The sequence below is a fragment of the Esox lucius genome, chromosome 20, assembly GCF_011004845.1.
Source record: "Esox lucius isolate fEsoLuc1 chromosome 20, fEsoLuc1.pri, whole genome shotgun sequence".
Lineage (NCBI taxonomy): Eukaryota > Metazoa > Chordata > Actinopteri > Esociformes > Esocidae > Esox > Esox lucius.
Window position 1 is genome coordinate 27136994 of NC_047588.1, and position 141323 is coordinate 27278316.

The 141323-nt window shown below is 42.1% G+C and overlaps 6 protein-coding genes and 1 long non-coding RNA gene across 9 annotated transcripts; 1 reads left to right on the forward strand and 6 right to left on the reverse strand.

Moving 5' to 3' along the window:
- Positions 1 to 12313: 12313 nt before the first annotated feature.
- Positions 12314 to 18805, reverse strand: trpv6 (transient receptor potential cation channel, subfamily V, member 6). 2 transcript variants are annotated; one of them, XM_029115368.2, is made up of 17 exons: positions 18699 to 18778; positions 18568 to 18609; positions 18075 to 18235; positions 17763 to 17983; positions 17537 to 17677; positions 17354 to 17452; positions 17093 to 17268; positions 16832 to 16978; positions 16517 to 16596; positions 16281 to 16416; positions 16084 to 16170; positions 15700 to 15776; positions 15379 to 15544; positions 15204 to 15270; positions 14820 to 15088; positions 14588 to 14694; positions 12314 to 14494 (listed from the first exon to the last, which is right to left on the reverse strand). In XM_029115368.2, exons 3-17 carry the CDS (start codon positions 18203 to 18205, stop codon positions 14257 to 14259), a joined length of 2142 nt encoding a protein of 713 aa, XP_028971201.2. In that variant the 5' UTR covers positions 18206 to 18235; positions 18568 to 18609; positions 18699 to 18778; the 3' UTR covers positions 12314 to 14256. The 2 variants fall into 2 exon arrangements, with proteins under 2 accessions (XP_028971201.2, XP_028971200.2); XM_029115367.2 differs by lacking the exon at positions 18568 to 18609 and having other exon boundaries at positions 18699 to 18805.
- An 8494-nt stretch (positions 18806 to 27299) lies between these two features.
- On the reverse strand, positions 27300 to 70275 carry ephb6 (eph receptor B6). Its single transcript, XM_010884935.3, has 19 exons — positions 70169 to 70275; positions 58095 to 58159; positions 51381 to 51653; positions 48762 to 48931; positions 47717 to 48012; positions 36865 to 37020; positions 36359 to 36630; positions 35949 to 36030; positions 33485 to 33609; positions 33177 to 33339; positions 32976 to 33090; positions 32807 to 32862; positions 31350 to 31466; positions 30998 to 31245; positions 30334 to 30552; positions 30007 to 30156; positions 29432 to 29616; positions 29126 to 29281; positions 27300 to 29011 (listed from the first exon to the last, which is right to left on the reverse strand). Exons 1-19 carry the CDS (start codon positions 70224 to 70226, stop codon positions 28906 to 28908), a joined length of 3012 nt encoding a protein of 1003 aa, XP_010883237.1. The 5' UTR covers positions 70227 to 70275; the 3' UTR covers positions 27300 to 28905.
- LOC105019042 (E3 ubiquitin-protein ligase TRIM47-like) lies at positions 51974 to 54151 on the reverse strand. Its single transcript, XM_010884934.4, has 3 exons — positions 53910 to 54151; positions 52250 to 53347; positions 51974 to 52158 (listed from the first exon to the last, which is right to left on the reverse strand). The coding sequence occupies exon 2, from the start codon at positions 53343 to 53345 to the stop codon at positions 52251 to 52253; it is 1095 nt and encodes a 364-aa protein (XP_010883236.2). The 5' UTR covers positions 53346 to 53347; positions 53910 to 54151; the 3' UTR covers positions 51974 to 52158; position 52250.
- A 1583-nt stretch (positions 70276 to 71858) lies between the features above and the next one.
- slc2a3b (solute carrier family 2 member 3b) lies at positions 71859 to 82630 on the reverse strand. 2 transcript variants are annotated; one of them, XM_010884933.4, is made up of 11 exons: positions 82464 to 82630; positions 81588 to 81719; positions 77979 to 78083; positions 77599 to 77759; positions 76753 to 76993; positions 76365 to 76527; positions 76014 to 76201; positions 74459 to 74563; positions 74214 to 74315; positions 73883 to 74086; positions 71859 to 73686 (listed from the first exon to the last, which is right to left on the reverse strand). In XM_010884933.4, exons 2-11 carry the CDS (start codon positions 81603 to 81605, stop codon positions 73423 to 73425), a joined length of 1551 nt encoding a protein of 516 aa, XP_010883235.2. In that variant the 5' UTR covers positions 81606 to 81719; positions 82464 to 82630; the 3' UTR covers positions 71859 to 73422. The 2 variants fall into 2 exon arrangements, with proteins under 2 accessions (XP_010883235.2, XP_010883234.2); XM_010884932.3 differs by having other exon boundaries at positions 77979 to 78086.
- A 10079-nt stretch (positions 82631 to 92709) lies between these two features.
- On the reverse strand, positions 92710 to 100925 carry LOC105019040 (cytochrome c oxidase subunit 6B1). Its single transcript, XM_010884930.3, has 4 exons — positions 100835 to 100925; positions 97954 to 98089; positions 96093 to 96193; positions 92710 to 93220 (listed from the first exon to the last, which is right to left on the reverse strand). Exons 2-4 carry the CDS (start codon positions 98054 to 98056, stop codon positions 93167 to 93169), a joined length of 258 nt encoding a protein of 85 aa, XP_010883232.1. The 5' UTR covers positions 98057 to 98089; positions 100835 to 100925; the 3' UTR covers positions 92710 to 93166.
- Positions 100926 to 102839: 1914 nt separating this feature from the next.
- rasip1 (Ras interacting protein 1) lies at positions 102840 to 123729 on the forward strand. The gene is made up of 16 exons (XM_010884929.4): positions 102840 to 103190; positions 105052 to 105189; positions 105553 to 105992; positions 107597 to 107857; positions 107946 to 108190; positions 108292 to 108465; positions 108963 to 109167; positions 110595 to 110893; positions 111109 to 111270; positions 114334 to 114374; positions 115299 to 115453; positions 115709 to 115821; positions 116328 to 116610; positions 116849 to 117012; positions 117443 to 117584; positions 122981 to 123729. The coding sequence occupies exons 2-16, from the start codon at positions 105059 to 105061 to the stop codon at positions 123157 to 123159; spliced, it is 2994 nt and encodes a 997-aa protein (XP_010883231.2). The 5' UTR covers positions 102840 to 103190; positions 105052 to 105058; the 3' UTR covers positions 123160 to 123729.
- Positions 116506 to 122649, reverse strand: LOC109614783. Its single transcript, XR_002195705.2, has 2 exons — positions 122416 to 122649; positions 116506 to 116597 (listed from the first exon to the last, which is right to left on the reverse strand). It is a non-coding gene; the product is annotated as an uncharacterized LOC109614783 (long non-coding RNA).
- Positions 123730 to 141323: the final 17594 nt, after the last annotated feature.

The following is a 141323-nucleotide window of genomic DNA, read 5'->3' on the forward strand; positions in this document are numbered from 1 at the left end:
GCTCCTCTGGCAGCAATTACCATGAGTCTATTTTGATGTCTTTACACATTTGGACATAGCATTTTTTGCAAAATTACTCAAGCTTCGTCAAGGTGAACAGCAATTTCATACTATTTTCATATATTCTCAATTGAATTGAGGTCCAGGCTTTGACAGGGCCACACTAGGACACATATCTTTTTGTTTTTATGCCACTCCAGTGTGGCTTTGGCTGTATGTATGGGGTCATTTTATTCCCTTTCTTCAAGCTTCTCCGCTCAGCTGTGGAAAACACAGTAGCTCTTTTAGAGTTGCCATAGGCCTCTTGGTGGCCTCCCTAATTAGTGCCACATTTTCTATTATGAACTTTACTGTGCTCTGAGGGATATTCAATGACTTGGTGCTTTTGGTTCTTTTGAACAACATCATTCCATATTTGCTATGAATGTTACTTCATCTTCATGATTTTTGTTAGGAATTGTTCTAACCAAATGTGGGACCTCCCGAGACCGGGGTAATAAACCAGGGTAATAAATAAAATACCTTACTTTCACAAGTAGACTCAATTCAACTAATCAATCAGTCAAATCAATCACATTTATTTTATAATGCCCTTTTTACATAAGCAGTTGTCACAAAGTGCTTTTACAAAACACCCAGCCTGAAATCCCAAAAAGCAAGCAACCAAAATGTTGATTCAGAGTGGCTAGGAAAAACTCCCTAAAAAGGGCCAAAACTTAGGAAGAAACCTAGAGAGGAACCAATGTTTGAGGGATGGCCAGTCCTCTCCTGGCTGTGCTAGGTGAACATTTTCAGAGTACAAATTGTAATAATTAATACATGCATGTGGGCTATGTCCAGAGTCCATAAAACATAATCCAAGTCAGAAGCATGACCAGATGGACAAAGACAGGGACAATCAGGGGGGAGGAATGGTCAGCAGAGTGGCTGCTTTAATCATCTGGTATTGTCATGATCTGCATGACAATCAGGAGGACATTGGACAGGGACAGCTATGAGTCTTTCAAGCCTGGTACTCCTGAGGCGTGGTCCAATACCTCATGTCCTCTAAAGTTAAAATGAAGCAGGGTAAAATTTAGAGAGCGCATTCCTTAGATTTACAAAGGATTTACAGTGGAGAAGAAGAACTGACCCTACTCCCCAACACCCACCACAAACACATAGCAGCGTAAAACCTTGGGGCTGATTACGTCTTCTAAAGACAATTGGTTGCTCCAATGCTCATTCAGGTGTGTCATACCAACAGGGGTGAATACTGTACTTACGCAATCAGTTATTTTCTGTTTTAAATTTGTAATTCATTCAGAACATTTATATATACATGTAATATGTTAATATACAATACTGTGAAAAGTCTTAGTTACCTGAAAGTCGAACTAGTTAAATGTATTTGGGTAGTAAGTGTTTAGCTTTAAAAAAATATATATAATGTACACTTTCTATCCAAATTCTGTGGACAGCTTTCATATTAATTTCAGATGCTTTTGCAAGACTTTTGCACAGTGCTGTAAATTTTTATACATTTTTTAAATATATATTTTTTGGTTAAATTGTTACGAAAGGACATGCAAGTAAATATTTAATTGTGTGATCTGTCTTTAATATGGATGTACTTTTTTTTTTTACTTGAAACTAACCAAATTAGCAATGGATGTGCCGCATGAGCAACCAAAGGGTTTCTCCGGGTAAGGACAGATAAACAACCAAAAGAAATAAAATAACAGCATAGCACTGTGAGCCCCAAACACAGATCAAAATTAAAACAGTGTGATATTACCCTCAAGAATTATTTGGTATTGAAATTTTTAAGAATAGCTTTCTAGAAACTTCTAGAAATTCTATTAGAATCACACACAAAAGCATTCATATGTAAAGTAACGTTTGCCTAATGGTATACAGGTATATACTGAACAAAAATATAAATGCAATGTAAATTGTTGGTCCCATTTCTCATGTGCTACAAAAAGACACTAGAAGTTTCCTAATAATACTTTTTTTTGCGCACACATTTGTTTAGATCACTGGGAGAGTTTCTCCTTAAATTATATTAAGGACTTGTTAGATGTTGCATAACATTTTTTGTTTCAGAAATTAAGTGTGATTTTGTCTGAAATATTCAAATTCATCAAATCGACAGATTAAAATCAAACATATTTATAAAAGGATCAACTATTCTTTTTTATGTATAAGGATCATCTAACATACTTTCAGAAGTCTTACCTGTATTCATTTTCATAACCTGTATTAATTTCCAGAATTCCACATAAAAAAGATGATAAGTGAATTGTGAAGTATTCTGTTGTATATTTGCCAATCATCATCATCATCATCATCCTCTTCCGCTTATCCGGGGCCGGGTCGCAGGGGCAGCAGTCTAAGCAGAGATGCCCAGACTTCCCTCTCCCTAGACACTTCCTCCAGCTCTTCCGGGGGGACACAGAGGCGTTCCCAGGCCAGCCGGGAGACATAGTCCCTCCAGCGTGTCCTAGGTCTTCCCTGGGGTCTCCTCCCGGTGGGACGGGACCGGAACACCTTCCCAGGAAGGCGTTCCGGAGGCATCCGAAACAGATGCCCAAGCCACCTCAGCTGACCCCTCTCGATGTGGAGGAGCAGCGGCTCTACTCTGAGCTCCTCCCGGGTGACCAAGCTTCTCACCCTATCTCTAAGGGATCGCCCGGCCACCCTGTGGAGAAAGCTCATTTCGGCCGCCTGTATCCCAGATCTTGTCCTTTCGGTCATGACCCAAAGCTCATGACCATAGGTGAGAGTAGGAATGTAGATTGACCAGTAAATCGAGAGCTTCGCCTTGCGTCTCAGCTCTTTCTTCACCACGACAGACCGATACATCGACCGCAGTACTGCATATTTGCCAATGTTTTATAAAAACAATCTCTCTAATCTATAAAACTGAAAGAGCCGGACATTTAAAAATCAAAATATAGAAATGTCAAAAAAATATATATATAGGTGCAAAAGCGGTGCATACTGTTGTCTCCCCCCAGTGGACAGCTGTGTAATTTAAGGCTCAAAATCAGGGCTGAACTTTTTCCAGAGCAAATATTCCTTTGTCTATAGGAGGCGAACAGGCTTTCTTACTTGCCAGTGTGTATGATAAGGATGCAGTAATAAAGGTATTCACAAAGGCAAAACATTTTGACCATCACAAATATTATGATATGCTCGGTAATTTAACCCTGAAGGTGAAATATTCTGGGTAGATGTTTCTAAATATGATGTCCCACAAGCCATTCTATCAACCAAAAGGTAAGTTAAGGAGTAGCTGGGAAAAATGGAAAATCCTTTCATTAGGTGCACGTACATATAAATTCCTTTTAAGTGACAACAGGAAAATACATGTAAAATAGAGTCTCTGGAACACGGAGGCTTTTATGCACAATAACACAGAAAGTCACTTTCATTGTTATGTCAAATAATCTTCCATTATTTTTGTAACTTAATGGACAAATTATAGTTACCCAGACCACACCTCAGTGAGGTGTGGTCTGGGTAGGCATGGTAGGCTGCCTACCCTGGGGTTTTGGAAGAAATAGAAACTTATAATATTGTGTTCCAAAATAAGTATTTTCTTCTTAAGAATCGTTAGTCAGTTTAACACAATTACTTAATGGTGTCTAGCTCAATATTCAAACTTGGCATTATGGAAATGTGCAACAAAATGATCTAATGTTGAGATGCTATTTTATGACTATATGTCCCAATTGGTCCCAATACTAACAATCTAGCTTATTCAAAGTTTCAAAACCCTTGAGGCCAGCATGCCAGGATTAGGTAATTACTTTTCCCTTATTCCCTTAGTGTTTGTCCTACCCGCACCAGAACCATATAGCAGAACCATATATGCCAATATAAGCCATGAAGGTAAATTTATTAATAACCAGAATGCAGTTTGTTGAGATAGAACACCTGGAGTCAAAGAGGCACCTGTAAATATTGAACTGTTTGTGCCACACATGTTTTATACATCAACCAAAAGGGGAGAGCCAGGGAACATGCAGGTAGTTGCCATTTTTGCTCTGACACAGCCTGAGATACAGTTGTGCTCATAAGATTGCATACCCTGGCAGAAATTGTGACATTTGAAAATATGACTGATCATTTAAAAATACTGTCTTTTATTCAAGGATAGTGATCATATGAAGCCATTTATTATCACATAGTTGTTTGGCTCCTGTTAAAATCATAATGATAACAGAAATCACCCAAATGGCCCTGATCAAAAGTTTACATACCCTTGAATGTTTGGCCTTGTACAGACACACAAGATGACACATACATGTGAAAATGGCAATTAAAGTTGAATTTCCCACACCTGTGGCATTTTAAATTGCAATAAGTGTCTGTGTATAAATAGTCAATAAGTTTGTTGGCTCTCACATGGATGCACAGAGCAGGCTAGATACTGAACCATGATGAGCAGAAAAGAACTGTCAAAAGACCTGTGTAACAAGGTAAGGAACTTTATAAAGATGGAAAAGTATATAAAAAGATAATCCAAAGCCTTGCAAATGCCAATCAGTACTGTTCAATCACTTCTTGGAAAATTCAGGGATCTCTTGATACCAAGCCAAGGTCAGGTAGACCAAGAAAGATTTCACCCAAAACCAGAATAATTATTTGGGATACAAAGAAAAACCCACAGGTAACCTCAGGAGAGATACAAGCTGCTCTAGAAAAAGACGGTGTGGTTGTTTAAAGGAGCACAATACGACAATACTTGAACAAATATGAGCTGCATGGTCGAGTTGCCAGAAAGAAGCCTTTACTGCGCCAATGCCGCGAAAAAGCCAATTTACAATATGCCTGACAACAACTTTTCACACCTCACAGCTTCTGGCACACTATAATTTGGAGTGACAAAACCAAAATAGAGCTTTATGGTCAAAACCATAAACACTATGTTTGGAGAGGTGTCAACATGGCCTATAGTGAACAGAATACCATCCCCACTGTGAAGCATAGTGGTGGCTCACTGATGTTTTGGGGGTGTGTGAGGTTTAAAGGAGCAGGGAATCTTGTGAAAATTGATGGCATGATGAATGCAGCATGTTATCAGAAAATACTGGCAGACAATTTGCATTCTTCTGCATGAAAGCTGCGCATGGGACTCTCTTGAACTTTCCAGCACAACAATGACCCTAAGTACAAGGCCAAGTTGACCCTCCAGTGGTTACAGCAGAAACAGGTTAAGGTTCTAGAGTGGCCATCACAGTCTCCTGACCTTAAAATCATAGAGCCACTCTGGGGAGATCTCAAACGTGCGATTATTGCAGGACAACCAAAGACTTTGTATGACCTGGAGGCATTTTGCCAAGACGAATGGGCAGCTATACCACCTGCAAGAATTTGGGGCCTCATAGCCAACTATTAAAAAAGACTGCACACTGTCATTGATGCAGAAGTGGGCAATACGCAGTATTAAGAACTAAGGGTATGCAGACTTTTGAACAGGGGTCACTTAATTTTTTTCTTTGTTGCCATGTTTTGTTTTATGATTGTGCCATTCTGTTATGACCTACAGTTGAATGTGAATCCAATAAGAAATAAAATATGTGTTGTGCCTGCTTACATGTTTTCTTTACAAATGTTAAATATATTACCAATTCTCCAAGGGTATGCAAACCTTTGAGCACCACTGTACATGGAAGACTTCAGAGCATTTGGAATGTTCATGTGTGATCAGTATGATCATAGATCAGTGTTGCTGTTTGAGGAGCCTTATGGCCTGAGGGAAAAAACTGTGATTCTGGACATGCGTGCTCCGATACTCCGGTAGCGTCTTCCAGACGGCAGCAGTATGAACAGACCATAGCCTGAGTGGCTGTAGTCTTTGAAAGTGCTCTGTGCTTTCCTAAAGCATTGTGTATGGTACATGAATTGCACGGAGGGGAGATGGCAGGCGATGACGCACATCCATCCTGGGTCTCAGGCGATGAGACCCAGGATGGATGTGTCGTCCGTGAATTTAAGGATAGTGTTAGAGCTTTGTGTGGCCACACAGTCCTTTGTGAACAGGGAATACAGGAAGGGACTGTGTACGCAGCCCTGTGGGGCTCCGGTGCTCAGGGTCAGTGCAGAGGAGGGGAGGTTGCCCATTCTCACCACCTGGGGTCTGGATCCAATTGCAAAGGGAGGTGTTAAGTCCCAGGGTCCTGAGTTTAGGAACAGGCTTGGTGGGCACAGTAGTGTTGAATGTAGAGCTGTATTCCACAAACAACATCCTCACGTATGTGCTGCCTTTTTCCAGATGGGAGAGGGCGTTGTGTGTCGTCAGGGCAATGGCATCGTCCGTAGATCTATTGAGGCAATATACAAATTGAAAGGGGTCCAAGGTGTCAGGAAGGGTGGAGCAGATGTGACCAGCCGCTCAAAGCAGTTCATGATGATGGAGGTCAGTGCTGTAGGGCAGTAGTCATTCAGACAGGTTTTAGTCCAGCTATACTGTACAGTACCTACAATGAAAACAATGGCTCGAATCACTCCATGGTTTATTTCAAAATTCCAGTTGAATAGCCAAATCCTAATGTCAAATATGTTTTGTCTGTGTTCATGTCCGTGGATCGAACACTGGTCCCCTACGTCGCATTGACAGTGCTTGTGCAACTGCCATACCCAAATATTTGTACTTTTGTAGAATCAAAAAAGTCCTCAGACACAGACAACAGTGAAGCACACCTGCCCCCTGTCCGGCCTCTGCAGTGGGAGCTAAAAGGGCCCTTAAGTAAGCAGCTTCAGGGCAGCAGAGAGTGGAAGACTGAAGAGTGCGATGCTGGTCCCTGCCCATGTTTTATTCATCAGTTCAATTTAGTATCTTCAGCTTTTTGCTAGTAAATGCCCTCCAGGGCCCAGAACACTGGCACTGTGTCCCTTCCTTTTGTCGTGCCCTGTTACCAACATCCTGAAACATAACCAAAAAAAAATTATATATATATTTTTTTAAGTATTGTGTATTTTCTTGAAAAAGTTTCATGATGTCATCTGCGCTCACTGAATTTGAAATGTTTTTGAGGAGCCCTAAGGAGTTTTGAGGTTATTAATGTTGACTGTGGAATTAGATACCACACAGGACACAAACTTTATTTGGGGTTCTTTTATTTTGAATAGATGCATGATGGGCATGATTTAAAGTTAGCAACTACTCACGTGGGTGCTTTAATCTTAGAAAAGATAAAATACAATACAGGATCTAAAATATGGTGACTAAAAATGAAATACAGTTCCATTATGGGGTACATAAACACTAGACATAAAAAAGAGTCACTAAAATACGATAACTAAAATACAGCAGTGGACTTTCCTAAAAAAAATAATACAAAGAACACAAGACTCCATTAGTCTTCTCAAATCCACTTACAGCATGTCAGCATAATCTTCACTAACATTTCAGTAAAACCTATGGCTAAACAGAACAACAATTGTTATTACAATATATACCTTATAATATTACATTATTAGAAATGATTTGAAATCAACACATACAACCCTGTTAGCAACCATGTGTACCTTTGGGATCTTGTAGTGAACACCACACAGCATGGAATCTTTACAATGAGATATTGCAATTATATATGTTTACAAATCCAACTCTACACTTTCATACAGTCAAATTTTTAGGATGTTTGGTTCGTTATATTTACCACAGATGTGATCAGAACTTTGTCAGCCATTGTTGAGCTCAAAATGTTGCATCTGCTTCAGTGTGTGTTCACCCCAAAATGGCCCTTACCCAACAAGGGTAGGAACTAAAGTTCAAAATCCCCTTGTGGTTAAACTAATTACACAAAGATAAATCAAGGTCTAAGACAGTTTACATAATAAAAAAGTATGGATTATTTTTCCTTTCGTGAACCTTGTAAATAAGTAGCATACACAACAATTGTATTACAACCACAATTAGCTTATTTAGCCTATTTTTCAAATAAAACTAGTTTTTGCCATCTGGTTACATTAACTTTTCTCTAAGTCACTGTAACATTCCACAACTAAAGACTTCCTCATCTCTAGCTACTTTAGTTGCAGTTAATGATAACGACATGCAAGCTTCTAAACACAACCCTTGCTCACGTGCACTGGAGTAGCTATCGTGGGTGGGTGCAGGCTGTGCGGTTGCACCAGGGTCGCACTGGGTGGAGGGCCTGTGCTTGGTGATGACTTGGCCCGTGCTCTGCCTTTGTCATAAATTATTGTTTGTATTTTGCTCATGTGTCCAGAGTTCCCGTGGTCTTCAGACAGTAACACCTTTGATGATGCAACTTCTGTTTTGGTTCTGTGCTGGTGAATTTAAGTTCTGACACCAAAGTACAGAACCATTAAAGACATGAATAGCAAAGACCATTTGCATTTCATTTTAATTATGTCAGTTATTGGTTTCCATATGAACCTCACAGGATCATGTCTCAAATGTTCAAAGCAGCATTACTTAATCAACTATCATAGCAGAATTACTTGTCACAATTGCATTGTCTTGTATACTTTTATTCTGCTTTGTTTTTGTAATTCATTTAGAAAATATCGCTGATTTTGTTTTTCATTCTGACATGATGTAATTTTTGTGTTGCTCAGTGGCAAATAAACACATTTGATTTCATATTGTAACACAATGTTAAGTGAATACTAATTTCTTTAAGCTAAAATTGCCAGTCATTTTCATTCAGTTTGTATTCGTATTCTATAATTGGACTCCTGGAAAAGGTGATATATTGCATTTAAATCTGAAATCCAAACCAATCTATTAGGAATAGCCAGATCAGCATATTTCGTCTGAATCAGAGTTGGAAATCTGATGACTTTAGCACAAGAGCAAGAGGAAAAGACAGACACTTTTCTTTAAGATGTCATGGTGGCAGAAGATAGGATCTGACCTGAGGGCATCTTACACAACCACCAACACATGTTTATTTTACCTGACCCATACTATGCAGAATGATGATAAAATGTAGAGAAACATTTTGTTTGTTGTTTTTCAGTTGTCCAATTTGGAGTGGACGTCACGGTTACGTCACTGACGTTTGGTGGTGGCAGAAAACTAGGGGAACAAGTGTAGGGAAACGGGCATGATTCTCTGACTAAAGGAAAAAATATCTTGTTGGGCTATTGAATAGGAATACATAAAAAGATGGCCTTAATTTTTATGGAATACCATTGTCAAAGCCTCTGTTTGAAGTTAAATGCAGATGTTTATGGTTGAAAGCCATTAAACAGACAGATTGGATTGATGAAATAATCCGGAATACTTGTCAGTGCAGGGGTCATTTCATATCAGGCAAGGTTTTGCACACTGTTTATTACACACAGGCAAAATCAATGTATTTATAATAATAACGATAAATTAGGAACAGCAGCAACCACAAAGTTGGCATTCTCAGTAGGCTATTTCATAATGGTAAACACCATTGACCAACGTTAGCAAAATGAGTTAGCGTGTAAGCAGAATTAGCATGCAAAAAAAACAAATGACTCATACTTAAGTAAGAAGGCATCCGGATGATCCATATTCCTCGTCACCTAGAGGGTGACATTTCTTTTGTGGAACCTGCCTGTTAGCAAATCCAGGATCCATTTGCAGAGGGAGGTGTTAAGTCCCAGGTTCCTGAGCTTAGGAACAAGCTTGGCGGGCACAGCAGTGTTGAATGTAGAGTTGTACTCCACAAACAGCATCCTCACTTATGTGTTGCCTTTTTCAAGGTGGGAGAGGGCAGAGTGTGTTGTCAGGGCGATGGCATCGTTCATAGATCTATTGGGGTGGTATGCGAATTGAAAGGGGTCCAGGGTGTCAGGAAGGTTGGAGCAGATGTGAGTTCGGACCAGCTGGTTAAAGCAGTTCATTATGATGAAAGTCAGGGCTACAGGCAGTAGTCGTTCAGGCAGGTGATGGAAGGTTTCTTTGGTACAGGGACGATGGTTGTCTGTTTGAAGCAGGAGGGGACTACAGAGACAGGGAGAGGATGAATATGGAAGTGAAAACCTCCTGGCTACAGTTGGTCAGCGCACCCTCTGGGGACACGGCCTGGAATGCCATCTGACCCTGGTGACTTCCGGGGATTCTTTTTTTTTCAACTCTCCTCACATCAGCCATGGTTAGGGACAGTGTGTAGTCATCCTGGTCCTCAGCAAGCCTCACTGAAGGAATTGTGTTGGTCGCCTCAAACCCTGCATAGAAGGTGTTGAGCTCAACATAGAGCGAGGTGGCGAAACAGGCATCACTGCTATTTCTCCCTTTGTATTCTGTGATGTGTTGTAGTCCTCCCCACATGTGTCTGTGGTCAGAGCTGTGGTAGTTAGACTCCAACTTATCCCTGTACTCTCTTTTTCCATCCCTGATAGCCGTCGGTAGGTCATATCTGGTTAATTGACTTGGTGTTATACTGGGATGTTTGTGTGTTCCCTTCATTTCTTTGAGCAGTGTATGTATAATGCGAGATCAGGTGGGACTCAGTCTACACAACATTTAAGCAGCCACCTCTCGCACATCTTTTAAACATGCTCATTTTGGTACAAGGTGCGATAAGGATCTTGAATCACAGCACATAAGGCTATAGCTTACAATAAATCTGGGACATTTGCTTTTTGATGCCTTTAAAACAGGGAAGAACATTGAAGTAAGTCTGCTTATGTACCAGAGTAGACCTGTCTTTATGATGTGGAATAAGTATAATGTGCCATCACTATGAAACAACTACATTTTAACTTCACAAGTGAAGTTACTGGGTCTTGCTTTAATGCTTTCAAACTATGTTTTTGGCGGTACATTGGTACAGCAAACTATGAACAATCATATGTTTAGAAAGTATGAAAAGTATTTGAAGGCTAATAACGATAATAGTATAAAATTAGCAAAAAATCATGTTGCCATGGTTACTCCAATAAGAGTAGCTTGACTTTGGTATTTTTTTTCCACAGGTATGAATGGTTGAGAAATATACAGCTCCGGAGAAAAAATTAAGAGACTACTGCACCTTTTCTTTCCTTTCCAAAAAAGTTGAAAAGGAAAGTTTTGAGGGAGGAACAGAAGCATTCAGTTTGCAGTGGTCTCTTAATTTTAACCCTCCTGTTCCTCACACAAAAACTTCCTTTTTTACTTTTTTGGAAAGGAAAGAAAAAGATGCAGTGGTCTCTTAATTGTATTACAGTTAAATCCCATGTTTTGTTTCTGGTACAGAAAGTACATTCCACCAGAGTTCTTCAAAAAAAAAAAATGGGGAAAATACCTGTTACTATGGTTCCTCCAGATTCAGTATCTCAAGTTTGCTATGAGATATCTTTATAGCTTTTTCAGATTTAAATAGGTGAGATGTGTAGCTACATCTGAGTAAATCCACGTTTATGTATCTGGTTCAGAAAGTACATTGCATGGGAGCTGTTTTTGAAAAGTAGAAAACAATCCTGTTGCAATGGCTACTCCGGATGCAGTAACTTAGAAATGCTCTAACTTTTCTTGCTGTGAAACTGGGTTAAAGGGCAGCTGTTTGGGAAAAAAGGCACAAGAAAAACGTATTGCAATGGTTTCTCCGGTTTCAATATCAAGTTATTTTTATTAAGAACAGACAATCTAATTTAATATAGAACAAACATACACTTAATTTGTATATTATCAAAAATAAGACATTCTGTGGTTGTTTAGGCATGTTTTATAGTTTTCACAAACAACATTTATTTAGTGCTTTCTGATAAATCATTAGATTTGTCTAACACATACAAAAAGTAATACATTTTAAATGTATCGAGGGGCCCTTATTCGTAAAAGGATGATTTTGCTAGCTAGCTAGATGAGACTATTGGGCTAACATCAGGCTAGCTATCTTGCAGAGTGAAGCTTGATTGCCTCCCCCAAAACTTGCTTGTATCCCTAGCAATCAAGAGCTGTAAACAATAACAATTCTCAGAAACAATAACATTTCTCAGTTTCAACATTTGATATGTTGTCTTTGTACCATTTTCTATTGAATATAGGGTTTAAATGATTTGCATATCACTGCATTTTGTTTTTCTTTACATTTCTACAGCCAATATAAAAAACAAATCCCGATTTGGCTGCATCCTTGCTCGCATCAAACCAGGAAGTAACGGTGCAAACTGGTCAGTTATTTAAGTCATTCAGTTGCATGGGAGGAGAATGGTCTAGTTTCATGTTGGTGGAAATTGATGGACTTTGATCATTCAGATGCTCTTGTATCATTGATGATGAGATTATGTGTTGGTTTGGTAATATGACTATTATATTGGCTACATAATAATCTATTGACTAGCATTATCCCAACAATACTAGAGTGAGCAGTGTTGTGCGAAATAACTATAACCCATTCAAGGTATACATGCATGTAATTTATTCAACAAGGATACAAGTATATACAAACTTCATCAAACCTCGTCAACACATGTCATTAAATATACATCTAAAAATACATTCAAATAATGAGATGTATTCACAAATCCAAAGAAATGGTTAGGCAGGAGCTTAACAGCCTGCTGTTATGCTCGGTTGTACACTAATCCAATTCTAGGGCAAAAACAAAAGCATCCTGTCAATGAACATATTGGAGAGCATTAGAATGATTGCAGATGGATTCACTTTATATCATAGCTACTCATGAATATTTGTGGATAAGGAAGTCAAAATGTTTCTGTTTTGTTCCTCTCAAACATTACCAGAATCCCCGAAAGAAAGTGTTGTGACGACTGATTATGCCTCTAACATATGGTGAGATGACGTAGTCACAGAATAAATAAACGTGAAAATAACTGAAATGATAAATTGAGCTATAAATTGTACATGTTTTAGTAAATTTACCATCATTTTTAATATAATGTTATATTATTTAGTTTAACTTTTTGAAAATAAAACATGACATACTGTATTTGTTCAATTACAGATATATTGTTGTCTTGGAATGGTTTATTAAAGTGAACTGATTTATTTAATTTAGAATTAAATATCAAATCATATGAAGTTAAAATAAACTTCTTTATTTCTTAAATGAGGCTTAGAATGGCCGAAACATTTTATGTAAAAACAAGTACATTTTAAGGTATAGGAACTTAAATGTCTTGTCATTATACATATTTAACAAAACTGTACCTAATTGTCGTCACAGTCTTTGAGTTAAAAAATACCTTAATCATTATACAATAGAGATCTAGTCATCAAATCAAAAATTAACAGTCAAGTTCTCTAAACTTGAAATTATAAAGTTGGACTAACTGAACAGGCTATAACTCGTTATTATAACCTAAAAAAGTAAATTAAAGTGACTTCTTCAAGTTCTGAGTCAATTCGACATAAACATTATGAATATTCAATACTTGTAATTTATTTAGATTTTGACTTACTAGAAGTATTTTTGTTAAAAATGTCTTTAAGTTTACAGTGTCACATAAAATAATTTAAACAGAAACGTTGCCTTCAAGTTGTTTCATTGATCATTCCTTTTATAGGGCTCAGACTACTAAAATACCTTTTAGTAATTTATTTAATCAAATGTTACCTAGTTTTCTCCCCGATGTTGTGGTATCCGATTGTGTAGTCACGACCCTGTCTCAGTGTCATCTTCCCAGCAGGTTCAAGAGGCCAAAATTGGGACAGATGTTCCCATACGCTCTACCAATCACCATTGAGTCACAGTGCCAGTTATCCAGCCACAAGGTGTTACTAGAACTCATTGAGAGAAGGAATCTCCTAACCCAGTCAGTGCACTGCCCATTGGAAACCTGTTTACGGACAGCTGTGACACTACCAGGTGTTAGTTACTTTTTATGCTTTCTAGGCCACTCTGGAGCCACAGTGCCATCTTTCCCTGTTCTGTACAGGCCTTATAGACACCCTCAAATAAATACTGTCCTGTGAGTGTAGGCAAACATTGTCATTAGCATGTCACAGTAATGGGTTGGATGAAAGCTTTGGCGCTAGTAACAAACCTTAACGGCCCATGGCACACCGATTCCAACATTGGTAATGTCGCCCCAGAGGATAACATACCATGGTTCACCACAGTTACAGGCAAGACATACATGGAAACAAGTCTTCCTCCTACCAAAAATAAAACCCCCGTCTGGAGTCTGTGCTTTTTCACATGACATTCTGTGTGCCATTTAAAGCGAGTCATCTACCAAGGTACTTTAAGTTTAAACCCATTCTCTTTGCTTGGTCGGCATAGTGACTGCACATGGAACAATCTGAGGTTTCAACAATAAAAACCTGTAATTTTCACAAAAATGTAAATTTGCATTGGTAGTGTAGCGACATCAGACATATCTTATTTCCTGGTCATCTTCCGGCTCCTCCGGTTCCAACTCTAAACTCAGAACGCTGTGGCGAATCATCTGCCAGTGCACGACAGACTTCCTGTTTTCATTGATATAGTCTTTCGATGTGTCAGCGCTCTCAGTCTGCACGCACTCCTTGCCCTGATCGTCATCCTTGGAGAAGGCTTGGATGTAGCGACTCATCTTTTGCAACGTTACGTCGTTGCGATCCTCAACACTGCAAAAGAAAAAAAAAGAAGACAGAGCGTGTGGGGAATGGGGAAATACATCTACGATGGAGTGGAGACGATGACCAGTGCTATTGTCTTACCGTAAGTACCATCGCTCCCCCAGGCCGTAGAGCAGGCCACACACCCCCAGCCGGGGCCACAGGCAACGGGGCAGTCTCCTCTCCAACATCAGGGTGGTGGCCACCACCTACACACAGACAGAATAGAAGGATTATGGGACCAGTATTACCACCTCATCAGGGTTCCAAGCAATTGCATGTTGTATGGGATAGAGGGTGTGCCCTTCCGTGTGTGTGTTATAACGATGCCGACCTGGGTCCGCCAGAGCTCGTCCCTCTCCTGAGCTACCCTCCATTGCGTGTCACTCATCATGGCTATGAGCACATTGATCAGCAGTAAGTAGGAGACCACAGAGAAGGTGCAGTGCAGCACATGAACAACAGGGGGCGTTAAGATGGTGTGGTCCACTGGCAGGTCAATGAGACCCACACTCAGCTCGAACAGGGAGAACAGAGTGATGGGGAAGGAGTAGTATGAAGGGAGAGAGCCTGGTTCCTGAGTCATGTACACCATCCACAGAGCTGGGGGGAGGGAGAGAGAGAGAGGGCATTTGGTTTAAATGCAGTTGTCAGCCATTTGCTGATTTAAAACAACAATATTTGCAGATGTGATCCATCTTAAACAGAGTATACTCACAGGTGGAAAACCCTATGAGCATGATGAAGCTCAGCCACATGAACTTGGTCAGGTCTCCAAATATAATCTAGGAGGAAATGAGACAAAACACCTCAGCCAGAGTGAGATATAAACAGCAAAAACATACAGATCCTACAGTCCCTTAATTATACTTGTGTGACGTGTGCATGTGTACCTTCTGGATCATAATGACATAAGGCCCCAGCATCTGAAATCCTCGGGCAAAGAACAGGACATTACTCCAGGCAAGCACCAGACAAACAGCCATTACATCTGTCTCTCTCTGCACTTCACAGAGCCTGAACACACACAGAAGTACCACCAGGCAGGCAAAGCTAATACTGGGGAGAAAACACAGGTCATACTCTGGTTATAAAGGCTCCTTAGACATGACATAACACATTACTAGGCAGGCGCAGCCAATACTGGGAAATACTATTTGTTATTACACAGTTTATAAAGGCTACATAGGAAGCAGGTACCAATACTGACTTACAGAATGACATGGAAAGGACCCCCCAGAGCTGTCTGTCCAAAGTATTTCTTGGCCCCCACTCTTAGCATATCTGGGATCTGCAGGATTGTGAATAGTATAGATTATCATAGAAAACAATAATCTAATCAAATGTAGTTTAAATATGTGACATAAAATGACTGTGTTTTACCTCAAGTAGCAGATTAACCAGGGCTCAAATGATTGCATTTTACCACAAGTAGCAGAATAACCAGGGCTCAAATGACTGTGTTTCACCTCAAGTAGCAGAATAACCAGGGCTCAAATGACTGTGTTTCACCTCAAGTAGCAGAATAACCAGGGCTCAAATGACTGTGTTTCACCTCAAGTAGCAGAATAACCAGGGCTCAAATTACTGTGTTTTACCTCAAGTAGCAGAATAACCAGGGCTCCCACGATGCTGATAATCTCTCCTGCCAGACGCAAATTGTCATCATAGGTTACATAACTCTCCTAAAGAGAAAGAGAACAGGGCATGTGGATTATAAAGGGTTAATATGAATCCCTCAGATGGAGGTCTGTATAAAGACTCTCATACATTTGAAGAGGCCTTGATGTCTCACAGATAGAGTTTTCTGCACGCGGATGGTTTTGTCCCTATCAGAATCAGTGTAATTCTCCGGAGCATCCTTTAGAGGGCGATTCATACAACACAGAGTGAAGATCCCGATGTACAGAAGGTACAGGAGCAGCAAAAATCTGTTCACAACACAAACACAACATGTACATATACAGCATATAGGAACATATTTAAATATATACTTCTGTCTTTATATGTGTGAGTGCAACATGTGATTACCTAAAGTAATGTTTTCCATAGAGGTTCCACTTTAGACTGACCAACTGCTTAACTGGGGTCACTTCCAGTATTCTCCTTGCCTAAGGGAGAAGAACATCATCATTATCAAAACAATAATGAATCAAATTTATTTTAGATCACATTTATTTTAGAACACTCTTTTTACATCAACAGCAGTCCCAAAGTGCTTAAACATATACCCAACCCCACAGTATAAGTAACAAGATCCTCATCATCAGTTTCCCTGTAGTGTAAATTGAATTACATTGTAACATGTCTGTGTATTATACAGTTCTTCAACATGTTGTACTGTACCTCTCTCCTCTGGCTGCCCACAATGAGCTCCAGTACAGAGAGCGCGTCGGCCCAGGAGTCAATCTCTTCAAGATCATAAAGGTTTGAGGTCAGGGGTCCCATGTTCCACTGAACAAGTCGTCTTCGGTTGACCAGGTGCTGGAATGCCTGGGAGAGATAAAAACACATCAAACTAAAAATCCAGCTCAGTTAATTTGTAGATAATTACACTCTACTCTAGTGTTATTTAAACATGGAAGGGATTCCTCTGTCCATCCTCACCACAAGGTTGCCCTTCTTGGCGGCCATTTTGATGGGTGTTAAGCCGTTGAAGTTAGGCACCATGTCCAGTGGCACAGCATGGTCCAACTTAAGGTCATATGAAAACAACATATCCATTGTTTGACATGCTATTGCCTTATTGTGCTGGAGGATCAAGATGTGCAGTACTGTATTACCTAGAGGGAGAGAAGAGTGATTTAACTGCAGAAGAGAAGGCAGAAGAAGGTGGGGATGAGAAGCTGAAACAGGAGTGTTCCATACCAATGGAGTCTTGGGCCCTGGTGCTAGCTCCGGCATTGATCACCAAGGAGATGATGTCTTTATTGCCCACACAGGCCGCAAATGACAGAATGTGCTCACCTGAAGGAAAGCAAATGGTATCAAACAACCTTATTTCCCAAATGCAGTTCTCTCCTCTGTAGAGAACACTCACACTCCTCTTACCATAGTAGAGCTGCCCTCCTGGCCTCTTCCTGAAGTACAGGCCTGTAACTCTGGGTGTGGTCACATCTGCCCCACGAGCAATCAAATTACGGACCAGGTTAATGTTCTGATTCACCACGGCAACATGAAGAGGAGTCATACCTGAAAGAGATGGAAAGAAATAATACATGATTGAGTGACATAAAAGGTTTAATGATAAGTGTCCATCCACTGTGTTTGTGTTTACCATGAAAGAGGTCAGAGGTCATGGGTTCATTGATGAGTTCAGGTGCTCCTTCCATCAGAGCAACAGCAGCCTCCATGTTATCATACAGAACTGCTACATGCAGGGCAGTCTCACCCAGCGCACCTCTCTCAAAGACGTTTGTGGACGCACAGTCCAGAAGTTTCTTAATGCAACCTGAACTGTTTTCTTTGGCAGCAAAGAAGAGAGGGATGTCATTTATCCTACAAGAGAGAATGTTTGTGAGTTAGTTTTATGTTTAAAATATCAACCAATATTTGTTAAAAACTGATATGACTGATTAGATATTCTCACAGTTTACTCTGCAGCAGAAATGTTTCATCCAGATTCAAGTCCAATCCTTTCCTGTTCTGGAGGCGGAATCTTAGCTGGCACCACCAATGGTTGAGCTCACCTGGAGCAGATCTCGTAAGTGATGTAGCCATTCTCTCATAGGGTGGCTTTATTTAAAATGGCTGGAAGGAGAGAGATTTGCATTGTGTGATAAATAGTAACAGAGAAAAAGATAGCGACTACCTTCATATTTTGAGAGAACAGAAATTTGAAGGTAGGATAAGAACAATTCCACAATTCTATAGCTTTTGCACAAAATTACTCAAAAACTAGTGGTAAAAAGCACACTTCACCTGCTCTTTCCCAATCCCATAATTTTATAATCGTTTTTTGAATAACCCATTCTAACCTTATAGTTCTTGCAGTATTCAAAGATATTAACAATAAATACATTTTGTTTGTAGATATTTGTTTTTTTTCTATGTTAGTATTTATTTGAATGTTTTGTATTTACCGCTCTCATCTCTTAAAGAAACCTTGATCCCAGCATGTCTGCCTTTCAGAATGAAGGTTAAATAAATAGATATTTTAATATTGTATTCTCATCTGTTCTTAATTCTTTCAAAAGAAAAGTTAAGCACTTACCTATACAGAAAACAACAGTTAATCCTTTATTCCTAATTAATAGAAGTTATAATAAACATGCAACATGAAGCTAATTTGAGGAGCAATGTATGGGGGATGTATGGTCGACAGGATTCTTTATATATGCAAACAACAGAGACATGAGAGTGGGAGGAGCTAAAGGTTTTGAGGTCAGGAAGAGGACGGATTGAGAGGGTGAAAAAAACGAGTTTTTAAGAGAGAAAGAAAAGGCATGCCCTCATGGTTCATTTTTAGCACCTACTTCACCACCATTTAAAAAATCCTGACAGTCAACACTTTTTCATGATAATTCCCAGTGAAGAATTTAGATAACTAGTTTGAAAACTGCCAACCTTTCAGTTGTCTCAATGCAGGTAAGTAATAAAACAAGAAATATTGATGTAAGCTGGTCTACCTGTAGGGATGCATGTTGTATACAGTAGAAACTGTTTAACCGATTATATTGACCATATTTGAGTCAACTGTTTCAGTACTAATTCACCAGTCACCAAGTCACAATAACAATGGCTTTTGCAACCTCTGTTTAAGTGTATCGTCAACAGCACTGCACACAAACAAGGTAATTGTTATCATACAAGACCATAATACTTAGTACTTAGTGTAATCCTGTGAGTATGATGTTTTCCTTTTAACACCAAGACTTGATCATACATTTGGTTTCTTTAAACCAAGCATCTTTTTTAGTTAAGCACCAGGTCTAAAATGAATGTAAATATCCTACATTATTATAGAAAAATTGGCATATATTTGAATATATTGCATTGCATCAGTACACAACGATCCCAGCACGCTCCAAACCCTTACAGTTGCCATGTTATGTTATATTTGTCATTAATAATTATGTTGGTATTTGGGAATTACTTTTACATATTAATTTAAATGAATGTGGGTACATCTATAATTCTAAACAAATGATTATTGCAGCTTTAAAATCATTTTAATAATGTGTTTATCATTTAATAATCATTTATTGTAAGACTTTTTTTTCAGTTTTTATGCTTTTTTGGACAGAAAAATGGGGAATATAGAGCTGTGCTGAATGAAAAATGGACTGGATTCAACCTCATGCTGCAGCAGTACTGTAGACCACATTGAAACTGTGTTTTACCATTATGATAACGGTGTAACACCGCTCACAGTAGTAACACATTTACATAGACATTTTAGTCACATAGTAGAAACTCTTATCCTGAAGACTTAACTAGTTCTTCATCATTCATCTTAAGTGGGACAACCGCACCACCCAGTAACAGAGTTACTAAAGATTTTAAAAGGTGGGGTTTCAGTAGTGGCAAGAGTTTCTGCTGGAAAGCTGGATCCACCACTGGGAGGAATAGAAACTTTGACTGGGCTGATTTGGAGATTCCCTCCTGTAAGTGTGGATCAGCCAATAGACCAATGGCAGTAGAACTTGGGTACTGATGTTTTGAGCATAGGCTGAAGGTAAGGAGGGGCTGTTTCCTCCAACTAATCTGTAGACAAGCATTATTGTCTTGTAGTGGATAAAAGCTTCGACTGGAAACAAGTGTAGTTTTTGGAGGAGAACTTGGGAAGAAGATTGAACACCATTCTTCACCACTATTGGCTGCATCAATCTGACTGCAGGGGTTTGATGTCACAAGCATCAACGATGGTCACACTAAAAAGGCTTTTTTATTCAGATACTCTTTAAGTCTTAAGACCAGCATTCTGGACAAGTTGCAAGATTTTATGGCACATGCAGTAATGTTCACACCAATCAAATACATTAGATTGATTATGTAAAATAAATATGTTACATGGTCAAATTTAAGGTGAAGAGCCCTTAAAGTGGAATTGTGATGCAATAACCAACTGTAATATCATGTTGTGATATTTGTTCATTTAATAATACCAAAAAATGAAAAATGGACACAAACATTTTTAAATGTAATATCCTTATGAAATGCCCTGTATGTACTCGAAAGGTGTAGGCTGCATCCATGTTGGAATGTCATGTATACTGATGTCACTGGAATGGTAGCTAGAATTCTCATCCCAACCCCGCACATCATCAGTGGTACATTTAAAAATGGAAGAAGAACGACCCATCTAAACTGTCTCTGTTCATTCACATGGCATGTGTGTTTGAACCCACTACCCGTTCCTGTCCAGCCGTTGTTTCGTTAGATCATATCTTATCCAGAAAGTGTGGTTGTGCTGGTAGAGAGATTTCACCACAGTCAAAACAACAGACTACTGCTCTAGACTAGATGGAGTACATAAAGCCTATTAGCATTCTGCAGTACCATGTGTCCATTCCAAGATTGTAGCCTTTCTGAAAACATTATGTTAGCATGCCAGAGGCATTTAACTTATAATTTACTTACAATTTTATTCTGTGAATTGTGCACTGCAAATCCTGAATCCAGGGGCAACAGATGGGCTAGTGACTGTGTTAGCTGCTAACATTTTCGTTGGTATAAATGTTTGAAGTTGGCAATGTAGCTAACTACTGCGGCTATGTAATAGTTTGCATTGACGCTTGTGGCAACTGTACAGCATGAATTCAGGTGAATTATTTGGCCTTACAATTTCCCCAAATGCCCCAAACCAGTTGTTTAAAAAAGCACTCTAAAGTATGTTGCTGGCTACTATATTGATTGTATTGTCCAGTTCCTGGGGCAATTCACAATAACTATTAGCATGCTATAGCACCCTCTGTCCATTCTAAAATCACTGTAACGCCTGAATCCGGGCCACCAAATGGGCTTTGGCACTTCATAGCTACAAGCCATTGTACGAACACTGATTGCTCCTGATTGTTCCTGATTGCTCCTTCAGTGGTAGGGCATGGTAGTGTATTACTTCTGTCCGGTCATATTCATTTAAAAGAGAAATTATTCATCATTTTCCACACAATGTTTTTTCCATTCATTTCATTTACATTAAATGACACTGGATTCAAATGTAATAAATTACATACTTAAAGGGTGTAATTAGATTCTTTAACATATACCTTCCCTCTGATAACAGTATGCAACTGGAGAGAATGCTCTTTGTCCTCGCATGTCTTTGTAATGGCATGATTGACATAATTTTAAAGGCAGGCCCCCATTACGTAAAACTGAGCGCACACATTCAACTGCAATTTTTTTTGTAAATAGCCGTAGTTGTTTTTATTGACCTATAGTATAGGTTAAATAATGTTGTTCACTTTCTAGCATCCACAATCATAGAAACACAGATATTTCTAAAACACAACATGACAATACCTCCAGAATGACCCGTGTGTATTCAGGTATTTGCTTGCACCATATATAGGTCATGAGTAACAAGTTGGTTACCCGCAGTGTGTTAAAGGATGAATGTAGGTTTATGAGGACAGTATGGCAGACAGCCCTGGATCATGATCCTGAGTGACTCAATCATTTTGCATTGTCTTCATAATAACTATTTATGAGATGCCACTCATCTAACAGTGAGACACTGGAGTGTAGCCACGAAGTGCAGTGGTTTCAATAGGCAGTGTGTCTCTTTAGGCACATACAACGTTTTCTCTGCTGTTTGTACACCTGTGTACTTGCATCCCTAGCATTCAGGACTAAAATGTCCATGCATTTCTTACGTTTACAAAATGGAACCACTGCTCTTATTCAAAGCAATTCACCGTGGTAAGTGCAAACATCTCTTTACTTACTGGCCCCCTTTAGTGATTGAACTCTGATGTCGTGTGCACCATGCATTAGCAACTGAGTCACATGGTGAGATGTCCTGACTGTTTAGAGATGCTTTTATGGACTTATGGGTTAGGTTTTGGGGTTAAGGTTAGGGTTAGGATTAGATTTAGGCATAAGATTGAGATAAATGAGGTTTTTAATTAAAAAATACATGGCCCTGAAAAGTCTTGATGTGTATGCATATTTGTTTGGCTTTAGACAGACATTCCAGAAGCCTAGTACATTATAGAATTGTGATGCAGACAGTGGCCCTCAAAGTACTCACCCCCTTGAATTTTCCAACGACCATTGTGTTTTATTTGGATTTTTGCCACTTATCAACCTAAATAAAGGCCATAATGTCAAAGTGAAAAATAAAATCTATAAATTGTTCTAAATAAAGTTAACTTTGTTTGAGTTGATCGGTGGCAAAAGATCCCAAGTTAATAAATTCTGATTACATGTTGTAACTCAATAAAATTTGGAAGTCCAAAGTTGTGAATACTTTAGAGCCACTGGGTATGTGTTTCTTCAATTAATATATCAATAAATACAGTATCTCTTTTTTATTATTCACATACAGTGGGGAGAACAAGTATTTGATACACTGCCGATTTTGCAGGTTTTCCCCACTTACAAAGCATGTAGAAGTCTAATTTCTATCATAGGTACTCTTCAATTGTGAGAGACGGAATCTAAAACAAAAATCCAGAAAATCACATTGTATGATTTTTAAATAATTTATTTGTATTTTATTGCATGACATAAGTGTTTGATCACCTACCAACCAGTAAGAATTCCGGCTCTCACAGACCTGTTAGTTTTTCTTTAAGAAGCCCTCCTGTTCTCCATACATTACCTGTATTAACTGCACCTGTTTGAACTTGTTACTTGAATAAAAGACACCTGTCCACACACTCAATCAAACAAACAAACAGACTCCAACCTCTCCATAATGGCCAAGACCAGAGAGCTGTGTAAGGACATCAGGGATAAAATTGTAGACATGCACAAGGCTGGGATTGGCTACAGGACAATAGGCAAGCAGCTTGGTGAGAAGGCAACAACTGTTGGCGCAATTATTAGAAAATGGAAGAAGTTCAAGATGACGGTCAATCTCCCACGGTCTGGGGCTCCATGCAAGATCTCACCTCGTGGGGCATCAATGATCATGAGGAAGGTGAAGGATCAGCCCAGAACTACACGGCAGGACCTGGTCAATGACCTGAAGAGAGCTGGGACCACAGTCTCAAAGAAAACCATTAGTAACACACTACGCCGTCATGAATTAAAATCCTGCATCGCATGCAAGGTTCCCCTGCTTTTTGGTCTAAACTCCACTCACCGTGTTTGGAGGAAGAAGAAGGATGAGTACAACTCCAAGAACACCATCCCAACCGTGAAACATGGAGGTGGAAACATAATTCTTTGGGGATGCTTTTTCTGCAAAGGGGACAGGACGACTGCACCGTATTGAGGGGAGGATGGATGGGACCATGTATCGCAAGATCTTGGCCAACAACCTCCTTCCCTCAGTAAGAGCATTGAAGATGGGTCGTGGCTGGGTCTTCCAGCATGACAACGACCTGAAACACACAGCCAGGGCAACTAAGGAGTGGCTCTGTAAGAAGCATCTCAAGGTCCTGGGGTGGCCTAGCCAGTCTCCAGACCTGAACCCAATAGAAAATCTTTGGAGGGAGCTGAAAGTCCGTATTGCCCAGCGACAGCCCTGAAACCTGAAGGATCTGGAGAAGGTCTGTATGGAGGAGTGGGCCAAAATCCCTGCTGCAGTGTGTGCAAACCTGGTCAAGATCTACAGGAAACATATGATCTCTGTAATTGCAAACAAAGGTTTCTGTACCAAATATTAAGTTCTGTTTTTCTGATGTATCAAAATACTTATATCATGCAATAAAATGCAAATTAATTACTTAAAAATCATACAATGTGATTTTCTGGATGTCTGTTTTAGATTCCGTCACTCACAGTTGAAGAGTACCTATGAGAAAAATGAAAGACTTCTACATGCTTTGTAAGTGGGAAATCCTGCAAAAACCTGCAAAATCGGCAGCGTATCAAATACTTGTTCTCCCCACTGTATTATAACTACAGTGTTTCCAGAGAGTCAGAATACATATAAATGTTTTGGTGTTTGTGTTTATGCTTTCAGGTCAGATCCTATCTGATGCCACCATGACATCTAGGAGATAATTCTGCCCCTGTCCTCTTACTCTCACGCTAGGGTCATCAGATCTGCAACTATGATTACGGTGAAACATGCTGATATTTCTGTTCCTATCAGACATGGTGGAGTTTTATGTTACATGGAAAGGTGATAGAATAGTGCAGTGGGCCACTACACTTAGTGTTAAGGTTCATGAGGGGGTGAAGGTCAAAGATTCAGATGTAATGCAATATGTAAACAATCTAGATTTAGGGTTAGGGTTATTTCTTGTCTGGACCCTAGCCTCATTGCTTTCCATGAACCCAACTTTAACCCTGTCTCAATCCTTAACCTGGACTTAAACTTAAACAAGTCTCAACTCCAACTTTAACTGTAAACCTACCAACATACCACTTGGCTTTGGTCAGATTCAAGGCATAAATATCTTTACATGCTCTACGTCTAATTTAGTGACTGTGTAACATTAAAATATTTAGTGTCAGACACAATAAAAATGACTGCAATAGTTTAAATAAAATCAAATTCTTTATTTTACAAATGTTCACAATAGTGGAATAGTGGTAAACACTAGTGGTGGGCACCAATATCAATGAATCAATATGATATGCCTGAACATGCCACTTCTTCTGATACCTGATCCCCCGATTTAACAAGTGTTTGTAGTACAGAAAATAATGCATCGGCATGCTTCCCCGGCACTTTGCGTAACAACTAGCAAAGCAAACCAGGTTGGTTCGCCAATCAGACCAGCTCGAAAATCATTTTATAAAAAAAAAAAGGTTGTAAAAACTTGCAAAATAATACTTTTATAGCCATTCCGTATGTATTTGTTTCTTAACATGTCAACCACCTTCATCACATAGCAAACAACAATAACAAGAAAACCTTCTCACTAGCTGCCAGCTCAAACTTTAACTAAGCTGTGAGTGGTTGTGCCATTCTGGTATTTTTATTACATTGATTCTTATGGTGATGCTTTGTACACTTTATCTGGTTCATTTTTAACAGAAAAGCAAGTCAGGTATCTAGCCAACTAGTGTTGTGACTTACACTGTGTGTGGTTAAAGCTTAGTTGATGCTTGTTGCACAACTAATCTTCAACAAACATGCTTCATCTAATTTGTTTAAACTAACATTAACAAGCTTCTTTAGCAACAGAAATCCTCTCCTTCACTTCTGGACAGTGTTGTGTTCAAGACCACCAACAGTGAGACCAACAAAGTTCAAATCATAACCGCCGGGGGCACAAGAGCGATACAATTTTTTCCTTTTGACCATTCAGGTCTGATATGATTGGTAAAACAAGGCGACGAAAATGTAAAAATTTGTTTGCCTAATTAAACAATGTTTACCCACCACAGTGCCCCTGTTGTACTGTACAACCCGTTTCCTAAAAAGTTGGGACGCAGGGAAAATGTAACTAAAAACAGAATGCTATGATGTGCAAATCATTTAAAACACATTAAACAGAATATAGTACAAAGACAACATATGAAATTAAGAAACTGGGGACATAAAATTTTTTCTAGAAAAATAAATGCTCACTTTGAATTTGATGTCTGCAACATGTTTAAAAAAAATAGAGACACAGGCAGAAAAAGACTTGAAAGGTGGTGTAATGCTAAAAACTAAACCTGGTGGAATATCACACACTAATCAGGTGAATTGGCAACAGGTCAGTAACATGATTGGTTATTAAAAGATAATTCTAGAGAGGATGGGACTGTCAAGTGAGGATGGGGAGGGGTTCACCAATCTGTGAAATTGACATAATCTACGATACATAACATCATTAAAAGATTCAGAGAATCTGGAGAAATCTCTGTACGCAAGGGACAAGGCTAAAAACCAATATTGGATGTCTGTGATCTTCGGGCCCTCTGGCAGCACTGCATTAAAAACATTCACGATTATGTATTGGAAACCACTGCATGAGCTCAGAAACACTTCTGAAAACCATTGTCTGTGAACACAGTACATCGCTGCATCCACAAATGCAAGTTAAAACTCTACCATGCAAAGAAAATATATATAAACAAGATCCAGAAACGCTCATTTAAGATCGACTGCGGAAAAGTGGAAAACTGTCCTGTGGTTTGACAAATCAAAATTTGAAATTATTTTTGGGGATCATGGACGCCGCATCCTCCAGACTAAAGAGGAGAGGGACCATCCAGCTTATTATCAGTGCACAGGTCAAAAGCCAGCATCCGTGATGGTATGGGGGTGCATTAGTTCACATGGCATGGGTGACTTGCATATCTGTCAAGACACCATAAATGCTGAACAACATTTACAGGTTTTGGAGCAACATGTGCTGTCATCCAGACAATATCTTTTTCAGGGAAGGCCTTGCTTATTTCAGCAAGACGATGCCAAAACCACATTCTGCATATATTATAACAGCATGGCTCTGTAGTAAAACCGGGTGCAAAACTGACCTGCCTGTAGTCCAGACCTGTCTCCCACTGAAAACATTTGACGCATTATGAAACGAAGAATACGACAAAGGAGAAAGCGAACTGTTGAGAAGCTGAAATCCAATATCAAGAAAGAATGGTAATACATTTTAATTTCAAAACTACAGCAATTGGTCTCCTCTGATCTCAGACACTTGCTCCAGTCCCAACATTTTTGAAAGATGTTGCTGGCATCAAATTCAAAATGGGCATGTATTTTTCCCCTAAAAGAAATCTCAGTTTGTTGTCTTTGTACGATGTATAAGGAACAATTATTTGCACATCATTGCATTCTGTTCATATTTGCATTGTCCACAGTGTCCCAACTTTTTTGGAAACGGGGTTGTACATGATAGCCGAAATGATGAAGAATGAAGTGTGTGCACTGATCAGACAGCGCTCATGGCTGCAGGGTGGCTTCGGAAAAAATATAGCACCTGTTGATCTTGATAATTTTGGGTGAATTATTACACAGCTGGTCTCAGCTGGTCTTTGGAAGAAATTACGAGTCCTCACTGTTCAAGACTGAGTACAAATGTACCCAAGTCTGAGAGCGGTCTCAGAAACAACAAACACTGCTACTGGAGGGTCAAGGGTTACATCTGCAGTAATGAAACAGATATGGAAGGGGAAACAATAACGTTAAATACATTTAAATACAGATTTGTTGAAGAGGTAGAGCTAGTTATTTTTCTTCAGTTTAGGTCTAGCTCGACAGCCACTGTCTGCTTTTTTCAGAGCAGATAGAGAGAATAACTACTGTGGCCAGAACATAAGGGTGGATATTTTTTTGGTTTTCATGTTTTGCAAATTGATATGATATCAATTTAATGTTTAAAAATGCAACTAATATCGTTATGGACTTTCCATATTAGTGCCCATCCCTAGTTAACACCCAAATGAACAAACCTACTCAAGTGCATACATTCAAACATTATTACACAGCATACACCCACCCTCTACTCACACACAACGGCATGCACATAACTCATAGTCAAGCACACATACACACTCACGCATGTACCTATAAGCCATCTCACTCACACACACGCGCACACGCGCACACAGCCTCACGTAACATACACTCATGAACATCGACACAGAATACTCACAAAGCATAACATTCCCTTCCTTACTTCCATTAGCAATCACATCACACATACAAAGTCCATCTAAACCATTTCACATTTGCAATGCTCAAATGACTCAGTGACTGTACTATACCTATCAAAACAAAGAAACGTGAACAGTGAGAAAAACACCAACAGGGGGGTGAAGCTCAACAGTGTATGACTCCATTCGGTCAGGACGAAAGCTACACCCCCATTTTCAAGTCTAATCCTCATACAAGTGACCAGGCAAGTGACCAATGAGAGAAACCATTGGCTAATGTTTTGTCAACAGAGTACAACATTTTCTGTACATAGTAGCTGAAGTATATCGTAACAAATAATCAAAACAATGTTCATTATATTGACATTAGTCCGCAGAAACAGTCTTTGATTGTCATTTGCTTATGGTGGGAGATCTCTATGATCTGGTAAAAAATAAATGTTCACGGTTTTCATCGATCCAATGAATGTGGTGAGACATGTCTTGTGAAAAGGGGAGGGATATTTGTGAGACAACATGAGAGAAGTGTAAGAAAGAAAAGAGCAGGAGAGAGGTAGAGAATGGTAAAGAGTTAGACACAAGATAAGCAACCGCAAACTAGTGAAATACAACACATTACTGAACACTTCTCCCGCTCACATGTTACTGTTCCTCTTCAGCCATTCTTCTCCCAGATCTCACTTTAACTTGGACTACTGCGTATCTCCCGTAGTGCACCTCTCTATTTGTTCCTGTTTAGGGATCGGTGGGTTCTAGACCTCCACCTGGCCTTGGGTCAGGTGGGTTCTGAGCTGCAGGGCTGCATTGGTGATCTTCCTCTGGTGACCCAACAGGTTCACCCCAAGGTTCTGCACATCCCTGGAGGACAGAGATGGAGGGATGGAAGCTGTTCATTATCTACTGCTTCTAACACCACAATCTGTATACATTTCCAAACAACATCACTATCGGAAATGGACCAATCACACTCACTCCATGGTTAGCCTGCTGACTCTGTCCAGTGTGTCCAGGTGTGCCCTCTCAAACTGGTCCTTATACCTGTCCATCCTCAGCGCTGTCAGCCACTCACCGACCGTGGCTACGGATGACAGGTCTGTGGGAGTGGGGCTCAGCAGAGGCTGGCTGGAGCTTGGGTCCAAGAAGGTAAAGATTCAAATAAAAATGGCCATTAGCAGTGACTCAGTATAACTCGACTCAATGCGTAACTTCAAAGATTACTTGTACTGTGCGACATATCAGAAAAGGCTGATGGGAGGTGTTGTTTTTTTTTTTTTTTACCGGGGATGCTCTGCCTTAAGGGAGGCAGGGTGTCGTATGAGCCTGTCCAGGGAAGACAGGAGGGAGTCAAAGCCCAGGCGGTCAGCCCTCTCAGCCTGCCAACACTGCAGCATGAGGGAGTGCAGCGCCGGGGGACAGTTATGGGGGGCTGGGAGACGGTATTGGTCTGCCACAGCCTTCATGACCTGTGTCATTCACACAGAGACGGGAGAAAGCATAGGTAGAGACAAAAAAAGAGGAAGAGAAATACAGAAAGAGAGAGGTGGAAGGAGAGAAAGCAAGATGAGAGAGAAAAATAAAAAGAGCCAGCATGCAAGAGATAGAGAAAAGAGGAGAAGAGAGAGAAAAGAGGAGAAGAGAGAGAAAAGAGAAGATAGAGAAAAGAGGAGAAGAGAGAGAAAAGAGGACAAGAGAGAGAAAAGAGGAGTGTTAACAAAGTGACCTATATAGAGGTCTCAGAAATACAGAGGGACTTAGAGATGATTATCCATTCTGTTCAGTGTGTTTAGGGAATGTTTGGCCTTATCAATAAAATATGCTTGCACCACTTTTGCATCACCCTCCCAAAGACTCACTTCCTGGTTGCTCATGTCCCAGTATGGCCGCTCGCCATATGACATCACTTCCCACATAAGCACTCCGAAGCTCCAGACATCACTGGCTGAGCTAAACTTGCGATGCTGGAAGGCCTCTGGGGCTGTCCACCTGACAGGAATCTTACTTCCCTGAGAGAAGAGAACAATAATGTGGGATGAGAGGCTGAGAGGATGAAGAGAACGCAGGATGACCGCCTGGGAGAGGATAAGGACTAACAGGCACTATGAATGCTGCGATAATCACTTAAAATAAGTTGTATCTTTGGAGTGAAAAAACAAGACTGAACACTGTGGCCCTTCACGTACCAGTGAGGCGGTGTAGGTAGGCATGTTGTGGTCCAAACCCCTCATGAGGCGCGAAAGGCCGAAGTCAGACACCTTGCACACCAAGTTAGAGTTGACCAGCACGTTCCTGGCTGCCAGGTCCCGGTGGACAAAGTTCCTCTCAGAGAGGTACCTCATCCCGGCCCCCACACCCCTCACCATGCCTACCAGCTGGAGGACACTGAACTGGTCCTCATTCTCCTGGAGGAGGAGGTGAGAGATGAGTGGGACCGAGTTGAGAAGCAAAGTCATTACTTTAAAGCAGTGTTTCCCAATCCTGGTCCTCGGGACCCAAAGGGGTGCACGTTTTTGTTTTTGCCCTAGCACTCACACACTTGACTGACATAATCAACCTGTCATCATGTCTTTAATTTGGATCAGGTGTGTGAGTGCTAGGGCAAAAACGAAAACATGCACCCCTTTGGGTCCCGAGGAACAGGATTGAGAAACACTACTTTAAAGTCATCATTAAGAAAGAAACAGAAGTTTTCTCAGTCTCAGTCTGACGTATTGTGTGGATAAGTCTTGTTCTGGGTTTATCACGGTGTGTATGGTAGTTGTAGTTCTCAGCCTGAGGAGTTATTTATTGTGTAGATAAGTCTTGTTCTGGGTTTATCACAGTGTGTATGGTAGTTGTAGTTCTCACCCTGAGAAAGGCATCCAGCGGTCCATTCTCCATGAATTCAGTGATGATCCTCTCTGGGGGACTCCGAGTGACCACCCCTTCCAACTTCAGCACGTTGGGGTGGTCAAACTGTCCGAGCACTCCAGCTTCGCTCATAAACACTGCCTTCTCTCTGTCAGTCACACCCCAACGCAGTGTCTTCACCGCCACCAAAACCTCCCTTCGCCCCAGGGGCCGGTAGCGCCCCCGAGAAACCTCCCCAAACTGGGCTGGATGAACAGAGGGAATGAAAGGAGAGAGAGATTGTGAGTTTGGCTCTACTTATGAGCAATGAAAACATCTGACAACATTTTGATCAGACCAGGACACGAACCTGCACCTATCACCTCTTCTATCTTAAGATGAGCGGGGTCAATCTCGCGGGCAAACTCCTTGACTGCCTCACTAGGGTCCTCGTAGGTGGATGGGTCTACGTAGTACTTGACCCCCCCTAATAAAGATGAAACACAGGGCATGGATTATTGCAGTTCAACACTACAATAATCAACACTACAAGAATGCAGCACTACAATGATTTGTACCTAGACTTTTTTAAAGATATTATATTATATTATCATTGAAGCCATTTCATGCTTTATTGGATAGAAAAGGTAGGAAAGAAAGATGGGACATTTTCTGCTGGATGAACATCAGGTCAGATCCAAACCTGCTTGGACTGCTGGATCACCTTAGGCCATGCTGCATGGCAGGACACCTGGTACAGAGGGACAATAGAAACATGCTGCATGGCAGAACACCTGGTACAGAGGGACAATAGAAACATGCTGCATGGCAGGACACCTGGTACAGAGGGACAATAGAAACATGCTGCATGGCAGGGCACCTGGTACAGAGGGACAATAGAAACATGCTGCATGGCAGGACACCTGGTACAGAGGGACAATAGAAACATGCTGCATGGCAGGACACCTGGTAAAGAGGGACAATAGAAACATGCTGCATGGCAGGACACCTGGAAAAGAGGGACAATAGAAATATGCTTCATGGCAGTACACTTGTACAGACGGACAATAGAAACATGTTTCATGGCAGGAAACTGGGTACAGAGGGACAATAGAAACGTGTCATGGCAGGACAAGGTACAGAGGGACAATATAAGCATGTTTCATGGCAGGACATGGTACAGAGGTACAATAGAAACATGTGTCATGGCAGGACACTGGGTACAGAGGGACAATAGAAACATGTGTCATGGCAGGACACCTGGTACAGAGGGACAATATAAGCATGTTTCATGGCAGGACAAGGTACAGTGGGACAATAGAAACATGTGTCATGGCAGGACAAGGTACAGAGGGACAATAGAAACATGTGTCAAGGCAGGACACTGGGTACAGAGGAACAATAGAAACGTGTCATGGCAGGAAATGGTACAGCGGGACAATAGAAAAATGTTTCACATTTGGACACCTGGTACAGCGGGACAATATAAGCATGTTTAATGGCAGGACACCTGGTATAATAGAAACATGCAGTTTGGACAAGCAGAACCTTTCTTCCTCTCCACATCACTCTCTCCATGTCTTTTTCCTTCTATACTGATTTCTCACCCTGATTTTTCATCCTGACTCCTCTCTGTTCTTTCTCTTTCTTCCCTTCCCCTGTTCTTGTGATGTAGGGGGCTGTTATTAAGGGACATCAGGCATTGTCACCATAAGGGCATATGCAGCCTCCTTTTCATGACAACGGCTCCGTAGAGGCAGTAGGTGTGTGTCTCTGTACAGATGACAGTGATTTATATTCAGATTATAAACAAACACTCCGACTCACCTTTGTGGCTGATGTACCTCTGGAGTCTGTCACTGTAGGGGCTCTCTCTCCTCTTACTGAGAAAGGTCAGAACAAACCAGTCTTTCAGAACACTGTACTTGGATGTGTATGTGTGTGTGTGTGTGTGTGTGTATTTGCATATGGAGACAGTAGTCAAGGACTCAGTCACCTGCGGAACACGAAAACGACCACTATCGCCACGACCACTAGGAGGAAGGCTGCCCCACCCATTACAGAACCGACCAATAAAGGGAGGCGATTCTGGATCTGCTTGGAACGCTCCTCTGAGAAAGAACATTTGAGAAACACATAAGCAAGATTTGGATGGTGGGTTTGACTGACAGTGCATCCAGATGTCAGGTTGTGTTACCCAGGGCCAAAGTGGTGAAGTAGATGGTGTGACTGTAGGGCCCGTAGCCCCTCTCGTTGCGGGCCCTGATCTGGAAGGCATAGATGGAGCCAGGAGCCAGAGAGCTGACCGTCACTGTGTTGGTCTCACTAAACACACTCACAGCACTGTCCTCATCTGATCCCTGGGAGGAATGGACAGAGAGAGAGAGACTGACTGTCTGTGTGTGTCTGTTTTTATACATGTTTTGGAGCAAGCATGTGTGTCAGCGACTGCAACATTGAAGGAGAATGTGTGTGTGTGTTTGTGTGTTACACGGGGGCATATACCTTGTCATAGTATCTGAGCTGGTACTCCAGGATGTCTCCATTGGGTCTGTCAGGCTGTGGCCAGGATAGAGTGATGGAGTCTGGGGCTCGACTCAGCTGGTGCAGGCTAGGGACCGGAGAGGGTACTGGGGGACAGAGAGACACATGATGGAGCATTGCCAGATTGTTTATTTCTGTATTGACCAATTGGGGGCAGCATTACACAGACTACTAGATGAGCTAAGAAAAGGTGGGCAAGTTACCGTTTGTGTTGGAGATGTTAAATGTTATTTGCTGAAATCTAATTAGTTATAATACACAATTTAATTTCAAAAGGAGGAAAAGAGGGAAGTAAGAAGTCTCCATTAATATATTTTGATTGTATTTTATTGTACTGTATCTGCCCTCTACACACCTCAGTCTCTTTCTCAGTCTCTTTCTCAGTCTCTTTCTCAGTCTCTTTCTCAGTCTCTTTCTCAGTCTCTTTCTCAGTCTCTTTCTCTGTCGTTCTGTGTCTCATTCTCTTTTTTTCTGTTACTTTCTCTGTCTGGCTGTCTCTTTCTCTGTCTGGCTGTCTCTTTCTCTGTCTGGCTGTCTCTTTCTCTGTCTGACTGTCTCTTTCTCTGTCTGACTGTCTCTGCCTCTGTCTGACTGTCTCTGCCTCTGTCTGACTGTCTCTGTCTGACTGTCTCTGCCTCTGTCTGACTGTCTCTGCCTCTGTCTGACTGTCTCTGCCTCTGTCTGGCTGTCTCTTTCTCTGTCTGACTGTCTCTTTCTCTGTCTGACTGTCTCTGTCTGACTGTCTCTGCCTCTGTCTGACTGTCTCTGCCTCTGTCTGACTGTCTCGGCCTCTGTCTGTTGGCCTCTGTGTCTTTCTCTGTCTGTCTGTCTGTCTTTCTTTGTTTCTGTCTCTGTGTCTGTCTGTCTGCCAGACTCTGTTCAAATTCAAAGGATTTATCTTCATAAGAAATGTAAATGTTTGTTTGCATGTCCATTTTCTTTATATTTATTTAACTTAACAATGTTATGGGTATATTGTTTTGGCACTGTTTGGAATGAGAGACTCTGAGAGAGAGAGGGTAACGCCTTTAGCTGTGTCTCTCACATTTGTGGCTATTGTTTGATGACTGGTATTTATTTTGGTGTGCCTTTCCTGGGGCATATTTAGTGGGCATCCATGGTGGAAATCTTTCAGGGTTCATTGTACTAGTGATTCAACCTTAAGATGACACTCCATTGGATGCCATTAAGAATCCATTTTACACTTCACAGACTGGTTTCGTGGACACTGTAATAGCCAGTTATGGCTTGTGCCATGCCGACTGTCAAATGTTCATGTTCAGTGTCTTTTGGTTCTGTTTCTATGTTCTTTGTTTCTATGCTCTTTGATTCTATGTTTTTTGATTAAAGAACATTTTGTTTATTTACATGTGATTCGGTCCTGCCTCACCGACTGTGACAGACGCAGATCAATTCTAGTTCTGGACTAAAAAATTAAGTTTAATAGTGATTCAATAATCAAAGCAAAAACATTTTTTAAAGCTTAAAACGTGCAGGTTTTTTGGCCTGTCAGAAACCCCCCCATCTTATGGCAGGCTGCCAATCCCAATTCCCTCATCTTATGTAGAGAAGCTGCCAATCATAACTCTCTCATCTCATGTAGTGAGCTGCCAATCACGACTCGCTCGATTTATCCCCCAAAAGAATGCATAGCCAAGCCTTTTCAAGAACAGTATTGGAAGGCTTAAATATGAATGTTTCAAATTCATGAAAATGTTTTAATGTTTTTTTTTACATAGTCTCATGATATGCATCTCTGCCTCAGATTCTGCTGTGGTGCAGTGATTGGTCAGCCTTTGCAGTGTGGTGCAGTGATTGGTCAGCCTTTGCAGTGTGGTGCAGTGATTGGTCAGCCTTTGCTCTAAAGGGAGAGCAGCTTTCCTGTCTCTACTTTTCAGTTGCATGGCTGTGTCTCACTGAGCTTGTACTTTCGATCAGTAACCGTAGTCAAATAATTTGCAATTGTGTACTTTTGATGGAGGCCCAGATAATAGTGTATTTAGCTTTGGGCTTTTTGTTTCCCAATAATGTAGTTTTGTTTTGATTGATTGGATTTTCTGTCCCTAAGGCTTCAGTGACTCAGAACTGGTTTGTGAACACATACTCTGGTCCATTTGAATGGGCTTGGGTTGGCATTGGTATGTATTGGGTATGTGAGTCCCTCCAACTTTGTCTCTCAAAGTCTCTCTCTCACTGTGTACTGAGTGTACTGTGAGCTAAAAGGATCTTGTGACCTTCAGTCAACCAACTTATTGCAGACAGCCGAAGCAGAAAAGAAAGAGTAATAAAGATGAGCGTATAGACACAGACCATGAGGTACACAGACACACACACACACACACACACACACATACACACACTATGAACTGAACATATATTTCTGTGCTGTAATGTAACTGTGATTTAGCCCGACTCAAGTTCTCACCTGACTGGCTGGTAGTGAAATTGATGCTTGTGAATCTAGGCGGGAAAGGACTTAGAGCTGAGACATCATTGACCGCTTGTACCTGTGAAGAAACAGCAGGGAAAAGTAATTAAATGTTACTTAATGTAACTCTAACATAGCACTTTTATACTTTAATAATTGTACCAGGTAAGTGATGGAATGTTTAGGTTACTATAGTGATCATGGGAGTTGTAGTCCTACCTGTATGAGGTAGGTAACTCTGGTGAGCATGGGAGTTGTAGTCCTACCTGTATGAGGTGGGTAACTCTGGTGTGCATGGGAGTTGTAGTCCTACCTGTATGAGGTAGGTAACTCTGGTGTGCATGGGAGTTGTAGTCCTACCTGTATGAGGTAGGTAACTCTGGAGTGCATGGGAGTTGTAGCCCTACCTGTATGAGGTAGGTGACTCTGGTGAGCAGGTTGTTGAGGGTGACCTTGGTCTGCTTCAGGCCCGTCTGGGAGGGTGTGAAAGTGACTGTCTCGCCACACCAGGAGCACCCCCCCGGGGTTGTAAACGTGGCTGAGGGACAGATTCTACACACCACCCCATACAGGACCTCGCTACGACCACCCATGTCCACTGGAGGGCGCCAGCGCAGTGACACCCCGCCGTCACCACTCTCATACTCCCAGGAGACAGAGGTCGGGGCAGAAGGAGGGCCTGGAGGAGAGAAGGGAGTGTGGGAGAGGAGGACAGAGATGGATGGAGCAAAGAGAGGCGGGGATGGAGGAAAGGAGGAAAGAAAATAGCAAAATAGAGCGGATCAGAGAAAAGCAAGTGTGTTGAGGTATTGAAAGAAACTTTTATGTTATGTGGAGTGATGTAGGAGAATGAACTTAACCCTGGATAAAAGCATCAGCTTGATGACCAAGATACAAAACACACACATCTCACCTGTGCAGGCTGAGGAGTTGACGTCGGCAGGCGCTCTGTAGAAGCCGCTACGACACTCACACATTCGAGATCCCTCCTGACTAGTTCTGCTGTTAGCCGGACATACTGAACATGGAATGGACCCCAACACTGACTTAAAGTACCCCACCGGACATGCTGCAGAGAGAGAGGCAGGGAGACTGAAATACATTTGGTTCAGGAGTAAGACATTAGCTCAATTAAAACAACAATCACCTCCAGCTGACACACACGATCGTACCTCACGGCACTTGAGACTAGGTGATGTCAGAGAGGGATGTGGACCAGGGAGAAACATGGGGGTTAGACCTTAAGTTAGACGTTAACACACAATATGGCATAAGAATGGCAAGGGCAATACATGTTAACTATTTATGCTGTACGGGGCAGCTGTATAATTATCTAGTCCAAATATAACATTAGCAATTACAGGCCCTCTAAATGAGCATTGGCTAAATAAATAACTTTCAAAAGAGCAACCTATGAACTAAAGTGGTCATATCAAGAAATGTTCCATAAACAAAGTAGCAACATGTGACCTAATGAATGGATAATGGACTAGCATGCTGACTGAATAATTACTTCATTTTTTTTTTAATGCTATGGTTCACGAAGCAAAGCCTTGTGGGTAAGGGTTGTTCCTGGCTATTCGGCGAGCAAACGAGGCATAGCTGACATACACGTAAGTACTGTAACCATCAATGGGTTTATTACGTAGTAGTGAAGGGGAAGTGCTAATGCAATAGCATGGGGTTTCTGCTATTTCAACAGGTGTACAGACTACAAACCTGTGTGTAAGTGTGAGAGTCTACCAAGGATCATTGATTCCTTCAATGCAACCCTTCCAGTCAGACAGTGAAGTATCTGCACATATAGAAAAACTGTTCCAAAGTGGTTCTTCAGCTGTTCATATAGAGCACTATTGTTCCCAGGAGAACCATTTCAGTACTAACTGGACCCATGTTGCATTCCATGCAGAATTATACGTGGAAAGGTTTAAATAACCCTTTTAGCTTCTAGATAGCACCTTTCTGAGGGCAGAGCCCATATTTGGTAGAATATACTTATTTTAGTGTTTGAGTTAGCAAATTACACAGTGAGTGCAGCCTGCCCAAGAACACCCTGAAATCTCCTGTCCCAGTGCAGGGTCTGTTGGGATAAAGACTAAAAGAGTCTGAGGAACTGAACATCTGCAGTAAGTGGGCCTGTAAATGTGAGGACTTGGAAAATGTATGCCTCTGTCTCATAGGTGTTTAGCTGACAGATGTGAAGAGAGAGAGAGAGAGAGAGAGAGAGAGGGAGAGAGAGAGAGAGAGGGAGTGTGTGTGTGCGTGTGTGTGTGTCGGGCCTTGGACATGCTCTAAGTGCTCTGCTGGGGTGAACACCTCTTGTGCCCTCTGACCATATTTAGATAACCTTGTCATCAGCATGTACTGTACCACCTTTATAGGTTGACAAGAGGTGTTTGTGTATGTGTGTGTGTGTGTGTGTGTGTGTCTGTAGAGACAAAAAAGGATGGAATAGAGGGATATGTTTAAACAGATAAAAGGCTTTATATGTTCGCACTTGTCTGGAAGAGCACAACCTCACTGTCTGACACAGGCGTAAAGTGGGAAGGGGATGTAAGAGAGAGAAGGAAAGAGAGACACAGAGGTATAGAAAAACAGGCAGAGGAAGAGGAACATTAGTACAAAAGGAAATAAGGTGGGGAAGTTAGTGGTAATAGTGGTGAAGAAGGTGGGGTAGTTACAACAGTAATAGTGATTAAGAGGGTAGGTAGTTACAATGGTAATGGTGGTGAAATGGGTGGGGTAGTTACAATGGTAATAGTGATAAAGAGGGTGGGGTAGTTACAATGGTAATAGTGATGACATGGGTGGGGTAGTTACAATGGTAATAGTGGTGAAATGGGTGGGGTAGTTACAATGGTAATAGTGGTGAAATGGGTGGGGTAGTTACAATGGTAATAGTGGTGAAATGGGTGGGGTAGTTACAATGGTAATAGTGCTGAAATTGGTGGGGTAGTTACAATGGGAATAGTGCTGAAATGGGTGGGGTAGTTACAATGGTAATAGTGATAAAGAGGGTGGGGTAGTTACAATGGTAATAGTGCTGAAATGGGTGGGGTAGTTACAATGGTAATAGTGATAAAGAGGGTGGGGTAGTTACAATGGTAATAGTGCTGAAATGGGTGGGGTAGTTACAATGGTAATAGTGCTGAAATGGGTGGGGTAGTTACAATGGTAATAGTGCTGAAATGGGTGGGGTAGTTACAATGGTAATAGTGATAAAGAGGGTGGGGTAGTTACAATGGTAATAGTGCTGAAATGGGTGGGGTAGTTACAATGGTAATAGTGATTAAGAGGGTGGGGTAATTACAATGGTAACTGTAAAGAAGAGGGTGGGGTAAGTACAAAGGTATTAGTGATGAAGAGGCAGGGGTAGGTACAAAGGTATTAATGATGAAGAGGCAGGGGTAGGTACAATAGTAAATGTGAAGAAGGGGGGGGGTAGGTACAATAGTAAATGTGAAGAAGGGGGGGGTAGGTACAATAGTAAATGTGAAGAAGGGGGGGGGTAGGTACAATAGTAAATGTGAAGAAGGGGGGGGTAGGCACAAAGGTATGAGTAATGAGGGTGGGGAGGTTAGAGGGGGATAGTTCCATCTATTTTTCATGGGCCTGGCACACATTACCAGACGTGTTCTATATGGTTCTGACATGGAACACGACTTTCCAACAAAACTTACAATCACCAACGATAACCTGCGTCTGCCATTGGCCCTCCCTCCTGCCGCACTCTGCCAATCACAGTCTCAAATACAGCTCTCTCCTCAGCCCATTTCTCTCTCTGCATCCCCCCTCTCCCTCCGTTCTCTATCCCTATGTTTCCACACAAAGGAGGGCTAAAACAGCTTATGGCCATAACGTCCTGTGAGCGCACGCCTCTACATGACCACTCAGTTATCGAGGGGCTTTGGTATTGGATGCAGGGAGGAAGGGGAGGGAAGGATGGAACAAAGGTTAATAACAAACACACTTTGACAAACAATCATATCGTATCTTAACATTGACCAGGAGAAAGAGACAATGACCTCCCAATAATCCTCAGCTTCCAATTGGCTCATTCACTTGTCACAGAAGGCTATAGGTACAGAATGTATGCGGTCAATGATGCACGCGAGTCCCTCGAAATAAGAGCATCGTCACAGTGACTAAAACGTCAACGTAAATGTATGTTAGTGGTGGAAGGATAGAAGAGAAACAAGAACGGAGGGAAAGAGAAAGGGCTTGGGAGATGTAGAAGGGGGATGGGACTGAAATAGTGGCAGACAGATTAAAGCGAGAGTAGACATTAGAGAAGAAGACACAGCGACTGAAAGAGAGCTAAAGATGAAAAAATTTCAATATAGAAAACAACTAGTTTTGAATAATACAAACAATTGAAGGGTGAGAAACATACATAAAAGATGGAGAGACGGCAATGAAGTGGATAATTTGCAGTTGACATGGTACTTGGTATTTAGATCACTGACCCAATTTCTCTCTCTCTTTCTCTCTGTGTCTCTCATGTGGTTATTGGCTCCCAGCGCCATAATCTGACACACACACAAACAGACACACACACACATTCATGGCAGTTACAGCCATACACAGGACACATGGTTCCATGAGCAATGACTTGTTTTCTTCTGTCTCTCTCCTCTGTCCCTCTTTCCGCTGAATGTCTTTGACATTCTATAGTTGGTGACGTTTGTCTTTGGGAAATGCAGATTGAATCAAAATGACATGTTCTAATCTGCTCCGTGTCTCTTTAAGCCGTTCCGTGGTAACGCATTCTTATGTAAAGGCTCTATTGGACTCTGTCTATATAGAAGGTCTTCCCAGGTCATTAAAGATATCCTGGTCATATCAGATAACCTCAGTCTTTGTGACACTATATCAACCTGGGGTTACATGGAACCATGGAGACAGATCTTTCCTAGACATATTCAGTATGTCATGCAAATCCAGGTTCCAAGACATGACACTCAATAGCTATTTGTATACGTGAGCAATGTCCTGTACAAACCCTATCTATGACAGAAAACCAAGTTACACTACCCTTTACAGAATCATGGCATGGACAAAATTGTGAATAAACACTGCATCTGAGAAAACACGGTAACAGTAATAGTACATTGTAACTACCATGTGAGAAAACACAGTAACAGTAATAGTGCATCGTAACTACCATGTGAGAAAACACAGTAACTGTAATAGCACATTGTAACTACCATCTGAGAAAACACAGTAACTGTAATAGCACATTGTAACTACCATGTGAGAAAACACAGTAACTGTAATATCACATTGTAACTACCATGTAAGAAAACACAGTAACTGTAATAGCACATTGTAACTACCATGTGAGAAAACACAGTAACTGTAATATCACATTGTAACTACCATGTGAGAAAACACAGTAACTGTAATAGTACATTGTAACTACCATGTGAGAAAACACAGTAACTGTAATAGTACATTGTAACTACCATGTGAGAAAACACAGTAACTGTAATAGTGCATCGTAACTACCATGTGAGAAAACACAGTAACTTTAATAGTACATTGTAACTACCATCTGAGAAAACCCAGTAACTGTAATAGCACATTGTAACTACCATGTGAGAAAACACAGTAACTGTAATAGCACATTGTAACTACCATGTGAGAAAACACAGTAACTGCAATAGTACATTGTAAATACCATGTGAGAAAACACAGTAAATGTAATAGTAAATTGTAACTACCATCTAAGAAAACACAGTAAATGTAATAGCACATTGTAACTACCATCTAAGAAAATACAGTAAATGTAATAGTACATTGTAACTACCATCTGACAAAACACAGTAAATGTAATAGTACATTGTAACTACAACACAATTTGTTCATGGTTCGGGGCAGATGAAATTCACATTTAGTTCTACCCTACAAAGAACATCCAGTCTAAAGAGTTAATAAGGACAAATAAAACAGTTTATTAAATTATCCCTGATGAAATTATTATATCCTTGACAATTTGTGCTGATTATTAGGTGTAACTACCTGTGTAGGTTTGGTGGCGTCATGTGAACAGCTTTTTGATTGGTACACTTACAGTTAGGGAAATTGTTATGGAAGTGTGATACCTGATTAAAAATAATTAACACTTAAATACAGTGATTAAGTATATTATTACATTATCTGTTTATTTTGTATTTTTTTTAAATGCATTTAGTAAATGCATAGTTGCAATTAGCAGGAGTTAGATTGTCGGTAGTTCCTGCATTATTAGTAGCTCCAGACACTTTTGCCTGCAGAACAGCTATAATTGTTTGTGCCATGGATTCTACAAGGCCTGGAAAATGTTCCCCAGGGTTTGGGTCAGTTGTTGGTTAACTGTTTGTGCCATGGATTCTACAAGGCCTGGGAAACGTTCATGCTGACACAAATAAAAACACAGTTGGTGCAGATTTGCCAATAGTACATATACAGTGGGGAGAACAAGTATTTGATACACTGCCGATTTTGCAGGTTTTCCTACTTAAAAAGCATCTAGAGCTTCTGTAATTTTTATCATAGGTACTCTTCAACTGTGAGTGATGGAATCTAAAACAAAAATCCAGATAATTACATTGTATGATTTTTAAGTAATTAATTTGCCTTTTTTTGCATGACATAAGTATTTGATACATCTGAAAAGTCGAACATAATATTTGGTACAGATACCTTTGTTTGCAATTACAAAGATCATACAAAGGTTCCTGTAATTCTTGACCAGGTTTGCTCACACTGCAGCAGGGATTTTGGCCCACTCCTCCATACAGACCTTCTCCAGATCCTTCAGGTTTTAGCGCTGTCGCTGGGCAATACGGACTTTCAGCTCCCTCCAAAGATTTTCTATTGGGTTCAGGTCTGGAGACTGGCTAGGCCACTCCAGGACCTTGAGATGCTTCTTACGGAGCCACTCCTTAGTTGCCCTGGCTGTGTGTTTCGGGTCATTGTCATGCTGGAAGACCCAGCCACGACCCATCTTCAATGCTCTTACTGAGGGAAGGAGGTTGTTGGCCAAGATCTCACGATAAATGGCCCAATCCATCCTCCCCTCAATACGGTGCAGTCGTCCTGTCCCCTTTGCAGAAAAGCATCCCCAAAGAATTATGTTTCCACCTCCATGCTTCACGGTTAGGATGGTGTTCTTGGGGTTGTACTCATCCTTCTTCTTCCTCCAAACACGGCGAGTGGAGTTTAAACCAAAAAGCTACATTTTTGTCTCATCAGACCACATGACCTTCTCCCATTCCTCCTCTGGATCATCCAGATGGTCATTGGCAAACTTCAGATGGGCCTGGACATGCACTGGCTTGAGCAGGGGGACCTTGCGTGCGCTGCAGGATTTTAATCCATTACGGCGTAGTGTGTTACTAATGGTTTTCTTTGAGAATGCGGTCCCAGCTCTCTTCAGGTCATTGACCAGGTCCTGCCGTGTAGTTCTGGGTTGATCCCTCACTTTCCTCATGATCATTGATGCCCCACAAGGTGAGATCTTGCATGGAGCCCCAGACCGAGGGAGATTGACCGTCATCTTGAACTTCTTCCATTTTCTAATAATTGAGCCAACAGTTGTAGCCTTCTCAGCAAGCTGCTTGCCTATTGTCCTGTAGCCCATCCCAGCCTTGTGCTGGTCTACAATTTTATCCCTGATGTCCTTACACAGCTCTCAGGTCTTGGCCATTGTGGAGAGTTTGGAGTCTGTTTGATTGAGTGTGTGGACAGGTGTCTTTTATACAGGTAACCAGTTCAAACAGGTGCAGTTAATACAGTTAATGAGTGGAGAACAGGAGGGCTTCTCAAAGAAAAACTAACAGGTCTTTGAGAGCTGTAATTCTTACTGGTTGGTAGGTGATCAAAGACTTATGTGATGCAATAAAATGTGATTTACTGGATTTTTGTCCGTCTCTCACAGTTGAAGTGTACCTATGATAGAAATTACAGACCTCTACATGCTTTTTAAGTAGGAAAACCTGTAAAATCGGCAGTGTATCAAATACTTGTTCTCCCCACTTTATACCTTACGGGTCCAGCTCACCCCAAAAATGCCCTATTGGGTTGAGATCTGAACATGCCAATCAAGTAAAATTAACTGGGATTCGTCTGACTTCTCAGTTTTCCAGTGTTCTTGATTACATGCTCTCTGCAGTTACCTTTTCTAGTTTTCAGCTGGTCGGAATGGAACCTGGTCAGGTTTTTGGCTGCAATGGCCCCTTCTAACAAGGGCTGACAAGTTGTGCATTCCTAGATGCTGTTCTGTGCATCATTGTGGTACTGTGCTACTATACGCCTGTTTGTGACCCACCTGTTAGCCTGCACATTTCTTGCCATTCTCATTCTCACAAGTTGTTCTCAATGTCAGGGCAGCTGTTGACTGGAGGTTTTTAGTTTGTGGCACACTTCTTCATAAAGAATATAAACCATCTTGTGTGAAAAGCCCAGGAGGTTGGCCATTTATGAGATACTGGATCCGATAATCATAACACGCTAAATTGTCTTTTTTTTTTCATTCTGACGTTCAATCAAGCAGTAACTGAATGCCTTGATGCCTGCTGCCTGCATTATATAAAAGGTAGGCGCCATGTCCCTCACGGTCTGCAGGAGTCACCCCTTTTCCTGAATGGAGCTGGCGATCGTGGTGGGGTACTACTGAGTGTGTATCATCAGTGTTACATTCTATGTCGAAGAACACACTGCAGATTATCTGTGTTAAGGTAATCTGTGTTAAAGAAAATATAAGAACATTCATGACACTGCATGGTTCAGGAGGATTGTAAATATTTCCTGTAGACTGCTTCAAATTGTTGGGTTGACTGTATTGTATGTAGCAATGTTGTCTTGATTGTATTCTATGGTGTAATGTTGTATTGTTTGTATTGTATGTTTTAATTTTGTGTTGATTGTAATATATTTTGTAATGTTTTATTGACTGTATTGTATTTATGTTGTATTGAAGGTATTTTTCGTGTCGTATTGAAGGTATTTTTAATGTTGTATTGATTACTGCTGCCTTCTTTGCAAGGGCTCGTTTGTCTCAATGTTTTGTTTTTTCAGTGCTTAAATGAAGGTTAATGAATAATCTGTGAACATCTTCACATGCACAGTGTTCCACGTAATAGCTCATAGCTAAGATTGATATCCTGCTCCTAAGTAAAACAGACAACAGACTGGATTACTTGTGTCAACTAGATTACTACAGCATTCACTCTGTCATTTACTAGATTATACATTTTTCAAGGGCAGCATATAAATCTACAACTAAAGAGAATCTGTATGATGACCAATTTAACTACACAAACAAATGTACATTAGGTATGATGAAGGTAGCTTAAGTTTGAGTAGTCCTATACATAGAACAAAAACATTTTACGTGACTTTTTGTTGGTGCATCTTTGTATCATCACTAATAAGGACAACGTGTGACAAACTGAGGGGAACCTGCTCAGGAATCCTATGATGTAAAAAGGTTCTTTCATGTCTGACTGAACAGGTGTAATTGTGTCTCATGCTCAGTCGTGCTCTGGCTGAGCATACGCTTTCTCTCGCTCTCTGGAGACGTAAATGTCAACTTAGAAAATAACCAAAATCGACCGTCAGGTCTTCTGCTTGGGAGATAACAAAGCGCTCCTGCTCTGGACCAAGTCATCACAGCAGATCTGTGGTGAGCTGCCAGTTCTGATGGCTTAACTGTAAAACGTTGGGTTTCATTCTCTCACAGCCAACATTTAATAGCATGTACATAAATTAAGATTGCAGTGCCTGCTGAACGAACACATAATTCATCCGTTTTGATCTTGAATGCGAGTTCTCCGTGTGTGATCTTTGGTGACCGCGTTTTATAATTATCCTCAATGAACAGGGCCCAATTACCTTCTCAGCTATCAGTCGTTTCACGACCCAAATGACCAGACAAGAACAACAATGTCATGATGTTACCTCCACATCATTAGACAATGACCTAATGAACTAAGCATAATCCCGGAGCCCCAACCCCTCTGCATTGGACGGGCCCCCCTCCTGCCCTTACAGCCCAGCAGCCTTCCTCTGGGGCCAGAGACCCAGACCCATGGAGTGGACTTCAGATTGGTTATTTGTCAGTGAATATTAATCAAAGTACAGACACTGTGATTGGTGGAGAGAGTACAGATGTAAGCCAAGCGAGCATGAAGACATTTTACAGTTGATTTGGTTCTGCAGGTTTAATTATTCTGTTAGCTGCCCTGGGACTAAAAGGAACTTGACCGGCTTGCCCTACCCTGGTTGTGGACAGGGTAGCAGTTGTCCTTATAAACTACAGGTCTTTTCCCATCAACGATCCAGGGGAAACCCACTACAGGGACTTGAAGAGAACCCCACTGTCTGGGTCTCCCTGAAGACGTCAAGGGTTCAGTCCTAGCAGGCTGGGGCGTCAATGAAGAAGAGACGTCATGGAGAAATCTCAAGAAAGACATGATGAAACAGCAAGAGGAGGAGGAAGGAGGGGTGACACATTTGGGTCATGGTGATGTAATGGTCACTCGTCTGTGAACAAGTGACAGAAACCACAGGGGCAGAGAGAGCGAGTGGAGCAAAGAAAAAAGGAGAGAGTGGGGATAAGTGGATACAAGTTAATGACTCAAGGAACTGAGCAAGCAAAAAGGTCGGAGAGAAATAAAGGGTTTACGGAGATGTGGAGCGGGAGGCCGTGATGCTGTGTTCTTCTCTGGGTGTGTGGGTGTTCCACGCTGGGTCAAGTGGGACTTGTTGAAGCAGTAGTTGAGCCCTTGATCTGACAAGCTCTCTTTTATTCCCCTAAGCTCTGCTTCTTTCGTACTTCGCCAGTAAAAACACAACAGACAAACTGAGCATACCACTATCATACTACCAGACATAAACAAGTGACAGGACAAGCCCGCCCACTTGAGGATCTCTCTGTCTAAACACTCTATTTCCTGTGTTTGAGTGGTGCAAAGCTCACTTGCTATTCAAATTATGCTGAATTGAATGCTTACATTTCCTTCGGATGATTCTTTCCCTCTCTTGTTCAAACCATCTGCAGTTGTCTGTTAATGTAACGACAGTAGAAGTGTTCCTAAAGATCTGTCAAAGTCACATTAGTAATGGCTGTATTGGGCCAAATGGAATACAACATTTTGTGCTGCATAGATAAGAACGCAACTTCTTTGTCTGGGATTTAATGGCCCAACATCAGAAGAGAAACACTGAATTTTATTTTCATAGCTGTCGATTGTTTTGTGCAAAATGAATGATACAGTTGTGTTGCCATTTGAACAAAATGTTTGTGAAATAAAGCAAAGCTGGAAAATTAAAACTGGTCTTACAAGCAAAGTATGTATGGTAGGTGTTACCAATAGGCTAACAGTTTGATTTTAAAATGATTTTGTTGACATACTTGTTGGATTATACAAGAGAACATGACACTAACAGTAATACCAGAGGCAGGCTCTAGGTACTACAGGCTCCTCCCTTTTATATAATTGTTGTTATGTATATGTATGCAAATACACAAAGTTAGTAAATGAGGTATATATAATATTAAAACAGTACCTGATACAAAAAGAAAATGTATGAGTGCATTCTATGATAAACACAATTGATTGTATACCTGAACACCCGCTGAAAAATCTTATACGTCAGTTTCAGTAATATATTAAATGTTCTTTGAATCATTCGCTGCATGATGGATTTAAAAAAAAATCATGTCAACATTTAGAGTATCTTCATCCACAGTTTTTTTTCAGGTATACAGTAACACTTACCTAAGCATGCAGATCCGTTGTGATTGGGCTCGTATCCCTCTTCACAGATGCACCCGCCCACAGGCACCATCCATTCCCCTTCTGCGTTGCAGTGCATACGAGGGGCGGAGCCTCCTTGTGCTACACTGTGGGGAACACACGTCCCACTCACAGGTACCAAGGCTGTGGGCTCCGCCCCTGAGGGTGTGGCCGGGTAAGAAGCCAGGTAGAGATTAGTTGCTGGGCAGCGGCGGTAGAAGACGGACACGCCCATTAGAGAGACGCAGGCACCACTGTCTACAATCGCCAGCACAAATCTAAGACAAGGACCAAAGGTTGTAATATTTTACATATTCTCAGGCCCAAAGGACCACCTGTTAGGTGATAGTGTGATAGACTGCTATTAAAAAACCCTACATGTTGACATAGGGGCAAAGTGATTTTACATATATGGTGTGTTGCATACGCAGCTCGGACTAACCCTACCCTAGTTCATTTTAATGGGCATTGTGTTACATACATGCTATATAATATTAAGTAAAAGGTCCAAAAACCTACCAAACAGACTTGCATACCCCAACTCCTGGCTGTGGCCAAACAATACGCAACAGAACATTTCAATTTGAGTTGCCAGACAAGCCTAACTTATGCCAGGTAGAATGATATCAACGCATTAATCCATTGAATATCATATGAATATCATTACATCAAACTTGATGCCTGCACACTTAAAACAAAGGGCATTTCTAAAATGTCGTCGCGTCTGCGTCTTTGAAAGCAAAGGCCTTTCAGAAACCTGTCAATTTCTACCTCAGCTGACAGTCTAAATAATCCATTCACCTGCTAATAGGCCTACTATTAGTCTACTTGCACAGTACAGCTTCAGACTTGACCGAGAGATCCATACGCCTTTGTTGAATAGATCATTAAAGGTGATAGCCTGATGTTGCTAGCATCATTTCCCAAAGTGGGTGCGTTTACTTCTCCTGGCAGGAAATGTGGGCATAACTAGGGTATACCAACAACTCCAGGCATGACCACCCCAATGGAAGTATTTTTGTCATACCCATTGCGTGTGAGTGGAGCGAAGCTGCGGGTCTTGATGTTGACACGCCGGTAGCGGTCTGGTTGGTACTGGTGAGGCAGACTGGGCTCCACCTTGGTAAAACTCTTATCTGCTGCTATGGTATCGATCTTCACCCAGCCCTCCCTCGTCTCCTTCTCCCCACTGGATGGCTGCACGGTCGGATGCGGAGGAGAGGACGATGGTGGGAGGACAAAGCAGGAAATAAGTAGGAGGAGTTGGAGGGTAGAAGAATAAGTATCTAACAAGTGATGAAGTACACAGAGATCTGGGGGATTTGTTTTTTTAATGAGAATAAGGTAGATGAGCCTGAGATGAATACTACCAGGGAAACCATGCGCTTGTAGGATTGATGAGGCTAAAGGAAGCGACTAGTGATTCAAGTTGAGGAGAACTCGTGGCATTCTTTGGAACATTGAGCATATCATTGGTGTTTTGAGCAAAAACTGGAATGTTGTTCAAATTATGTGCAACTGATGTGATGACAGGAAGAAAAGCCTGCTCCAACTTCAATTCAGTTTTAGATTGCAGCCAGTTGTGGCCATTTGAACATTTAAAGTGGCCTACTAACAAAAACACTGGGTCAAATCAAAACATATTGTATTTTAGCGCAGCCAGTTTAGCCAGCAAACCCAAGTGGTAATTGGTCAGAAATGCATAAAGTGATGCAGGATCGCTCTTATCACATGTCAGATTGCAACCTGTCTATATAACCATCAGTTTACTCACTCAGTCGGTTGTTGAGCTTGTAATAGCATGCGGGGCATGCTATGTTTAATAGACTCTGGACTAATTAGATTTAATTATTATAACTTGTACTCCTAAAACTCACCCAGCACAGCCAGAAGAGGACTGGTCACCCCTCTGAGCCTGGTTCCTCTCTAGGTTTCTCCCTAGATTTTGGCCTTCTCAGGGAGTTTTTCCTAGCCATTGAATTTCAACATTGTTGTTGTTTGCTCCTAGGGGTTTCGGGCTGGGTGTTTTGTAAAAGCACTTTTTGACAACTGCTGATGTATAAAGAGCTTTGTAAATAACTCTGATTGATTGTTCCTTGTGGGGGGGACCTTGCTCGTTTCCATGGGAATTGCATAAATAATAACAAGGTAAGTTATTGTGGTAGTATCGTATACAGGTTCATGTGATGGCAATGAGTTACCCTAAAGGAACATAACCTAAAGCCAAGACTTTCATGTACAGGGCTGTACATAAGTTCTCTAATAAATGGTTAAACTCATACGTGGTGTTTTCTGTCTGAAATATGTTTTCTGTGATAAGCCTATATGTGGTGTTTTTCATCTTAATACAATCTAACAATGGTTTCACAGACAGAGCTTGTATTTATCAACATTATCTTTGCTGCATCCTTACTATCAAACACACCTCTGGATGGAGAAAACAAGACCATTATCACAAAAAAAAACCAATCATAACCTCAGTTACAACAACCACAATTAGAATAATAGGTCATATGAAATAAGATGACAATACAGCACATAGAAATGTAGCAAAATGTTAAATAATGTATCACTACCTTATTAATGTATTACTTATTCATTTCACTTTGTGCTGCATTTTTTTTTATCCCTTAGTTGTGTTGGTCATGCGTTTGTAATGTTTGAATTGCCTTTGTTAATGTAATTCCCCAGACAAATAAACTTGCTTTGCCTTGCTTTTCCTAAGTCACTCATGACTGTAGTATCGACATACTTGGAGATCATAAATGGTCATTATAATTTTTGTGACTGGCATCTTGATTAGGTAAGAGGTCTTAAATTGACTAGTGAGAGGATAAATAAACCAGCAGCTCTGGGTCAAGCAGTTACCCTAAAAATGGCAGAGCTTGCTCTTCTAAAGGACTTCGGCTCTGGACTGAGACGCCAAAGAGTAGGTCAGCGCCTGCCTGCCCTCTAGGCATCTCTATGTTTAGTTTTGTTGGTCCCCAGTTAGAGTCAGCTGCCTTGCATTGTCTCTAATTGGGATCCTATTTAAGTTCCTGAGTTTCTCACCTATGTTGTGGATTATTGTTTGAGCTACATGCCTTTCAGTTTGAGGGCCCTTTTTTTGTTTTTGGAAACCAATAAAGGAATGCCTACCTACTATTGCCCTGTGCCTCGGGTCCTGCTATCCAACCATGACAGTATTCAAATGGTAAATTACCGGTTTTAGGCTATAATTTATGAAAGCTGTCAATTTATAGGTTCATGATCGCCACACCCACATAAACGTTGTCAAACTCAATAGTGACAAAACAGAACTCATACTCATTGGAACCAAATCCACCCTCACCAAAACTGGCACTTTCACTCTCAGCATCGATGACGACACCTTTTGACAGTAAGGATGATGATGTCCTACCTGACCAGAACACCCTATCTAGTAGACATGTGGGCAAGCTCAAGTTGGGAAAGTGTGATCCAAAAGTGATTCAGTGTTTTACAAAATATTTCCCTCTCTTTACTGACGTGGATTATTATAGGAAGTGTCGTTTTTATGGACAACAACAAAAATGTTGCACTGTACACCTCAACAAATCATTACATGACTACTCCAGTAGAAGGACTGGATATTGGGATGATGGGAATTGGAGTTTTAATGCCGTACCTCTGCAGCCCATGTCCTCTCCAGCTCTCTCTGCGAGTCCGCCTGCTTGTAGTACAGGGTGAGCGTCTCCCGGCAGGACGGCGAGGGTGAGCGAAGGCTGGCGCAGTCCCGCACGGAGAAACGCAGCGTCACAAAGACGCGGGGCGCTGAGTAGCGTAACAGGAAGGGTGTGGCCAGCCAGTTGTCCTGAGGACGGGGGTTCTGGTTGACGTTGCAGACCTCAAAGGTCCGGATTAGTTTTCCCCGGTCATCCAGGACACTGACCTCATCCCACTTAAAAAACAGAGAGACAGAGAATGAGAAGAGATGCGGAGGTGAAGACAAACAGAGAAGTGAGAGATCATTTATGGATCACAGTATGGGACTTCCTAGGTTACCCAGTAGTTGGATCATTTAAGTCCAAGAAGCACTTTCAGCCTTGTGATGGCTCACTGTCATTACCACTAGACCATCTGACACTCCAGCTAGTGCTGTATGCTGTGTGTGTTTGAAACTAAATGTACTCTTAAAGTTAGAGGATAAATAAGGTGTCTATACAGTAGTCAGAAATAACACAAACACAAAAAATAAAACCTGCTCAAAGACTCACAGGAAAAACTTTATATTTATTTATTGTTCAGCATTAGAACATCAGAGAAGAATTCTTCATCACACAATTTCAGTATTCAAGTTAGAATATCAAAACACTAATTATTGGTTCCCTGTGAGTAAATGTCCTTTTAACTAAAACTCTGTGAAAACTTGACAGAAGTAATGACAAGCGGATCAGAGGTCTTGCCTGTAGAGAAAAATGGGAAAAGTTTCTCAGGGAAGGTGCAGTCGGTAAATGAGTAAATAGGAGACTTGGCCTCTACATTATAAAAGGATACCTCACTGCTGTGCTCTCTTCAACTCAGCATCACAAAACCTTTCCATCTCTTTATTGAGTGTCTCCTCCAGCTGAGATGCAGCTCTCCTCAAAGTCCCTACATACACACCGTGGTGAATGTTGATCTTAGACCACTTCTTGGGGCATGGAAGGGAGGTACAGAAGGATGGAGGACTCCGAAGGAGAAGGTGATCATCAGTGTTAGAGAGCTGCTCCAGCTCTGTGCTTCTTTCCTTTAATTCTGTGATTTCATGTTCCAGCTCTTCAATTAAGCATTCAGCCTGTCTCTCTGCTGCTTTCTGCTTGTACTGTATCACCTGTAGAACTTCAGCTTGGTGTTTCTCAATGGACAGCATTAAAGCAGTGAAGGCCTGTACACCATCTGCCATCTCTCTCTCTGCATCTTTCTTGCTGAGTTCTACCGCCTGCATAATCTTTTTAACTTCCTGCTGTCTCTCCTGGATTATCTTCTGCACTTTACGCCTTGTCCTCTCCATCTCAGCCTTCCTCTTTTCAAGCTCTTCCTCCATAGGGACTGTGTCATGAGTCTTATGGTCTGCCTCAGTGCAGAATTGACATACACACATCAGGTCGTTCCTACAAAACAGCTCCAAGGGTCTTTCGTGTTTCTTACACACCCTTTCTTCCAGGTTGGGCACAGGGTCAATAAGCTTGTGTTTCTTTAAAGAGCTTACTATGCGATGATGGTCCAGGTGAGGCTCACAGTAGGAGGCCAGACATACAAGACAGGACTTTAAGGCCTTGCACTCCCCCTTAGGGCAGACGTCACATGGCACTTCTCTCAGGTTTGTGGTTTGGGCTTGTCCAGGAGAGATGGGTGTGTATTCCACTGGAGCCAACGCCTTGAACTGAGCAACCATTTCAGAAATGAAAGTATTGACACGAAGCGCAGGTTTTTTGTGAAATATCTCTTTACACATTGGACACAGGCACAGGTCAGTGGTTTCCCAGTATTTTCTGATACAGGCCTTGCAGTAGTTGTGTCCACATGGTATAGAGACGGGCTCAGTGAACATGTTAAGACAGACGGAACACTGGAACTGCTCTTCAGACAGGACAAGACTGGAGGAAGCCATTTCTGGAAACACACCAAAGAAACAATATTCTCTCTGAAATCAGGCATTCAAGAATTATCATTTTCCTGTATTTATTTTCAGTTTCCATTTAATTTCATTGTTTATCACAGAAAATGTACTATAATAATGCAGTCAAGTTTACAATTTGTTTAATGGAATAATCATTGAGAAGAATATATGTTTTGATTCAAATGTATGCAATCCATTAATCATTTTACTTGTCTGAATGGATTATGGCCATTGTCAGGAAAGGAAATATTCTTTCAGGCGTATATAAGAACATTTGAAACGAAATTGTAATTGTGTTGTATATCACAATATGGGTACTTTCAACAATGTGCTGGAGTGTTGTTGCTACGATTACAATGTATGTATCGTAGCAGTTGTTACAAACCCTGGAGGGGACATTATACTGGCAGCAGGGGTAGGCCACTGTGTTTTGTCTGCTGTCACGTTTTAACGGATTTGACAAGGTGGTCTGTATATTTTAGAAGGTGTTTTTGTTGCAGCCATTGGATAATTATATCCCAGTTTATCTACATTACATTAAAAAAAAATACTTACAGCGCAATTTACATTAGACGATTGCTCTTGGAATTACTTTTTTAACAGTCGAAGCATATGTTTCTTCCACCGAATTCTTCTTGGAAGCACTGAAGTAATTGATGAGAGTCTTCACAAGTCTTATGCGTGGTTGAAGTTTGGTTTCTGCAAAAAGACGTTCCTAAGCCCTTCCCTCTGCTCTTAAAGGAGTAGTCTTTTTTCCGTAGGCTCAAAATGCGTGTACGCTGACTGAAATATCTACCTTTCACCTTTAACCTTAAAGGCGGCCTGAATATATTTAGATCAGTCAATCACAATTTACCCATTATGCAGTATTAACTATATCCTTTAATTGAATACTGCAATTATTTTAAGGCTTAGCTCTCCCAGCAAAGTACCACACATACTTGATACCTTGATGAAGTTGCAGGTTTACTTGTCATGTCCATAGGATACACAAGGATATTATTCTATGTGCAGGATACATCAGTACACTTAACCAAGCCCTTACAAAACCTCTGTACTGTATGTATATGCACTGAATTTAAAGGAAATTAAAAAGAGGGGTGGCGAAAATATGTGACAACAATTATGAGTAGCTAATATCACTAAGATTGTGCATTTGTTTGGTGCTTAAAGTTTAAACTAGTAGAACATGAGAGAAGAAAATGCATTATTAATTATGGGAAAGTGTTTAGAAAATAATCCCCTAATTTCTACTGTTGGATTTTGTCTTGGCTACCACTAAACAAGGTAGAAATTGCATAGCCTATAAAATGAAATAAAAATAATAAACAGATACTGTAATGGTGAATTCGGATACCCTCCAAACAGATAGCAAGGTGGATGATCTGTGCAGTATTTCTTTGACGTCATGTGATTTGAATGAACCGTGCATTGACTGTGGATAGCAACAAGCCATTAGTACAAGGGGAGGGTCATGTAACTATGTTAGTAGCGTTGGTGAGGGTGATGCATTTTTATTAAATGACACCTTGAGTAGAATACTTTATGTTTTAAGCTCAAGTGATGCACACCCCTCCCTGATTTAAAAAGCTCTGTGGCGAGATAGCTAACATTGAGTTGGAACCTTAGATAACTCTACAGCTAGATGAGTAAGGTAACTACAATGTGTTTTGGTGGGATTTGGCATTTTACAAAGATTTATAAGGATCTCCATTAGCAGTGTCTTAAATGTAAATCAAACACAACATATTTTGTAATGTAATGTAATGAAAGTCAACACTACTGTTGTTTGCTCCATGGGGTTTAAGGCTGGGTGTTTTGTAAAAGCACTTTGTGACAACTGCTGGTGTAAAAAGGGCTTTATAAATACATTTGATTGATTGATTGCTAATAGATAATATACAAACAACAATATTAAAACCATATAACAAAATACACAACACAAACTAACAAAAATATCTGTCTATTCATGTGTTCGACAATTATAATATTTCTTTACCTTTATGTAGTTGCATTTTCTATATTTTACCTCACCTCACTGGTTTGTCATTAATCTTCTGATTACATAGCACAAGTTGCATGTGATTACATCCACAGCCAAGTAAACTATAAAGTCTTTGATGGCTAACAGCCAACTTTAACTTTACATTAACATGTTTGATTTTGTTTACATCTTCTGTGTGCTGGTGGATTATTGCCAGACAGGACTTCCTGCCTCTCTGTGTGTATGTATGTGTCTCAACATTTTGTCTTTCTCTGTTTCTCTCTTTTTTCCCTCAGTTTCTCTGTTTCTTTCTTTCTCCCTTAAGTGGTAAGGCCTCAGGCAGATTAACATTTGAAGGAAAAAGAGTTTCTATTTTATTTTGGTAATCGAGGATAAGAATGTGGCTTACAGTGTGAAGCGTAAAATGCAAATTGTGGCTCCAAACAAGCACTCAGGAAGTCTGCTGAATGTGTAAAATGGAAATGTAAGCGATTATACAGCAGGATGCTCCTCTGTCTGTAGAGGATTTGCTTATGGTCAATGTGCCCCTGAGTGACCAGCGTAGCATTTTCTGTTGTTGAATAGCAGCTACTGCTGCTGTCTGCTTTATCATTACAATTTGCCAGGGACCTGACACCCAATTGGGTTCCAGGGACTCTATCCGCCTGTCACCATTACCAGGGACCTGATACCCAATCGGATTACAGGGACTCTGTCCACCTGTCACCTGTACCAGGGATCTCACACCCAATCGGGTTGTCAGTGTGTCACCTTTACCAGGGACCTGGCACCCAATCGGGTTCCAGGGACTCTGTCCACCTGTCACCATTACCAGGGACCTGACACCCAATCACCTTTACCACTGACACAGGGTTGACAGCTAAAGCTCTGACAGTGTGTTCCCATTAGTTGCCAGTTAAGTAGTGATAACATCATTGAACATCTAAATAGAAGCAGAGGCTGTTATGCTAATGGCAATGATCCAGGTTATGTTGGGAGAGAGAGGGAGACAGAGAAGAAATGAAGGGAAAGACGAAAGGAGAGAGGGGCAGAGAGAGAGTGTGTGTGCATGTCTGTGTGTGTGAGTCAGTCAGTGTGTGTGCAAACGTGCATGTTACAGAATGTGACTCAGAGTGTGTTTGCGCGAGGGAGAGAAGAGAGAGGTACTGTAGCCATGATAGAGAGCCTCTCAGCCAGGCATACATGATGAGCATGTGTGAGCACAGGGCTAAATGTGTGATGTTGCATGTGTGCCTTGCCACCATACTCCCATGGAAAAAAAGACAAATATACGGAAACCCACTGGCTTGGATTTGTTTTCAGCATCATCCCTATTCTCTTTCCCATCCCCCATTCACACTCTCCCCTCCTGAGAGGAATACATACAGATTTGGAAGAAAGGGGTGGAGAGAGACGAGTCATCACTATGATTTAATTTGAACAGAAATCCCAGAGAAACACCAAATGTACTGTGACATAGGACAGGGAGGGGCACATCCTTGGACACAGTGAAGGACACAGAGAGACAAGGGGCGGGGAAATAGGGAAAGAGAGGGGAGACAAGAGGGGAGAGTGGGGGGGGGGGTTAAGACAAAAGGGAGAGAGGGGATTGGTGAGAGTGGGAGGAGAGAGAGAGAGGGGAAAGAGGGCAGGAAAGGTGAGACATAGGGGAGAAGGGAGAGGAAAGGGGAATAGGGGGATAGAGAGGGGAGAGGGGTGAGAGAGGATAGAGAGGAGCGAGAGGGAGAAGGTGGTGAGAGAGAGTGGATAGAGAGGAGCTAGAGAGGAGCGAGAGGGGAGAAGGGGTGTGAGAAAGAGGTGAGGGGGAGCGGTGAGAGAGAGTGGGGGGATTGTAGTAGAAGGGATTGAGGATGATGCTGATGAAGAGAGGAACCAGAAAGACGAGGACGGACAATAGGGAGGGGGGTAGAAAGAGAAGGGAAGGAGTGACAGGGGAGCAGAGGCTCTAGGCCAGCAACACACTGCAGGGCAGGCCGGGTCAGAGTGGAGGGGAGAGGAAACACAGGAGGACAGGAGGAAGAGCAGAAACCCATTGCCCCCCAACACACTGGAGGACAGAGGAGGAAAGATAGGGGTAGGAACAGAGGAAGGGAAGCGGTGAAGTGTAGTGACAGCCGGGTTGGCGGTTGCTCCTCTCTAGGTCAAAGGAGCTGGAGAGAAAGAAAGCGGGGAGGGCGGGAAGCACGATGAAGGGCGGAATGTATCCACAGGCCCTCAAGCAGAAGACAAGACTGGACGTAAAGAGATAGGCTAGGGAAGGGTTAACCAAGAAAAACCTCTCTCTCCCCGCCCTTTCTTTCTCTCCCTCCTCTCCTTCTCTCTCTCTCTCTCCCACTCTGTTTCTCTTCCTCTCTTTGTCTCTCTCTCTCTCTTTTATTTTCTGCTTCTCTTAGCATGGTGCCCCGGGTCAAATAACCATATCTCCATCTCAGAACCACTTCTCATCTCTGTGGCTCTACAAAAAATACACTCATGCAAATGGAAGGCCTCCTCACAGCAATCAGCATCCTCCTGCTCGGCTGCCTCTAAAACACACCATTCCATGTGACGTTGTTGTATGGTGACCTCTGTGGGAAACCGAAGGAGGGCTCATGGGGGTACACGCAGTACACACTGCAGGTGTGTAGATTGAAATGGTGTTCCTCTAATTCAGATTTCAGATAAGATATTCAAAGTCACTCCATTCCCCTTGTTTCGCGTAGCGGCTACATCCGTTTCCACTTGCTTTTGCTTACCCCAGTGTCAGGATAGGTAGTCCAGCCCAGCTCTGAGGTAGACTCTGTCGTGTCCAGCAGCATCACTGTAAGAGGTGAGAGAGAGAGGATAGAAAGGGGGACGTAAGGAAGTCATTTCTGTTGTTTTAACAACAGAGAAACCGATGTGGGGAAATGGCTGGCGAACCACTACTAGCTACTAGCACAACACATAGCAACAGCATTCGCGGAGTTGCCTACCTACCAATTATAACCCGAGTTTCATGCAGTAACTTTAAATGCCTGCGACAACATTCCACTTAAAGCTCTTAGACGTGAGCTACTTTCGGGATTAAGGAAGCAAAGCATATTTCATGTTTTTTTAAATTGCAGGTGGAACATGAAAGAGAAAATTTAAGTCTGCTACTATCTTTCCTCTCCAGTTATTTTTAGATAAGAGAGAGCGTTTGGGACACTGTGTTGAAGAAGGAGCATGTCTTCCCTTTGATGTTGACACCATGCACAGACAGGGTTAACGCAAAAACAAACACAGTGTCTGGTTCCATCAAGCATTGCACTAATCAGCTAACCTAATTAGCATGAACACTTACCACATGCAATATGCAAGGTGCATGCTTCCACAGAGAGAGAGAAGAGAGAGTGAGATGAGAGGTAAATGAGAGAGAAGGAGACGGGGAGAGACAGAGAAAGAGACTTGCAGAGCGCTGAAGGCAACATCAGACAGAAAAAAAAATCCATCCCCTGACATGTTTTAAATATATATATATGATTTCATCATTTCTGCCACGCAACTTTATTTCTAATCAATAAGGGTTCGTTGCACAAAAGAAGAATGAATCTTAGATGGTGTGAAGGATATTGTCACCTAAATGTGGATCAGTGAGTTGTATGGGGATCTGAAAACGTTGTCCGGACAGACAAATATCCCATTGACCCTTGCTGTGCCTTTACCTTTCCATTTCTCCCTCTCTTCATGCTCCTCTCCCCCTCTCCACCATTACTCAAAAAGTGTGATGTAATTCTGTTGCTTTGCCAGCATCAAATCTGTCGAACTCTCTTCTCACTCAGCCCTCTCTGTCTGTCCTCTCTGTCTGTCCTCTCTCTCTGTCCTTCTCAGATTCTGTTCCTCCCTCATTCTCTCTTCTTCTCATGAACAGATTTCTGGGCATTATTCTTGCAGATGAAGACTTCCACAAATGTGCTCTCCAATTCTTCATTTCCCCCCGTCTGTCAGTTGTTAACTGTTAGGACTCTCTCTTCTTCTTTTCCAATGTCCATAACTCCCTCCCTTCTTCTCTCCCTCTTTTTATTCCTTCCTTTCTCACACACAATCTCATTTTACCCAAAAGTAAACCAGAATTGTGAAAGATAAGGTACTTATTAACATCAATGGCAGAATTTACATAGACTTTCACAGCATTTAATCTAACTAATGAGGATTTCTTCACTAAAGCCATAATGCCATTTACACAACACACTAGAATATAATGCACATTACAGACAGAAATCTGAAATGTAGAAAAATATTATAAAGGTAAATTTGCTGATACAATGGCAATTTGGGGGGCAACACTGCAGAGTAAAAGAGTGGGTCACAAGACAATTATAAGACAAATCATCTTAAGTATATATCAACTTAAAACCTCTCCTATATCTTCTTTTTGCCACTTGACATCTATACTGGAATGTATCAACTAACAAAGAAGCAGCACAAAGAGTTTGAAAGAGTTATGGTCTTGGGCCAAAACCCAACCTCCTGCCAGTCAACGCAATGGCAATGCAGACATATGATTAACTAATATAAGATGCCCTGTTTAAAATGCAAAATGTTCCTTTCCAAATGAAGCCATACTGAGTAGGTAACAGCTCCAGTTCTATCCTCCAGAAGATGCAGAAAAAACAACATATTTGTTGGGGTTATAGTTGAAATCTAATGTACTGATAGTGGCTAAAACTATTGTATGTTCATTAAATGTATGGTAAATAACAAAGGTAAACTTATGACAGACAAGCAATTAATAGAGATGTTCAGGTATTTGTTTAACACAAAACTATAATAAACGTATTGTAGCGTTTGCCCCATAGTTTTCTTTCCACAACCCTACTGAGGAATTATTTTCAGAGTGGAGGTAGAAGATCTGTGACTGCCATCCCCATGAGCATGCCTTCTTCCTTCAGGCCATGGATTCACCATCCCAAAAGATTCCCCCCACTGCAAGAAAAACCTGGACCAAAACACATTGCCTAATGCAGAACACAGAATTAAATCAAATTAGTGTAGTGTGTTCTAGGCATGTCACAATACCATAATTTGATTCCAGAGAAATTAATCGATTTGCATTATTCATGTCAATACCAAGGCAAAATAGTCTAACACATCAATAGTGTGTTAATTTGAAATTAATAATAACAATTTAGGCTTTATTTCTTTATTTTTAAGGGACATTTAAAAACATATAGAATTAACAAATATTTGAAACTTAGGCCTTCAATGAGTGTCTGACCAAACAGAATCCATCACGAGGTTAGAAATTGTTCCTTTCATAAAAATCTACTTAAATATACATACAATGGTTAATATCTTCTTGTGAAATACACAACAGTGAGCACCTAGCAGTTAGGCTAAATAAAACGTCTGGACTAGAAACAAATGTCCACTAACATGCATGACAAAAACCTTGAGGTTAGTTACGCCCTGTCCGTTTGTTTTCACATCAACCCAGCATTATCATAAATCTATACATTAGGCCAGACAGGCTATATATTTGCAGGCAAGATAATTAACTTGACATCACATTGTAGTGTGTGTTGGAGCAAACAAAATGAAAGCACAGGCCTGGTATGTTTTTTCTTGTGGAAAGGCATCCTCATGTTATAGAAGTGTCATACAATGATAAATGTTCTGAATTTACCTTTTTTGTACTCTCCAGTCAGACTCTTGTGTATTAAAGCACAGTTCTTAATACAATTTTCTGTAATCTGTTAAAAGTAATTGAAATTAGGATTTGTTGTTATTATTTATATCTAAGTATGTCTTTGCTGAAGAGGGTTAGGGTTATATTTTTGTATCCTAAATATAATTTAAGTTTTTAGAATAGTGTTTAATTTCAATCTAATCTTATTGGAGTTACTGAATTTCATATTTAAATGACCTGAGTAAATTGGGAATTTAAAGATGAATTGGACAAAGCAAATAACGTATTTTTTTTCAGTATGAACTGATGGAGGTGACATGAAGTGAGTAGTTTGTTTTAGAAAACATGTGATAAAAGTTGTGATAAGTGTACCAAAGTGATAAAAAAAGACATGTACAGTGGGGAGAACAAGTATTTGATACATTGCCGATTTTGCAGGTTTTCCCACTTACAAAGCATGTAGAAAAATCACATTGTATGAATTTAAAGTAATTAATTAGCATTTTATTGCATGACATAAGTATTTGATACATCAGAAAAGCAGAACTTATTATTTGGTACAGAAACCTTTGTTTGTAATTACAGAGATAATACGTTTCCTGTAGTTCTTGACCAGGTTTGCACACACTGCAGCAGGGATTTTGGCCCACTCCTCCATTCAGACCTTCTCCAGATCCTTCAGGTTTCAGGACTGTCGCTGGGCAATACGGACTTTCATCTCCCTCCAAAGATTTTCTATTGGGTTCAGGTCTGGAGACTGGCTAGGCCACTACAGGACCTTGAGATGCTTCTTACGAAGCCACTCCTTAGTTGCCCTGGCAGTGTGTTTCTGGTCGTTGTCATGCTGGAAGACCCAGCCATGACCCATCTTCAATGCTCTTACTGAGGGAAGGAGGTTGTTGGCCAAGATCTCGCGATACATGGCCCCATCCATCCTCCCCTCAATACGGTGCAGTCGTCCTGTCCCCTTTGCAGAAAAGCATCCCCAAAGACCATGCTTCATGGTTGGGATGGTGTTCTTGGGGTTGTACTCATCCTTCTTCTTCCTCCAAACACGGCGAGCGGAGTTTAAACCAAAAAGCTACATTTTTGTCTCATCAGACCACATGACCTTCTCCCATTCCTCCTCTGGATCATCCAGATCGTCATTGGCAAAACTTCAGATGGCCTGGAACATGCTCTGGCTTGAGCAGGGGGACCTTGCGTGCGCTGCAGGATTTTAATCTCATGACAGCGTAGTGTGTTACTAATGGTTTTCTTGAGGACAGTGGGTCACAGCTCTCTTCACGTCATTGACCAGGTCCTGCCGTGTAGTTCTGGGATGATCCCTCACCTTCCTCATGATCATTGATGCCCCAACGAGGTGAGATCTTGCATGGAGCCCCAGACCGAGGGAGATTGACTGTCATCTTGAACTTCTTCCATTTTCCAATAATTGCACCGAACAGTTTGTAGCCTTCTCACCAAGCTGCTTGCCTATTTGTCCTGTAGCCCATACCAGCCTTGTGGCAGGTCTAACAATTTTATCCCTGATGTCCTTACACAGCTCTCAGGTCTTGGCCATTGTGGAGAGGTTGCAGTCTGTTTTGATTGAGTGTGTGGGACAGGTGTCTTTTATACAGGTAACGAGTTCAAACAGGTGCAGTTAATACAGGTAATGAGTGGAGAACAGAGGGCTTCTTAAAGAAAGAACTGACAGGTCTGTGAGAGCCGGAATTCTTACTGGTTGGTAGGTGATCAATACTTATGTCATGCAATAAAATGCAAAGTAATTATTTAAAAATCATACAATGTAACTCTCACAGTTAAAGTGTACCTTCGATAAAAATGACAGACCTCTACATGCTTTGTAAGTAGGAAAACCTGCAAAATCGGCAGTGTATCAAATACTCCCCACTTGTTCTCCCCACTGTAAATGGAGTTTGTGTATAATGTTTTGAATATCAGACAGGACAGTACTGCAAGAATCAAGCCCACTAGTAATACATATATTTCTTGGTTGATAAATATAAATACATTTTAGTCACATTTGGTATAGGCCTAATCATATTTCAGAGTACAAATCACACCCACTGTGTTTTTTTTTACCACTTCACACATTGTCAGATAGTAACACTTGGTAACCTTTTAGAGCCTTTTATCACTTAACAAGACTTGTCAAATCTATTCCTCTCTCCCTTCTGTTCCCTCTATAGCACAAGCCTGAAGAGCATCAACAAAGGGTGGGGTCTGTGGGTCTCAGACTTCTGGGAGCAACCTGTGTGTCAAGGATTTTGTGACACATGACTAAATGTATGTTATTAATTTGGATTTTGTAATATTCGTCACAATACATTTGTTGCCATTAAATATGAGGACAGTGTGTACTATATAAAAAATATGTAATTATGTAAATAAATGAATAATCAGAGTGACCGAGGAATATCAAATCAATAATTCCAATAATTACGGAGGACACCATATATTTCAACCACCAACCATCATCCTGACCTTAACCCTACTATTAGCCACAAAGATAACTATAGTTTGAACACTACAGGGGGTTTCCTCTCTCCGCCATTCTGGCTATGCTGCCCTCAAGTTCTCATCCGGTTTCTGAAAGAATCAGGCCACCAAGAAAAACTGTGCATTGTAAACAGCAGTGAAAGCTCTGTGAGGCCTTCATAACTACTACAGTGCCGCCTGCTGCTCCGTCTCAGAGTAAAGACACTTAAAGTGTGTCGCTGACATATAGAGGAATGTGCTGAGTCTGCGGGTGGGCCTGAGTGGTGGGTTAATGTACTGCCCAACACTCCTTCACTCCCACTAACCAATGGATCCGTCCCACTTCTGTTATTCTGTTTTCCCTCTCTCCTCAATTCTTCCTCTTTCTTCCCGTGTTCCCTCATCTTTCCCTCTGTGTGTCTATTATTCATCTGTAAAGTGACAGTGGGCAGGCATCTTCGTACCTTAAATAAGGAGATACACACTGATTCATTATTGATGCTGGAGCCACTGTTTGGCGAGGGCAGTGACACCAGAGAGAGTGAGAGGGAAAGGAAGAAAGGAAAAAAGAGATGGACGTAAAGAGAGACAAAGTGAAAGACAGATAGGCATACAGACAGAGGGACATGGAGATGGAGAGACAGAAACGGAGTGAGAGAGGAAAGGTTGTGATGCAATGAGAGGACAAAAATGAAAGAGAAAAACGTGTTTTGTCATGTTGGAGAAAAGGGTTGAACAGGGTAACAAAGAAAGTATTGCTTTGGTCTCCCTTTCCCTCTCTCTCTCTCTCTCTACCTCACTCTCCTCACTCTCTCTGCCTCTCTCTCTCTCTGTTTCTCTCTCTCTGTCACTCTTTGTCATGCTGTTAATTTGCACTGCGCTGTGGCTAGAGTGTAAAAGGGGGGACATGCATTCATTTGGTCCCACTGTCATTGTTGTATTCACTTCACATGAGTGGCCTGTCTTGCCCCCCCCCCCCCCCCACCCCCCGCCACTAACAGCATCTCTGTGTAGCTACAGTTGTTCCTGCTCCAGTGACACCTGCGAGGTGTTGTACAGTGTCTCTGTATGAGTTGGATCTGAGAGGAGGTGCAGGCTGTGTTGTCACACTTTCCAGGCAATAGGGTCAGCTGGCACTCTACAAACCTCTCCTCCGTTAATATTCATGATGACCAAAATTGCCAAAATCATGCTTTAGCACCTCTGCAATTGGCCAAAAACGCACCAATAAAGCGTGCGCACACACACAGCACCACACACACAGCCACACACAACACTGAAGGTGAGGAATGCAAACAGTGAGGCACAGACAGTCCAACACAGTTTGCAGAACCAGACACACAGCCACAATCACTAAAACAGTGGAGAAATATGCACACAAACGCTCACCACATACCTTACGTACTGTACTGCACACGGCCCATGGCCACACAGATTCAGACACATTGATGTACACTCACACACACCACACACACACACACACATACACACTCCCACATACCACACAGACACACACAAAGACACACTCACACACACTCCCAGTACACACATAACCCAACATTCTGTGGCCCAGTAGGCATTGCTATGGCTATGTCCTGTGTCATCATCATCCGCCCATCTCCACCCTATCTCCTAATGGGCTCCAGTATGCGCCATCCTTTCTCAGACAGTCAGTCAAGGACAGAGTCTACTCCACACCATCATTACATGCAACCACAGAGACAGAGAGATTTTGCAGGGAAATAGGGACGAGAGAAACGGAGGGAGGGAGGGAAAGAAAAGGAGAAATGAAGAAAGAGCGGGGATTAACACGATTTCCAGGAATAGCTGAAACACAGTCAAGGGGAGTTATCCGAAACTTCACTCACTGAGGGAAAGTGCTGATGGAGAACCACGGTCTGTTACAGCCTGCATAGCTTAGCAATAAAGCAAGACGGTACGTCACTATTCCCAAGACAGGCACCAGCAAGACTGGTCTACAGAGTATATCTACATTTAGGTGAAGCAGTGAGCCAGCTGTTATCCCCTTCTAATGCCCTCTGTGTGTGTTTTTGGCGCTTCTTAGGCCTAGCTCTGATTTGTTTCCCCGTCTAGCTCAGTCTTGTTTGACACATGTTGGTGGAGGGCTAATTTCAGCTAACATTTTTCTCTTCTCCTTGACATGAGTTATCTCCTCTCTGACAAACAGTGGCAGAGTCTTTGATCTGTCGCCTTGGGATCAAGGCTACTCACTCCCAAAAGTGACAATGTGACTCGTGGATTAACATCAGGAAGGCTTTCTGGACCTGCCATCCCTGCTGGTGAAGAGAGATTTGGCCTGTACACACAACCATTCAAGGAATATTTCATATATGCTGTTGGTGGATGAAAAGAAAGTCATTCTTATATTAAAGCTCTGTGTGATTAGAAGGGAAAACGGCAACATTTAGCCAACAACTTTCTTCTTTGGGGTCCAAACCCTGAAGACATACTGTAAACCACTGGGGAGCTTAATACTGACTATGTGAATTCCTTTTCATCCTACATTTTACTCATTAATCATCACTTGCTTTCACCTTTTTGGTGTGTATCAGTCCATACTTTTAAAGCATTTAGGTAAAGTAAAGCATTTTCATAAGTCGGTGTAGGCCTGTTTGTTGAATAATGTGTGTGGAACATTGGTTACGGAGGAATAAGTGATCATGTGAAACACAACTAATCTCTTACATTTCCGTTTTTTGTTATTTGAACAATTGTAATTGTTTTGGAATTCCCCCGAATCTGTTCTTCCTGATTAAGTCATATATCCAAAGGTTTTATCTGCATGTGCCTGTAAAATCATTGGAAGTTAAAGAAAGACGTGTTCATAAAACTGCTTATGGCACATCCTAATTACATATTTGTGCTAAATAACCCTATTTAGGAAAAGCAAATGACAAACGGCAGGGAGATATCATTTTATATTAAGGTTGAGTCAAAATGACCCACTTGGCCTGTCAACCAGAACACCATATGGAGCCAATCCTCAGGTATCCCACTTGAGTAGACAGACAAAGCCTGATAAATGTGAAAAAAAAAATGGAAATATAATTGTAAAAGTGGTTTCACACAGCCCAAACAAAGCTCACTGTTTTAACAGCAGCCCCCATCTTTTGGCTCACACCAAAGCCATTCCAATCTTCATACATGAGTGCAAGGGCAGATGCCTTTGAGAGACAGAGCAAGCTTTCAGCAGGAGAGAGGTTGTTTTTAAGACTCTGCTGTGAGACTCTGGCATTTTAAACACACTTTTATTTAGAAGTGTCCTTAAAGAACAGCTTATCCCACCTGTGGTGAACTGTTTATTCTACCCAATTAATAGCAGAACCTGCAAATGGATCCACACAGGTCCAAATAACCTTGATTATCTCTAGCCCGCACAAACTAGGCAAGTGGCTTGTCTTTGCATAAGATCCTATTAAACCTGAAACAAATGCATAGACTAAATTTGATGGAAAGCGTTAATTTCCATTTGTAGTTTAACAAATCAGTAGACTATGTTATCCAGAGAAAACTTGCCCTAGTGAGTTCACTTATTTTCCTACTTTCTCATAAGCCCCTGTGGAAATGTAACCTCACAACCCGGGCTTTGACTGAACTATAAAGAGATTCCCATTTCATTATCCCATACATTCAAAAGTGAGGCTGAGCTAAAAATACTAATTATATCATATAGACCTACTAGTCAATGACCTCAGTCAGTGCAAATCACATTTTAAGGTATCACCCACTAAACATAATCTGGTATTTAGAAAAATGAACAGATGCAGTCATTGTACAGATAAAATGTTGCCTCAGATGTATGCTACCAAATAAAGGCACACATAGAGAAGAGTCTGTCCTTTATTTTATTTTAAGTACCTTGCAGTCTGCACCATGCCAATCTCAGTATCCTGCACCATGCCAATCTCAGTATGCTGCAGCCATAGCCAATCTCATATTCTGCACCATGCCAATCTCAGTATTCTGCACCATGCCAATCTCAGTATTCTGCACCATGGCCAATCTCAGTATTCTGCACCATGCCAATCTCAGTATTCTGCACCATGCCAATCTCAGTATTCTGCACCATGCCAATCTCAGTATTCTGGCACCATGCCAATCTCAGTATTCTGCACCATGGCCAATCTCAGTGAATCCTGCACCATGCCAATCTCAGTATTCCTGGGGTTTTCTTTGCAGACACACACGTTTTTATCTCTATACTTGTGGGGACCTGAGACCCAACCCTAACTTAAACTAACCTTAACTTAACCTCAAAAACCTAAATGTTATGCCTGAACTTTACCAACCTTTATCTCCTAATTCCAAAAAGCAATGCCTAAACTCAAAAGTAAACTCAAGTTCTTACACTGTGCCCATTATAAATTTTTTTTCCAAAACCTAACCCAGAATTTTTTTTTTCTGAGTGAGAACATGCCAAACCTTGTGGTACCGATTTTTCCGGTTTTAACAGGGTTTATTTGGGACTTCAGGCACACATAGATGAAGGTCGTACACACACACACACACACAAACACATACACACAGACAAGGATATCAAACACATACACACACACACACAAACACACAAACATAGATGAAGGATCATACAACATAGATGAGGATCAAACACAAACACACACATAGACGAGGATCTCACACACACACACACACACATATATTCATAGATGAGGATCACACACAAACACACAAAAGCAATAGCTAAAAGTGAGTGGTTTAATCCAAGCGAACCTCTGGACAGGGAATACACTCTAAATTACAGATGACAACTTGCTCCCTGATGCTTTTTATGGTACAAAACCGAAATACACTAATCAGTTAATGCAGGGAAACAAACATGAATTCACAGTGACACTGACTCACAACAACCACAGCCAAGAAAGACAGAAACAGACACACAAGCCCAACAATTTTTTTAACAAATGATCACTCACACACCACACATACATACATACATACATACAGTCAGTCAGTCAGTCAGTCGTCGAGTCATTCAGGTCAGTCGTAAAGTGAATCGAATTTAAATGAAATGAATCACAGCCTCCCACTGTCGTGTGATGTTAGCAGTACCAACAGTTTTTCTGTGGGTTTTAGAGGGATGTCTGTGATATCAGTTAATACAGCATTAGAAGAACAGCTACTGTCAATCATTCTGCACACAGCAACAGTCAGTAGGCCGTGACCTAATCCAACCGCCACATATCTGTCTCTATCCAGGCTTCCCCCTCCACCACAGCACACACACACACAGACTCTCTCTCTCTCTCTCATCTCAGTAAAGACCATCTGTTACATACATTGATTGCAGCTCAAATCTGTGGAGTTACAATGAGTGGTCCCCCCCGCTTTGACACACCGACTGAGCTTGATGAATACACACTCGTACTCCTCAATCAAAGCTATGCTGCAGTGCATATCAGTCATCATCGCTCTTCCTTCAAATAGACCATCAGCTTTTCAATGCTTTCAAATTAAATATGTACAGAGGCATCCTCTAAGTGATAGAGTTAGAATGCATAAGAGTGCGTAAGGACTCTGTAGACAGATTGCAAACTCGCTCACTGCGTGCAAACATACATAAAGAGGTGCATACAGACACATTCAGACACCCAGACACACACTCCAATCTTAAAGTTAATTTAGTGCATACAGATTTGTGCAGCTCCCAGTCCCTTTCTCTTCTCTAATTATCGCCCTTTCTATCTGTCCATGAGTATGACTTTAAATCCTCCAAGGCTCATCAGAAATGTGAACATACAGAGGGTTCCAAAGCAATAGTGCTAACAATCTATCAAAACAACTGGCAGAATAGAAACCGGAACATGTTACAGTGGGAGCAGTAGAGGAACGACCAACAGATAGAAACAAGAACATGTTACAGTGGGAGCAGTAGAGGAACGACCAACAGATAGAAACAAGAACATGTTACAGTGGGAGCAGTAGAGGAACGACCAACAGATAGAAACAAGACATGTTACAGTGGGAGCAGTAGAGGAACGACCAACAGATAGAAACAAGAACATGTTACAGTTGGAGCAGTAGAGGAACGACCAACAGATAAGAAACAGAACATGTTACAGTGGGAGCAGTAGAGGCAAGACCTACAGATAGAAACAAGAACATGTTACAGTGGGAGCAGTAGAGGAGCAGTCGGGAGTGTCTGAGCTGAATGGAAAGGGGGAGGGGGCAATGGGGTCTTTAGCTGTCACATTCAGCATTTCAAGAGTGAATGTGTGAGAGTGTGTGTGTGCGTGTGTGTGAGTGTGTGTGAGGGGGGGGAACAGTACAGAGGAGGGACATGCAACTTATTATTCATTTTGCTTATGCTCCCATTTTGTATTCTTTTGTTGCAAGGGCTTGGCAGGCCTCATGTTGCACCTGGCTTTGCCTTGCCAACTAAGTCCAGACTGACACGCTATGACACGGAGACACACACAAACACACACACACACACATACTGTCCTATCTCGCTGGAAAAGCACACATAAGTTCACACAAAACAAATAGAAAACACATACACATTCACACATAGAACTGTATCGTTTGCACGTACGTGCACACACACACACACACACACACACAAAAAACACACAAAAAACACACACAAACTCCCATCACTCACAAACACACGAATGCAAAACACTTTCATATAGGAGAGGTAAAGTAGTTTCTTACCTTCCTCAGCTGAATTAGGCTGGAGAAACAGAGAGAGAGAAAGAAGGACACTCCACATCTCCACTAGAGAATCACACTAACTCAGGGAGCAAGGGAGGGAGAGAGCATGAAAAGAGGGAAAGAAGAGAGAATTAGTGAGAGAGCGAGAGAGAGAGAGAAAGAGAGAGGAGGGGGGATTGGGAGGAGGAGTTTGCTCGCTTTATTTCTGAGAGACAGAGAGAGAGAGAGAGAGAGAGAGAGAGAGGGGGGGTGGGGAGATGGGAGGACAAATCATTTTCAGAGCAAAGGAAAAAAATGCTAGCAGCATCGATACTGATAGTGATACTATTGTGGCGGGCGGAGGTAAAGACTCATAGTTGTGGTAATGAGAACAATGGAGGGTTAGGGGAAAAGTTTGGCTCGCCTGCACCAGAACAGCTGCCTAGACATGCAAAGAGATGTCCTTCTCCATACGGTCAGGGTAACATGCATCCAGGGCTGGGACTGGGGCAGTCATGTAACTGGCCTCCCCTGGCAGATCTGCTCTAACAGGCATTCCTTCAAGCTGTGACAGGGGAGGGAGTGCCAACATGTTATTTTTACTCATACTTTTCATGGAAATCATCGTAATTCAGATTCATATTTGGCTCCCTCCAACACTCATCTGGCCCTCTGCCTACTTTCTTTGCTCTCTCTCTCTCTCACTCGCACAATGTTAGTTTCTGACACACACACACCATCTCTCATAGGATTTCTCACCCAGACAGTATCTAGACACGCACGCTTCTCTCATGCGGGATCATGCCAACAGAAGTCCCTTCTCTACTAGTGACACCTGCTGGTCAGGCCTGGATACTACAGCTTGTTGATTATCAAGTGTGCTGTCATGCTCCAGTTCTCTGCAGTGACTAATCGGTCAGTGGATTTTTCACTGGAGGAGAAATATCAGATGGAGGATCTGTAGTACCTGTACATTTTGCACTGACTGTGATCCTCATCAGTGGAGCCCAAGAAAGGAAGCAATGAGAAATCTAAATCTGTAACAACAGGACATTACACAGTAACTGAATTCCCCTGATCTGGACGATGGGTTAATCCTGACAAAAATGATACATTTGTTTGTAACTGACATCAACGTGCTGCTACCAACAGAACCGCTTCCTTTACCGCTTCACCCTGCTTCACAATGCTCTAACCCCGTTGAGCATACAAAATGTAACAGTTTACATTTCAAACTATGTAGCTATGGACTGAGCTTACAGTGTTTTCTTAACTATGTCAGATGTACAGTATACTAGATTGAGTCTGCTAGATAACCGGAGCAAGCAGCAACATATGATGAAGTTCAGTGCCCTGCACAGGGCTGAGTGTTGACTCACCAGGCGGTGTGGGAAAAGAGGGGTGGAAGGGATCAGCCAGCTGGTTGTGCTGCTGATCTAGAACCTTCCACTCTTCTTCAGCGTCTCATTGCTTGCTCTTCGTGGTTTTCCTTTCTGCTCACGTAGGATCATATGAAATATCTTTCCACCATGCAGCTTACCACAGCAAGGCCTACATGGAGTACCTAAAATAAGGTTGAGGTTTGGACACGTTTATTGATTCACTTGAATGGGTCCAAACTTTTGACTGGATCTGTGTATTACAAACATAGCACAAATAGACATTCTCAGAACAATTGAGAACATCAGTGCCACAAAAACATGCAGATTTCCTTTTAAAAACATGATCCGTTTTATTTAATTTCAGTTGCTCAAAAACTTGAGTGACTCTTTAATACAACATTACAGAAAAGGGAAAAACATATTCATACAGTACTCTTTGACACATTTCTTTCTCTCGCTCTTTCGTAGTCATACACTTAAATACTGAAAATAAATTAATATAAAATAATGCCCATTAGACCAATAATGTGTACAAATGTACTAGTGCATGGCAGACAACATAATGTTACCTTACAATATTAACATTAAGTAGCATGGGCTAGCATGAATGCAAAAAGCAGTACTAGAACGTATGCTGTCAAAACTGCTATGGAAGGAAGAAACATTAGACCCAGTTATATGTTATTTTGGATAATATATTGCACATTACTAGTTAGGCTGTACCTGCAACAAAAACGCGATAGAAATTCTTCAGACCTCAAAACATTTTAGTAATATGTTTCTCTTGGCTTTCTGCAGAATATACACATCATAACTAGCAATGTTTTTGGAACATCAAATTAACATAAATAAACATGGGCAACTCAGTACTGTGATGATATCGTATTGTGAGGACCCTGGGAAACGCCATCTATTTAAACAGGAAACATCAGATGTTGGTTCAGGCTAAAAGGTAGAAAAGTGTTCAGTTCTGTGCGAGTGCAGACACATGCTGCTGAAACACATCAAGGAGTATTATGCTCGTTTTTTATATACTGTTTAAACTGTGACCTTTTTGAAACAACTATCTCCTCAGAAAGAAAAACTGTCCCTAATGAAAGTCATGTCGCACTGCTTACTGTGATCATATATATTCTATGGTCTACCTACAGAGCCCCCAGACTTCGCAGGCCATGGGAGGGGCTGTGGAAAGCGCCATGGTCTAGCTGACTCAGTGCTCCAGGATGGAGATGTCTGCACAGTTTACTCTCTGTGACAGTACAAGGTCAATCCTCATAGACACAGTGACTAGTACACACGGCTGAGGTGGTTTCAGATCTCAGAGAGGTCAAATCACTGGCCCTACAAAACCACAAACCTCCATACACATTAAGTCCTATTCCCCCAAAATAATCAACTATTTATTACTCGCCACATTTGTTGGCATTTATCCTATCAAACAATAATACTGTAAAATGTTTTTAATTGGAAAGTCTGCAATTTAAATGTACAGTAGTAAAGATAGTTGATTCAAATTAAATATAAAGAATTATGTTGGCACTGGCAAAAGCTATTTACAAATGATCACTTTACATTCATTCAAACTTTAGAGCATGTACACACAAACACACACACACACACAGTAAACATGAATCCTATTACATTCACTTGCATTTTTGTTCAAAACATTAACTAAAAGCCTTCAGCTCTATTCCCCAACCTATTCCCAACAGGCAGTATACTGGACACACACACAGCTTGAACCTTAGCTGCTAATTCATATGTAAGAACCTCTCCATATCAGTGTCTACTGTATCTCTAGTCCTCCACTTCAAATGTCCAAACGGCTTACATTACAGTATCTATGCACAAGGGGCTTGTATCTTTAACCCTGTTCTTTAACTTTTTGGTCACCTATGGAACTGCAGATGACCCGTTCTTTACGTTCTCTACCGTTGGGAACTCAACCATTGGAACCTTCTCAGTGGTTGGGGAAACCGGTAGGGTGACCACACTTGAGGGAGGAGACTGGGCAGGGTTTCCTGAGTTTCTGGCGAATCCCTGGGTGATGTCGTCGAAAGTCCGGCCCTTGGTCTCTGGGACTTTGAAGTAGGTGAATACAAAGAAGATGATGAGGAAGATGAGAAAGATGATGAAGACATAGGATTTGAGCAGCTCCTGTAGAAGCGAGAGAGAACAGAGGTTAAAGGGGAAATTGGTCAGAGTGGTCAATGGCAGCTCTACAACACCTGAAGGGAAAGACAACAGGTCCATGCATGATTTGCTGTCAGTAAAACAAATATAGTAGTAAATGTTAAATCTAGTAATTTGTTATGTGGATAGGTTTATTATTTGGGAAGAACTGCAAACTCACCTCCAGTTTGGGGAAGCACAGTCCAACCAGGAAGTTGGCCGTCCAGTTGGAACAGCCAGAGACGGCCATGGCTGCTGGCCGAGGCCCCTGGGAGAAGAGCTCGGCCACTATGAACCATGGGATAGGACCTGGGCCCATCTCAAAACTGGCCACAAAGGCAAAAACCGCCACGATGGCCATGTAGCTCAGAGATGTGTATTGGGTCTACTCAGATAAGAGAGAGGAAAGGGAGGGCATAAAACATTTTAAGCAGTGGAAGCAAAAAATAAGAACAGTCCTTGCTATGTTAATGCCAGTTAAAATGTTAAAAACATTTCAAAGTGACACCCACCACTAAGGAGAGAGAGATAGTTATGAGCAGCGCAGAGACAGCCATTCCAGCCAACCCAATGAGGTGCAGGGTCCTTCGTCCCGCCCTCTCCACAAGGAAGAGCTGTGAATCAACAGGGAAGTGCTTAGAAAGTGTCCAAAGCTATTACACTTTGTATCAAAGTCTGGCAAAAAGTTGTGCATTTTTAAATAACTGCATTATTTATATATTATTACAAGGGACCAGATAGGTGTCAAAATACTTACAGACACCACTGTGAATAAAGTGTTGACCACCCCAGCTCCAATAGTAGCATAGATAGGCTGTTTAACACCGGCACTTTGAAATATACTGGTTGAGTAGTAGAACACCTGAGGAAAAGAGAGACAGGAGGAGGTTGTTGATTAAATTCAGCACCAATACTAGGACATGTAGCTAGTTAAAGGTTCCTCACATCCAAGCACCAAAAACAGACTGCGCTGAACCATCAAGGCTAAAGGCCCAGAAGCCTGGGTCTGGTGTCGTCCCTGGGGCTTTTAAATCTAGTTGATGTTCATCAATGTCTACTCATATAGACAGAGAGGGGGCTGTTGTCTGGAAGTGTTCTACGGCTGTCTGGGTTGGATTGAGGCTCTATTGTTGTCCTTTAGCCGGGGACTGTCTAAATCATTATCAATTTTGTCAACACTTACTCAGACTGACAACCAGTCTAAATGACCCTATCAGCAGACAGTCTTCATTACATCTTAATATTCTTCCTAGCCAATGACCTTATTGTGCTGCAATCATTCAACACAGTCAAACGTTCCTTTCTCAGCCTCTGTGGTGCTTAGAGACAGGCTGTGTTGGGAGGCATCTCTTCATGGAATAATTTTACATTGAACCCTGAACTCTGTTCAACTGAGTGGCAACCTTACGCTCCTATTACATGACAGTGTTAGCGGTCAATTCTAAGTGGAGCGCTCAGTTGCTCCTTAATTCCAATTACATTTTAGAAGTTTAATCAATTTGAATTGGTCAAAGTCCAGAGAAAGCTGAATTTAATTCATTGACACAAAATTGTTATGTTTACTTTGACATAATTCATGTAATACCTTTAAAAAATATTTTTCATTTAAAATTACAGTGGACCTGAAATAAAAAAACATTTTCCTTTTTCATTCATAATTTGAAATCATTTTACATCAACAGAATTCAGTTCAGGTTGTGGGTTGAGTGGTGTTTCAGTAACCGAACTTGGGAAATAAAATGGATAAATGAAAAAGGAAAAAAGTTTTCACCCCACACAATGAAAATGGCAATGCAGTTTCATCTGAATCAATATCAGCATGTCTGCTAGTGACACAAGCCGACGGTACAGAGTTTTATGGGGGGTTGGTTAGCCATGTTGTTGCTAGGTAACAACAAGCTAACATTCATGGGACACGGGATAACCCAGGGGGACAAAGTGGGCTTCTGAAGGGCTATTAGTCCTCAATGAATGTGCAAATTAGTTTTCATTTTGTGAGACTCGTTACACACTACCCACTAACCGTCCTGTCTCTCATTATGAAGGTAAAGGTGGAAACATCTCCAAACAATTTACCAGAGATTTAAAGCGCTCTGCACATGTAACAGTAGAAGTAAGAGTTATTACTCTGTCAGTAGTACATATTTGTGCTATATTTTTGGGGATGTGGGTCACTTATGGTCAGTGTGCTGCCATCCCTGAAGTAAGAGAAAGAAAATGAAGGATTTGAACGTTTCTTTTTCTATTTTGATTATTTGGTATGAAAGGACTGGCCATATTAGGTTGCACTGTGGAGGTGTCCGTCTCCTCACCGCGTTGATGCCAGAAAGCTGCTGCGAAAGCTGCAACACAATGGCGATGAGGATTGGCTGACGATAAGCTGGCGAACGGAAGAGTTCTGCAATGGTGACCTTCTTCTCCATGGCCATCTTCATCCCCTCTTCCTTCATCTCCTGGATCTCATCCCTCACATCCTCACAGCCACGCAGACGCACCAATGCTGAAGGGGGAGGGACATAGAGAAAACATTTTTATAAAATGTCAATTCCAAACAGTTGTCAAGAAACAACCTTTTCATCATATACTTTCTTAGCAAACAGCGAGCAGCAGCATGAACTGCCCCTCTAATTAGGGTTATGGGTAAACATTCTCCTCCTTCTGACCTTTGTGAGCCTCCTCCTCCTTGTTGAGGCTGATCAGCAGGTAGCGGGGGCTCTCAGGGCAGAAGATGAGCATGATGACCTGACCCAGAGCGGGGAAGATTGTGAGGGCCAGCAGCAGGGGCCACATGAGGTCAGACCCCAGCAGGGACTCCAGACCAAAGATCTAAGGGGCACAGAGATGGACAGCAGGACAGGCAGAGTTAAATCTACTGTAGCAGAAAACCACTGCTCAAACCAAAATACATTTAAATGACCCGACTGTGCTGATAGATGAGATCCATTAGTTACATTCAGAGAAATGAATGGTATTTTATTCAACTGCTCTCTACATGATCTCCGCAACACTTTAAAATCTAAGTGAACCTGTGCACGGTCCACTATGTCGTACCTGTGCCACCAGGATCCCGATGACCACTCCTAGCTGGTGGAGGGTGCCGAAGGCTCCCCGGAGGTGCGTGGGGGCCAACTCACCCAGGTACATCGGCGTCAGTCCAGTAAACAGGCCACAGAACACGCCGATAACCAGGCGACCGAAAATGATCATCTCAAAGGACTTACACAGGCTTGACAGGCCCATCAGACCTCCACCTAGAAGGGCCAGAACATTGGCCAGAAGCATGGACTTACGCCTGGAGGAGGGCGAGTGGGGGACGGGACACACAGGAGAAATAACAGAGGAAAAACATTTGGTTTTATGGCTAGAAATACGGTGGGAAGCAATCCTATCTGCGCTCCTCATTAAGCTGGAATATGTGGACTAACAATTAGATAAACTACAGAATGAATAGGGTTTGTAGTTAACACCTTCATTAGCTGTGCAGTACTAAATTAGGTCCACTTTGAGGACAAATCGTTGCCGCTATTTAAGTGGAGACATCAACATTTATTTTCTTTAAAAGACATTTTAGCTTACCTTAACTAAAACTCTAATTGGAACCTTAACCCTTAAGGCATGGAATTACTGACAATTGTGTGGTTTAACAGCAGTTTTGGAATATTTTCATTCCCTTTCATTAAGTTTGATTTTCAGGAATTTAGCAGACGCTTTTATAGAGTGATTTACTTTAGGGTTAAACGCCTAGCTCAAGGGCAAAACAGTTATTTTTACCATGTCTGATCAGGGTTTTAAACAAAAAATCTTATATTTACTGGTACTAGACTGTAAATCTGGCACACAAACACACACACCCACAGATACTTATGCATCTCTTTGTATTGTTATTCCGTAACTCACCTCCCAAACTTGTCGACCATGATTCCAACAGACAGGGATCCGGCCATGCCCCCGATACTGAAGATGGCCACAGCAAAGCTCCAGAGCAGAGTGATTGTATCGTTGCTGAAGGACTCTCCATCACGCTCCATTGACACATTCCGGAAGAACATTCGCAGTTTCTGAAAACGGAGATCACAGAAGCCCACGAGAGGGAGACAAAGATTGAAAACAACAGTGCATTTCTTCAACTCCGGATGGGCTTGTGTGTGTGTGTGTGTGTGTGTGGGTGTACATGACTGTACAACTCCGCACAAAGTTACGACAGGATTTATCATTCTTTAGCATCTCAGAAAAATATGCAGACACTATAAACTAAAACAGCAGGCATGGAAACACACCTGTTCAGGGGCATTGATGACTCCAGTGTTGTATCCGAACTGCAGGGAGCCAATGACAGCCGTAGCCACGCAGTAAAGGAGGTAACCTGTCACCCCCTTCTTCTTCTGCTAGAGACAGAGTCACAGGGACAGAGAGAGAACGAGGGGTACGGGGAGAGAGATAGAGAGGCAGGCAGAGAGAGGGAGAGAGGGAGACAGGGAGACAGGGAGAAGGAGAAAATATATGGGAGAGAGGGGAAGAGGTGAGGCAGAGAGAGAAAGAGGTATGGGAGAGACAATGAGTGGGAAGTGGAGAGAGAGGGATGGTAGATTGCAGAGTGAAGGTGGTGTGGAGGGACAAGGAGCAAGAGGGGTGGGTTTACAGAGTGGCAGAGAAAACCAGAACAATAATGAGGGTGCAAGACAAGATGTGACAGAGAAATGGAGGGAGACAGGGAACGAGAGAGTGGGATAGGAAATTAGACACCACCTGATCTACTGCATATGAATGAACACGTACTGGTACATAACTTGCTGATGTCAACAGCCTTTGGTACACAAAGCATGTTGTTACCAGTGTCAGTAGGAGACACAATGAACCCTTCTCTCTCTGCCCCCCCCCCCCCCCCCCCCCTCTGCATAATCTCAAAGTATTTTCAGACGGGCATGCTAGGATAGGTGTTACAAAACAGCAGGAATGCAACCATGTTTTGCAATACTGGTGAACCCTATTGCTACTCCTTATTGCATAGACCACTGATATACAATACAAAGTGAACAGAGCTCATCCGGTACAAAGTATGTTTATTTGAGGCGGCTAATCGGGGAATAACAGACCATTATGATATTTAAAGCTAGAAAACAGTGGAGACCAAATCACATGGTCTTTCCCTTATCAGACCTATGGCTTCACATAGCAGACTTTTCTAGCTGGTTTTGAGACCTAATGAAAGTCTGCTATGTGAAGCCATAGGTCAGATACGGGAAAGACCATGTGATTTGGTCTCCTTTTAAGGCAACAATCTACCCACTTAAAATATCTCTTTTTTTTTTCTAAATATAGGCTATCGGAAAACAGTGAGCTACTAGTTCATCAGCTATGAAACAATGGGCACCATTAGAACTTCTTTTGAAGTAGTGAAACACCCTCTTAAAGCCATGAGGTATAGGCTACGTTTGACAAGAAACAGGAAGGAAGAGGTCAACTGACCAATGGTCCTAGCAGATGTGTAACAACACCTAACTAGGAGTTTTAGTTCTGGAACCCAGTTAAACACAGACCAGCTAACCACCACCTTCCTATATGAATGTATAGGAAGGTGATCTGGACTCACACTAAACACACAGACGCTAGTGCCATGAGAACAGAATGAATGGGTCTCAACTACCCATGTGACACTGATAAAAACGTTATGCTCTGGATTGGTGATAGTCTTTATCAGGCAAATTGTATTTTGCGAGAAGGGCAGTGTGACCTTGTGACGCACTGAACATTAAAATACCAAGATATCTAAAACAAGCTGAAAGAAACAGGCTCACTTGTTAAGTCAAATAAGAATACTAAAATGGCTCCCATTTAAAGAATAGTCCTAAATTGACTATGGAAATGTTTTCTGTTGCCAGAGGCATGGACTAGGGGACAGACAGGCTGGTTGTGTCTCTTAGACACACGCCTACAGATCTAGTCTCCACAGACATATTAAGAATGGTATAAGCAACAGGGCAAACAACATCCCCAGAAACAATACTTTTCTTTGAGAGGCCGGTGAAGCTGAGTGGGCAGAGCCAAGCAAGAGATAGTGAGAACCTATTGGGAAACATTGGGGCACACTTTTTCTGTTAGGAAACACCTATACTTTAAAGTGTATAAAGCAAAGCATTATTATTATTTTTTTACTTTAATAAAGGTCTATGACAGGAGTCAGAAAACAGTATTCAGCCAGGTTCCATCGCTTTCCACACATCACCACCTTGTGTGGAGTCAAACATATTCATTTTAATGAAGACCCAGTGCTTCAGACTGAGTGTTTTTCATAGGCAATACTTCAGACAACTCTGGTTGGACTGATGAAATGTGGATGTGTGTCATGCAGGTCTGGCAATCGCAAAGTTACACACAGCCAAACCGTGGTGGCAATAAGGCACGATGGGGTGTGGTATATTGTCAGTATAACACGGCTAAATGCTGTTCTGAGGGGACAACACGACGCGGACTGCCATGGTACATTTGCCATACACCGCAAACCCCAGGTTCCTTATTGCTATCATAAAGTGGTTACCAACACATCCAGTACTTAGATCGCAAAATGCATTTTTGTCATATGATCTGATCTTCCACATCTGTCAGCCAAATTCCCTCTCCCCACAGGAACAGATCTGCCTCAAGGAACCATAAGGTCTGCAGTGTGTTTCTAATGTGACTGAGTGTGCCTGTGTTTATGCCACACATACTGTACTGTGCTACCTACTGGAACTGCAGTTCTATCTGCTTGTGCCCGTCTGCTGTGTGTTTGTTACATGATCCCTGAAGTGGAATGCACCTCTATTTTATTCTATCCCACTCTCCCATTTACCCCCTGTCCTCCATATCTTCACTTAATCTCTCTTTACCTCCCTTTCATATCTGCCCCTGAAACAGAACACATACTGATCTCCTTAGGCAGATAGGAGCAGCTATACTCCTATCTCAATACAACTACAAGGCCAGTGAGATATTGCTAAGAAGTCTAGTATCACTGTTGACAGGAAAATCGTGTTGCTCAACAAGCCACACAGAAGAGAGATACAACTGACAGGATGAGCTACCTGGTCCAAAAGCAAAGCCTTGCTGCAGAATCTATTCGAAAAATCACGTGGCAAATCTGAGGTCACAGGGGGCACCTTTGGGGGGGTCAAATGGATAGTCTCCATAACTACTACTGACAAGTTCTCATAACGGTTAAACTGATACTACGATAATCGTCACCCCCCCATTGAAACTCTTCCTACTTCTCTTTTATCCTCCAATACCGTCTCACAGCAGCCCTCTCTTACTACATTACTCTCTCTTCCTTCATTCGCTTCTCGTCTCCCTTAGCCAGCGTGCATGTACAGGCAGGCCACAGAATGAAACAGACACGCAGAAGTTCAAACAGGCCACACTTGGCTGTGGAATCGGCCAATCCCCATTCTCCTTCTTTCTCTCCACCTCGGTCATGTCCCACCCTGTCGGCCCCCTGCCTCCTGCTCCTAAATTCCACGCTCTGTGATTAATAAGACCTATGAGACGGAGACGGGAATGTGACGTGCTGCTTGTCGACACTTCCTCATGAAACGCTGCTCGGGCTGCTGATTACGAAACAGGCCCAACAACCATCAGACATCAAAGAGAACTGAGGCCTGCACAAGGATCTGGAGATTGAGGACAAGAGTTGCAGTAATAATGGTAACTTGCAAAAATCCTGTGATGGTAGAGGTATTTGTGGTGAAATGGTAATGTAATTAAATTGCATTGTTATAAGGTGAGAGGAATGAAATCTAAAAGCACACACCAAAATTTGCAATATTACAGAAATCTAGCAATATTTGTTGATCAGTAACTGAGAAAACTAGCTGTAAATGAAAAGCTGCCAGATCTAGCTTGTTGCTCACCACTTCCATCTTCTCCATCTCTGTTGATGATTGGCTTCCTCAGGCAGTGAAATAATGTAATTTTTTCTCTCCAAAACGAGTCTTTTATTTGCAAGGTAAATAGTATATGCTGTCCAAATAGTGGTTAGGCACCTGCAGAGAAACACAAACATACACACACGTTAAAAGATGTACGGTAGTTGGATAGTCGTCTATGGAAATCACGCTCAAGCCTACGCTGCTTTGTACCTGTGTCTGCACCAAGTCAACTTCTACTGAAAGAGCCCAGTAGAGCAGGGGCGTCTGAGCACGTAAACTTTTCGCAGTCAAACAATGTTAGTATTTTTGATCTAAATGCTCTTCAAAACACATTTTTATTTTATTTGACAGTAAATAAAGTAATTATATTATACAAAGAAACAACAACACTATTTTCATTTCTAATAATTCCATATTGCTCATGTTCTTGATGAATAATGTCGGCAAACTCACGACCACAAAAATCTGCCATAACGCCGCTACAACAGTAATACAGATCAAATAGCCTAATTTTATTTTAGACGATTACACTGTGTGCGTGCACATTTTCAGCATTACACATTTTCGTAGGTAGTATTGTTTTTATTAAGACTGATGTATTAGCAAAGAAATATACTTAATACAATGCCATTGAAAACCTCCTGAAACAATATTGTTCTCTACCCACCCGACACACCAGTTCAGAAGCCGTACCTGGCTGAAGAAAAAACCCTTATTCAGTAACATGTTCTAAAAAATTATTGAACATCTCCCTCTTATAGTCCACCACTAAATAAATATTGAAGGTAGGAAATACTAAAGACATATTTGTTAGAACACATTTTAGCATTCTTCATTCAAGTAAACAAACTATTTTACCGTAATTCTTGTCGTTGTCAAAAAAGTTATCGTATCTCCTTTTATTCCGTCTGTGTAGACCTGTTCATAGAGAAGAACGTTCAGCACTTTATGCCTCCCTCTCTCATCACCCAACTTATATAGGGTAGAGGCACAAGTCTATCCGCACGTTGCCTCGCTTTTGCATCCTACGCGAACTGGGCATGACGACATCTTCGGGCATGTCCTAACGCGTAAAAGCGCATGCGTCTGTCAACCCGGCCATCATCACTGTGTGTGTGCGTGTGTGTGTGTGTGCGTGTGTGTGTGTATGTGTGAGTGATTTGACTGATTTCAGTCTGAGCTAATTGCGCAATACTTAATGCCGTTATTTCATTTCGACTGAATCCGGGAGTGGGGGTGACGTTCTTGGAAATGTGTTCAAATTTCGAGAGAACTAACAAACCCTGGGTGAATGGAAGCTCTGTGCTGCCCACCGGGAGCCACCGAAGAAAAGACTACAGACACGGAGTTCGGACACAAAAGCCCGGTCATGCAGAAATCATGAGACTGGCACAGTGGGCGGTTAAACAAGGCGTGAGATTGGCCTGTTAATTCAAATCTCGATCAACTCTAATCTTCATTGCTAATTCCCTGTGCAAGCTGACAAACTCTCCAGAAAATGTAGCCAAAAGATTGCTCATACAAATTCCACTTAGGTATTAGTGGGAAATTCATTTTTAAAGCATACCTAAAATACATTTTGAGAGCACATTTAGAAATGTCATAAGAGACCTGATCATTGCCTTGGGTAAAGTCACTTTCAGTAGGACTTCAGGGTCAAGCGATTGTTTTCAGTACAAATCCTGGATTGAAAATGCTGTCTGAGACTTGCAAATAACACTTTTTTAAAACCTCAAATTTTGGGCTGGAAGTAGAAACACTCTCATACCTCAGTTAGCCATGAAATTCTGTGTTTTAAAAGGGAATGGTTTTAATAACATGGGGCAACTATTGGCATATACAGTATATTAAATTGATGTCTGGACAGTGATACAGGTTTGTTGTTTTGGCTCTGTCCTCATTTTAGGGGACCAAAAGTAATTGGACTTATTAATTATTGTCTTATTTAAAAAAAGTATTTTTTAAAATATTTTTCATATTTTTCATATTCATATTTCATAGGTTGCAAACCCTTCACATTCAGTGCCTGAAGCCTGCAACCCAAACAATACCACAGGGTTTCTTCCTTGGTGATGCTCTGCCAGGTCTGTACTGGGTATCTTCCCTGGTGATGCTCTGCCAGGCCAGTGCAGGGTTTCTTCCTTGGTGATGCTCAGACCAGGTCTGTACTGGGTTTCTTTCCTGGTGATGCTCTGCCAGATCTGTACTGGGTTTCTTCCCTGGTGATGCTCAGACCAGGTCTGTACTGGGTTTCTTTCCTGGTGATGCTCTGCCAGATCTGTACTGGGTTTCTTCCCTGGTGATGCTCTGCTAGGCCTGTACTGGGTTTCTTCCTTGGTGATGCTCTGCCAGGTCTGTACTGGGTATCTTCTCTGGTGATGCTCTGCCAGGCCTTTACTGGGTTTCTTCCCTGGTGATGCTGTGCCAGGCATGTATTGTGTTTCTTCTCTGGTGATGCTCTGCCAGGTATGTACAGGGTTTCTTCCCTGGTGATGCTATGCCAGGTTTGTACTGGGTTTCTTCCCTGGTGATGCTGTGCCAGGCCTGCACTGTGTTTCTTCCCTGGTGATGCACTGCCAGGTCTGTACTGGGTTTCTTCCCTGGTGATGCTCTGCCAGGCCTGTACTGTAGCCATTTTCAGTTACTATTTGTTTTAGGGCATTTTTCCTTCTATCTATGCAAGTGAACGCATGCTCAATCAATCAGATGTATTAGATAAATCATTTTGTACATTTTGCAATTATCACAAAGTGCTTATACAGATACCCAGGCTAAAACCTCATGGATCAAGCAACAACTAAAAATCCATGCACAATGGCTAGGAAAAGCTCCCTAGTAGTGCAGGAAACTAGAGAAAAGGCCACACTCTGAGGGGTGAAGAGTACAAGGGTACATTACCCTTTCGGACAACATCAGTCTTTTTTCATGTTTAGATGACCGGTCAATGAGTCACCAGGCCAGGTACTGTAGTCCTAAAGCATGGTCCAAGGACTCGGTACCTCCTACAATTCAGCAGGACACCAAGTCTACCTGTTTTCCATATGTTTGAGGGGATTATTCTACTGCATGTTAAAATGCCATCCATGAGTTTTGAAGCATTTGATTGGATCTGAGCAAATGTTTCTGTACACTTCCTGCTGCTGCCATCTGTAGCTGCTTCATTTGTGAAGACAAGTGAGCCAGTTCCAGTGGCAGACATACCTGCCCAGAACAAATTAAACAAAATATTATTTAGTACCTGCAGATTTGATGTAATTTTAGGTGGTTTGTGTACTGCATCTTGTGCCAATGTAGCATAACAAAGGGAATTAGGGTAACATTTTACCAGCATTTCTCCCTTATATTCCATTAAGCAGCATTTGTTTTCTCTCATGTTGAATTGTTTAAAATGTCCTGTAATTGTCCAGTATAAAACGGCACAATAATTTCTAGTACATTTAGAATACCTTTTTGAATGAGGAGAAATGGAGTTTCAGTATACGGCCAGGATTGACTGGAATTGATCTCAGCCATGGAAAGTAAACATAACACTTGTCTCTATAATCTTCATGGATCTTTGTAATAAAATACAGAGAAGTCATGACACATTCTGGTGGTGACCTGTGTTGGTCATGTAGATGGATGGAATGCCATGGCTCTACGTAGTCCCCTCAGACTACGTGGGAGATACTATAGGTGAACAACAGAGTTTCAGGCTGGGCACATAAAGGGCGTGTGCTGAGCATGTGAGAGCTGGCCTGAGGTGCATTTTGGAAAAGGTTATGATGAGGGCATGAAGTGAAACAGACGTGGCTCAGACACTCTGCCAGAGACTGGAGGAGCACACATTGAAAAGACCAGACACTGTGTATTCTCTGCAGTGGATTGGCGCACATTATCGCTACCTGTTAAATGTTCACTTCTGAAGAACATACAGCTCCGGAACAAATGAAGACACCACTGTACCTTTTTCTTTCCTTTCCAAAAAAGTCGAAAAAAAAGGTTTTGAGTGAGGAACAGAAGGGTTAAAATTTAGAGACCAATGCAAATTGAACGCTTCTGTTCCTCACTCAAAACTTTCCTTTTCAACTTTTTTGGAAAGGAAGGAAAAAGGTGCAGTGGTCTTTTAATTATTTTTCCAGAGCTGTAATACATTGTATCCATCTCGTTCTACTGGCGTTGTGCTACAGTTTCACGTTGTGTATGTATGTACGTCTTACTTCCTGCTTTTACAGTGGCTCTGAAAATTTATCACACCCTCTGACTTTTCCATATTTCGTAGTGCTACAACATGAAATTAACATATATCTACAGGCTTTTTTAGATGCTTTGGCACTATTCACAAAATGTGTGGTAAAATTTTACACATCTTAGTACAAAAACCCAACAGATGCATTTGTTCACAGCGCTATGTATACCTGACATTGAATGAGCACAAAAAACATTTTGGGATATGTCTACTCACATGAATATGTTTCCACCACATTGACACATGAACAGTTGTTCACTGGCCAGTGACACTGCACCGACACTGTCGACTTTTGGCCCGGTAGAAGCTTTATGAACAAAGATGTACTTGTGATGGTTCACAGCAGTTCAGTTTGTAGTTTTGACCCTGCTCAGGGGCCTTGCTGTCTATCCTGCTCTTCAATGAAATTGTGTGTGATAATGTTGGGTTCCACCATTCAGAGGTGATTCGGGAATGATTTTGGTCCAATCCCTGATTCTTGACACTACAGTTGACCTGGCCCCATAATCTCCTTTTCATTATGGAGGTGGAAGGTCACTCTCCTACAGCTCATGGACAGGCCATGAGCTGACCAATGTCACGTTTAGATTTGCCATACCAAAATATTAAATCACTCTTTGGGTTTCGATGAATGAAATATATTAAAGATCCAAATCTTTACTGAACATTGTGTAAATCGTTAAGAACAAATTGACATAACAATGGTCAATGGAAAACAAAATCCCCAACCAACTGAGTGCTGTTTTCAAACTCACACCATATATATATATGAAATCACAGGCTGTTCCAACTTGCGTGAATTTCATCATGGCAACTCATAGTGACTCAGTAGTGTGTGAATGGCCCCCACGTGCCTGTATGCACTCCTAACAACGTCTGGGTATGCTCCTGATGAGATGACAGATGGTGTCATGGGGGATCTCCTCCCAGACCTGGATCAGGGAATCAGTGAGTTCCTGGAGAGTAAGTGGTACTACTTGGCAGTGTCGGAAGCACCAATACATAATGTCCCAGAGGTTCTCAATTGGATTCCGGTCTGGGGAACGTGAGGGCCAGTCAATGGCATCAATGCATTTGTCATCCAGGAACTGCCTTCACTCTCTGACCACATGAGGCCCGGGCATTCCCCTCCACCAGGAGGAACCCAGGGGCCACTGTACCAGTGGAAGGTGTGACAATGGGTTTGAGGATTTCTAGGCTCTGTGTGAGCCTCCAAGGATATGCCTCCTCAGACCATCACTGGCCCACCGCCAAACCGGTCATGCTGGATGATGTTGCAGGCTGCATAACATTCACCACGGCGTCTCCAGACTGTCATGTCTGTCACGTGTTCAGTGTGAACCTGCTCTCATCTATGAAGAGAACGGTGTGCCAGTGGCGGGTCTGCCAATTCTGATCTGCCATTCTTGAATGCCAATCCAGCTATGAGCTCCTGTGAGTACAGGTCCCACTAGAGGACGTTGGGCCCTCATGCCATCCTCATGGAGTCTGATTCTGACAGTTTGGTCAGAAACATGCACACCAGTAGCCCGCTGGATGTCATTTTGTAGGGCTCTGGCAGTGCTCCTCCTGTTCCTCCTCACTCAAAGGAGCAGATACGAGTCTTGCCGCTGGGTTGATGCCCTTCTACGGCCCTGTCCAGCTCTTGTGTACGGCGCGTCTCCTGGTATCTCCTCCATGCTCTTGAGACTGTATCAAGAAACACAACAAACCTTCTTGCGACGGCACATATGGATGTGCCTTCCTGAAAGAGCTGGACTACCTGTGCAACCTGAATGGGTTGCAGGTACCGCCTCATGCTACTAGTAACAACAAGGACACAAACTAAACTAGAAAAGAATCAGTCAGGAAGGATAAGGAAAGAGAAGTTGTCTGTGGCCACCTCCTGCAAAACCATTCCCTTTAGGGGGGTTGTCTTTGTCTGTTGCCTCTCCTACTCACCTGTTGTTACATTAATTTGCATCAAAACAGGTGACATTGATTCACAATCACTTATGCTTCCTAACTGGACAGATTGATATCCCTGAAGTCTAATTGACTTGGTGTTATACTGTGATGATTACATGTTCCTTTGAGTAGTCTAGTACCAAAGCAACAAACAAAATGTAATTAGGAGGTTTTGCCTCTGGTCAACACACACATTTCTTTGCCATTGTACTTGCTTTTTTTTTCAGATGTTACATGCACATGTCTACCTTGGAAACTCATTGCTGCTATCCCCACATTTCAGTTGTACACAACCTCACACCTTGCATAGTGTCTCCCAGTTGTGGAAGACTGTAACTCCTTTACAGTTCACATAGGCCATTAAAGGCCTTGCTTACTCTAGAGACCTTCTTGGCAGGATACTCGGTTTGTGAGGACAGCATGTTGTATACAGATTTACAGTTTTGCCATGTTCTCTCCTTTTCTTAATTAATAATGAATTTTGCTGGGCTCTGGGAGATATTCAGTACCTTGGAAATGTTCTTATATCCAACTCATAATTGGTGCTTTTGAAGAACCTTATTCTGTATTTGCGTTGAACGTTCCTTCGTTTTTATGATGTAGTTGTTGTTAGGAATTGTACTAACCTCCCAGAGACAGATGCATTTAATCTGAAATCATGCGAAAAACCTTGATTGCAAATTGGTGGACTACAAAGACATTTGCTTGCATTGTAGTTTATTCCAGTTTAATAGCAAATGGCGGTGATTAATTATCCAGTCAGTTATTTTCTGTTATATATTTATAATTCATTTAGAACATAATTTGTTGAAATCTTTACTTTTACATTATGGACTTTTCTGTGTTGATCAGTGGCAAAAACTCGACATAGAATTTTGACTTCATGTAGTAACACAAAGATGCGCCGGACATTTTAGCCATTTAGCAGACACTAATCCAAAACAATTTATGTCTCTCCTTAGGGTGAAATCACCACATATCATAGTCATGGCAAGTACACCAAGATACTTCAATTCACTGTAAAAAATCAGTACCAGGGAGATAAAACAAATTAATGCATAGGTGCAAGAAGGACTAAGTGCTTGGTGAAGAATTCAGTGTTGAGTTGTTTACAAACCTTGGGGAAGGACTTCGCAGTTATTTTTTTCTTTGCCTGAAGCTTTAAGTCAACTTCCTTTTCTGGAGAAGGAAACTGTCATAAAAGAAGGAACCACCACCCAGCTGCATCAAACAGATTCTCAGAATTTTGATCACAGCCCGATAGCCAACCACTGTGCTGCAATTTGCATTCTCCATTCTGCTATCTGCATAAAACCCTGCCTTCCTGAAACCTTTGTTGCTTGGTTGGTAGAGTGTGGTGCTTACAATTGCATGTGTCTATTTAATGCCCACAGGGGGCTGATATGTCAGCCATGAAAATGCATGCACTCATAACTAAGTCACTGGACTCATCTGCTAAATGACCTAAATGTTTCCCCCACCATGCCTGTGAAACAAAAGCACACAGTAGTTTGACCTTACATGCCCCACATGCCCCTTGAAATAAAAGGAAGGGGTAACACCGTTTGCTAATTCGGCAAACGTCCCACATCATAACAAGACTGTGACTAGTGTAGTGTCAGCTTCCTGTTTAACTACCAAACCTCTCAGGAATCCTTCCAGAAAAGGTTCTAAAGTCTCATGTCAAAACTCATGTCTTATAAGCAAAGTCTGAGGTCTCAGAGTCCGAGGATTCACAATAAGACTTCACAAGTGAAGTCAGTTCGGCAAAGACTTCACTGCAGAATTGTGACAGAAAAAGTCCATTCATTCTTTCGGTTCAAGTGGCATCAGACAAACACGTAAAGAATTTGATTGTGGGATTGACAGACAAATGACTTTTACTAAGAATTATTCCGTCTGCCTGTCAACTGCTTTCCATCTCAATTATTAGCATTCTGTCAGTGGTCACAGAACAGTTGTCATAGAAACGAACCACTGTTTATGAGACCTCTCAGTGCTAATAATATTTTCAGGGCTCTGTGAATGCCTTCTGTGGTCAGGAGAGGGAGGGTGTGGGGTGGCTTACGTGCACTCAGTCACTCTCCTCCATCGCCACACTTCAGATGTAGTCATACATGGCAGAGCAACGGAAACTGTAGGGCTTTTACAGGGGCAGTAATACAATAAAAAAAATATCCGCAAGCGGAAATGGCGGGGTCCTTTCCTTCCAGGACCACCATGGCATCCATTTATCTTTAATTCATTGTCCCCATTATCTCCCATTAATTCCCTATAGACTCTGAACCCCTTTTATTACCCTTCAACTAATGAAGACCATCATTAAATATGTTGCTTACTGCAGGTGAGGAGGGACCTGTGGACCGAATTTCAAACATCTATGTCATACAGGGTGGAAATTCCAGTGGAGCTTTTTGGAGCTACTTAAATTGATTATAGCGCCACATGGGCTTCATTGGGACCCAATCTAATAGATGAATTTGACAGATGGTATTACATCTAATGTCCCCTAAATATTCTTTGTCAGCCTGGAATGATCAAATAAAAACTCAGGAGCAGAAACTGTTACTAAAAACAGAAAGATATTTCAACATGAGTAAAGCTTCCTTACACTATGAAACATGCAATTTCTGGTCACTGCTGATGAACTCACTTCCGTTCCGATCAAGGCATGCAACAGTGTTAGGTCTTTTCCGTTCCTAGGAAAATCCTCTTGGGCTGGGGGCGTGGGCTTTGTACAGTTGGCTTCTCGGGTGAGGGAGGTCCAGAGAAACCCACCAATAGGAGCTGCTTGTCATATTCAACAGCTAAAGTTTGGATCTGTACTTCATGGATTTGCCGTTGTATGGTTTTGTTAATGTACATGTATTTCGTCTTGTTTTCAAAAAAACTGAAAGAAATATGGACTTGCAGCATGCAGCATGCTGTGACATTCACAGACCTGATGCAACGATGCAGTCTTGTGGATACGTGGAGGAATGGCATTGAACCGTTTTAATTTAGTGGTGACTTCTGCCATCAAGCGGACATTCAGTGCAATTGAAGAGGCTTGGGTATCTCATGAAAGGATTGGTGAGTTTACTAAGTGTTAGGACACGTTAATTGAAATAAAATAGGTGGTTAGAGTCCCCCTATAGACAGGTGGTTAGAGTCCCCCTATAGATAGGTGGTTAGAGTCCCCCTATAGACAGGTGGTTAGAGTCCCCCTATAGATAGGTGGTTAGAGTCCCCCTATAGACAGGTGGCTAGAGTCTGCCTATAGACAGGTGGTTAGAGTCCCCCTATAGACAGGTGGTTAGAGTCCCTCTATAGACAGGTGGCTAGAGTCTGCCTATAGACAGGTGGTTAGAGTCCCCCTATAGACAGGTGGCTTGAATCCACCTATAGACAGGTGGTTAGAGTCCCCCTATAGACAGGTGGTTAGAGTCCGCCTATAGACAGGTGGTTAGAGTCCGCCTATAGACAGGTGGTTAGAGTCCGCCTATAGACAGGTGGTTAGAGTCCGCCTATAGACAGGTGGTTAGAGTCCCCCTATAGACAGGTGGCTAGAGTCCGCCTATAGACAGGTGGTTAGAGTCCCCCTATAGACAGGTGGCTAGAGTCCACCTATAGACAGGTGGTTAGAGTCCCCCTATAGACAGGTGACTTGAATCCACCTATAGACAGGTGGTTAGAGTCCACCTAGCACTTTTAAACATTAATTAGAGGGTTTGTATTTTCATGTTGCTTGTAACTGCTTCAGGTAATCTATCGGGGGAATAACCTTTGTGCAAACGTAACAATCTACTGCTGTATTTCTTTTGTGCTATCTGTGATCATTTTGTTTAAAGTCTTTCTTAATCATTGTACCTAAACTGTATGTATGTTTAAACATGTATTCGCAGGGCACAGCTGTAAGAGGCCTTCGTCTCAGTCTGTGTTCCTTGTGAAAAAACGGCATAATAATTTAGAGGTAGCAGAAACAATGGTAGTCTGTGTCATGCACATTGCAAAAAAAAATAATTAAGGGAACATGTAATCATTACAGTATAACACCAAGTCAATAATACTTCAGGGATATCAATCTGTGCCGTTAGGAACCACAAGTGATTGTGAATAAGTCACCTGGTGCAAATTAAAGGTGCACTGGAGAGGCAACCCCCAAAAAGAGAATGGTTTTGCAGGTGGTAGCCACAGATAACTGCTCTCTCCTTGTCCTTCCTGACTCATTATTCTCTAGTTAAACATTTTGCAAGTGTCCTTGTCACTACTGGTAGCATGAGGCGGTACCTGCAGCCCATTCAGGTTGCACAGGTAGTCCAGCTCCTCCAGGATTGCACATCCATACGTGCCATCGCAAGGTTTGCTGTCTCCCAGCAGCATGGAGGAGATACCAGGAGAAGGGTCGTAGAAGGTCATGAACCAAGCAGCAGGACCAGGACCGTGAACGTTATGCTGCCAACAACATAATCCCACATGACAGGTTTGGCGGTGGGTCAGTGATGGTCTGGAGAGGTATATCCTTGGAGGGTCGCACAGACCTCCACATACTAGTTAAAACAGCGACAAACGTTTTTTATTTGTAAGAAATTTTGCACTTATTAAAAAAAATACTTTTGTAGTTGTATAAAAGATCTGCATACTTGGAACTAACATAATATTTTGAATCATGCAGCTCATAAGATTTCCCAAAGTAAAATAGGGACGCTCAGAGTTTTGCCACAAAAATTCCCTTAGCCATGCCAAAATTATTTGTATTTGTAAATCAGTCTGCGGTAATACGTTTCACATCATTTTCAACTGGAGATAATATGAGGACTCCGATTGGCAGGCCATAGCCTGCCATTTCATTGGTTTACTTTGATTTTAAATACAGTCCACAATCGGTTGTCGATTTTGGTTTCCATTGACCGTTGTTACATCATTTTGTTCTCAACGAATTACACAATGTACAGTAAAGATTTTGATCTTTATTATATTTCCTTCATCGAGACACAATGCGTGATTTAAACATTCCCTTACTTTTTTTGAGGAAGCCCAACAATAAAATATCAGATTGCAATTCTCTATTTTTGGACAGCATCTCTAATGACAAACCACAACCCAAAATACAAAACTGTTAAAACTCAAACATGCCCGGTTGTAAACCAAGGTCAAAAAACCAGCTATAGAATGGGTTATAATTTCAACACATTCAATTTACCACCACCAGACATTCAGGGGAACAGGTTTTTAACTTGTGCATGTTTTAATTTCATGTTAATATAAGTATTGTAAAAAGCTTTAAGAAGAGTGTGGCACATGCTCAACAAATGTCCTTAGGCACACTACAGGGGTCCACATTGGAGTTTGGCTATCAATGTCCCAAAGAGGAAAATTATACAGTCAAATTCAGAGGTTGGCGGTTTTAGATCTTCCCAGGAAAGCTTCCAGCCTCTATCTGGTCATCCCACTTGGAAACCTAGAAAAGGAAAAGAGGTCAAGAGGTTATATTGCAAATCAGTGTAAGTATACAGTTTAACACAAGCTGTTGTTGTATTCCTCATAGGACTTCACACTCATCCTATGCTTTCAGACCTTAAAACTTGTAGAGGCTCCACGTATCCATTATGGACTTCAAAATGAAATGTACAGGTCTCAACAAATGGAGAGTACACACATGGGACCATAAGTGGTATACAGTGTGGATCTCTCCTATCACTTCTGGCAAATATAAGTACCAGTCAAATATAAGTTTGAAGATACCTACTCATTCAAGGGTATTTCTTTAATTATTTTCCACATTCTATTATTATAGTGAAGACAACAAAATTATGAAATAACATAACATAAAATCAATACATTTCATATTGTAGATCCTTCAGAATAGCCACAGCTTGATGACAGCTTTGTACTCTTGCATTCTCTCAACGAGCTTCATGCGGTAGTCACCCGGAATTAATTTCAGTTAACAGGTGTCCCTTGTTAAAAGAACATTTGTGAAATTGTATTCCTTCTTAATGCATTAGGGTGGCTATACAGATGGTAAAAAGGTAGTGTTGTTATACAGAAGACCGTCATTAAGTCAATCGTGAAAATGACAAGAACTTAGACATTTTCTTAAACAGCAGTTGCAAAACCACACTCTTATGAGGATCACCACAGGACACAGAGGATATATTCATTAGTCACCAGCTTCAGAAATCTGCAATTAACAGCACCTCATATCGGAGCTCAAATGAATGAGATGTGATGCTACAAAAATCATTAAGTCTAACATTGAATTAGACAAATCAAATGTTCATTATTCCTATAATTACTAAATATATTTACCCCCCCCCCCACCTTGACATCTCTAAATCTATGACAAACAATATTAGTAAAAACAAAAAATCCCAGAAAAACTAAGTAAAACCATCAACAATGACAATATTAAATACATGAGAACAATAGAAGGTGCTTGTCTAACAATGGGAACCTACAAAATAACTCAGTGCCTACTCAAAGACTAAATATTTATGAAATGCTCTCATTTGAGGCTGCATTCATTGCAGCCCCAGCCAAGCAAAGCTGATTCAACTTATCAACTAAGTGTCAGGTTGAATTTGAATTGGGCGTGCTTGTCCAAGGCATGTCGGAAGGTAATGTGGTTCTGGATCTTGTTTATATATGGTTGGAACACGATGAATCTTAGCACGTCCTCTGGACTAAAGAGGAGAGGGACCATCCGGTTTATCAGGTCAAAAGCCAGCATCCGTGATGGTATGGGGGTGCATTACCCCACATGGCATGGATGACTTGCACATCTGTGAAGGCACCATTAATGCTGAACAATATATACAGGTTTTTGAGCAACATATGGTGCAATCCAGACAATGTCCTTTTCAGGGAAGGCCTTGCTTATTTCAGCAAGACAATGCCAAACCACATTCTGCATGTATGTACAACAGCATGGCTGCGTAGCAAAAGAGTCTTGGTGCTTTCATTTTCAAAACTTGGCAGTTGGTTTAAGTTCCTAAACACTTACAGAGTATTGTTAAAAGAAGAGGTGATGCAACACAGTGGTAAAGATGCCCCTGTTTCAACAGTTTTGAAATGTGTTGCTTACATCAAATGAAAAATGTGCATTAATTTTTTCACAAAACAGTCACATTTCTCAGTTTCAATATTTGATGAGTTGTTTTTGTACCATTTTCAATTAAATATAGGGATAAATGACTTGCACATCATTGCATTCTGTTTTTATTTGCATTTTATGCAGCATTTCAACTGTTTTGGAAACAAGGTTGTACAATAAACAAAAGGTATCCCTGACTTCAGGGAATAAAATAAACACCCATCAAATACGCATAAAGTTAGCTATGGGTGAATGCGTCAATCTTTTGCCAGCCATTTCGGTGGGTTGCCATCGAATAAATGGGTACACAAATTAGTTGTCATGCAAAAAATATTATCCGAACAAATCTACTAAGTTATACCAACAATACAATCAAATCTTATGTTGACAGATGTATTCTAATGTCATCCCCATACCAGACTCAATTTGTGCATGAAAGATTCAACAGAAGAGAGACTTGCTGAACAAGCGTAGGCTACACATACATCCAAATGACCTTATAGAACCACAAGCCCTGGCCAGCGGTATAAGTCCCACTGCCACAGAGAATAAACAGCACAGTTTCAATCAATACTGTGGCTGCAGATAAGTCATGCACCCAATGCCACGAATGTGTGTGGATTTTATGTAACCAGATATTAACAAAGGACCTGATCACAAAGTAAGGCTCTCCATGTTTATTTCTGAAACTCTTTAGTCATTTATCGTCTCATTAACTGTGACTGAAAAACAGGTGTTTACACATTTGACCACATTTCTTTGACAAAAATGAACATCGCACTGCCCAAGTGGTCGCCCCTGCCCTTCAACACCCGGTCGCCCTTAGCAACACGGTCGCCCCTGCACTTGGACACCTTGGTATGCAACTGAACTGGATTCTGGCCCCAAAAGGGCTTTATAAAATGTTTCTGATGGATTTGACAGGGACATTATATAGTGACGACCGGCTGGTATCAGCGCCACATCCCGCCTTGGGCTTCGCCACAGGCCACTCAGCACCATGGAGAGCGATGCAGAAGAGGTGCACCTTCATCGCCAGCACATTCAAGAGGCAGCTGAAACCTGCCGGCTACTAAACCATCACTAAGAACATTATTTTACAGGATTGCTGCTTTGGTCTGTACATTCTTCTACATCCAAGTTGCATGTGCATCCCTGCCTGACCTCAGTGTGACTGGAAACCCATAAATAAAAGTACCAATATGGTGGCTGTGAAACACGGTAGGGGCATACGTACCCAGCTCAGAGGACACAGGCTCTTATAGACCCTCTGGTACCAGTCACAGGGAGACACATCCTGGCCCTTGGCTGACAAAGCCTTGCTGCACCTATGGAAGTCTGAACAGACAGGGAGAAGAGTTGTCAGTCACCTGTGGTTTGAGTAACATTCAGCTGATATCACCTTTAATAAAAAAATATTTCCTGCTCAGAGTTGGAGCGAGTAAATTAAATTTATTGTGCTCATTACCAAGACTGCTTATTGCTAATTGAGCGAACTGACATGCTTAATATAAAGGACAACATTGTTGCTTTGGTCTTGTTTATTGACCAATAATGGTCAATGAAGATATAAAAAGTCTACACACCTCTGTAAAAATGCCAGGTTCTTGTGATGTAAAAGAATGAGACAAAGATAAATCATGTCAGAACTTTTTCCACTTTTAATGTGACCTATAATATGAACAATTCAATTGAAAAATAAAAAACTTACAATAACCTGGTCGCATAAATGGGCACACCCGCTTGTAACTGGGTATATGGCCATGTTCAGAATTAACCAATCACATTCAAACTCATGTTAAATAGAAGTCATCACACACCTGCCATCATTTAAAGGGATTCTGATTAATGACAAATAAAGTTCAGCTGTTCTAGCAGGTTTTTCCTGAAATGTTCTTAGTTGCATCTCAGAGCAAAAGCCATGGTCTACAGAATATGTCCTCGCAATCTGACCGATTTGGAGTACTTTTGCAAAGAAGAGTGGGCAAATATTGCCACTTCAAGATGTGCCATGCTAATAGACTCCTACCCAAAAAGACAGTGCTGTAATAAAATCAAAAGGGTGTTTCAACAAAATATTAGTTTAAGGGTGTCCACACTTATGCAACCAGGTTAGTGTTTTTTTTTTCCCCTCAAAGATTTAGGTTTGTTTTTCAAATGAATTGTTCACGTTATAGGTCACATTAAAGGTGGAAAAAGTTCTGACATGATTTATCCTTGCCTCATTATTTTACATCACAAGAACCAGGCATTTTAACAGGGGTGTTTAGAATTTTTATATCCACTTTACATACCATTTTCTTACACTTCAGGGACTGCCAACATTGTAGCTTTTCCAATATCAACTGCTAAGAATTTTTTTAAGATAAGATCCACTTTTTGAGGATCCTCCAGGGCTTGTCAATCAAAACCAGATAGGCAATCATCTGTGTTCAAAGTAAATGCCTGTAAAATCATGTTTCAGAAGCTCCTGATCTTAATCTTTATGAACCTATTAACAGATGTTGGAACCAAGAGAGGAGGAAACTTTACAGTGTACAGCATGCAGAAGAGCCTGATGACTGATATGGAAGTCCCTCTGAATAAATGACTCAGCTAAATTATTACAATGTAAAAAAAAGGATTTCCTAAATATTCAACCTTTAGGATACTTTCACACTCAACTGCCTTGCCAGCAACTCGGTTTCAGTGGATAGCCTGCCCTGGGAAGAGTCGTGGTTGTGCCTTTTCAGCATTTCATGTAATGGATTTAACGTATTATAGCCCAAAACTTACTGATGCTTTTCCAGAGACTCACTCTCTTTTTGAAAGTACCTTTGAAGTGTTTTGGCAGTTTGGATTTGGTTTGCTTTTTGCCATACTCACGGAGGGGCCTTTCAGAAACAGATGTATATAATCTGAGATAAAAATTCCATTTTAAATTCATGTAAGTACTCTGTTCCAGTTATTGTAAATTTTGAACCACAGCTTATTTACATAGATAAGAGCAAAAGGTGCAAACTCTTATGCAAATATATATTAAAAAATGTATACACTTATTTCCAAACATCGAGCATTGTAAAGTATAGTGGGCCAGTAGAATTAGTTAGCTAACTTACCCAGATAGTTCTGAAAGCAGTTGCGGGTCTGGTTGGTGTTGGGAAAGCGAGCATCAAACGGTGCTGTCCTGTAGTTCTTGATCTTCGCATCAATTTCAGCCATCCTGGTCTGTCGGCAGTCTCACTATTGTCAACGCTAAAAGATATGGATATTAGGAACAAGACGTAACGAAAGTTTACATATTGACTAGCTGTACATGTGTATTGCACAAGGTTCAACATTTATTTCTGTGTGGTATACATATGCCACGAGTGACCAGGATGCATAAACAGCAGTATCCAAATAATTTAGTTTCATTTAGTCAGGATTGTTGCATTAAATATCTTGATTGATTCAACAAATAACTCAATAATTCAGAAATCCTCAACTAGAAGCCTTGAGGCTTCTACTGTCCAAGGAAATAAAGCCTGACAGCATTGAGGACGGTCATGGGGGGGGGGGGGGCTTGTGTCTTAAGTTTGGCTGCATTTTACGCTGAAAGCGCAAACTTGGTTATCTGCTCCTACTGCACAATTGTTTGCCTTTTACAGCAGCAACAGTTGAAACATCCATTCACCAAAACATCAATTCACCGAGGCATTACACTCGGCATGGCCAGGTGATGTTTCGGTTTACGTTAGCCATGTGAGTTTGCATCCTTGTCCCGTCAAAAATGGAATGTATATTAAGTTAACTAGTAAGGTGATGTTTCCGTTGACGTTAGCCACGTTGATAAATCAGTCTCCTGTCGGAGAGCACAGTGGATGTAACGTAAGCTCATCAAGCTGACCATCTACAAATTCCCTTGCTCCAATTGGAAGACCATTCAGTCTTAACAACATGAACTACCATAAAAAATATCAGTTGTTTTGTATTGCATGAGAAGCTTTTCATTTTTTCCCGTACCGCGTAAGCGGAGCCGACCTAGAAGACACAGACCTAGAAGACACCCCTAAGTGAAAATGTCCAAATTGGGCCCAATTAGCCATTATCCCTCCCCGGTATCATGTGACTTGTTATTGTTAAAAGGTCTCAGGTGTGAATGTAAATTTGGTGTCATCACTCTCACGCTCCCTCATACTGGTCACTGGAAGTTCAACATGGCCCCTCATGGCAAAGAACTCTCTGAGGATCTGAAAAAAGAATTGTTGCTCTACATAAAGATGTCCTAGGCTACAAGAAGATTGACAAGACCCTGAAACTGAGCTGCAGCACAGTGGCCAAGACCATACAGCGGTTTAACAGGACAGGTTGCATTCAGAACAGGCCTTGCCATGGTTGACCAAAGAAGTTGAGTGCACATGCTCAGTGTCACATCCAGAGGTTGTCTTTGGGAAATAGACGTATGAGTGTTGCCAGCATTGCTGCAGAGGTTGAAGGGCTCCAACCATACACCACACACTGCATCAAATTGGTCTGTATTGCTATCATCCCAGAAGGAAGCCACTTCTAAAGATGACGCACACGAAAGCCTGTAAACAGTTTGCTGAAGACAAGCAGACTAAGGACATGGATTACTGGAACCATTTCCTGTGGTCTGATGAGACCAAAATAAACGTATTTGGTTCAGATGGTGTCAAGCGTGTGTAGCAGCAACCAGGTGAGGAGTACAAAGACAAGTGTGTCTTGCCTACAGTCTAGCATGGTGGTGGGAGTGTCATGGTCTGGGGCTGCATGAATTGTGCCAGCACTGGGAAGCTACAGTTCATTGAATGCCAACATGTACTGTGACATACTGAAGCAGAGCATGATCCAACATGATAACAACCCCAAACACACCTCCAAGACTACCACTGCCTTGTTAAAGAAGCTGAGGGTAAAGGTGATGGACTGGCCAAGCATGTCTCCAGACCTAAACCCTATTGAGCATCTGCGGGGCATCCTCAAACGGAAGGTGGAGGAGCGCAAGGTCTCTAACATCCACCAGCTCCATGATGTCATCATGGAAGAGTGGAAGAGGACTCCAGTGACAACCTGTGACGCTCTGGTGAACTCCATGCCCAAGAGGGTTTTAAGGCAGTGCTGGAAAATGATGTCGGCCACACAAATTATTGACACTTTGGGCCCAATTTGGACATTCAGTTTGGGGTGTACTAACTTTTGTTGCCAGCGGGTTAGACATTAATGGCTGTGTTGTGTTATTTTGAGGGGACAGCAAATTTACGCTGTTATACAAGCTGTACACTCACTCCTTTACATTGTAGCAAAGTGTCCTTTCTTCAGTGTTGTCACGTGAACAGATATAATCAAATAATTACAAAAATGTGAGGGTGTACTCACTTTTGTGAGATACTGTATGCCCAGCTTTGTTCAAATGAATTAAATTCAACCTTTGGTTTTCAGACCAGACCAAATCATATTTGCAGCAAGGTGTCCACATGTGCTTCGTTCACCATATTTACACCTCCTTATATTAGTCTTAAAGTCTTTCTCTTACATTATAATCCATCGTTTCCAGGGAAGTTTCCAATCTTCATCAAGTACATGGTAGAACATAGCAATTTAACTACCCGTACTGTACATTGTAGTACAGTAGCTCGTTAACAAGATGGCACAACAGCCACACTTAAATATGAAAAGAGGACTTTTAGGAGAACTACACGTTTTCAGCAAGCTAACTAACAAAAAGTCTTATAACTACCAACAACATGAATGGTTAGACAATTAATATTTCTAATCAGCTACTGAATATTGTAGCTAGTTATAATGGTACACTACTGACAGCTAGCTAACCAAATAGCTGGTTGAATTTGTTGCTACTAATTTGCATATTGGTTATCGAAGTGAACATAGCAAGCTTGCCGCCTGCATCAAAATACTGCCACGATCACGAGGGGTTATTTATAGCTGATTAAAATACTTTAAACATAAAACGGTATTTACATTCTTTCCACGACCTACCTTGGACTGCTTTTTGCTTGCTCTCAAAATCTCTTTCATGCAGGAAGCCCAAAGCGCGGTGCATAGTGGGATGTTGGAGGTTGCTGACGGGCTAGTGAACGGAAGCACCATTTGATTTGATTGAATTACCAAATATTTTATCAGATGGTTTCAATATTTTTCATTTTCAATAAACAATAATTGGTAAAACGAATAAATCATGGAAATATAAAGTGTAGTAATTGATTTTAATTGATGTGTTTAAAATGACTAAATGATGATTGAAATGATTTATGTTAGTATTGCGTGTCGGTATGTCTTTCTAGGATGCTATTACCGTCATCAGTCAGATCTGTTTTGAAATTTAAGGTAAATGTTTTGGTTTCTCTCGAGGCAGCAATCACAGCATGCCCTCCTGTCCCAAATCAACAGGATGCAAATGCTGTGACTCATCTATTTTTATCCCCTCCCTCTCAACATTTAGAAACCTCTGCACATCTCTCCTTAAGCAGATGGACAACGGCGTTTCCTTGGCCATAAAGTCCGCTCACACGTTTGTAAGCAATGTAGGCTGAGAAGCACATGTTTAGTTTAGAAAATGAGTGGTCCTACCAGTCCAAATTTGTATTTTCCTCTAGATAAAGATTTACCAATGCAAAACAAGAGTAAAGATGTATAATTTCTAACTCTTGTATGTTACCAAATTGCTGTTATTGAGGAGAACAAGCAAAATGACAGTGTACAGCTTAATTGTTAACAGGTTCATAATTTTATTTTAATCAAATGTATCCCTTTGTACATCAGCAGTTTTCACAAATTGCTTTTATGGATACCCAGCCGGAAACCCCAAATAGCAAGCAACAGGAGTTAATGTATTTGACAGTTATACCGCAAAAACGTATAGGGGGTTACCTACCTGGAAGAGGGCATGGGTCTTCACCCATGTGCCAAAGGCAAACAAAACAATGACACTAGGCCTACATGACGCAAAGGAGTGTTCACAGGCTGCTGTCACCCAGCCACCCATGTCTGTGAGCACCTCTCTAAACCAAAGACCTCAGACTGTCTGGACCAGCTCACCTACCCCTGCAGTACACTGTGTGGGTTGGAACACACTTTCTCATTTGAAAGGAAGTGTGTAGTTTATGAGTGTCTTGTTCAGTAACTGCATTGGTGTATTGCATTGGTTAGTTGGGTGGATGGTGTGGATGTAGCCTAAACCTACTATTTCAGATATGATGATGAATCCTTGAACTTTCTTTTTCTTGCTCCCCCTCAATGCTTGCCTGCTCTCTCTTTTCCTGTCACCATCTTCCTGTTCTAGACAAGGTCAGAGGTCACAGGTGTCCCTCTCTCTCTAACTTCCTGTCTTGCTGTTTCCTTCTTCCTCTTTTCAGCAAAAACCTGCTGGTCAAATAAGTAGCTTTTTTAGAAAATACTTCAGGCCTATTTTATCATGCAATAAAATGCAGTTTATTTAGAATACACCTCAAAAGAAACAATCTGGTAGACAATAAGACACTTTACATAATGACTGATTCACTGAATGGTGTAGAAGTCACACTTTTATCTGTTACAGTTTTTAAGATGGGATCACAAACCTCTTTTCTGTCACTGGCTTTGTATTTAGTGATTAATTAACTGTCTGAATTAATCACAGATTCCCACAGACCCCCACCCTATTGTCTTTGTACCCAGCCCCACGATCCCAAAGTACCCTAATGCCAGAGGTACTAGTCTCACTAAATCCAAGAGTATTCACTGGTGTGCATGCATGTTGGGGGAAGGGACAACATGGGTACACTGGATTACTCCACTCTCTATTCCTCCGCTTATCTCTACACAGTGTGTAAGTACAGTATACAGTATGTCCAGTAAAGGTACAAGGAGGCAGCATGTGTCTGCATTGTACAATAATCTCCACATTTCCCTGGCTCTCCAGTTCTTCCTTCTCTCTCTCTCTCTTTCTCTCTCTCAGGATATAGGTGTTGTCCAGTACGAAGGAAGGAAATTCTGTCACTTAGAACAATGGGCCTGTTTCTCTATCTATAGACTCAGAAAGACAGTTTAACCAAGAGTAAGAAGGAGCAGCCCGTACCACCATTTCGTAAGGGAGAAAACGGCAAGAAAAACAGAGGTAGCGGAGAAAAATCAGTTTGGATATAAGAAGAAAGCATATATTGATGATTTGAACTTGTTCAAGATATAGAAAGATCTGTGACGCAGATGGACAATTTGAAAATGGAGTTTCTGTCTTGGGAAAAAAGGAAAATATTTGGTTAAATTGTTATAACTACTTTGTTTATTGTTTTGGGGGGGTGAGGAAAACACCTGTTGAGAAGGATTATTAACAAAGAGGGAACTGCAGTCGTTCTTGGTAAGTGCTTTTTGAAATATGCTTTCAATTGTTGAGGGCTATTACGTTGCATCGATTCATTTCCATCTTGGAAGTAAAACTATAGTCTTCCCTTAGACCCAGATCTAGAATTAACTGAAGTGTAACCTCTTCATATCTTCCATTTCTCCCAATTATGAGGGAAAACTCCAAACTGATTGTAGATCAGTGTTGAGGGGTATTTCCCTCCTACTCCAAGGTAGGCTGAGAGGCAGACAAGGAGTCATTCACAACAAGCTTCCTGTTTGTTGAAGAAATGACACGCAAGTTTAGAGTACCTTGGTGATAAACATATAATTTTCAGCCACCTCCAAAAGTATTGGCAGTTTTGATAAACATGGTCATCAGATTGGAACTGGTGCTACGGTCAGATGACCTAAAACAGAACTCTTTGGCCATGCACACCAGTGGTGGGGGTTTACGTTTTAAAGTACCTCATACATACTATTAAAAATATAGCCTTGGATCTTTGATGTTCTGAGTTCCTTGTTAAGGTCAATGACATCATGAACGTTATCCAGTACCACGACATTTCAGCAAAAACCTGGTTCGAGGTTGCAAATCTCAGGATCTTTCAGAAAGAAATATAACAAAATGCATGCAAAATACACAAATGAGCAGTTAATTGACCACACAATAAACAGTTTGAAATTCCTGGTGGATTTTCTGATGATTTTCTGATAATCTATGATTCGAATGAAAAAAGGCAGTCCATAAGCACTAAACATTTGTGGACAGAATATATCAGACCAATTATGCAATATATTTGTAATGGGATAACTAAGCTCAATCTATGCTGATAAAGGACATTAAGGAATAGTGTAAGATTACTCCCTAGTGTTCTCCAATCAAATAAAACATTCTCAATCTCTAAAGAAAAGGCTACTGGAATACTGAAAAAATTTGCTGCCCATGACAACTATAATTTAGAAAATAAAATACATAGTGTGTAATATTTATCAAAGCAGTATTTGTTTGAAACACAACAACACCATGTAACATTAAAGTAAACACAACAAAACCTTAATATAATGAAAAGTATCAAAAACTGTGTTTTTTAAACAAGTTGGTATTCAGTAAGTACTTTGATGCCAGACCTTACTGGATTTCCTTCAGGCCCTCACAGAAGTGACCTGTAAGTTCTGTCCAATTCAGTCTTTTACCATGTTCATATCTTTCACTAGCTCAGTTTCTTCTAATGTTGTAATGGAATTTCTTCTAGACATCTCACAAGAGATCAATTCCCTTTTGGACAACACCAAAAATTGTTGTTACACAAGAAATGCTTTATTTTTGTATTCATGTCATATAGTGTTTTATAAGCAAATTAACATCTACTGACCAGTTAAATAGCTTTGAACAATTTTCTCAGATGGCTTAAGACTTGCACAGTAGGTTACTGAACATACGAAGTGATTGTTTTAAAACAGCATACTTTTCAAAAAATATTTCAGGAGGTGACAGAATAAGTTAAGATGATTTGAGCCAAGTATGTATTTTTGTTGGTTCTGCACCAATCACTTTCCGAGCCAAATTCCTTTGGTGTTTAACAATGAACAATTTCAGAAGGAGCCAGAGGATCTTCAGTTATTCATGATGATGACCTCATTCATTATTGGAGTTCAGCATTACATAGCTAGGTTGTTTGGAGGAAACAATCAGCCTATGAGCCCCTGATTATTCAACCTTTGATTAATGTATAAACACTTTTATCAAGCTCAGGGTCATCTCAGAACATCATGACCAGAATAAAAAACTGTAGGGGACACACTCGTCTTTATATTACTGACAGGTGGTTTTTACTAAATAAACCTTACTTCATAAGACCTTTATCCCTCTCTAGTTTGCAGATGGATCAGACTGAGGGGTCTGACAGTCCTCGCTTCAGGAAGCTCCATTTCCCTGTGGGTCTGTGGATCAACTCTCCCAGGAAACACTTTGCCAAGCTGGGGGGCCGCTGGCCCAGTGCTGTCTCTGTCAAGTCAGTCTTTCTGCTACCTATATACTTTGCCTCAGTGTTACTTAGTCCAGTGCAGACTTTGAATCCAGCCCTACTGCATAAAGTTGAACATACCAACTTACCAGACGTCAGCACAGGTCTCTTCACTCGGTTGGCCGGTCTGTCTGTCCGTCATTTGCATATGATGAAGTTGCCATGTTTTTGCATATAATGAAGAAAACAAGAGAATAGCTTGTTAGATGTCGTGTGTCATACCGTGTTCCTCAAACCCTGTGACCCTTCTGAGTTATTTTTGGCCCTGCTCAACTCAGAACAGACATAAATCACAGATGGCCTACCCTCTTGCCTTGTGTCTCCTCCCTCCCACCCCTTTTCTCTCCCCAGATCCACCACCAGCTCTGATGCTGCCTCCCTCCACGAGGCCCCCACTGCCCCTTCCCTCTCCATCTCCACCCCCTCCCTCGCACCCCCATCCCCCTCCCCGTCTCCGGCCTTCCTCCGGCCGCGTCCAGCTGGGCCTCAGTCCCGCACCAAGCGTCTTTCCCACCTCTTCTTGAGGGGGCGCTCCCACAGCGACCGGGATAAGGCCATAGGGGAGAAGGAGAGGGAGGTGTGGGCTCACTCTGCGGCCCCTTCGTCCCACCACTACCTTCCCCCTGCCTCCTCCACAGCCCCAGGGCTCATCAAGATCTACGGGGACGCTCTGTCTAGTGGGGCAAACTACCGCTCCCTGCTAGCCAATACCCACTCTACAGCCAAGGAGCTCATTGCCCAGGTCATCACCCGCTACACGGAGAGGGAGAGAGAAGAGACAGATGACACAGGTGAAAAGAAATAATCTGATGACCCATTTTCATTTTGTAAAGGCCTTTTTCTTCCACTTTTGTCATTTATTATTTGTTTGTAAAACCTATTTCTTATTTTCCACTTGCTTCGGCAAGGAGAATAAAGATTTCCTACGCCAATAAATTCCTTTAAATTGAAATTGAATTGGCAGAGAGAGAGAGAGACAGCTAGTGAGAGGGAGAGATGTGACAGTTCAGGTCAGAGAGTGAGATGACAGATAAGAGAGAGACAGGAAGAATGAGCGAGGGAGAGAGAGGACAACGATAAGAGAGAATACACAAATGAGACAGAAGACACAGATGAGAGGAGACACAGATGAGAGGAGACACAGATGAGAGGAGACACAGATGAGAGAGGACACAAATGAGAAGAGACAGTTAAAAGGAGACACACATGAGAGGACTGATGAGAGAGAGAGAGAGAACAGGGATTAGAGACGACATGGGGGGTGACAAAAACAGAGAGTGTGAGAAGAGTACAGTAAAATCACAAGCGAGACAACAGACAGTTTTAATCCAATGGGAGGCTAGTCAAAAAAGCCGAACAAGCAAGGACGAGCCAAGCACAACAATAGCCTACTGAAGTGTAAAACCATTTGTTTGTATGGTTCCAGCACCACCATTTTTAGGAACTGTATGCACGGATAAATTCTGTAAAGCATTGTCCACTCTATTCTCAGTTTATTTTCAAGTAAACTGTATGAATATAAAACTGTATTGAGGTCAAATATTTGATCTATGAGAAAATCTGAAGAACCTTGGCACAGTTTCCATCTTGTTCCATCTTCACCCACTCATGGCCACTGAGCTTCCTATCATCACCATATTTGGTAGTGAGTGGAAACACTTCAGATTAAAACATCCGGCAAACAGTCTGGGTTCTTGTTCTATCTTTGGTCCAGTGATTTATGTAAGAGCGTTGTAAAAGTGCAAAACAACATTGGGATTTGATTACTGTATGAGTAAATTCACACTGAAGCCAAATATCTAGGCACTTGATATGTAATCTACACATGAGACGGAAATAAAACAGGAATTACAGCAACTGCTAATTCATTGTGAAGTTTGTTCAACCTATTTCTTTTCCATTTAAAACAATAAAATAAAGTAACTAATCTATGGGAGTCCCTTAGGACAGGCGTTCCCAAACGTTTCCCTCCAGAGCCTTATTTTCACATACCTGCCATACCAGCATTCATTGATTTTCTTTGTTGAAACATATTCATATTGCACAGATTGTTTCAGTGAATACAATTATGAAGAGAACCCCCTAGGCATTGGCAGTATGCACTTTAGCATACACCAGAGAGATGGTGGTAGGACAGGAAAGAAAGTTACAATGGTTTACCGGAATTCATATTCTTTGTTGGTACATCATTACACAGACACTTAAAATGAATTGTTATGCCTAATACAAGCACAGCTGTGAATTCTTCTATTGTGAAATGTCCTGTTTACACAAGTCATTGGAAAAAAATAAGCCTGGTTATTTTCCCTTCCTTTAAGCCTGGTTTTAGTCCTGCCTTTTAAACCTGGTTCTGTTCCCTCCTTTTAAGCCTGGTTCTATTCCATCCCTTTCCCAGCCCTGCAGAAATACAGTCCTGAAGACTTCCTGTTGTGTGATGTCATTGGAAAGCCCATCCAGCAGCCAGACGGAGCCGTCCAATGGGAAAGAGAGTGTCGTAGGTGTGTGGCAGAATGGGAATGTCCCCTGCTATTGGTAGACATGTGGCGGCCAAAAGATGGATTTGAACGCCGCTTCGAGATCCAGAGACGAGATGACTATGAAACAGAGGAGAGGGAAAAAGAGAAGGAGCGAGAGAGGGAAGGAGAGAACCACACAGGTAACATTACAATTCCTTTTCCAATAGTCAGAAGTGTAAAAAAAAAGGTTTTATTTTTTCTAGTTTTGTCTGGTTGTCATTGAAATAGGCACGCGTTGGAGGCGGAGTCGTATACAATCGGGGGGCGGGCCTGAGGAAGGAGAGCGAGGTCACCGAGGACGGAACACAGAACTCAGGAGAAGCATCAGTGACATGAACCTTAGCCTGAGACGTCGCCAAGGAAATCACGTTGGCAACGACCCCCGTCGTTCTGGAAACAACCCAAACAACAGTGCAGGAATCCAGGACAGGAAGAACATTGTGAGCATGATCGCTCCATTGGAACACGGAGAGGTGAGGATGACAAGATGAGAATCAACACACAGCATGACACAATCTAATCTAATCTCCGCAATGTGCAGTCTGACCATCAAGTCTCCTCCCTCTTTTTTTAGATAATGAGGTCAAAAGTCAGAGACGAGGTAGAGCGGAGAAACAAAGCAGACAAGGCCGTTGAGGAAGCAAAAGACTACTCAACCTGCGACCTGGAAGCGATGTCACAGAGCCTGATCCTCCCACCAATGGACCGTCCTTACTTCCTGTTGCTGCAGGGCTACGACCAGAGCAAGGCTAGACCTGCGCCTCCCAGATGATATCACACCAAACAGATACACACAGACGTGTTGTTAGACACACACACACACACACACACAGATCGGCAACTGTGCACATATTGTTAGCCATACACGTAAACAAGCATATGTGCACTTGTGCATGTAGAGTATATGCAAACACACACACGTGAACATGACATCATACCTGCATGCCTCTAATCGCCACATACCATCATTGTTTCCATCCCTTTCCAGTCTCTCCCATTCAACCCTAAGCACAAAACAGACCCACAGCTGCACAATGTCTGGGAAGACACAAAAACCCACTGTGAACATCACTCCATCTCTCACAATGACCTCACACAGGTCCTCATTGTAACAAACTGTGAGACACTTTATACCTTATCTCCTGCCCTCCACGCAACTTAAGATTGTAAAGATATCCATTATAATCATGGGTGATAACACTTTTCTTTCACTCTCCTCTGTGTATGTTTATGTGCTTGGTTCAGGACTTTGTTTTGTACATAATGGCGGGGCACACACATGTGTTTGGACGGAAACCCACAATGAGAGAGAGAGAGAAGGACAGAGAGAGAGAGAGGAAAGGGAAAAGGCCTCTGAAGGTGGACACGTTCCTCTCTGCTCCTGACCTGCTCGCCAGACACCTGCTGGTCAGGAGAGACTCAGCCGTACCAGACAGCCCATCTGGACAAGGTAGGCCGCATCCACAAACACACTAGTGGGGGTTGTGGTGGTGGTGTTGTTGGTGGTAGGGTTGATGGTAGTGTTGGTGGTGGTAGTGGGGGTGGAGGATGTAGTTGGGGTAATGGTAATGGCGGTGGTGGTAGTGGGGGGTGGTAGTGGTGGTCTTAGTGATGGTGGTGGTTCTAGTGGTGGTGGTTCTAGTGGAGGTGGTTGTAGTGGAGGTGGTTCTATGGGTGGTGGTGGTTGTAGTGGAGGTAGTTGTAGTGGTGGTGGTTTAATGGTGGTGGTAGTTGTAGTGGTGGTGGTGGTTGTAATGGTGGTGGTGGTTGTAGTTAAGGTGGTTGTAGTGGTGGTGGTTTAATGGTGGTGGTAGTTGTAGTGGTGGTGGTGGTTGTAGTGGAGGTGGTTGTAGTGGTGGTGGTTTAATGGTGGTGGTGGTGGTGGTGGTTGTAGTGGAGGTGGTTTAATGGTGGTGGTTGTTGTTAAGGTGGTTGTAGTGGTGGTGGTTTAATGGTGGTGGTAGTTGTAGTGGTGGTGGTGGTTGTAGTGGAGGTGGTTGTAGTGGTGGTGGTTTAATGGTGGTGGTGGTGGTTATAGTGGAGGTGGTTTAATGGTGGTGGTTGTAGTGGAGGTGGTTGTAGTGGTGGTGATGGTTGTAGTGGTGGTGGCTTTATTGGAGGTGGTTGTAATGGCGGTGGTTTTAGTGGTGTTGGTTGTAATGGTGGTTGTAGTGGTGGTGGTGGTTGTTGTGGAGGTAGTTGTAGTGGTGGTGGTTGTATTGGAGGTGGTTATAATGGTGGAGGTGGTTGTAGTGGTGGTGGTTGTTGTGGAGGTAGTTGTAGTTGTGGTGGTTGTAGTGGTGGTGGTGGTTGTAAGGGTGGTTGTGGTTGTTGTGGAGGTAGTTGTGGTGGTGGTGGTTGTAGTGGAGGTGGTGGTTGTAATGGTGGTTGTAGTGGTGGTGGTTGTTGTGGAGGTAGTTGTGGTGGTGGTGGTTGTAGTGGAGCTGGTGGTTGTAGTGGTTGTAGTGGTGGTTGTAATGGTAGTTGTAGTGGAGGTGGTTGTAGTGGTGGTGGTGGTTGTTGTGGAGGTAGTTGTTGTAGTGGAGGTGGTAGTGGATGTTTTTGTTATGCTAAAATGTCATTCTTTGTACCATGCTATTATTTTCTGTTATTTTGCAGGCATTCATCAAATGAGAACCATTCACCAGAGTAGCCTGTTCTCTGTGATTAGAATAGACAAAAGGCATAAACAGAAATAATGTAGAAAATCACTTCACCACTCCGTTTACAGTGATACCAAATCCACAGTCAACTTCTAGGGACCTTAAAAGTTAAAATGTTTGCCCTTATACATGCTTCATAAAACAATGTATTATCTTTCTGAAAGCAAAGTTACAGCTTAGTGTTATTAGCGGATGAACCTTCTTCTCCGCGCAGCTCTGATGCGGCCCTTCAGGGGAGGCGCAGTCACACACAACGGAACAGCTTTGTACCGGGAGGCGGTGCTAAAACCTGGAGATGTGATCGGGATAGGAAGCCACTTCCTCTTCCTGTACCGTGACCCCCGCGTCACCCCCACCCCTCCACTGGCACTGGCCCTGCCATGGCAAGCCGACGTAGCCTCCACCTGCTGCCCCTCAGGCCTGGTGGACAGACAGGAGGCGTTAAGGCAGTACCTGGGATCCACCGAGGCCCTGCTGAGGTTCCAGCCTCGACACGCTGACGCTTTGCTACAAGTGAGAGGAGAAACACCATGCTGTGTTAATTAAACCAGTGTGACTACTACCTGCCTGCCACAGGCCACAGCATAATTATCTGCAACAAGTGAAGACAAAATGTACCTGAATTAACCTATTGTTACCACATAGCTGATGTGTAAATAGTACATACAAGCTGGAGCAGGACTATCAAATATAATATTACCAACACCCTGTTTCAATTTTTCCTTCAGGAGATCATCTCTAAAAATTCTTCTCCAGATTCAGGGGGTGGGCCTTTAGCTCCAGCATATCTCCTGTCAATAATGATTGATCACATCTCCAAACACCTGGATCCCACCCTCATGCCTCAGCTTCTGCTGAAAGCAGCCAATCAGATCAAAGCAATTGTTTGGGTGAGTTAATTTGATAGGGTATTTATGAGTGAGTTATTTTGATAGGGTATTTATGGTCACCTCAGTAGTTATAACACCAACTAGCTTTTGTTCAGTCAGGACTACCACAGGAAGAAACGCACATGACAACAAAAATGGATTCTGAAGGGTGAAAGCTGAATATATGTTAGACAAGAAAGTTTCTGCAACCCAGTAGGCTATGAACAGAGGTTCAGACAGAGACAGACAGACGCAGTAGGCTATGAACAGAGGTTCAGACAGAGACAGACAGATGCAGTAGGCTATGAACAGAGGTTCAGACAGAGACAGACAGACCCTGTAGGCTATGAACAGAGGTTCAGACAGAGACAGACAGACCCTGTAGGCTATGAACAGAGGTTCAGACAGAGACAGACAGACCCTGTAGGCTATGAACAGAGGTTCAGACAGAGACAGGCAGACCCTGTAGGCTATGAACAGAGGTTCAGACAGAGACAGACAGACCCTGTAGGCTATGAACAGAGGTTCAGACAGACACAGACCCTGTAGGCTATGAACAGAGGTTCAGACAGACACAGACCCTGTAGGCTATGAACAGAGGTTCAGACAGAGACAGACAGATGCAGTAGGCTATGAACAGAGGTTCAGACAGAGACAGACCCTGTAGGCTATGAACAGAGGTTCAGACAGAGACAGACAGACCCTGTAGGCTATGAACAGAGGTTCAGACAGAGACAGACCCTGTAGGCTATGAACAGAGGTTCAGACAGAGACAGACAGACCCTGTAGGCTATGAACAGAGGTTCAGACAGAGACAGACAGACCCTGTAGGCTATGAACAGAGGTTCAGACAGAGACAGACCCTGTAGGCTATGAACAGAGGTTCAGACAGAGACAGACCCTGTAGGCTATTAACCTGGATTCAGACAGACAGTTCCAAATCTGTTTTCTGTACAAAAGTATAAGAAAACATTCAAGAACAGGCCATAATTGTGTAAAATGTTCTAAGTAGAAAAGAACATTGTCATTGATGATCTTCTTTCACCCCCAGGTTGATTCACTTGACCTAGTCCTGTCTACTCTGTTCTGGGGGATTATGAAGGAAACAGACATAAACATGTACCCTAAAGTGTCAACTTTTAGGAATTGGGTCAATATAATGTATTGTAGCTTTTAACAATAAAAAGGCAGTGCCATATCTTAGTGTAAAAACCAGAACCGATCAGTTTATTACAACCACATTTAACAGTTACTGGAGGTTCCTCAAATAACCCTGGATTTATCAATAAAATGAAAAAAAAGGTCAAATCTCACAAACCCATTTTCAGTTTTGGGCAGGCATGACAGAGAGACAGACATTCAGACGGACATGTAGGTAGACAGGCAGGCATGACAGAGAGACAGACAGACGGACATGTAGGTAGACAGGCAGGCATGACAGAGAGACAGACAGACGGACATGTAGGTAGACAGGCAGGCATGACAGAGAGACAGACAGACGGACATGTAGGTAGACAGGCAGGCATGACAGAGAGACAGACAGACGGACATGTAGGTAGACAGGCAGGCATGACAGAGAGACAGACAGACATTCAGACGGACGTGTAGGTAGACAGGCAGGCATGACAAAGAGACAGACAGGCAGGCATGACAAAGAGACAGACAGACATTCAGACGGACATGTAGGTAGACAGGCAGGCATGACAGAGAGACAGACAGACGGACATGTAGGTAGACAAGCAGGCATGACAGAGAGACAGACAGACATTCAGACGGACGTGTAGGTAGACAGGCAGGCAGGACAAAGAGAGAGACAGACATTCAGACGGACATGTAGGTAGACAGGCAGGCATGACAGAGAGACAGACAGACGGACATGTAGGTAGACAGGCAGGCATGACAGAGAGACAGACAGACGGACGTGTAGGTAGACAGGCAGGCATGACAGAGAGACAGACATTCAGACGGACGTGTAGGTAGACAGGCAGGCATGATAGAGAGACAGACAGACATTCAGACGGGCGTGTAGGTAGACAGGCAGGCATGACAGAGAGACAGACAGACATTCAGACGGACGTGTAGGTAGACAGGCAGGCATGACAGAGAGACAGACAGACATTCAGACGGACGTGTAGGTAGACAGGCAGGCAGGACAAATAGACAGACAGGCAGACATGACAAAGAGACAGACAGACATTCAGACGGACATGTAGGTAGACAGGCAGGCATGACAGAGAGACAGACAGACGGACATGTAGGTAGACAAGCAGGCATGACAGAGAGACAGACAGACATTCAGACGGACATGTAGGTAGACAGGCAGGCATGACAGAGAGACAGACAGACGGACATGTAGGTAGACAGGCAGGCATGACAGAGAGACAGACAGACGGACGTGTAGGTAGACAGGCAGGCATGACAGAGAGACAGACATTCAGACGGACGTGTAGGTAGACAGGCAGGCATGATAGAGAGACAGACAGACATTCAGACGGGCGTGTAGGTAGACAGGCAGGCATGACAGAGAGACAGACAGACATTCAGACGGACGTGTAGGTAGACAGGCAGGCATGACAGAGAGACAGACAGACATTCAGACGGACGTGTAGGTAGACAGGCAGGCATGACAGAGAGACAGACAGACATTCAGACGGACATGTAGGTAGACAGGCAGGCATGACAGAGAGACAGACATTCAGACGGACGTGTAGGTAGACAGGCAGGCATGACAGAGAGACACAGACATTCAGACGGACGTGTAGGTAGACAGGCAGGCATGACAGAGAGACAGACATTCAGACGGACGTGTAGGTAGACAGGCAGGCATGACAGAGAGACAGACATTCAGACGGACGTGTAGGTAGACAGGCAGGCATGACAAAGAGACACAGACAGACGCTCCAAGTGTACATGAACAGAACAGAGGATGAGCTGATGTCACTTCCCTACAGCTGGAAAATGTGTGGTAATTGTCTTGGCTGCTTGGCCAGAGTCTGTAACCTCCCCCCCACCCTCCTCCTCTACTAATCCAAGACATTTCCCCTCCTCTCATCTCTTCTCTTCCCTATCCCTCTTTTATTACAGGATAACATTAAGGAATTTGGGGATAAGCATCCCACGCAAAAGTAAGACAATATCTGCTCAGCATCATTGTTCAGTTGTTTTCTATGAACATTCCTCAGAGATGTACTATGGCTATCAGATTTTTAAAGCACTGATTTTCCAGCTCATGTTTTTTAGTTTTTGCTTAACACGCTGATACTATTTACCGACATGTAAGTGTTCACAATGAAAATATGTGATTTGTGCCTATCAAAAGACTGTTAGTATGCACTGATAAATGAATGGGGCAATATTTCGACTGTATTCTCCAAGTGAATTGCAGCTAAAACAGGTCGCATTCAAATCAAATCTCACCGGTTATGTTTCATATTCGATATTCAGTGGATATTCAGTTTCTCTCATCAATTCTCCATTTCCATACTTTCGGAAATGTTTGGCTAAAAAAGTACCTCTGCCTGAATGTCCATATAAAACAAACCTTACATAACACCTGCGCTAGTAAGTTTAACTTTTGGTCAACCACCTTGAAAAAGCTACAAGACAATGATTTCCTACTCCATTCAGTCTTTGTTATCTCACTTGAACTGAAATTGAGTGAACTGGGCAGAATTTTAACAACCAGAAAATGACAGTAATTTCGGCCATTGTTCGTCGATGTGCTTGAGGAGATGATTACCACTCTTAGTGACATGGATGGATGACAGAGAGAGTTTCTCCATTTAACTACAGAAGCCAATAGAAAGTCAGCATTTTAGAATGAAGCACTGTCATTTCACTATTACCACTGATACATTCTCTGATATTACAATGCAAAAATTCGACATATTGCTCCTTTAATAGTGTACATGAATATCAATTATTTAGCTGATGATTTTATTCAAAGCAACTTACAGTCAACAGATGTAAGCCTCATTATACAGCCAAAACATTCCAGACTAGCTCCAAGAATAGCTTCTATAATGCGTTGTATGTTGTCATCTGTCCAGTTCCACAGAACCGGTTGTTGAACTGACAGCTCCCAGTGTACAGAAGTTGTCATCTGACCTTCGACCCCTGATGTTCTGGATGTCCAACGCCACAGAGCTCCTCAACTTCTTCCAGGTCAAAGTGGAGGCAATGGAGAGAGACTGGGAGTTTGAAGGTGAGAAAGTCAGAAGAGCAAATCAATATTGATCATCTGCCAAAAAGCTACTTGATAAAATCGAAAGCTTTCTGTGTCTCTGTTGGATGTAATAAGGCTGTCTCTCTGTCTCCCTGCCTTCCTGTGTGTCATTCCAATGGTCACCATTTACAGTGGCCCTTAAGTCCATAATGTAGTCAAAACAAGAATCCGTTTCATTATTGAGGACTTGACTTCGACAATAGTTAGAAGTTCATGTCTATATTTTGACCCAAGCTCCCGGTGACCCGGTGTTGTCAGCTGACTTGGACACCTGCTCCGAGGCCCTGGCTCAGCTTGATGATGTCATAATGCACACCTTCCAGCAGTGTGTATACCACCTGACAAAGGTAAGTGATGGTTGTGTCCGACAACCGTTGTGGAAGAAAATATTACAAAACAAATAGTATAAAGACAAATCGGAAAGTAAGCATTACACAAAACGTTTAAGGTGTTATATTTTTGACTGTATAACGTGTGGCGTAACAATTTGTAATTAATGTATGAAAAACAAGGGAAAATAAACAGTTAAATATTGGTTATATATATACAATATTTTGTGTGCTGGTCCTTTCCTCTTGACAACAGGACACAAAGCTGGCCACCATGACAGCACATTGTGTTATGTCACATGTCAGATACACAGAGGGTTTTACAGACATGCCCACACTACAGTATCTGGACACATTCTCTTACTTAAACAGATATGGGACTTTATCAGGGGTTTGAGTTTAAGTGTCATTTGTAAATCACATTTTCTTTAGTTTGCCTCTTCTGTCTCTCTAATGTGTCCCTACTGCGTCTCTACTGTGTCTTTACTATGTCTCTACTGTGCTGTCTCTATCTCCCTTGCTAGACCCTGTACTCTCTCCTGCCAGCGCTCCTGGACAACAACCCTTTCTCCAGCGAGGACAAGGGGATGGAGAAAAAGGAGTCAAAGGAGACAGAAGGGTGTGAGGGCGGTGGAGAGGAGGACGTGTCCTCCCTCCCTCCTACGGTGGCCGGGCTGGTGGAGGTGTACCGCTGCTCCTTGACGCTGTCCCGGGAAGCCTGCCTGTCCCCTCCACTCACCTCCCAAACCTTCGGTTACCTCTTCTTCTTCACCAACACCTCCCTGCTCAACACCCTGTTGGAAAGAGGTATAAGGCCAGAGGGCAGGGGTCAAAGCTCAAGGGGTTAGACGAGGGAGGCTACAGTCATTAGGTCATGCGGGTTGTACATTGCCCGTGCATGAAGTGCAAACCACTCAGTGTAGAGGTTATAAGGAGGATATGCACTATGAAGAACAGCGAGACAGTCTCTGGGTGTGGCACTGAAATGATTTGAAGGTCCAGATATGTACCAACACAGTGACACATACACCTTCTTCCCACCCAGACGGTCTGTTCTCCTGGTCCAGAGCGGTCCAGATCCGCACCAACCTGGACCTCGTTCTGGACTGGCTGCAAGGGGCGGGGCTTGGAGATATTGCATCAGAGTTCCTGAAGAAGCTGTCCGTTACAGTGAACTTCCTGTGCATCCCAAAGACTCGCCTTATCCAGGTGAAACTCATGCTGGTCGGCCAGTTAACCATCAGTCCATTTAGCAAGATAATGAGCCGAATCAAAATGTTCAAGGATAAAGAATCTTGTTTTTGTTTCCTTCTTCCTTATTTTTTTTATTTTTTTTGCTGTATTGTCTTATCACACATCCACCCCTAGCCCCTAGCTTGATACACTTCCTGATGCCTTCTCCTCATACCGTTTAGATCAGATTGTTGTAACTCCATGATATCAGGTCTAGGAACCGGATTAAACATTAGACTTTCAATCATTTTGTTCACACCTATTTAGCTGTATTCATATATGAGGACTCATCAAGAGGTGTTAAGAGTCGTGGCGTAGATTTCATCCCAGTTGTCGATATTGCTGACATTGTCCTACTTTAATGAATTGGGCTCATTGTATGTTCTTTGTGTCCATGCCCTGCCAGTCATCGTGGACCAGCCTAAAAGAGGACCATGCCTTGCTAAGCCCCGCCCAGCTACACCACCTACTGACACATTACAAACTGGGTCCAGCCAGAGCCCCGCCTGCATCGTGGGCCCCTCCATCTGGGATTGATCTAAGTGGAGGTGAGAGACGAAAGGGGAGGGTTGCTTGTCCTCGAGGGTCATTTTAGAACCATGTATTTTTGTGAATAATTTGCATCAGTTCATTTTAAATAAAACATATTTCATGGTCAAAATATACTTCACTGCTCCTTGTGAGCATGTCATAAGTAAAATAATATAGACTTTGGAGTGTTTTTACAAACATCCAAATTCACAGTAGCTAGACAAAGACTGAATACAAAGATGAACAGAATGCATCCACTGAACATTAAAATGCTCCAAAATATAATCTGTTCTATAAACATATTGGAACCACCAGTTTGCATAATCAGGCAACCAGGAGTTGCCTGGTATGTGCACCAAAAAACCAGGACATTCTAAAACATAAAAGAAAGCAACCGGTTTTGTCAAAAAAATGAATACATAGAATTTAAAGATCATGAAATTGCAACAAGCAAACAACACAACGCAGTACTGTTTAACCAGCTATCAAAGCAGGCTAAGACACCTGTGGAGGGTTGCAAAAAAGCTGTCAGGGGCAACAAAATACTGGAAAAGTTGTGTAATACAAAAACAACCTGGTGGTACATCTCACAACCAATCAGGTTAACTGGCAACAGGTCAGTAACATGATTGGATATGAAAAGAGCATCCCAGAGAGGATGAGTCTGTCAGAAGTGAGGATGGGGTTCACCACTCTGTGAAAGACTGCGGGCAAATAGTGCAACAATTTATGAATAACGTTTCTCAATGTAAAAATTGCAAAGACTGAGGATCTTATCATCTACGGTACATAATATTATTAAAAGGTTCTCAGAATCCGGAGAAATCTCTGTACGCAAGGGACAAGGCCGAAAACCAATATTGGATGGCTGTGATCTTTGGGCCCTCAGGTGGCACTGCATTAAAAACAGACAATGTTGTAGTGGACATCACTACCTGGGCTCAGGAAAATCTGCATCAACATCTACGTCACTGCATCCACAAAATTAAGTTAAAACTCTACCATGCAAAGAAGAAACCAGAAATAAACAAGGTTCAGAAACACAGCTGCCTTCTCTGGGCCCCAGCTCATTTAAGATGGACTGAGGCAAAGTATAAAACCATCCTGTGGTCTGACAAATGATTATTTAGAATAATTTTGGGGAATAATGGGTACCACGTCCTCTGGGTTAAAGAGAACAACCATCTGGCTTGTTATCAGCACGCAGTTCAAAATCCAGCATCTGTGATGGTATGGGGGTGCATTAGTGCATATGGCATGGGTGACTTGTACATCTGTGAAGGCACCATTAATGTTGAACAATATATACAAGTTTTGGAGCAACATATGCTACCATCTAGACAATGTATTTTTCAGGAAAGGCTTTGCTTATTTCAGCAAAACAATACCAAACCACATTCTACATGTATTACAACAGCATGGCTCCAGAGTAAAACAGTCTGGTTGCATAACTGGCCTGCCTGCAGTTCAGATCAGTCACTCATTGAAAACATTTAGCGCATTATGAAACAAAAAATATGACAAAGGAGACCCCGAACTGTTGACTAGCTGAAATATTAGATGAAGCAACAATGGGGAAACATTTCACTTTCAAAACTATAGCATTTGTTCTCCTCAGTTCCCAAACGCTAACAGATTATTGTTAAAAGAAGAGTTGATGCAACACAGTGGTAAACATGCCCCTGTCCCAATTTTTTTTAAATGTGTTACTGGCATCAAATTCAGAATGGGCATGTATTTTTCCAAAAACAGTAAAATTTCTCAGTTCCAACATTTGATATGTTGTCTTTGTACTGTTTTCAATTAAATATAGGGATACATGATTTGCACATCATTGCATTCTGTTTTTATTTACATTATACATAGTGTCCCAACTTTTTTGGAAATCGGTTTGTAGATAAAATGGAAATGTCAGCTCACTATTTTGGTCCTCTCAAACTTGATCTTTTAATAAATCTTTTGTGATTTAGATTGATTGCTAGCATGTCAGTACCTTTATCAACAATCATGACTAGGCTTTTTGCATTGGGCAGAACCTGAATAAACAAAGTTGTAAGCCACCAAAAGATTGCTACTGTTGTTTCATGACAATATGGGCTGGATAAGCTGCTTTACTACTGTCAAAATAAATGCTGTAACTGTACTTGTTATTCAGTCTCAGATGATTCTTCAATGTAACGTTCTTCTCTTTGTAACTGAACCTCATTTAAGTATTGCAGTCTTAATTTACTTGGTCAATTTGTTAAGTACCTTTCCTGGATATTGAATCAATTGGTAAAAGAGCAAGCTTATGCCTTTACAGATACAAACCCCTTCTTGGTCAGAACCTCCTCCATTAAAAATCTCCATAGAAACCTTTCCCTACATGGGGATAGTAGTTAGAAAACAATAGTTTACATTTTAGTTATTTTGCAGACTCATATCCATAGTAACTTAAAGGAGTAGTAAGAGTAAGAGCTAACTGTCTTGCTCAAGGACAGAACACCAACATTAATTATGGATTGGAACTAACAAACTTTCGGTTAATGGACAGACAGATGTGCTAACGACTTGGCTATCTGGTACCATATTTCATCTGCTGTCGTCTTCCCTATTTAAAACCAACTTCCCCTCTCCGATGAACAACATCAAGGCAAACATACATTTTGGAGAACCGTACTGATGCCCTTGCTGGGTGTTAATGTCATTAACAGTTTTCCTCCCTTCATTTCTTTACCTTTCGAAGAACTGCAATTGGACTCTGTTATTAACCCACTTATCAAGGATTGTGAAACACACGGGTTGGGTAAAAAGCAACTAGCTCTGCAAAGCCAAGAGAAAGTGATGACTAGCTCTACAAAATGGTATACATTACTATTGGGTTGCTCAAATCCGCACATTTGTCACATTTTCACATGAATGAAGTAAAAGGATTGCCACCTCGTTATTTTCATTACAAAGCTGTTTTAGCCTGGAGAAACGGAATCAGATGTGCTACAGTAGCTCTGGAATCATTCAAATACATGGTTGCCTAAAACCCTGAACTAGAATTAATCAGTGAAAATGTTGGATCTGTGAAATTCCCCCTGACACAAACAGAACCCAGTAAATATAAAAAAATATATATTAGATCTGAATCCATTCCAAGATGCGCCAGATCTAATCTGAAATACTGTATGTCTAGACTATGGAGAATGCCGTGTGTGCCAGTATTCACCCAAGATAAAAACTAGTTTTGATAGCCAGCTAGACTAGCTACCAGTCAGATTATGTTTTTGCTGACATAGCTAATTCAATTCTAAGACTGATATACAGTGGGGAGAACAAGTATTTGATACTGCCGATTTTGGAGGTTTTCCTACTTACAAAGCATGTAAAGGTCTGTAATTTTTATCATAGGTACACTTCAACTGTGAGAGACGGAATCATAAATCCCAAAAATCACATTGTATGGTTTTTAAATTATGAATTTGCATTTTATTGCATGACATAAGTATTTGATCACCTACCAACCAGTAAGAATTCCGGCTCTCACAGACCTGTTAGTTTTTCTTTAAGAAGCCCTCATGTTTGGAGGAAGAATAAGGATTAGTACAACCCCAAGAACACCATCCCAACCGTGAAGCATGGAGGTGGAAACATCATTCTTTGGGGATGCATTTCTGCAAAGGGGACAGGAGGACTGCACCGTATTGAGGGGAGGATGGATGGGGCCATGTATCGCAAGATCTTGGCCAACAACCTCCTTCCCTCAGTAAGAGCATTGAAGATGGGTCGTGGCTGGGTCTTCCAGCATGACAACGACCCGAAACACACCGCCAGGGCAACTAAGGAGTGGGCCAAAATCCCTGCTGCAGTGTGTGCAAACCTGGTCAAGAACTACAGGAAACGTATGATCTCTGTAATTACAAACAAAGGTTTCTGTACCAAATAGTAAGTTCTGCTTTTCTGATGTATCAAATACTTATGTCATGCAATAAAATGCAAATTAATTACTTAAAAATCATACAGTGTGATTTTCTGGAGTTTTGTTTTAGATTCTGTCACTCACAGTTGAAGAGTACCTATGATAGAAATTAGACTTCTACATGCTTTGTAAGTGGGAAAACCTTCAAAATCGGCAGTGTATCAAATCCTTGTTCTCCCCACTGTACCAAGAGAAAAGTGCTGATGCAGAAGCTACCTCCTGGTGAATTGTACAGCTCCCTTTCTACAGAAAAATAAGATCATACTGATTCCACCCTTGTTCAAACACAGCTGTCTCTCTTGAGCTCATATTGGCATGTGAAACAGTGAGGGCTGGCTGTGTTGCAATGCAAGTGTGCAACAATGAGATCTCAGAGAGGATACAGAGTCAGATGCTGGTTAATCTGGTTTGGGTGTATCAGTGAAGACCTATAATGCCATCCCACTACTAACAGCGTATTCAGCAGGAAGTCCTGCTTGGGACTCAAACTCAAATTCAGCTGTTTTCAAGCCAATACATTAACCATTACAGCAAAGGGCTTAGAGGTTTTGCTGCAAGGGTTAAGTTGCTGGCTTGACAGTCACTGGAACCTGTGGTAGACCTAAAAGTCCCATTTAGGGCTACCACAGGAATTTGCTATAACATACTGTACTTCCACGTGTCCTTATTGACTACCCAAAGTGCCTCTAATTGACCAATTTTTTGATTAAACGTCCAAGTTTGTTGGAGAGGATCATTTTTAATAAGGTGTAGACTTACTGACCTACAAATATTAATTTACCTGCCAAATAAGAGACTTTGTGCAATTTCAGTCACGCCTCGCATTTCATAAAGCAATCCTCCTGGCAAACACTCAAGCACAGCCAGACATTGTCTGTTTCAAAATGCATACAGAGTTTTACCTAGACCGTACAGCAGGGAGGGAATTCCAGTTTCAGCACTCCAAATGACATTGGATACATCCTTTTACATTTACTTTACCAAAGTAGCTAGCTAGGATAACAAAGAGAAAGCTAGCTCTGTCAGTAATTACTCCAGTTGCCCTCAGCTGTGCTATTGATGCGGTTTCCTGTCCACATAAGCACATTTCAAATGTAACAAAGTTTAGGCATGACACTTTCATACTGACGGCAAGTTCTCTCAGGTGCTCTTGGAAAGTCACGGTTAAAAAAAATAACAGGAGAACAGAAGTACTCATTTTGTACTTTCCAGCAAACCAAGTGGATATTCCTGGAAGTACTGTTTGAAAGATACAACAAATATAAAAAAAATTCACATTTATGCAGGTCCTTAGTTAGAACTGGTACTTGAGATTAGTCAAATGTACATTTTGCATTCATGTCAATGGGAAACTTTAATTTCAGCCTGTAGGTAGTGGTCATACTTTTTCAGAGAAAGCATATCTAGATTATGACTAGTAGCATATCTCAGACTAGTAACTTTGATTCTTACTTCATATCCTAACAGACATTTTTGAGAGCTTCTTGGACCATCCCCCTCTCATTCTTCCAAATGAGACACCTCAGCTGGACCTCTCGCAGCCAATCCCCAGCCCCGAGCTACAAAAGGAGGTGACACGCCTGCGCAACTTCCTGTGGGGACTTGACCAAGAAGAGCTTCCAGCCAATCAGAGGACCAGGCTGTGAGCACTAATATAATTTAATTTTAGAGAGAAGCTACCCTTAGGCCCTGAATAGGATCAGCTCACCTTCTGTCTCAACCATGAAGTGAGAAAGACGCAGAACTGACACTTGATTAGTGTTTAGGGGCCAGCTCATTCATCTAGGGCAACTTGGATATCACTATATTGAATCCCTTGTACTTAACACTCAGGCATAAGACCTTCAGGCAATGGCACTGAGGAAAGGCAACTGACAAAAATGTATGACACACTGTAATAGCTAAAGCTGTAATTTGACCAGGATTATTTGAACACTTTATTTTTTAACACCGCCTGGGTGCAACTGTTGCCTAAAAAGTCCTGCAAAAATCCACCAGGAACTCTGTTGTGACAATTTTATTATGCAAAAGATCAGTTTTAAACTGGTTGGCCAAAGATAGTCTCATAAAAAATATATAGTAATGTGTATTGTTACAGAATTCATGCAAAAGTAAACACTAACACAAAAAGGAAAGTATGTTTTATCATTATTTCTAACTGCCATATAATGATCCGTATTAATAAATTGCTGGTAGCCAATGCACTACCCACAGTGTGTGTTCTTTGTTAGTGGTTGTTTTTATGTCCTTGTTGGTTTACTTTGTTTGTACCACACCCCTAAAAATCTTGACAGAGTCTGGGTAGGTGAATGCCCTGACTGTGTTTGGAACCAAGGGTGCCAGAAAGGCCCACAAGGTGGCGACGAAGCATTCAGTCCACCACTGGAATGATGACTCAGCAGTTGGCCTCCAAGACTAGGCAATAAAGGGGGTTGCTGTCAATCAACGCAATTCCAAACGACATTTCCTGTGTGATTAAGAGGTTATTTCAACACAGGCATAACCTACGCATGAAGATGCTTCCATGACTTAAGGAGATGACGACCACACTCTGTGGTGACCGGTTGCACCAAGGTGAGCGGTGTTGTCTGAGGGGGTCTGGTTACGCGTCTCCCATGCAGCAGCTCATATTTTTCATTTCCTCTTTGTGCCGTAGTGACACATGCAGAAGGCTGCGTGCAGTCTAATCAGTTTGTTCCTTTATTTCATTAATGCGCCATATCCGATTGTTGGTCTCATAAAACGGCCAGTAGCTCGTTTAAGCGAAATGAGCGCGCAGTGTTTGTGGCCAGGCAGCAGACGGGTGATGTCAGACCATGTGGTGTGGATCTGTTTGCCTGACAGCCTGCAAACATTTATCATAACCATGTTAAGGTAGCCCCACTGCCACTCTGTAGACGCATGAGTAAATAAAAGCTGTTTCCCCAAATTATTTGGTCTTCATCAGCCTAGTGAACGTGCTTAGGGTAGAAAGTTGACCAATTTGTCAACTTAGGACCCTACACATCTTCCGTTTAGCATCCTCAACATTCCCATGACTCACTGACGTCATAGTGCTCTCAAATCTCAAAATGCCGTGCATGTGTTTTTTCCTCTAATGCTTTGGCTCATACCCAAATCTATTCCTCTATTCTGGTCAGCTTCTAAGCTGAACTCTTTTACGGTAAAAAGCGTGAAAATAGTCCCGTGACTGAAAGACGTTACATAATCACAGCCGTCTGTAACTGGAGTGTGGGATCGTGTGCTGCCCAGTTCTTACTCAGCTGTTATCAACAAACACGCACACAATGCCATTGCTTAAAGTCAGTTATAGATTGTGAATCATCTATGAAAAATCCCTGTGGTTGAATTTATCAACACATGATTGTGTCATTTCACTCATTTGAATTTCAGTGCGGTGTATGAGTGAGAGTGAGTGTGTGTGTATGAGCGAGAGTGAGCATGAGTGAGTGTGAGTTGTTTCTTTTTACTTTCCAGTAATTCAACACAGATGTATATAGAAAATATAGCTATCTCCTCAATTGTTGGCAACCTAGATAAAGATGAGCAAAAAAAGGCTGTAAAAAAAGGTAATTGGCTATAGCATATTGTAATTTTCCAACATGTGGTATATATTGTACTGATTAATGATTCAAGGGAATGAACCAAAATGACATTTCTCAAATTATGGATTTAAGTTAAAAACATTAGATGTTTTGTGTAAACCGTTCCCTTGCAAGGATAAGGACACTGAGGCTCTTCTAAATGTGGTTAACAGACCACAATGGAAGGGATCATAAACCATTCCTCCATAAAGAATCCTTTCAACCTTTCCACTGCAAACTGTTGATTATGTGAACAATTAACCATTTATTTGTGGCTTTCAATATACGTTTGGGGTCACTGCCTTGCTAGACTTTTGGAATTACGGCCATGTTGCAGACTCCTGGTCAAGGCAACCAGGTTTTTTAAGGGAAAAAAAACAGGACCCCCGGAACAGTGGAAACTAAACAGCACAATATCATTGACTATCCACCATTCCATTGTACCGTAGGTATGAGATCCTTCTTTTAACTAAAGCACCCGATTCCAGTCTAAGTGCCGATGCCATTCAGCGAACTCCATGGGGCTTACATTTGTTGTTTGCCCTTAAAATGCTGGTAACCCTTACAAACAGGCTATTGGCATGGAAGTGGGGCCTCGTAGATTTTGAGATATTGGTGACACCAAGATTTGATGAAGTTCTGTAACCCTCCAACTGTGTGTGGCCTTGGGTTTCTTTTTCAACACCTGAGCCATTTTTCTCAAATGATGTGAGAACAAGATGCTCTTGCATCCTTTAGTGGCATCCTTTGAACCTTTTAGTTACTGCCCAGTTAGTGGTCACCCCCCCAGGCTTGAGGGAGTGAGGTGTATGGTCCATGTAACATGGCTAGGGGCTGTATACCAAACTACTTATTGCTATTATAAACTGGTTACCAACACAACTAGCACCGTAAACAGTTGTGTCGTCATACCCGTGGTATACAAATCCTTATAAACCGGGTGGTTGGAATCCTGAATGCTGTTTGGTGTGGTATATGAGACATGTACCATGGGTATGACATTGCATCACTTTCTACTGCTTTATTTTTTACCCGTTTTTTAAGAGCAATATGTCTTCTCAGGGGTTTGTGATATATTGTCAGTGACTAATCAAAGTTAATCAACAAATTAAAGTGCAAAACAGAAAATCGAATGTACATAATATAACGACCCTTTATTCAGTACATTGCAGAAGTGTCTTCAGCAGTAATCACAGAGGCATACCTAACAGTCTTCTCGGGTATGCCTCTATCAGTTTAGCACACCAGATTTTGGTCAGTTCCTCCCATTCTACCTTTCAAGCTCTGTCAAACTGGATAGGGAGCCTCAGTGAACTGTGATTTTTAAGCCCCTCTACAGATGTTTAGTGGGGTTCAAATCTGAATCCACCCCAGTGTTGTCTTGGCTGTGTGCTACAGGTCACTGTCATGCTAAAAGATAGATTTTCGCCCGAGTTTGAGGTCCTGTGCACTCTGGGTAAATATTTCTTTAATGACCTCTCTGACCAGGCTCCCAGTCCCCATAGCATGATGCTTCCAACCAGCATGTGTTTCTGTAGGGAAGGCATTATCTAGGGATGTGCCGAGTACTCAGACAAAACAAATATCATTACGGATATGAGCAACTTGCAGGAAACGGATATGATCTGATTATTTCATGTCATTATCGGTGATCAGATGAAGTTACTGAAAACCATTCTCACGTCACTCACACGCCGTGGAATTCTACAGCGCTCAACTGAAGGATTCTGCTGTCAGTAAAGACACAAGTGGGAGTCCTCATTGAGCCTGCTGCTACGATTGGATTCTCCAAAAGAAATAGGGCAACGGTTTTATCAGATGTACTATCATTCTTTAAATTCACTGTTATTTTTCTGCCGCTCAATAACTTTTACAGGAAATTGACAGAGAGAAACAAATTGAAGCAACACATTAAAACCACTTATAACAGGGGGAAATAACAGGGGCGTCACAAGGGCCAGGGCTTTTTGGGCTCTAGCTGACATTAACGTAGCTGGGATGGTGTTCAACAAGAGCCAGACAATGTCTTTTTTTTCCGGATGCGCACTTCGTTAAAATGGCGCCGGGTTATACGACATTTACAAATGTTTTCCAATCAACAGACTATCAGAAGGTGACATCAAAAATGGAAACGTAAATTTGTAAATGTTGAGGCATAGGCTAGCTGTTAGAAAATAAATATGCGGTACATATAAGACATGTGCGTTGGCCATTTGAGCTACCAGGGTCATTTTAAAGCGATCAACATGTTTGTGGAGTAAAGGAACATCAATGATAAGCGCTGTAAATGATGGAACAATAACACACACAAGTATTGGTTTTATCATATTTTAAAACCCTCTTCTAGGTTTTCCAATCATGTGTATATCCGATTGCCAGTATCACATGTAACAACCAGATACGATCACGGATAACAGTATGATGAGATCTGCATAACCCTAGTATTTTTTAACTAAGGCGATGAGCAATACCTTGTTTTGCCAGATATAGCGCTTGGAATTCAGGCCTTATCAACAGCCGCACATTTCATTTGCAAGTAAAAACTAGTGTCTTGGATTTTGTATGTTATTGTGCATTTAATGAAACCTGTGTGAAAATGCACAAATTCACACCCCAGATTTGTTTTCTTGAGACTCTTATGTTGTTAATGCATAGACTCTGAAGCTGCTGTGGTATATTTACTTGAAGGCGACTTCATCAGACATGGTTCCTGCATTTTGTTAGGGACACACAGGAGGTTCACTGAGAATTAAAACGTCATTGGTTGTGAAGTGAAGGAAATGTTTATACATTTTTGGGGGAGATGGGACACCACACTGGAAATTGTTGTTTGATTGGATTCCATGACTACTTAGCAACCATCACATTTTGTTAAATCATGACATATTGGTACCGTCGGTCAAAGTCACTTTTTTCTGTCCACAAAAATTATAAACCTAGAAAATAGATGTCCTAGAAGCTGATATAGCACACATTATAGCTTTCCCAGGCCCTACGTGGTACAATGAATGCAATAGGTAAAAGTTTAATTCATTTTTTAATCAGACTGGTGATAAGGAGATGATGAATTTACTACACTGCTCAGAGAAATTAAGGGAACATGTAATCATCACAGTATAAAACCAAGTGAATTAAACTTCAGGGATATCAATCTGACCAGTTAGGAAGCATAAGTGATTGTGAATCAATGTCACCCGTTTTGGTTCAAATGAAAGTGACAACAGGTGCACTGGAGAGGCAACAGCAAGACAACCCCCAAAAAGGGGAATTGTTTTGCAGGTGGTGGCCAAAGATAATTACTCTCTCCTTATCCTTCCTGACTGATTCTTCTCTGTCACTACTTGTCACTACTGTTAACATTAGGCGGTACCTGCAGCCCATTCAGGTTGCACAGGTAGTCCAGCTCCTCCAGGATGGCATATCCACACGTGCCGTTGCAAGAAGGTTTGCTGTGTCTCCCAGTACAGTCTCAAGAGCATGGAGGAGATACCAGAAGTCGTTACATGAGGAGAGCTGGACTGGGCCGAAGGGGCATCAACCCAACAGCAGGACCGGTATCTGCTCCTTTGTGTGAGAAAGAACAGGAGGAGCATTGCCAGAGCCCTACAAAAAGGAGCACGACATCTATAGTGGGACCTGTGCTCACAGCCCAACACCGTGCAGGTGCTGGGTCAGGGATGGTCTAGGGAGGCATATCCTTGGAGGGTCGCACAGACCTCCATATGCTAGCCAATGGTACCCTGACTGCTGTTAGGTACCGGGATGAAATCTTCAGACCCATCGTCAGACCTTACACTGGTGCAGTGGGCCCTGGATTCCTCCTGGTTCAGGACAATGCCCGGTCTCATGTGGCCAGAGTGTGTAGGCAGTTCCTGGATGATGAAGGCATTGATGCCATTGACTGGCCCTCACGTTCTCCAGACCTGAATCCAATTGAGAACCTCTGGGACGTTATGTTTTGGTGCATCCAAGGCTGCCAGGTAGCGCCACAGACTGTCCAGGAGCTCACTGATGCCCTGATCCTGGTCTGGGAGATCCCCCAGGACACCATCCGTCGTCTCATCAGGAGCATGCCCAGATGTTGTTGGGAGTGCATACAGGCACGTGGGGGCCATACACACTACTGAGTCCCATTATGAGTTGCTGTGATAAAATTCACAAGTTGGAACAGTCTGTGATTTCAATTGTTTACTTTGATTTTTGGTGTGAGTTTGAATCCCGCCCTCAATCAGTTAGTGATTTGTTTTGTTTGACCATTGTTACGTCATTTTGTTCTCAACGAATGACACAATGTACAGTAAAGATTTTGATCTTTAATATATTTCGTCCATCGAGACCCGATGTGTGATTCAAGTGTTCCCTTAATTTCTTTGAGCCGTGTATTTTTTGGGACATACTCCCCCTCGGCAAATAAGATGTGATTGAAGAATTTATTCCATGTCAATAATCTTAATTTTATAAATCATAACTGGCATCAAGAGTCTAGACCTACTTCCCAATTATCATATATTAAAAAATATATATTTGATTAGCTTCCTTATTATAACTTTAAAGTTTTATTTTCCCGTTTCTGAATAACAACTAAGTTGGCCCAATACACAACTGCAATATTACTCTGTAATGCAACACCACTGCAACCACAAGAAGATCAGGGTAATATGTAGCTGTATACTATTTCAAGAACATGACACAACAACACTGATTAGCCTTTGATATAAAAGGCTCCACAATAAAAGTTCAGCATGTTGTTGGCATAATGCTGCCACTGGATAACGTTGGAATGTGCCGATTTCGAAACAGCTTCTTCACAAGGCCCTTCCACATGCACAGCCAACCCCCCCACACGACTTGCTGAAGCTTGTTCAGTTCAATCGTAGCGACCAAGCTGAACAGTCCAAAACAATGCCAAAGTGCATCCTGTCTGGTAGTGAATAAAAAATAAAAACTCCCCATAATGCAGACTCAGGGCGAGGCAGAAACATGACGTTTTTGTACTGAACAGATATTTAAATAGTTCCCCCGCACATGTTATCCAGCAGGATAACTTGCAAAAGAAGCTAATCGGCAGCTTGCATGAAACTGTGCATGCAGCTGTGGAATACCTCTGTGGATCTTATTGCACCGCGCCTAACGACCCAAGTCGACAACGCTGTGTCCCACAGGCAGCATTATGTTAAAAATATGTTGAGATCACTACTAAACAGGATGCATTTTGGGCCTACTCTATATTGTCACTGCAGTCAGAATCAATTATCCACAGTCTAACCTGTGCGTCATATGGTTGAATAACTCCCCCTAACGGACTAAGTTGAAAACGGCGCATCTCTGAGTGACCTACAGGTCGCAAGGTCGAAGTCATGTTGAAATCATCACTAGACAGGATAAATTCAACATGCAGGGATGTGTTCGCATCACAGGTCTATTAAACCTAAAATCTTGTGAAACTACTTAAACGCACACAGGGGAGCTACATTCAATTAATTATGCCTTCTACAGACAATTGGTTTGACCATAGCTCATTCAGGTGCGTCAAAAGGAAATAATTCTTATGTAATCATTATTTTTTTTTTTGATTAATATTTGTATTTAAGAACCATTTGCTGATTTTAGTTTTCACTTTGACATTATGGAGTTTTTGTGCATTGATCAGTGGCAAAAACCTCTCATAAAATCTATTTTATTTTAATGTTGTAACACAATAACATATGTAAAAGAGGAGTTGGAATAACACCAGTCCCCAATCCATCTTTGCAACCATTTTGTTGTGAGTTCTAACTTGTGAGGACAATAACTATGAATGTTGTATCTTCATAGAAGCCTATTTGTTATTCACCGACAACATGGCTTCACCAGAAAACCACATACGAGAGCTTCTCTTTTGACAGCTGAGTTTCCCACACCATGTTTTAGTACTCAGTTAATGTTTATGTGTAAATTGATTGTAAGACTGTTTTGGGTCTAATAGTTTGAGGATTTTTTTTCCTCACACTCAGAGTCCTTTCATATGACTATTACTCAGTCTAGCCATTCTAACATAAAGGCCTGATTGATGGTGCTGCAGAGATGTTTGTCCTTGGCAGGTTCTCCCATCTCTGCAGAGAAACTCTGAAGCTGTTAGAGTGGCCATTGGGTTCTTGGTCACCTCCCTCTGACCCAGGCTGTTTTTGCCTGGTTACTTCATTCAGTCAGACAGACAGCTCTAGGAAGAGTCTTGGTTGTTCCACATTCTTCCATTTCATATTCATGTAGCCCACGTGCTCCTGGGAATTTTCAATACTTTAGCCATGTTTTAGACATTCCCCCAAACCTATACCTGGACACATCTCAGAGGTCTATGGAGAATTCCCCAAATCTATACCAGGACACATCTCAGAGGTCTATGGAGAATTCCCCAAATCTATACCAGGACACATCTCAGAGGTCTATGGAGAATTCCCCAAATCTATACCAGGACACATCTCAGAGGTCTATGGAGAATTCCCCAAATCTATACCAGGACACATCTCAGAGGTCTACGGAGAATTCCCCAAATCTATACCAGGACACATCTCAGAGGTCTACGGAGAATTCCCCAAATCTATACCAGGACACATCTCAGAGGTCTATGGAGAATTCCCCAAATCTATACCAGGACACATCTCAGAGGTCTATGGAGAATTCCCCAAATCTATACCAGGACACATCTCAGAGGTCTACGGAGAATTTTCCAAGTCTATACCAGGACACATCTCAGAGGTCTATAGAGAATTCCTCTGACTTCATGGCTTGGTTTATGCTTTAACTTGCTCTGTGAAGTGTGAAATCTTATACAGACAGGTGTGTGCCTTTCTAAATCATGTTCCGTCAATTTAATTGGCCACAGGTGTCAAATTCAAGTTTTTGAGTCAACTCGCAGATGATCAAAGGACACAGGATGCATCTGAGCTCAATTTGAGGTGTCATGTCAAAGAGTCTGAATACTTATGTACATGATTTTGTACTATTAATAAATTGGGAAACACTGTGGAGTATTGTGCATAGACTGAATGACAAAAAAAAAATAGTTATAATACAACACAATATGTAGAACGTGAAGGAGCCTGAATACTTTCCTAAGGCAGTGTACCTGCACATATACATTGTATACTGGAAGAAGTGGCAAAATGCTCCAGCATACAAAGTGGACCCTGGCTTCTCAGAGCAGCCTTGAATGAGTGTCAACCAACCTTGAATGAGTGACAACCAACCTTGAGTGAGTGACAACCAACCTTGAGTGAGTGACAACCAACCTTGAGTGAGTGACAACCAACCTTGAGTGAGTGACAACCAACCTTGAGTGAGTGACAACCAACCTTGAGTGAGTGACAACCAACCTTGAATGAGTGACAACCAACCTTGAATGAGTGACAACCAACCTTGAATGAGAGACAACAAACTTTGAATGAGAGACAACAAACTTTGAATGAGAGACAACAAACTTTGAATGAGAGACAACAAACTTTGAATGAGAGACAACCAACCTTGAATGAGAGACAACCAACCTTGAATGAGAGACAGTCAACCCTGAATGACTGACAACCAAGGTGGGACAGAAGTTGCTATAGTCCTATGAAACCCAAGGTTTTAATATCACCACAAACAGCTAAACTCTTAATCCTAACCCCCATTGTAATTTCATTTTAGCACTGACTTTGCAGATAGCTACTCCATTACTTCTACTCTTAAGATGAATGCCCCAACTGTATCTAGATTGAGCGTCTGCTAAATAACTAACATTTAAAATGTAACATTTATCCTAACCCGTAAGCCTAGATTAGCCTTTTTCCTCATGGGAACCAGTGAAATGTCCTGACAAGGTCAAATTGTCCTTGTTTTACTACCCTTATGGGGAATTCTGGACACACACACACACACACACATATACACCAACTCCATCCCCAGGTGCATAGTTCCACACCTGCTGAAGCGTTTCTCTGTAATTAGCTCAGGACCATTATCATTGGAAGGAGAGGGGGCAAGAGGGGGGGCAGACAATGGACCCGTTATTCTCCCCCTATCATCTCCTTTCCTCTCTCTCCCCTCGGTCGAGTAATGAAAGATTCTTCGCTCTTCAAAGGAATGGGGTTTCCTACAAAACAGCTGAGTCAGAAGAGAACAGAATGGAAATAGAAAGAGAGGGAGAGGGTGAGAAGGCGAGAGAGAGGGAGGGAGAGAGGGAGAGAAGCACACAAGGCTGGCTACAACCAGCGCTGGTATCAGGCCCACTGGGTCAAAGTGATTGTCCACAATGTAAAAACGTGTCGGAGTCGTTCAGGACACAGCGTCTGGATTTCACAACATGGGAATCATTTGATATCAACACAGTATCGTGTCTCTCCCACGTTTACAGTAATTGTTACACATCCCCAGTCTCCATGGCAAGTTGACGTCGATAGCCCCTCAGTTCGCACTTCAGTTGAACTCTGGCATGAATAAAATCCCAGTGGCTGTACAGGTAGTAACGGAGGTTGAGGTTAATTTGGACGACACGGATACGGTCAGCCCTCATGTACTTCCTCAGTAGCTAGATACAAACCATAAGTGTTGTTCAGATAACTATTTGTTTGGGTCCAGTTATTTCATACCAGCTGAGCTCCTTCAACATGGGTTCTGGGAGGTTTGTTTTACTCACGTTATTTAAACCAGCTGACGAGAGGAAGATAGGTGGGTGTGTGAGTTTTAATAGGCAAGCCTTAAAGAGCTGGAGGAGAGGGTGGCACTGCTGATGTGCCACTCCTGAACTTTACTTCTCAAACTGCATTAAAGAGAACCCCTGGAAAGCTTTGAACATCAGAGAGAGAGCGAGCGAGAGAGAGCGAGAGAGCGAGTGTGTGCTTGTGTGCATGAACCAGTGTGGGTAAACTTGTTTGTCTGTGTGTATTATAACTCCCTAGCGGACGGAGTGTCCCTGTGAAGGCCTCTCCGTGAGCTGAGGGGGCAGGGGTTCGGTCAGCAGGGCAGAGATAGGCCCCAGGGGTGACCTGTACAACAACCATCCCCCTTCAGACGCCATGCCAGAGCTGAGCGACTGACTCCACCCCTCGGTACCCCTCATCTCAACGTGCCAAATCAAATCATCGGAAGAGAAACCCAACAAGTGTCCCTGACCACACACAGTCACACACACATACTAATATGGAAAAAAACATAAGGGCAAATATTTTTCTTCCTGAGCGTAACCAAAGGGAGCACCTCTGACCTGGCAGTACAAGCTGAACAAAAAGCCCATAGACATTTCTTCTTCAAAGGAGGGCTACATAAAATAAACCGGGCCATCAGATTACCAGTCTGTGAACACAGGGCAGCGGTACCCTGCAACACACGCCTGCCCGCCCAGCCTAATGCTCTATGGGAGTTAAGTGTGGGGTCTGCCTATTCAATGCCATGACGCAAAATGGAACAAGCCTCCGACAGAAGCCCCGGGGCTGACGGAATAAGGCCCTGCCCGCAGCCCATGAGCCCATGAGAGAGAGAGGGAGAGAGAGATAGAGGGAAAGGTAGGGAAGGGGAAGACAGGAGGGGTGCAGGCATTTTAGAAAAGACCTCTCCATTATACCAACACTCACACAGGGGAGGGTGGGGAGCAGTGGGGAGGGTGGGGAGCAGTGGGGAGGGTGGGGAGCAGTGGGGAGGGTGGGGAGCAGTGGGGAGGGTGGGGAGCATAGGAGAGAAGGTGAGGAGCAGGGGAGAGAAGGTGAGGAGCAGGGGAGAGAGGGTGGGGAGCAGGGGAGAGAGGGTGGGGTGCAGGGGAGAGAGGGTGGGGAGCAGGGGAGAGAGGGTGAGGAGCAGGGGAGAGAGGGTGAGGAGCAGGGGAGAGAGGGTGAGGAGCAGGGGAGAGAGGGTGAGGAGCAGGGGAGAGAGGGTGAGGAGCAGGGGAGAGAGGGTGAGGAGCAGGGGAGAGAGGGTGAGGAGCAGGGGAGAGAGGGTGGGGAGCAGGGGAGAGGGTAAGAAGCAGGGTGGTTGGTTGGTTGTGGAGACTGGGGCTGCCTGGGAGACTGTGGGGCTTAGCTGGCTAGCCAGGATAACAGTGTCAACCTCAGCCTGTAGGACTGACCTCACAGGGGCTCTTTATGAGTCCAGAGACTGTGTTTGTGTATGTGTGTGTTTGTGTGTGTGTGCGCGGTAGCTGACGTAACCTGCTGGGCACAGGAGAAAACAGATTTGTCCCCTGGGGAGACCCCAAGCATAACCACATAGCAATTCCACACACAAACACAAACACACACACACACACACAAAGACTCTGCACAAACCAGTTAATCTCTAACCTCACACAGATTCCAACGTCCAATTAACTCAAAGAGGGATTCTGATTCCAACATGCTTCCTCTCTTTCTCACACAGTAAAGGGATTCGGCCTTCTGATATTGGAGGAATAAATCACTGCAGTCCAGTGGTTCCCGACTACGCTCCTCAAGTACCCCCAACAGTACACATTTTCATTGTAGACCCAGCCAAGCACAGCTGATTCAACTTGTCAATTATCAGGCTCTGATTGAGTTGAATTGGGTGTGCTTGTCCAGGGCTACAACAAACGTGTGCTGATGGGGGTACTCGAGGACCAGAGTTGGGAACCACTGCTGTAGTACTACACAAAAACATTGTTAGTGGATCTTACATGGCAGTGGGACAGTTTATATATCGGTTTGTTGCAGCCGCTTGATGCTTTATGACATGAAAGCTGTAACATCCGGGCTGACGCCAAAACACTACTAAAATACAAAGCATGAGGCAGCAGATCACTTTCTGTAAGTAACATACTCCCCCCAAGCCATTCTCAAAATTACTATATGTATATATAAAACTCCATTGGAAGATGACATATACATATATACACACACACACACATATATGAGATATATATATGTGTGTGTGTATTACATACATACATACATACATACATACATACATACATACACACACACACACACACACACACACACACACACACACACACACACACACACACACACACACACACACACACACACACACACACACACAATTTCATACCATATATAGCAATGACAGATCACAGCTCCATACCTCCAAAACCACAACAATATAATTTCAGGCCTCACCCCACATTGCCGTGCGTGCGCCTAACTGTGAAGTTTGCTTGCTCATGTATGAAGGATCATGCGAGGTGATGTAATCCAGGAGAAACGTGGGGAACTACCCTGGCAGTAATCTGATCCTGTAGGCTATTTAGCTGCCGCTTTAAACCATTACTTACTGCCCCCAATCAGCCCCGGCATGCAGACAGACCATGTTAAAGGGATGGTTCCGGATTTTGGCAATGAGGCTTCCCCAGAGACAGGTGAACTGGTGGACATGATGACTTAATTAGTCTCCATGTTCAGTTTTAAGTAGTTCGTTTTGTGAAGGTTTTGTTAAACGCTATCCAGCGTTAGCGCATTGCCTGGAGGTCATCGTGAATAGCTGGTACGCATGTACATTTTCACCAATGACCTGGGAGGAATTAGGGAGAACTGCCTTGCTCAGGAACAGAACATACATTTCTGGGATTCTAGCCACCTTTTGGTTACAGGTCAGATGCTCTAACACTAGCTACACTACCCTCCCCAAAACCCCAAAGCCTAATAAGTTGGCCCTAGGAAGTGATACCCTTTCAGTTCTGACCCTGACATTTTGTACTAGTAAGGACATATCCAATGGTTCACTGATGCCAATGCAGACAGTGTCAAGGAGAATGACACAGTACCAGAGCAAAGCCTATTAACTTTGAGAGGCTGATCACTCTAGAGTCATTGAATACTGGAACTGGTTTAGCAAAATAGGCTCAGCTAATGACTAACCTTATGTTAGCTCCCCCAAGCTAATTGGCTTTAGCTCAGCGTGGTCAACACAACAGGGTCATGCGAGTGACTGAGGTTTGATTCCCAGACGGTGAAAAAGAGGGTACAGTGGAGATAGATGAATAGAAGAAAGTGCACGCTGATTCACACAGACACGCTGTCACTCACATCAAACGACTCAGCACTCAGAAATCAGGTAGTGATGCGGCCGTCTCCTCCTCTTCCTCCTCAGTATCAAAACTGTACTGTTACAAAAAAAATGCATTTGTCATCCCTTCATCCCTGGGTCTGTTGGTTGTCTCTATGTTCTACCTCTATCTCTACCAGGTCATACTGTCCAGCCCCTGTAATACATCATCCCTCTCTTTATCTGTCATCCCTGTTCTATTCCCCCTGGCAACCGTCTATCCCATGTCATTGTGTCGTATCTCCCAAGCTGGTCACCGTATCCCGTCCCTTCCCACTCTCATTCATCATCTCCTTTCGCTCTCTGTAATTCCATCCAATTCCCCTGTGGATTGTCAAATCGGTTTATTTTTCTTTCAGTTTTCTCTGTGATCTTTTAATGTCTTACTGGGAAATTTCCATCTTATCTAGCTATGAGAGGGGAGCATTCCTGACATTCCAGAAATTTTTCCTGGCACAGCTCGGAGGTCCAGCCAGATGAAGGGGCGCTTCTAATACAAGACCGGGCCAGGGCAAGCCAGTACCACCCAACACCATTTACACCCAACAGCAGCCATCTGCCAGCCCCAGCGAGATGGAGAGAGCAGTGGAGATATGGGTGGATGGAGAAAAGGGAAGCGATGGTGGTGAGGGAATTGAGATGAGGGTATGTGAGAGAACAAAAACAAAGCAGTGCAACAACAGCGGTCAGACAGGGAGAGTGGGTGGGCGTCGGTCGGAGGGCGTCTGACGACTGGTTAACGGTGGTGGATGTAAACGGACACAAGAATCGAATGTTGAAGAAAAACTTTCATTTCTAGACCCTGACTCATTGGCTGATATTGTTTACAGGAGACAAAGGAAGCGTTTGAAGCCCTTTGTTCAAAGGTTTGTGTAATAGGGCAAGCATTGGCGGGGTCAAAGGGCATGTAAACATGCTCAACTAGAGTAGAAGATTTAGGTTAACTGTCAAGTCATACCACATTGGTGTAATAAAAAAATTTAGGAAAATGTGCTGACTCGCTACTTTAAGTCTCTCTAGATAGAATTGTCTGTTAAGTGATTTATTTAATTATTAAATGTAATCCCATACAGGAGCAGAGTTAGAAGGTGGTTGGACATCTGCTAGTACTGTAAGTGTGTAATGACAAATTAACAGTACTTTGAACATTGACGGTAAATGTTTCTTGGATTCATTACACCATAGCACGTACTACGTCAAACTGACGAACCTGCGAAGGGTCAACTTAATGAATGCAAACAAAGACATACAACTGGCCCACGATGAAACATCCAGGCCATTGACAGGTTCTGCAGGTAGCAGACATGTACAGGAACAACACAATTTACCCTTCAAACATCCCTCGTCATAAAACCTAAGATTAATCAGTGTGAACTTCTGCTTTGATTGCTGGTGTGTGATTTATAATGCTTGAGGTATATTGGTTTACAGTGTAATGGCTGATGATGGACGGTCTGTGCGTCAGTATGGAAAGACACCCAAACAGGCCTGGTCAGGTGGGGTGGGTGTTAAATAGTAGATGACTGGGCTGGTGTCAGCTCTAATGACATTCTAACAGACGTAAGCATGTGTGAGTGCGTCCACAAAATGGCATCCTTACACACACACACACACACACACACACACAAACACACACAAACACAAACACTAATCTGGGACTGTGGGAGGGTCACGTTGACATGGTTATTCAGTGGGACAGACCGTGACATCATAGAATTCCTCCCTTCCTTTGTCCGTCCGACCCCCTTCCTACCTCTTCCCCTCCCCCTTGGCCCCCCAGGAGTGTTTGTCATCAGCTCCCAGCTTCCGTACAACAACATAACAACCGACTCAAAGTGCGGCTGACGCAGGGAGTGGGGCCCAGAGAGCAGAGGTGGTCGGATCAGTTACAGTTTATCACAAATGCCAGACACACACAAACACACACACACACAGGCACAGACAGAGAGACGGTTAACGCCAACTGTCAAAGACACAGGGAATGTAAAGGCTCCTGAGCGACTGCGCTTCACGCAGAAGAATGTGCTAAAAATAGGATTTTTCTTCCTCCCTCCGTCTTTCTCTTTTTGGAAGTGGCCCCCGGACAGATTTGTACTGTGGGGTCACTCGAATAAGTGTAGCAAGCCAGCCAGGCCAGCTGATAAAATGATTTACTGGGCGTCTGAGGAAGTTGTGTGGTGTTTTTTGATTATGTCATGCTTTATTACATCCGTGTTGTTTTTATTTGTTGAGTTTTCTGAAATAAAAACAACACAGTTTTCTTACACACGTCTGCAGGAATCCAGGGATGAGGAAGACGAAGGCAAGACAGAAAACAGTGACTGACAGAGAAACAGAGAAAGTCGTCAGTAGCCAGAGAAGCGAGAGAAGGTACCGGAGATGGAAGAGATGGAGAAACGAGGCCGAGAGGGATGCAGACAGGACACACAATGACAGGGGAGGAAAGAATGTTTAGGGTGACTGAGAATGGCGGTGGGGTGGGGATGGGGGGGGGGTTATGGAGGAGAGAGGGAGTTCTTAGGCTGGCCTGGCTTCCCCAGTGTTAACACCGGGCCGAGATGGAGGAAGCGAGACGGAGAGGGAGACCGGGCAGATGGAAAGAGTGTTTGCACAGTAAGAAGTTCCTTTTCACGTGGGTTGCTTGCTTCCCTCCTCCCTCTGCCCCATCCTGCCTCCTCTCCTCCACTACCTCTCACACTCTGTCTGTGACCTATTGCTTCAACACTCATTCCCAGATTTCTTCACTCGCAGACGCAAGACAATCCGGAAGGAGTGAGGGAGACCGAAGGAACGTGAGTGCAGGAGCGCCGCAGAGTGCGGTGGAGGGAGGGACGGAGAAAGCTTGGGCTAATACAGGCGCGCACGCACACACACACACACACACACACACTGTTCTGTCACCATAGAGTTTGGTTTTGAGAAACAAAATGTCCGGTAAATGTAGCTGAAATAAAGAAGTGACTTCTTTCTCCTATGATTTCTCTCCCCTTCACGCATCCTTTCATCCCTTCTTTCGTGTCCTCTGTAGAGAAAAACCACTCTGACAGAGAAATGTAATAACGATGCTGATCAGAATCCACTTCCAATGAGCCGATGCACAGGGCAACACACCTGCATGCAGACATCAAATGGAAAGAACGAAACGGACAGGCATACTTTCTAGATCTGACCATAGGGAGCTTTTCCTAAGTGAGACTTGGCAGGGTGATGGGCTCTGGAGGGGGGTGAACGTCCGGACAGGAGGCCACAGCACATTAACCCCAATCACTGCCTGTGAGAAGGAGAGAGTGAAAGACGTCACTTTATTGCCCAATGACTATCTTCCCCACTGTGTGTCACCATTTCTTTTCCCCCAAAAAACCATTAACACACTCACTGGCTCTCTGACGTGGGTAGATTCGTGGGGGGGGGGGGGGGGGGGGGGGGCACAAAAGTTGTTGTGACGAGGTGTGTTAGGGGCTGACATGACGATTGGCCAGATAAGTTGCTTTGCACAAATTCCACACACACAAATTCCACTGAAGCAGAGGAGGGAGTTCAAAGAGATGAGGCAGAAGTTCATTGAGAGAGGTGAGACATTGATCCCAAACATACCAGAATAAATACATTACATGGGACCCTCGTCCTTTCCTTTCAAGCGGGAAAGCTGCTTGTATTTACTCTAAGAATTGAAATTCCCTAGAGAAGGAAATGATGAACCACAAAAAATGTATTAATGTGTTGCCCAAGCTTCCATAATCCAGTTTGCCACTGGCACTTCCCATGTTGCATCATACGCAACATTCTCTGTTTTTAAACATTTAAGGCTCTTAGGTAGGCAGGTTAAGAACCTTAACCTTCAACTCCAATAATCTATCTAAGCTAACACATACTGCAGCACTATACAGAGATGGTGTCATTGAAACAGAAGAGATTGAGACTATAGAAAACCAAAGGGAAATAACTTGTACCAGTGTAATGGTCCACTAGTTGATCCTGCCCTGCATTTCTCAGCTGTCGTAGGAAAAACATTTGTTTGGTAAATTTTTGTCATCAGCTAGGTTTCCATTAATCGATTACTTATTTAAAACTATCCAAAAAAATATGCACATTTCCTATCAGTGTTCTGTCTCCCCTATACAGACTTTTCTACTTTGAAAATAGTACACGATGACATAAAAAAAAAAAAAAAAAAAACTTTTGTTTTCGGTTTATCATAACGT

Bases quoted from the DNA above. Each gene is read 5' to 3' on its own strand.
- LOC105019042 (XM_010884934.4), bottom strand. From the start codon at position 53,345: ATGGCTTCCTCCAGTCTTGTCCTGTCTGAAGAGCAGTTCCAGTGTTCC.
- trpv6 (XM_029115367.2), bottom strand. From the start codon at position 18,205: ATGGCTACATCACTTACGAGATCTGCTCCAGGTGAGCTCAACCATTGG. The intron at 16,597-16,831 runs GTACAGTACAAC...CTTCTCCCTTAG, and splicing joins TGGGCAGCCAGAGGAGAGAG to GCAAGGAGAATACTGGAAGT. The intron at 14,695-14,819 runs GTCGGCATCGTT...GTCTGTGTGTAG, and splicing joins ACGAGCTCTGGCGGACCCAG to GTGGTGGCCACCACCCTGAT.
- LOC105019040 (XM_010884930.3), bottom strand. From the start codon at position 98,056: ATGGCTGAAATTGATGCGAAGATCAAGAACTACAGGACAGCACCGTTT. The intron at 96,194-97,953 runs GTAAGTTAGCTA...CTGTCTGTTCAG, and splicing joins CTGCTTTCAGAACTATCTGG to ACTTCCATAGGTGCAGCAAG. The intron at 93,221-96,092 runs GTACGTATGCCC...TTCCTTTTCTAG, and splicing joins GCCTGTGTCCTCTGAGCTGG to GTTTCCAAGTGGGATGACCA.
- rasip1 (XM_010884929.4), top strand. From the start codon at position 105,059: ATGGATCAGACTGAGGGGTCTGACAGTCCTCGCTTCAGGAAGCTCCAT. The intron at 108,191-108,291 runs GTGAGGATGACA...CTCTTTTTTTAG, and splicing joins CTCCATTGGAACACGGAGAG to ATAATGAGGTCAAAAGTCAG. The intron at 108,466-108,962 runs GCTAGACCTGCG...TGCTTGGTTCAG, and splicing joins AGGGCTACGACCAGAGCAAG to GACTTTGTTTTGTACATAAT.
- ephb6 (XM_010884935.3), bottom strand. From the start codon at position 70,226: ATGTGGAGTGTCCTTCTTTCTCTCTCTCTGTTTCTCCAGCCTAATTCA. The intron at 36,631-36,864 runs GTGAGATGTGTG...TCTCTCCTCCAG, and splicing joins CAACTCCTCAGCCTGCACAG to GCCCTCCTTCTGCCCCGACC. The intron at 36,031-36,358 runs GTAGGGCTACAA...GTTTCTTCACAG, and splicing joins GAGTCACCTACCTCATACAG to GTACAAGCGGTCAATGATGT.
- slc2a3b (XM_010884932.3), bottom strand. The intron at 74,316-74,458 runs GTAAGTATTTTG...GTTGATTCACAG, and splicing joins CTTTATTCACAGTGGTGTCT to CTCTTCCTTGTGGAGAGGGC. The intron at 74,087-74,213 runs GTGGGTGTCACT...TTATCTGAGTAG, and splicing joins CTATCTCTCTCTCCTTAGTG to ACCCAATACACATCTCTGAG.